At 54.5% G+C, this 139940-nt stretch overlaps 2 protein-coding genes, 1 long non-coding RNA gene and 3 other non-coding genes across 8 annotated transcripts; 3 read left to right on the plus strand and 3 right to left on the minus strand.

Annotated features, from left to right (window-relative positions):
* Nucleotides 1-1828: 1828 nt before the first annotated feature.
* GPD2 (glycerol-3-phosphate dehydrogenase 2) lies at nucleotides 1829-53058 on the minus strand. 2 transcript variants are annotated; one of them, XM_077784861.1, is made up of 17 exons: nucleotides 52953-53058; nucleotides 42286-42393; nucleotides 37158-37326; nucleotides 35048-35172; nucleotides 33684-33781; nucleotides 32637-32800; nucleotides 19652-19804; nucleotides 18109-18253; nucleotides 13987-14180; nucleotides 12211-12345; nucleotides 11793-11968; nucleotides 11198-11329; nucleotides 10294-10452; nucleotides 9473-9585; nucleotides 9319-9397; nucleotides 8563-8661; nucleotides 1829-4714 (listed from the first exon to the last, which is right to left on the minus strand). In XM_077784861.1, the coding sequence occupies exons 2-17, from the start codon at nucleotides 42385-42387 to the stop codon at nucleotides 4592-4594; spliced, it is 2166 nt and encodes a 721-aa protein (XP_077640987.1). In that variant the 5' UTR covers nucleotides 42388-42393; nucleotides 52953-53058; the 3' UTR covers nucleotides 1829-4591. The 2 variants fall into 2 exon arrangements, with proteins under 2 accessions (XP_077640987.1, XP_077640986.1); XM_077784860.1 differs by lacking the exon at nucleotides 1829-4714 and having other exon boundaries at nucleotides 8201-8661.
* Nucleotides 53059-60485: 7427 nt separating this feature from the next.
* Nucleotides 60486-60556, plus strand: TRNAG-GCC (transfer RNA glycine (anticodon GCC)). The gene has a single exon. It is a non-coding gene; the product is annotated as a tRNA-Gly (tRNA).
* Nucleotides 60557-60803: 247 nt separating this feature from the next.
* TRNAA-CGC (transfer RNA alanine (anticodon CGC)) lies at nucleotides 60804-60875 on the minus strand. The gene has a single exon. It is a non-coding gene; the product is annotated as a tRNA-Ala (tRNA).
* A 1068-nt stretch (nucleotides 60876-61943) lies between these two features.
* Nucleotides 61944-66591, plus strand: LOC144246644 (uncharacterized). Of its 2 annotated transcripts, none has more exons than XR_013340307.1 (3): nucleotides 61944-62233; nucleotides 65690-65725; nucleotides 65980-66591. It is a non-coding gene; the product is annotated as an uncharacterized LOC144246644 (long non-coding RNA). The 2 variants fall into 2 exon arrangements; XR_013340306.1 differs by lacking the exon at nucleotides 61944-62233 and adding an exon at nucleotides 63407-63650.
* Nucleotides 66592-76233: 9642 nt separating this feature from the next.
* NR4A2 (nuclear receptor subfamily 4 group A member 2) lies at nucleotides 76234-81373 on the plus strand. Its single transcript, XM_021545685.3, has 7 exons — nucleotides 76234-76326; nucleotides 76458-77323; nucleotides 78152-78281; nucleotides 78364-78527; nucleotides 78942-79144; nucleotides 79527-79705; nucleotides 79784-81373. Exons 2-7 carry the CDS (start codon nucleotides 76460-76462, stop codon nucleotides 80038-80040), a joined length of 1797 nt encoding a protein of 598 aa, XP_021401360.1. The 5' UTR covers nucleotides 76234-76326; nucleotides 76458-76459; the 3' UTR covers nucleotides 80041-81373.
* A 54523-nt stretch (nucleotides 81374-135896) lies between these two features.
* LOC144246725 (small Cajal body-specific RNA 13) lies at nucleotides 135897-136132 on the minus strand. The gene has a single exon (XR_013340396.1).
* Between the last annotated feature and the right edge of the window lie 3808 nt (nucleotides 136133-139940).

Consider the following 139940-nt stretch of genomic DNA (forward strand, 5'->3'; position numbering starts at 1 on the left):
CTGGGCATGGAGGTGTGGATCCCTGCTCACCTGGGCATGGAGGTGTGGGATCCCTGCTCACAGCTCACCTGGGCATGGAGGTGTGGATCCCTGCTCACCTGGGCATGGAGGTGTGGATCCCTGCAAAGAACTCACCTGGGCATGGAGGTGTGGGATCCCTGCTCACCTGGGCCATGGAGGTGTGGGACCCAAACCCTGCTCACAGCTCACCTGGGCATGGAGGTGTGGGATCCCTGCTCACCTGGGCATGGAGGTGTGGGACCCAAACCCTGCAGACAGCTTACCTGGGCATGGAGGTGTGGGATCCCTGCTCACCTGGGCATGGAGGTGTGGGACCCAAACCCTGCACACAGCTCACCTGGGCATGGAGGTGTGGGACCCAAACCCTGCTCAGAGCTCACCTGGGCATTGCAGGTGTGGATCCCTGCAAAGAACTCACCTGGGCCATGGAGATGTGTGATCCCTGCTCACCTGGGCAGTGCAGGTGTGTGACCCCTGTTCACAGCTCACCTGGGCAGTGCAGGTGTGTGATCTCTGCTCACCTGGGCAGTGCAGGTGTGTGACCTCTGCTCACCTGGGCAGTGCAGGTGTGTGACCCCTGCTCACCTGGGCAGTGCAGGTGTGGGATCCCTGTTCACAGCTCACCTGGGCAGTGCAGGTGTGTGATCTCTGCTCACCTGGGCAGTGCAGGTGTGTGACCTCTGCTCACCTGGGCAGTGCAGGTGTGTGACCCCTGCTCACCTGGGCAGTGCAGGTGTGTGATCCCTGATCACAGCTCAGCTGGGCAGTACAGGTGTGTGTGATCCTGGCCTGTCCAGGGGCACAGAGCTGTCCCAGCAGCACGGCCACGGCCCCACAGGTGGCCTGTCCCCATCCCTGCCATCAGCCCCCAGCTGGCACGGGACACGCCCTGCTCGGGCCATGCTGAGATTTCAATGCTGCTTTGCTATTCCCCATGCTGTTTCTAACCAGGCTGCAACAGCCACACCAGGGGCAGTAAATCTGGATTTCTGACCATCCTGGGGAGACAGCAGAGGAAGGGACTGGCCCCAGACTCCTGTGCCTTCCAGCAGCACAGCCAAAAGCTTGACACAAGGCAATTCTAGTGCTGCAAAATATTTGGGATAAAGCTGATCACAGCAAACATTCTTTGCTTTATCACTTCCATGCCGTGGATTAGGGGAAAATCCATAATCTCTGTGGTTCTCCTCTGCTCTGGTTCATTCTGCAGGGAGCTGCTTGCACATCAGCACAGCTCTGTGGCAGCTGTGCAGCATCCCTGCTACAAGTGTAAATTAACCCAGAAATAATCTGGAGATTGTGAAGATTGTGCTAACTGCTGACTCTCTGGCAGGGAAAATGGATCAGCTCTGCTGGAACTCTCCTGGCAGCCTGGGCTCACCTGGAGCCCGACCCACGGGACTGGGAAACCTCTCTCCTCCCTGGCACTGCTTTGGGTCAGGATCAATCCCAGCCGTGCGTGGGGGCTCCTGGATGAGAATCCAGGAGGAGATGCACAAATCACACACCGAGGCTGCTGCCACTGCAGCCCCAGGGCAGGGCAGGGCTCCTCACGTGCTGCTGTCACTGCCATGCCACTGCCACTGCCACTGCTGCTGTCACTGCCACTGCCACTGCAGTGCCAAGGCTGCACTCGCTCCTCGCTCGCACACTGCAGAGCACTCAGCTCTGAGCTGAGAGGGGAAGGTGTTGGGAACCTGGGTTCTGCTCCCCAGACCCACCCATCCCCACCTCCTCCTTCAGAGAAACCTCCCCGGGGCCACTCCGAGGTATCTGTGCACCTGCCATGACAAACTGCCAGCAAAAGGAGCTTTTTTAGCCACTTTTATTGAGTCATGCTTCCAGTCCTTAGTTAAAAACAAGGCACATTAAATACATCCTCTTATTGCTCAATAAACGCATGCGGCTCATTCCAGATATCAAAGGTAATAAATAATGGCAGGAAAACACCGAGACATTGTAAAAATGACAACCCAGCTTCAAACACAGCCTTGAACAGCCCGGGCTGCAAGAGGAACCTGACAACAAGTGCCACGTGGGAAGCTGCAGTGTGTCTGTCCACGTATTTATACACACCCAGATACTGCATGGATCCCCCTCCCCACAGGGGCACCTTATTTACAGCACAAAATACCCACAGAAAATCCAGAAACCTTCACACACACAGTCCCATTTGCTTTTCCATCCCAGATCAGCACAGCAAGCCAGTGACAGCATGCAGCTCTTGCCACAGAACATCCACATGGAGACCCCACAGAGCAAAGGCAGCGCTCCTGCAGACAGAGCCAGGGGATAAATAAACACTGGGAGCTTTCCTGCACTGCTGGGGGAGCAGGAGCTGACACAAGCCTGACACACAAAGCAAATCCATGTCCAGGGACACACACAGCTGGGAGAACCCACAGCCACATTCCAGATGCAAGATTAGCAAAACAAGAGAACAAAGAACATACTTTGGGTACAACACAGAAATCCTGCTTTCCAGGTAAATTCAGGTTTAACAATGCCAGTTAGAGAGGAGTGGAGAACTTTTCTTTAAACTGTACAAAAACTGTTCAATAGTGAAAATATTTTTTCTTTACAAAAAACCTGTTCAACATTGGAAATATATTTTCTTCACTTGGCCTGGAGAAGGTCTCATGACTTTTACTTTGTTTTTTTCCCCTTACACTTCTGTTAACAGTAGACTCCTGAACCCCTTCCCTCGCCCACTGAGCCAAAATTACCGTGTGCTATACATCCACTTCCCTCCATTCTGCAGGACAGGTGAAAGCTGTTACTGTGCTTTGAACACAAACATTCCATCCTTCACCTGAACATTCTGGAACAGAGCTCAAAAGGAAAAGCCTGCAGGACCACAGGAACAAAGCCCTTTGTCCATTAAAACATCCTCGTGGTGTCAGATGTGCCAACTCCCCCTTCCCCAGCCCCTGCTCGAAGCACAGAGCCAGAACCTGAACAACATCTGCAGCAAAAAGCAAACTGAACATGCAAAACCCATTGAACTGTTTTAGGAACTCATTTTAGGTGAGTTTTACCCTTTTCTTTTGTATCTACTGTTTTTCAACATCTGAATGTTTAATGTTTTTTTTTTTTAAGGGCTCTGCTTCTGCAGCCCAAGACAGTATCTGCACTCACTGCTGTACCCCACCACTGCTCAGCATCTCCATTTGTGCCTGGAGCCATTTTCCCCGTTAAAATATCCAAGGAATCTTTGCTGTTCACTCCTGCCCTGTTGGGCACCCCTGATGGATGTTATTTTCCATCAGTGGACGTGCTGATACCAGTTAAATACATCAAATTTTACTTCAGCAGAAATTCCGACTCCTGGGAAGTGAAGCTCGGTTTGAGGTGGAAATTGCTCTACTCAGGGAATACAGCAGATGCCAAATCCAGCAGAAAACCAGGTTTCACTGCCTTGTTCTACAACCTCCCAGCTGATCTCAGCCCAAGCCAGCAGCAGGAGGGCACCAGGCAGGTACAGCAGTGCTGCAACAGCTCCACTGAGGGCTCCAGGCTTTGCTTTTCCATCGAGCCTGCTGAAAAACAGCCGTTTTCTTCTGGAAAAGTTAGTAGGATGCAAGACATACACTTTGCCTTTTTCACCGTATCTGAGCATTTTTAAGGTAATATTTAACAACGTTGTGCTACCAAAACCTGCCCCATCAGGGTTTGACCCAAGCTTGAAGCTCTTTTTAGCATAAGACACCTTTTGCCTTTATTTGACTGCACAAAGCACCACCTGCAGACAATGCCATTTATTAGAGGCAGTTTATTTGTGTTAACAGGGGAGAAGGGAAGCTGTGCCCAGCTTTCAGCTACATTATTACCTCGGGTGATTAATGCAGGTGTCTTGTTTTCCAGCTGGAATTTCTGAGAGGCCAAGTGCTGGCAGCACTGGAGCAACAGGGCAAATAGCAGGCACAGCAGGCTCAGGACAGGTCTCCATCACCCTCACCCCGGGAAGTGCTCCTCTGGAACGGCGTCTCCACTCCAGGACACAGCTTTCCCCCCTTGCTGCTCCTTGCAGAGGCAGGAGCAGCTCAGAGAGGTTTAAGGGCAGGATTGCCTCTGAGCACCCAGGGTGAAGGTGGAGCCCGGGCATGGCCGGGACAGGGCGTGCCCAGGGTGCCCAGAGCTCCTGAGTGCTGCCAGGACAGGAGGCACGGGGAACCGCCGGGCAGGACACACCGGGCAGGACACACCGGGCAGGACACACCGGGCAGCCTGGGGACACACCGGGAGTCCCCGGGGACACACCGGGAGTCCCTGAGGACACTGGGGACACACCGGGCAGTCCCTGGGGACACACCGGGCAGTCCCTGAGGACACTGGGGACACACCGGCAGTCCCTGGGGACACACCGGGCAGTCCCTGGGGACACACCGGGCAGTCCCTGGGGACACCGGGGACACACCGGGCAGTCCCTGGGGACACTGGGGACACACCGGGCAGCCTGGGGACACTCCGGGCAGTCCCTGGGGACACACCGGGCAGTCCCTGGGGACACCGGGGACACACCGGGCAGTCCCTGGGGACACACCGGGCAGTCCCTGGGGACACACCGGGCTCAGAGCCCGCCGCCGCTGCGGTCCACGGGGATGGCCTGGCGGCGCAGGTTCTCCTCGGCCCTCTTCATCAGCACGGCCAGCCTGCTGCCCGACACGCGGCCCTTCTGGATGGCACTCATCAGCTGGGGACAGGGACAGTGGCTCAGGGTGCAAACCCCAACTGCAAACCCCAACAGACTGCAAACCCCAACTGCAAACCCCAAATGCAAACCCCAGAGTGCAAACCCAAAGTGCAAACCCCAGAGTGCAAACCCCAACTGCAAACCCCAACTGCAAACCCCAGAGTGCAAACCCAAAGTGCAAACCCCAACTGCAAACCCCAACTGCAAACCCCAAACTGCAAACCCAAAGTGCAAACCCCAACTGCAAACCCCAACTGCAAACCCCAGAGTGCAAACCCCAACTGCAAACCCCAACTGCAAACCCCAAATGCAAACCCCAGAGTGCAAACCCCAACTGCAAACCCCAGAGTGCAAACCCCAACTGCAAACCCCAACTGCAAACTCCAAACTGCAAACCCCAGCTGCAAACCCCAGCTGTGGCCTCAGAGGCTGCCCCCGGCTCACTGGCACCTCCCAGGACTGTCAGGACTGCCCTGGGCAGGCCTGGGTGGCAGGAGGAGGGCAGGTGCCAAGCATGATGCACTTGGAGCAGTGCAGGCACCACCAGTGCAGCCAGCCATCATCACTGGGGGCTCCTCTGACACCTCGGAATGGGGGGAGCCCAGCAGGTGCACAGGCTTTCTCTGTAATTCCTGATACCTGAATTTGTACTATCTGAAGGGTGCAGCTCACAGAAGAGTCAGGATTTTTTTCCATTTAGGAAGAAATTGTTCTCAATGAGGGTGGGGAGACCCTGGCACAGGGTGCCCGGAGAAGCTGTGGCTGCCCCTGGATCCCTGGCAGTGCCCCAGACCAGGCTGGAACACCCTGATCTAGTGGAAGGTGTTCCTGGCCCTGGCTTGCAGATGAGCTTTAGGGTCCCTCCCAGCCCACATCATGCAGGGATTTCATGATTCTTGATCCACCACTGATCCCACACCTGCCCTCTTCCACCCACGTGCCTTTCTCTGGAGAGACGCTGTACTTGACTCCCACAATTCTTTCAAATCCAAATTCCTTTATAGACTTTTAAAACTAATTTGCCTCTAAGTCCTGGAAGCTGGACTCCTCTCTCGCACTGTGAAAGCACACTAGTGCTAAGATTTTAGTTAATTCTTTTTTATCCCATGGATAAAGCCAGCATTAGAGCTGAGATTACCTGCAGCCAGCTCTGCAGAGAGCGCTGGGGAAGTGACTGGCACTTGCCAAATGCAATTTTTTACTGGCACTGACTGCAGGAACCCTCAGACTCCTTCCCCCATAGCAGAAGCTGGACCTGTGCAAATGTGGTGTGGCCTTCTCCCTGGCCTCCCTCCCAGCTCCAGGGCACAGGGAGGAGGCCAGGCCTGTGCCAGGGATGTCCCAGCAGCAGAGCACTGGCTCCTGGGCCAGCAGCCTGCCAGAGCCCGGGGCAATGAGCTTTAGAGGAAAGGATGGCTTTGAGGCCCCTTCCCACCTGAACCACGCTGGCACGCCACGATTCCTCCTGCCTGAACGTGGCCTTTGCATCCCAGCAGCAGCTCGGGGCTGCCTGTCCCTGCGGGGCAGCAGTGCCAGCAGCTGGCTCGCCAGCTCCCGTGCCCCGGGCTCCGTGCCCGCCGTGCTGCCTGCCCCGGCTGCCCAGCTTGGCTCCCAGCCCCGGGGGCTGCCAGGGCCACGAGGCTGGCCCTGCTCTGCTCCCACCTGCAAGCCAGCAGCCCCCAGGCACTACCTGCTCCATTTTCCAACACAAACCTCCACAAATATTTGCCCAGGGCTTGCACAAGTTCTGCGCTGAAACGCAATTACTTGAAAGTTTTCAGAAAGCAAACACTCAAGTATTGGGCACTGGCTTAACAGATCCATTAAAAAATTAAACAAACATCTAATGTATTTTGCTCCTTCCATGGCAACCCCAGTTCATTTCAGTGGCACCTTGCTGCTTAGCACTGAGTGCTTCCCTGGAGCAGTGCAAGGCACAGGAGAGGGCTCAGCCCCACAGGGCCATTGATGCCTCAGGGTTTAGCATTTCTATTTTTCAGGCTCTGTGCTGCTTTGGTGTGCAGCTCTGAGCTTCACATTCAGTGTTGCTGAGCTCTCTGCACAGAGCAGGGAGACAAAACAATTCCTTCTCCAGCTGGGCACCCAAATGATCCAAATCTCAGCCCAGGAGCACAAACAGCGTGGGCTGGAGAGAGAAAAACAAGCAGGGTGGGACTGATGGGCTGAAGCTGGAATAGGACAATGAACTCCAAGGTGCCAATGGAGCAGAACTGATCCCAGGGAGAGCCCCGGGAGCGCTCGTGCATTTTGGGGCCATTTTGGGTCATTTGGGTGCAGCCCTGGCTGGGCTCTGGTGCTGCCCAAGGTGGATCCATGGAAGAGATCCTTTAATAAATCCTTTAATAAATCCCTGTTTATTCTGTGACTCTGCCCAGCCTCTGCTCCAGGGCAGCCTCCACAAGGCATCCCCATCACTGCTGCTCCACAGCCCGGCTGCTCTGGGAGATGTGCAGGAGCCACAGGGTGCCACAGCTTTGCACAAACAACCCTGAAATGCTCCTAAGCACTGCCTGGCCTTGGCATTCTATGGGATGATGCAGGGCTGGCAGTCCCTGGTGACACTGGTCAGCGTGGCACAAACAGCCCAGAACGCCCCCAAAGCCCACAGAAGAACAATTCCTGTTGTTTCAGCTCCCCAGCCAATGTACCCGACCTAACCAAACTCCAGCCAGCTCAGCCCTGCAGAAAGGGCTGGCTGCCCAGTGAGAGGGGCAGCAGAGGTACCAGGGTGACCCTTCAGCAGCCAGAACCCCGCTGGGCTGTGCTCTGCCATTTGAACAGAGCAGCACAAACTCCCAAAGCCACTGGTCCTCCTTTCCCCCTGGCTTGCTTGGTTTGGTTTTTCCCCTTTCCCCAAATTCACTGCAGCTCCTCAGCTCAATTGCTGCATTTTAGGCAAATAAATACTCCTTTTTGCTAATGCTGGACACAACCTGTGAAAATTTTCTGCATTTAGATTCAACAATGCTGCTCTTATCCCCAGCTCATCTCCAGAGAGACAATTACCATTTCCTTTGCCTTGATCTTGTTTGTTTAACTTGACACAGTGAAGAAAGGGCTGACATTGACCAAAATCCCCAGCATTAATTTCTCTCCTGTTTGGCATTCATCATTGCCACCGGGCAGGGGAGACATGGCAGGCTCTGAAATACCACCCCAAAAAAGACTCCTCAAACACCAGCCCAGCTGACAAACTGCACATGCAAAGGGAGCACCCTCGGGTTTGCTTAAAAGCCCCCCAAAAAGCAGATGCATGTCTTTTTTTTCAGAGAAACTGAGACAATTTAGCCAATTCAGGAATTAAAATGGGTTATAGGGCCTGCATGGGTTCTAACTACAAGCTCATTCTTTATAATATTTGGTTAATTATTCACTTATTTAGCTTATCATTATTATAGTTATATTACTATTTATCACTATAAATATTTGGTTACTTAGTTATTATTCAGTTTCTTAGTTTGCTCATTTTTGTAACAACCCTTAAGAGCTGCAGATAATGTCAGTGTGCACACCTCTGCCATGCACCTTCCAATGGACACCTGTATAATCTTAAATACATTTAAACAGCATTTCTGGGCTTAAAATGCCAAATTCATGTCTGGACTGGGGCATACTTTGTAAATGGCACCTGTTTTTTGAGTCTGAGTGGAAAAAGCCCTGAATTTCCAAACTGCTTGAGGATGCTCTGTGTTCCCCTTGCACCAGCCCCACCAGCACAGGTAATGCTCCCCTGGTCTCCAACCCAGCCCTAAGCACAGGAAAAGTTCCCCAGCTGTGACTTTGCTGTTGGAAATCCAGCCTTGGCTGGCAGCACAGGAGGCACCTACCTGCAGGAACTCGTTGAGCTCCACCTGCCCGTTTTTGTTGAGATCCACCTCGTTGAGGATCTCGTGCAGGGTGTTCTCGTCCATCTGCACGCTGATGCTCTGCAGGGAAGGAGCAGGGAGGAGGGGGCTCAGCAGCCTCACCTGGGGCTCAGCAGCCTCAGCAGGGCTCAGCAGCCTCACCAGGGCTCAGCAGCCTCACCAGGGGCTCAGCAGCCTCCCCAGGGCTCAGCAGCCTCACCTGGGGCTCAGCAGGGGCTCAGCAGCCTCACCAGGGGCTCAGCAGCCTCAGCAGGGCTCAGCAGCCTCACCAGGGCTCAGCAGCCTCCCCAGGGCTCAGCAGCCTCACCTGGGGCTCAGCAGCCTCAGCAGGGGCTCAGCAGCCCCACCAGGGCTCAGCAGCCTCACCAAGGGCTCAGCAGCCTCAGCAGGGGCTCAGCAGCCTCACCAGGGGCTCAGCAGCCCCACCAGGGCTCAGCAGCCTCACCAGGGCTCAGCAGCTTCACCAGGGGCTCAGCAGCCTCACCAGGGGCTCAGCAGCCCCACCAGGGCTCAGCAGCCTCACCAGGGCTCAGCAGCTTCACCAGGGGCTCAGCAGCCTCACCAGGGGCTCAGCAGCCCCACCAGGGCTCAGCAGCCTCACCAGGGGCTCAGCAGCTTCACCAGAGGCTCAGCAGCCCCATCAGGGGCTCAGCAGCCTCAGCAGCCTCACCCCTGCCCCGGGCAGCTCCAGAGCAGCCAGCAGCAGGGGCAGCTCACCTGCAGCACGCGCTGCACGTCCAGGATGGTGATGAAGCCCTTCTTGTCCTTGTCAAACATGCGGAAGCGCTTCTTGTACCTGCCAGGGAGGGGTGGCATGTCAGGGCACCGTGGCTGCAGGGACAGCAGCTCGGGCACCTCCTGCCTCACTCACCTCTCGATATCCGAAGGCACCAGGCTGATCTCAGACTGATCTGTTAACTGATCTGTTTTCACCTTGTAGCCCATCTCATAGTACAGGAATGTTTTAGCCGTTTCAAGCTCTTCCTACAATGGAAACACAAAACCTGAGAATCTGAGCAATAGCAAGTTCTCACACAAGTATTTATTGTTTTACACTGTACTATTTGGTTCTTCTAAGGTCGCAAAATTAAACAGATGGCAGCTGAGAAATATCAAAAAGTTAAACTTAGGCACTTTTTACCCTTGGAAAAAGGTATTCAGGCTAGTAAAGGCTTCTAATTTCTGTATAAATGCTTTCAGGAGCATCCACACTTTCAGTCACACATGGTCTGTCTGCCCCTTTCAGGAAGAAATGGCCTTTTCAGGCCAGGCCTACAAGCTGTCATTTCTCTCCCACTTGATATCTTAGTGTGATGATTCACACAGCTGCCCAAAGCCAGGGAGCTCAACACCAGGCAGGTTCTTTATGGTTACAGGAGCTTCCTTTGCTGAGGGAGATCTGTTGAAAAGTGTCAGTAAAGCAAAATAACTGACAGGAATGAGACAGCAATGCCAAGCCTGCTTTCACTTCTACGGCTGGGGAGCAAGAGGATACAGATCTTCCCCTTCCCCTCCACCCCTGGCCAATCCCAACCCATTTCACAGATAAAGTCTTTAGAATGAGATGCACCCAGTGACTCGTTCTGCCCGGAATAAAACCGCTTGCAGTTCTCCATTCAGCCAGCTGGGACCTGGAGCAGGGAGCTCCCCAGGCACAGCACAGCAGCTGCAGCAGGACAGGGCCCTCGGTACCTTCTTCTTCTGCTCGCACCAGCCGAGCTCCTTGCCCATGATGTCCACGATGCGGGGCAGGGCCTCGTCGGCCGCCTGCACGTTGAGGAAGGCCAGGCGGGTGCGCCGCGAGATGATGTCCACGGCCGTGCGCGCGTACTCCCGCACCCCGTACACCACCTGGGGGCAGGGGGCACGGGGCTGGCACCACACCCACGGCACGGCTGGCACCAGAGCATGGCTGGTACCCACAGCCCAGAGCATGGCTGGCACCACAGCCCACGGCAGGGCTGGCACCCACAGCCCAGAGCATGGCTGGCACCCACAGCAGGGCTGGCACCCACAGCCCACGGCAGGGCTGGCATTCACACCCCACGGCATGGCTGGCTCCACACCCATGGCAGGGCTGGCACCACAGCCCATGGCAGGGCTGGCACCTACAGCAGGGCTGGCACCCACAGCCCAGAGCATGGCTAGCACCCACAGCCCATGGCAGGGCTGGCACCCACAGCAGGGCTGGCGCCCACAGCCCAGAGCATGGCTAGCACCCACAGCCCACACCCCACAGCAAGGCTGGCACCCCACAGCCCACACCCCATGGCATGGCTGGCTCCCACAGCCCACAGCAAGGCTGGCAGCGCTGCCTTTCCTTGGGACATTTTACAGATCCCAGCCGGGGCCGAGCGCTCGTGCATGAAGTAAAAAACAGGCGCTGGATAAACACTGACTTGTGCATAAGTATGTTAATGTGTGTATAAAGTATGTTAATGTGTGTGTATATCGATACACGAAGCGTGCTCTGGGTACAGGCACAGAAAATACCTTGGCCTCCCCAAAGGAAAGGGCTCAAGGAGATGTTTTGGAGCCGCCGAGCTGCTGGTCCCAAGGACACAGTCACAGAAGGTGACATGGTTTCCCCACGTACCTCAGCCTCGATGTAAGGAAATTCAGATACCAGACGTTTCCCAACAATGGGCCACCTCTTCCCCGTCACCTGGGCTATTTTGGCCACCTCAAAAGCCTTGTCCCCGTAGGTGGAAGCCAAGTGCTGAGCCACCTGTGGAAAGGAAAACAAATCCAGCTTGCTTTGAGAGCACACAAAGGACACATTTTCCTTGACCATTCCCTCATCCCCAGTAACAAGCAGGCTGCCAAGGGTGCTGGAGTGTGCCAGTGTGGGAGGAAGCTCTGTGCTCCGGGAGGCTGGACCAGCACTGCCCCGCTGTGTCTGTGCCACCAGGCCTGACAGCCCAGCTCTCCTGCCACACGGTGACCACGCTGCTGCACAGCTCGGGGGGCTCCAGGGACCACAGGCCCCGGAAAGTCACAGCACTTTTAGCAGGAAACAGTCAAGATATGGAGGAAGAAAAAGGGTGAAGACAATGAACAATTACTACCTTTATTTCTGTTAGAACTATCTCTGCCCCAGCTCTGATGGGGCTCACCAGACCTTGCCCAAGTTATTCTGGTGTTTGACAGAGGGGACACCAAAGCCCTCCAAGGCAGGAGGCAGCACTCACCTCGCTCTCCAGCCCGTAGTCCTGGACCAGTCGGATGTAGAGCGTGGGGCTCCAGTCCTGGGCCCCCTCCAGCTGCAGCCCCATGGTTCTGCAGGAGCCTGCCTGCAGCCCGTGCTCGCGCACGGCCGCGTCGATGGTGTCCCGGGCCATGGCACGGTAGGTTGTCCACTTCCCACCTGGGGGGACAGTGCTCACCTCGTTAGGTGGGGCAGGCAGCAGGAGCACAGCCTCCACACCCTCCAGACACATCTGTGCACTCCATCTATCACACGGCTGCTGCCAGGCTCGCTCCAGGCCATCCCCGTGCCACTGACAGAGCAGCTCGATCACAGGAGCAGAATTCCCACAGAACAAGATCTGTGCAGGGAATGCCCCGGGGAAGCCCAGCAGAGCTGGAGTTGGGAGGAAGCCCCGGTACCTGCAATGGTGACGAGGCCGCTGTCGCTGATGGTCACGACGTGGTTCCGGGACAAGGACTGGGTGTCCTTGGAGTCGGGGTTGGTGACCAGGGGCCGGATGCCACTCCAGGCTGCCAGCACGTCTCCTCTTCTCACTGTGCAGAGCCACCCTCAGGCACGGCCAGCCCGAGCCCAGGGGTGCCCCGTTCCCACCCCACACCCTGCTCGGCCCTGAGCACCCCCAGAGCTGGGGATAAGCTGGGCTATGGAATCCCAGAACCAGTGATGTTGGAAAAGCTCTCCCAGGCCATCGAGTCCAGCTGGTACCAATGCCCAGCCTGTCCCAGCCCAGAGCACTGAGTGCCACAGCCAGGTGTTCCCTGCACAGCTCCAGGGACTCCAAATCTCCCTGGGCAACTCCAGCCTGACCCCTCCTTTCCACAAAAATTCTTCCCAATGACCCTGAACAGTCCTTACATTACATTTTGTAAACCAAAATAAAAGTTTGTTACACGCGTGTAACATTTCCTTTCAGATCTTACAAGCCTTTTCTCTAGATTGAAAGCTGTTATTCCAAGATTTTCTCTTGACAAGCCATCTTTATCCACAGCATTCACCCTAAGTGCAGTTACCAATTTGCTTTATACTGAAGTCTTCGGAACATGTTTTTAATACAACTTTCAAATGACCGATAATTGAAAAATCACTAAAAGGGTGTAAAAAACATCCCCCAAAGAACACGGAATAGATTTCCGAAATCAATGTGCTCTAACAGCGTGTTCAACCTGCCAAAATGAAGTGTTAATCACAGACACAAGACCCTGTATTAGGTTTATAAACTAATGAAACTACAGAAAGCAGCACGCGTGACGCTGTAATTAAGCAGCTGGAAGGTGTCCAAGCCTGTGGAAGCTGATAACCCTGGCACTGGCTCTGGCAGCACAGGCAGGGCTGTCGAGGGGTGATATGGGCAGTGCCGTTGTTATTGCAGCTCCAGCCATCTATAAACAGTAATTGAACAGGAAAAGCAGCACGGGCCCGGCTGGGCTGAGCCACAGAGACTGAGCACTTCCGAATGTGCTGCTGGAAAACACGTGGGAAACCAGGGAATGGCCTGCCTTGGGACAGACCTTGGGCTCATCCCATCCCAGCCCTGACACCTCCCACTGTCCCAGCTGCTCCAGCCCCAGTGTCCAGCCTGGCCTTGGGCACTGCCAGGATCCAGTACAGCCACAGCTGCTCTGGGCACCCTCCCAGCCAGGGATTTCTTCCCAGTATCCCACTAATCTCTGTCCTATTCACATTCCCATCTTCCTCCCTGGTCTCCTGTGGTTCCAGCACCAACTGCTGCTCCAGACACGCAACAAGAGCTTCCCTGGACATGGTCAGAACTTCATACAACAAGCAGACATCAATTCTCCACTTCAGGAAACGAGGAATTGTTCATTTCCCATCCCCAGAGAGCAGGTTTTCCTAAACCTATGTTACAGTGCTCCTGCCCGAGTGCTTTTCAGACTCACTTTAATGCTGCAGCAGAAACGCAGCAGTAGGAATGCTTTCACAGAACCATTTAAATAAACCAAACCCCCACTCTGGAGGAAGGATGGCTGCCCGGGCACCCTCCCTGGAGGGAGGCGGATGGATGGGCAGCTGGGGAGATGTGTGGGTGGTGCTGCAGGGCAGCATCCCTGCACGCTCAGCATGTGGCACAGCCAGGTGCCAGGCACGGCCTCGGGCAGCAGCAGGCTCCCCCCAGGCTGGGATGCCCCAGCCTCCCCAGCAGGGCCTGGGGTTACCTTCCACGTCGGGGCCCAGGTAGTTGCGCACTTCGCACAGGATGAAGTTGATGTCCTCCTCCGTGGGGATGGGGTGGGAGGTGACGTCCGTGGGGCTGTCCGTGGTCCCCGCGATCGTCATCTTCTCCCAGGGCAGGAAGAAGATCACTCTGCCGTCGCTGGTGGCCGGGTCCAGCAGCCCCATGTTGTCAGGGCTGAAACAGGAGGGACAGGGTGGCACCTGGGGGCTGCCCTGCACCCAATGCCCAGGCAAGGGCTGGGGCACAACAGCTGCTCTCAGGTAAAGGGGTTCATAAATCTAAAATAATGGACTGCACGTGTGGCCACAACACGGCTTTAAACAGAAGTTTGGGGAAACAAAGCCATGAAATCACAGCGATGCCTCCAATCTGCCTCCACAATAAAGGTGGAGCAGGAGGGGAGAGGGGTGGTGACTGAGAGGAAAAGAGCAAGAAAGAAGAGCAATGAAGACATGTAAGGAATATCCTTGCAGTGACACTAAGGCTGAGTTTGTCACCGCCTGCCACTTCAGCAGGAAGGAACACCCACAGCCTCCCGAGGGATTTGGAGGAAGGAACGTGCTCGGAGTGCTTCCAGCTCTGTGGCCCTGAATGGGGAACTGTGCTTTCAGGAAAAAAGGCAACAGGGACACTCGGTGGATGCTGCCACTTGGGCACTTTTCATTACTTCTGCCAGTGCTACAACACAGTGATTCGGTACAAGGATGAAAAACCACAGTGCTTTGGATAGATTTTCATTCATGTATCAGGTTTTCTGGTGTAATGTAAGAAAGATAGCCACAGTATAAATCCTCATGGCTTATTAAAAAGCTCTGCTTGAATTTCAGAAAACAAAAGGCTTTTATAAACACTTCAAAGGAAACAGCTTTTATGTAGGAAAACACTGAACTACCCCTTTTTTCGATCATTTTTTACTTCAAGGATTGATGCTGACTTTCATTTAAGGTGCTGCAACTCCCTTTACAAACACATGCAGTCAGGTCAGGGCTCTTCAGGCTGTGCCCTGTTCCTGAGACACAGGGAGCCCATAGAAGGAGGGCAGGAGATGCAGATTTAGCTGGCAGTTAGGGACTTCAGTGGGGAATTATTCAATGTACTCAAATCCTAAGGCAGGCAAAGACCTGCTTGGGTGGGATTTACCTACTCAAGCTGAATATTGCATTTTTAGGAAGTCTGAAGTGATTACTGAAGGAAGTCGGCAATATCTGGCAAGGCTGGGAGAGAGGCTGAGAATTTCATAGCTAGCATGTATATTAGACCCATTTTAGCTGATATTTATAGACAGCTTAGGCACACGGTGGCAGAGGTACAATCTAATAGGGGAAGTCAACACAGGTTTGGGAAAGGTAAATCACCTCAGACAAATGATTACTTTTTAAAATGAAAAAGCTGTTGATTTAGAGACAGAGGAAACCAGAGGTTTAATATACAGTATCAGAATTCAGAAACTTTATAGACATTTTCTTCAAAGTATGAATTTTTTTTAATGTGATTTCATAAAAACTGTTAAAAACAAGGGAGAGGAACAAGACAAGACTTCCAACTAAGTTTCCCCACGGCACCTCTGAAGTGTTTTAGATTGCACAGCAAGTGCTGAGAAAGGCTGGAACAGTTTTTCATATGCCAATTATTTACTGAAACACTGATACCAGCTATCCTGGGAAGCTCTCTCTCCATGCCCTTTGCCATGCTGTTCCAGCTTATTTAAATAACTAAAGAACCACCCAAACAAATGCAAAATAAGGTGGTTTGCATCAGAAAGGAGCATCTTAACACCCAAATACTGGCCTTCCTGAGGCCTCAGGAGTCATGCTGCTGCACAAAAGGAATACCTCTGAAACAACACGGTTTTATGAGGCAGGAATTCCTACAATTCCACCATGGATGGGAGCAGGAGGTAAAAGCCATGTAGCCACGGTGAGATTTCTCTTAAAAGATGGATAAATGGGCAAATTGAGGATTGGAAACTCCAACATGAAGCATAAAGCAATGCCTTTACAGAGAGATGTAGAGGCAAAAGGTTTGGGAGATCCATGGAAGGTCTTGGAACCTTGGAAGATCTCCAGCTGAAGAGGCATTTGCCCAAAGCACCACAAATGCAGTTAAAGAATGATAAAATGTGGCTTTCCACAGAGAAGAAGTGAAGTGCAACAGGCAGGTTGACCTGGAATGTGGCATGCAGAGCAGAGAGGAAAATTCCAGAAAGACAGAAACATCTGAAATTGGTCAGAAGGGAGAGAAAAAGCCTTGCCTTCACAGACACATTCCAGGCAGGAAGCCTAATTAATGAGGGGAGGAATTCTGGGACTATTAATGAAGGACATCAATGAGTAAGAAACCCATGGGGAGTGAATGCATTAGGTTAACATTAGTTTTACAAAATCTTGACTATATTTAAAACTAAAACCCTCTATATGTTAAAAAAAAAAAATAATTTGTGTGACTGTGGGCCAAAATCCTGTAACACATTCACAGGGCACACGTGGACACGGTGAAATGCCAGCCTTCCTGTGCTGAGCAGTGTTCCTTGGCACCATGAGAAGAAGGCCTGAGCCAACCAAGATTAAATCCCACGAGTGTTTTCTGTTTAGCAGACAGCTCCCTGCTTTCAGCTATCCCACTCCAAGGAAATTCACTGCAGTGTTATCTTATCAGCTGTGCTGTGGAGGCAGTGTGTGGGCAGATACTATTTTCCAAGGAAAATAATGCCCACATGCTGGCATACACCGGGGAACATGGAGAACAAGAATTCTCCACATTTCCAATTAAAATTATTGGGTTATTAGAGAATAAATAAATCAAGAGCTCTCAAGCGTATCCAGCCATCTTCTACTTTGAATTTGCTACGTGAGCCCAGGTTCTAAGGCTTTCCATGTTTTTGTGTAGGGCCATAAAGCTAATCACACACATCCTTCTCCTGGCATATGAGGAAACTGGGATTACAGCCCATTTCTCCACATTTTTAGTACTTTAAAGCAGCTATCAGGTCATTTTACCATTTTTCATGGAGAAAGATACAAAAATGAAAAAAACCCCAAAAAATCAGAAGAGAATGCAGGGGTAATTTTACACGAGGCCAAAAATGCCTCAATTGTACAGTGTGTGGTGGTGTCCTGTTGGGACAGCTCTGGCAGAAACACCCCCTGGTGCACTGGGAGGCTGAATTCCCCCTCTGAGCAGGGCTGTGCAAGGCATTACTGCAAGGGCACTGTATCAACACAACTGGGCTAAGTCCATAAAGGGGAATTTCCATTAGGATGCTAATGACTTCAGGAACCAAAGGTAATATTTGAGTTCCGACTGACAAGGCTGGCTCGGGAGAAGGGGATCTGGCTTTGCACAGCAAACAGGGAGAGGAGCAGGGGGCTGCAGGGAGCAGAGTGCCAGGGGAGCCTCTCCTGGAACACGGCGGGCACGTCCTGTCCACCAAAACCCCCACGGGTGGGCGCTGGGCTTGGGGCCACAGCAATGTGGCTGTGCTACTCTGAGCTACTTCCACTGCCTGTGACAGCAATTATTATTACTGATTACCCTGCCCATCCTCACTTATTCTGTGCTTTGCACTCCTGTTTCCTCTGAGCAGAGCCGCATCCCGGCAGAGAAACTGCACAGGTAGTTTCACATGTGAAGGCAGGCACTGGAACAGGATGATCTTTAAAGTCCCTTCCAAGCCAGACCACGCTGTGATTCCATGATTTAACAGGACAAGCGACTGTAGGAAGGTGCAATCTCTCTGGAAGGTTTTACATGGTCCTTGGTTCCCTGAGGGGGTGACCAAGCAGCAGCACACTCAGCTCGGAGGCATCACTGAAACAGGTGCTTTCACACCTGCCTAAACGCCTTCTGCTTCAGCAGCAGCCCTGCCTCGGGGAACTCTAACTAAAAACCACACGGCTTCAGTCTGTTGTGAATAGCTGAAATCGTTCTCCTCACCGGCACAGCGCCAGGATCCTCTTTAAAACACACAAACAAAAATCAGACTCAAACTGCGCGCTCGGAGCTGCTGCAGAGCCCGCGGGATGCCTCTCCCAGCTGGCTCACACACAGCAGCAGCAGCAGGGATGGCAGAGGTGCCACGCGGGCAGCAGGCTCCCCTGCTCACCTGTAGTACCCAGGCATCACGATGTGCACGCCTGCGCTGGGCTGGCAGATGTTGGGCACCTCCTGATCATCCATTTTGCGCACCGAGTCTGTGAAAGGTCCCGTGGCATTGATAACACACTTGGCTCTGACATCGAACTCCTTGCCTGTGAAAGACAACAGAATCCATCACAGACACCGTTTGTTTCTGCTCACTGACGCTCTTTGTTATTCATCTCCCTATGAACTCAGCCTATTGGAGAGTGCACCCTGCCTGTCTGAACACAACAGCTGGGATGGGCTCTAAAAATCAACCAAGTGCTCACCCAACACTAGATCTGAGAGAAAATGTTTTAGAGTGGAATTCCAGCTTATCTGCAAGGGCAGAGAGAGGCAGGCAGGGTGGAAGTTGCTCAGCTGAAATCTGCCTCTCAAGAAGAGAGATTTCAGTCTCAGCCCGCAGACTCGGTAAATGGGATTGCTACTGTACAGCACGGAGCCTTTTACAATGTCATCTTTGCTTGACAGAAGGGCTGGGATGCAAAGCTCAGTCTGGCCTGCCAAAACACTGGGGTTTGAGTGAGAAATGTGACAGAAGTGGAAGCTGAGTGACGCTAATGGCACGGCCCAGAAAGATGGCTCCTGTGCTGGTTCAGGGCTGTTTGCAGACAGCAATGGCCCCGCTCCTTCCTCCTGGGACATCTCAGGGTGTCCCTGTCCCCTGCAGAGCACCCCACAGACCCCACTCACCTGTGAGCATGTCCCTGCAGCGCACGCTGCACACCCCACAGACCCCACTCACCTGTGAGCACGTCCTTGCAGTGGGACCCTGCACACCCCACAGACCCCACTCACCTGTGAGCACGTCCCTGCAGCGCACGCTGCAGACCCCAAACCCCATACATCCCCCAAACCCCACACACACCCCATACATCCCCCACACCCTCCACACCCCAGACTCACCGGTGAGCACGTCCCTGCAGCGCACGCCACAGACCCCAAACCTCATACATCCCCCAAACCCCACACCCCCTACACCCCAGACTCACCGGTGAGCACGTCCCTGCAGCGCACGCCACAGACCCCAAACCTCATACATCCCCCAAACCCCACACCCCCCACACCCCAGACTCACCGGTGAGCACATCCCTGCAGCGCACGCCGCAGACCCCAAACCCCATACATCCCCCAAACCCCACACCCCCCACACCCCAGACTCACCGGTGAGCACGTCCCTGCAGCGCACGCCGCAGACCCCAAACCTCATACATCCCCCAAACCCCACACCCCCCACACCCCAGACTCACCGGTGAGCACGTCCCTGCAGCGCACGCCGCAGACCCCAAACCCCATACATCCCCCAAACCCCACACCCCCCACACCCCAGACTCACCGGTGAGCACATCCCTGCAGCGCACGCCACAGACCCCAAACCTCATACATCCCCCAAACCCCACACCCCCCACACCCCAGACTCACCGGTGAGCACGTCCCTGCAGCGCACGCCACAGACCCCAAACCTCATACATCCCCCAAACCCCACACCCCCCACACCCCAGACTCACCGGTGAGCACGTCCCTGCAGCGCACGCCGCAGACGCGGCCGCTCTCGGGGCCCTTGAGCAGCCGCAGCACCTCGGTGTAGTTGGCGGCGGCGGCGCCGTAGCGGGCGGCGGTCAGGGCGATGGCCAGGTTCATGCGCGCGTCGTTGTGCTGGCCTGAGGCACGAAGGCAGGAGGGACAGCGGTCACCCGCAGCTCCGGCGGCGTGCCAGGGCGGATCTGTCACTGCCGTCCCCATCACTGCTGTCCCCATCACTGCCGTCCCCATCACTGCTGTCCCTGTCACTGCCATGCCTGTCACAGAGCCCACCGCTCACGGCCACTCGCTTCTGGGCCCTGCCTGCCCCACACCTGCCCTACAGGGACCCTGCCTGTGCCATGGAGCTCTGCCTGTACCATGGGCTCTGCCCATGCCTTCCCCACGGGGCTCTGCCTTGCCCCACGCACATCGAGCCCCACTGCTGCACTGAGCAGCATACAAACCATCCCTCCCTTCCCTTTATCATCCTGCCCTAACTCGGTACCCGCATCCCAGATTTTGACAGGACAACTGGTAATAACCAGCAAGTCTGATTACTGTGCGAACACGACACTCGACATCCAAAACATCCTTTTAGAGACTCTTCCAAATTTAACTGGGTTTTTTTTTGTATATTCCTTTGAACTTCCCAACATACAACATAAAAGCACCCAAAAAAGAGAAATAAGTGGACAAGAATTAATGAAGGATTCTTAACACATATCATTAAAGATTTATTACTGAAATTCCCTCGTTAAAGAAAACCAAGAGAGAGGTGGAGGGACTGTGAGGGGAAGATGATTAATTACTCTGAAATACTGGCTTCACCTGAGACTTTTCCTATTTATTATTGCACTGAAGTTGGAGGCCTGGGTGCTGGCTGGAAAGAATTACTATACATTGAAGGGGCCAGGCTCTGTGTGTCCTGAATAATTAATTTCCGAGCAGGCTAAACTTCCTGAGGTTCACTTGCCCACCTGTTTGGACCACTCCTATCACAGACCGTACTGATAAAGTGATAAATCTGTAATAGATACTGTAGGTGATTAATGTTGCCAGCATTCCCAGCATTTAGTATAAATGGTTTATGTAAAGTTTGGTCCTTCGGATTCTGCCTGCGCAGATCTCCAGCCCCCGTGCAAATCATCTGTTCCCAGCTAAAAGGGCAAAGTTATAAAGATGGGATCAATGGCCTCGCAAGCACCTCCTCCCTCCCCAAACCCCTCATCCTAACCCAGCCCAGGCGGTGCGGTGCCATCCGTCTTCAGCGGTGAGAAAAAGTTACCCAAAGTGTACAGAAACGGCAGCATGATAAAGCACCAATGAAGAAACAAACAGTAACTCCAATTCCACTCAGCAAACAACGCCCAGGATCTGCCGCAACAACAGAGAACAGCAGAACAACTGAGCAAGATGTCAGGAAAAGTTGGGGATGCTCCATCACACGAGATGCACGAGAGGGAACAACCATCGGTCAGAGCTGGCAGGCAAAGCTTTCAGCAAATGCAGGGGCCCTGCTGCTGCTGCCGTGGCAGGGAGGGATAAATGACCTTATGAGGTTCACCTCAAAGCTGCCCACTTTCAGGCAGGGTTGAGAGAAGGTACAGCTCGTGTGCAGAGGGAGTGCTGGGTGAAAAAGGGACAAGGACAGCACGAGCTGTGGTGCAGCAGCTGCTTCCACATCACAACAGGCATTCCAGAGGAACCTGGTGAAAAAGGGACAAAGGACAACACGAGCTGTGGTGCAGCAGCTGCTTCCACATCACAACAGACATTCCAGAGGAACCTGGTGCTCAAGGAATGGCTGGATGTGGCACTCAGTGCTCTGGGCTGGTTGGTGAGCTGAGCTCACAGCTTGGGCTCAATGCTCTTGGAGGGCGTTTCCAACGTAAGTGCTTCAGTGAAACACTTCCCTAGCCTGAAGCAGGGGCTCTCAGGAGCTCATTGCTCTGAGACACCCCCCTGTACTGGGGCTGAACTGGGGCCAGCCTGACCCACACTGCAGGACTCAGCTGTCCCAGGCCACACAGCAGCACCCCTCAGACAGGGCCCCCAAACCCCAACCCTGCCGTGCCACCAGCACAAGGGGATTTGTTCCCCCCCTGCAGCAGGACCCTGGGGCCAGGGGCGTTCAGGCCCCCCAGTCTGCTCCTGCCAGCAATGCCCCAGGTGGCACCGACACAAACCCTGCTGCCTGTGGTGCCCTGGTGTGGGGATTCATCACATTCAGCACAACCCCGCCTCAGCCAATATTAGCTTTGGTCTATGGAGCCCTGACTGTTCAAATTTGGCGAGTTTGCCTCTTCCCAGATTTGTCACTTATTTGTCCAGAGCAAAAGCAATCCAGAGAAGCCAATCAGCAGAATAAATAATGTGGAAATGGGTAGCTTCTATCAAACCAAACTTCCAAGCAGGAATTGTTTAGCAAGCCCCAAATCCAAAGGCTGCTTGGCGTTTTGTTGAGCCTCCCAATGCTCTAAAGTCAGAGTGAGCTCAGGACACTCTCAGCACATGCCAGGATTTGGACCACTGCGCTCAAAACAACATTTTCCTCCTTTCTCTGAACCTCTCATCCATTTCCCCTCATCGTTATTCTGACGCAAGAACCCCCGTGCTATTACTCACTCCTCAGCTGTCCAAAAGCAACTGAGCGCCCATGGAATGCATTTGCAGGCAGAGGACTGGGAAATAACCAGTTCCTGATTAACTACACGGCTAGAAAAACACACTGGCTTCAGATTGATGTGACCTACAGTGTGGAGTCCTTGAGTATTTCATGGCATAAACAGCAGAGATCTGGAGAGGTCTGGATTTGAAAGGAGTAAAGACAGACTTCCTACCTTGGGAATTTATCATCTGTGGAGAACAACAGTGCAACAGTTGAGGAGAGATGGGGTCACAGGATAGTGGTTCTATACTCAGAACAGCTGGAGTTTGCCTTTTTTTCAGGCTGCCAACTGGCATGTGTGTATTCTCCCTAGATAATGGCATTAAAATCCTGCACTTGAACAGAGTGCAGAATATCCTGGACCAGGAGGGGCACACAGGGATCAGCCAGTCCAACTCCTGCCCCGCACAGACCCCCAGCAGTCCCACCCTGTCCCTGGCAGAGCTGTTCAAACCCTCCTGGAGCTCTGGCAGCCTCGGGGCTGTGCCCGTTCCCCGGGGAGCCTGGGCAGTGCCAGCACCCTTCACCCAAAGGGGAAGCACCTTTTCCTGATCTCCAGCCTAAAGCCTTCCTGACACAGCCCCAGCCCTTCCTCAGGTCCTGTTCCTGCTCACAGGGAGTAGAGATGGGAGCTGCCCCTTGGGAGGGAGCTCCAGACCACAGTGATGATCTTTAACACTGGAGGGAAAGGGAAGGACAAAGCACAGCCAAGGTTTTGCATCTGAGCCTTTCTGACCCTGCAATCAACTGCCACTCTGCCCAGACAGAGAGATCCCCCCAACACCAGAGAAAAGCACCCCCAGGCTTTAACTCCTCCAGCCCAGATGTGTAAAACCCTCACTGTCCCTTCCCAGGGTGCCTGTTCAATGACTCCACTCCAGGAAACCCGAGGGGTGTGATCACAGGCAAGGGAACCCCAGCTGCCAGCGAGGCTCTGGGTTACCCACCACAGCCACCCCTGTCCTGCAGAGCAGCCACTGGGGCTCCAGAGCCAAACAGAACAATGATCCCACCTTGCTACCACAGCATCCCTTGGTGATGCTTTGGGGTTCTCCAAATACTTCAGCCAAAAAGTTATTTTCTAACAACAGAGTGGCTAAGCCAAATTACTTTGGCATCTTTCTCCACAGATGAGTACGCCCCTGAAGATCCCCTAAACCTCTAAAGTGTAGGCACCACAGTGAAAAGGTAACAGTGGCATTCCCCAGGAAGAGATGCTCCAGTGCCCTGCCTGGAGAGGACTGTGCTGCTCCAGGGCTGGGTCTGAGCACTTGTTCCTCGCATGATGCCAGCTGCCACCCGCTGCACCCAGCAGCAGGCAGGCACAGCTCAGAAGCCTCCCTGAGCCAGCTGAGGGAACACTGAGCCCCCCTTGGGTAGTGCCTCTGGAGAACAGCAAGGAAACCTGAAATAACCATCCCTCCCTGGTTTGCTGCTTCCACCTGCTGTAATATGGCGACAATTTCATTTTTACTGAGGGCAGTCAACGCAGCTTTTCCCAAAACACTGGCCTAAGTGCTTTCACCAAGTTAACACTGAATCCTCCAAGGAACCCTCAATCCTGGGAGCCACGCTGCTGAGGACATTGAGTGTGCAAAGACAGTTTGAGTAAGTCTATCCCACACCACGTTAAGCCCAACAGAGATGTCATTTGGTTTATAATTGCTTCTTTTTGTGTCATTTGGGAGAATTCTATTTTCACTCCTTAGTAGCAAATGCTGTATTTCTTCACATCCGAACAGACAATGTTTCCGTTGGCGCTCACAGGATCCTCCCCCAGAGTGCACACAGCGTACATTCAATTTTATTTTTATCAGACCTGAGCCCCAGCCAGCAGGGAGTGGTAACAAAGCCCACAGACCAGAGAGATTTGTTTGGGACTGGTTCAGGAGCCTTGTGTGAAAACCAGAGCGTTTCTGAGGGACTCTGGCAGTTCTGGTATGTTCTGTCCTGTGTCACTGTGACAACTACCCCATCATACCAATGCACAGAATCAGAGCCCCAGACAGGCTTGGGATGAGAGGGACCTTAAAGCTCACCTGCCTACAGGTGTATTCCTTACTGCAGCCCTGCACCAGGTAACTGAGGGCACGCAATAAAGCAACACAGGCAGCCAAATCCTTTCCTGCTCAAGGTTTTCTCACTGTGTACACAAACCTTAGCCCAGCCTCACCACACTGAAGGCTGGTGAGTGATGACACAATTATAAATGTGCATTAGGTGTATACAACTACACACCACTAAGTCACCAGACTGTCCCTCTCCTGTAATTTTAAGGAAGTGCTTAACTGCACGAGCAGTTTTATTACAAGCATTAAGCAGGAGCCCAGGAGCTGTTGTGCATATGGAAAGGGTGAGATCCCAGCTAGGCACGATGAAGATGAATCAGCTGGAGTGACTCAGAATCCTTCCAGACTTTTCTGAGCGAGAGCTCAGCGAGTTCTCCTCCCCAGACAAGCAGAGTAAGCTCAGGGGGAATGTCCCCTTTGACTGTGAGTCACAAGTCAGGACAATGCCCTCAGACCTGAACTCTCCAGCTCTTTGAGTCACAAGAAACCAAAGTGGAATTTGCTGCAAACTCCCAGACTTTCTAGGCTATGCAGCACTCACATCCTTGCTCCTGCCCTGCTCCAGGGGGACACATTCTGACTGTCTCCATGGTTCATCCCCACAGCAGCACAGTGACAGCACCCGTGGCTGTGCCTGCAGCTCCTGCAGGGCACACAGAGCCCAGCCCTGCTGGAGCGAGGCCCAAGCAGCTGGGAAGGACATGGACAAGTGGATAAGCACTGGAAATAACCACACCCCACATTTCAGCCCTTTAACACCTGCCCCAAGGTGTGAGCTTTCATGGCAGGGAAAGCCTCCAGCCTCCCCACAGGTAAACTGATCCCAACAGATTCAAACTCAGATTTGACACATCCAGTCTAAATAACCCAGTAGCAGCCACCTGAATTTCTGACCTCCATCTAGCACCAGCTCAGATCACAAGAGCTAAACCTCCCTATTCTTGGAATCACAGAATGGTTTGGGTTGGGAGGGTAAAGCTCGTCCCATTCCACCCCCGTAGCAGGGACCATTTCCACCAACCTGGCTGGGGCACTTCCAGCAGCAGCCACAGCTTCTCTGGGCACCCGTGCCAGGCCCTCCCCATGCTCACAGGGAAGGATTTCACCCTGATCCCCCACCTACCCCTGCCCTCTGGCTGTTTAAAGCCAATGCCTCTGTTCCACTACGATTTGTTCCAAATTCTGTAGTTATAAACAAAGCAGTATCACAAGCAAGAGGCAGAAAACCCAGAAAATATTTTTACAGAAGAAATCCCAATATCCTTCAAATGTCTGTCTGATGGAGTCTGCTGCCAAGTGACAGCACAGGAGCTAAAACTCCTACTGAAACTAAGATCCCAGAAAGCAAAAATAAGTCACAATATCCACCACATCCAGTGACAGACAAAATTTGGAATTCTGGCTCTGTGTGACTGCTTTATAATTACGTTGTTTCCCACTTCTTTTGTATCAGCCTTCAACTTGTCACTACAGTGCGACTGCCGTGTCAGCGGCAGGAAAAGCGCCGTGTTAAAATGCAACCAAACATTGTCACTGTCAGTTTACGGCACGTTGCTGAAATGTCACCGTGACGGGCGTGACGGGGCTGCCGCGGCCGTGCCACCGCGCCAGGCCACCGCGGGCGTCCCCAGTGCCACCCGCCTTCCAGGGCAACCCTGGTGGGCTCCTAGAGGGGCCGGCCCTGCTGGGCTCTGCTTCACCTCCCAGCACAGCAGCGATGGCACGGGCCGAGCCGTGCCACGCAGGACGGCGCCCGGCTGTGGGACTCAGAGAAACGGAGAGTTTCCAGCCAGGCAGAGGCTTGGGAAGGAGCTGGGGAAGAATGTAAATAATTCTTTATCTCTCTTGTTTTCACATTTGTTATAGTTAAGTTCTATCACTGTGCGTCAAGCACTCTGCACCAATGGTGGTGGGCTGTTTTCACTTCAGAATCAATGGATATGGTCCTTGCAGAGCTCTGTATAAAAGAGCAGTGTATTTTGAATAAACAGAGTTTTACTCTCACAGCCTTCTGAATCAGAGTCTTCATCATTCCCGTCCTGCCTTGACAACAACACCCGGGAGCCACGCAGGAGTGCTGCAGGGACAGAGTGCCCTGCCACAGCGGAGAGAGCAGCACTGCTCCCACAGAGCCCACAGCAGCCGGGCTGGCAGAGACCTTCCAGACCAGCCAGCACCACCACAGTCACCCCATGACCGTGCCCCAGCTGCCACATCCAGATGCACCTGCCAGGCACGGTGACTCCAGCACCTCCACAGACAGCTGCTTACAATGCCCGGCCACTCCTCGGTGAGAAAGTGTTTCCAACACTGTTCTGATGCTCACTCCTCGGTGAGAAGGTGTTTCCAACACTGTTCTGATGCTCACTCCTCGGTGAGAGGGTGTTTCCAACACTGTTCTGATGCTCACTCCTCAGCAAGAAGGTGTTTCCAACACTGTTCTGATGCTCCCTGCACAGCCTGGGGCTGATTCCCCTACTCCTGTCCCGTGTTCCCCGGGAGCAGTGAGATGTGCAGGGATCCCACCACCCACTCCCCCTCCCAGGGACACGTCCCACAGGGAGCAGCACCCCTGGCACCCCGTGACTTGCTGCAGCTCCCACAAACAGCCCCGGGCTCACAGCAGAGCTCCATCCCTTCTCCTGCAAGCCACGACACCCCGGGCACCCCGCGGATGTTTGTGCCACAATGAACAAGTAACGTTCAGGAATAATCTTAAATCTTTTTGGTAACATGAGCTGAAGAATTATTCCCCGTTCACTCCTTAACGGACACAAACTCCATCCTTGGCTTATACAAGCATTAGAAAAAGAAAAGAGAAAGGCCCTGAATTCACCGGAATATTCATCATTTCCAACCTTAAACCCAGAGCGTACAAACAGACGAATCCGGCAAGTCAGAAAGCAAAGCCAATTTAATCTGTGGCTCCCCTGAGGTAAATGTAGTTCACAGTCCTGCCCCCACCCCAACCTCAGCCATAATCCCTGCTTCCTGGAGGTAAGAAAGCACTGGAGTGAGGAAAATTCTGCAGCAGGATATAATGATCCAAAATGACAGGGACAATAATGACAATGAATTTCATGTCTCCCAGTCATGAGCCGGGGATGCTTGACTGGGCTGACTCACACGATTAAATTGTTACAGGTACAACAGGAGACGCAGTTATCATCCGCTGCTTTTGGGCAGGCGCCTGGGGCAGCGGGCAGGCAGCGCCATGCACGGCCCCCGTCGGGAGCAAGGGGCTCCTCCCGCAGCCACGCTGCCCCTCGACAGAGGCAAAACTGGGTTAAAGAGGCAGCTGGTGCAGGCCACTGATTTTATCCCTTCTGAACAGCATAAAAGAGCCCTGACGGGGAAAGCGCAGCAGGACCAGAGCGGCGAGGCAGGGCCGTGTGTGCCAGAGGGAGATGGGCAGGGCTGGGAGATGGCAGGGCTGGGAGATGGGCATCCAAGGAGATGGGCAGGGCTGGGAGATGGCAGTGCTGGGAGATGGCAGTGCTGGGAGATGGGCATCCACAGGAGATGGGCATCCACAGGAGATGGGCATCCACAGGAGATGGGCAGGGCTGGGAGATGGCAGGGCTGGGAGATGGGCATCCACAGGAGATGGGCATCCACAGGAGATGGGCATCCACAGGAGATGATGGGCATCCACAGGAGATGGGCAGTGCTGGGAAATGGCAGTGCTGGGAGATGGGCATCCAAGGAGATGGGCAGTGCTGGGAGATGGGCAGTGCTGGGAGATGGGAAGCTCTGGGAGATGGGCAGCCACAGGAGATGGGCAGCACTGGGAGATGGTCCTGCCTGTCTGCGCCAGCTCCAGCTCCAGCTCCAGAGCCCCATCCTGGGCTGGTCCTGCCTGTCCGTGCCAGCTCCAGCTCCAGCTCCAGAACACTCCAAGCCCTGTCCTGGTCTCTCTGCACCTGCAGCCCTGGGGTTGATCCTGCCTGTCTGTGCCAGCTCCAGCTCCAGAGCCCTGTCCTGAGCTGGCCCTGCCTGTCCGTGCCAGCTCCAGCCCCAGAATGCTCCAGAGCCCTGTCCTGGGCTGCTCCTGCCTGTCCATGCCAGCTCCAGCTCAAGCTCCAGCCCCAGACCCAGCCCCAGACCCAGCTCCAGCTCCAGAACACCCCACAGTCCTGTCCTGGGTTCTCAGCACCTGCAGCCCTGGGAGCTGGGCAGCCCTGGGGGCTGGTCCTGCCTGTCCATGCCAGCTCCAGCTCCAGAACACCCCACAGCCCTGTCCTGGTCTCTCTGCACCTGCAGCCCTGGCAGCATGCCCTTTCCAGCCCCGCAGCCTGCAGGATTTCAGGGGCACTCTGAGATGCAGAAGGCCCTGGCACACAGCGGGGCATGGGCACACACCCAGTGTTTCCCAGCTCCACCATGGCCGGAGTGCCTGCAAGGCTTCCTCACCCAGCCAGCCTCAGGCTGGAAACACGAGCAGCTGTGTGTTTAAATTCACCTATGGCAAGTCTGTTCAGTGACAAACTGTCAGAGGTTTTACAGCCAGGGAAGGAAAACAGCCACAGAGTTGTCTGTAATACCCCTATTACAGCTCAACATCTCCAAATATCCATTTGTCAAACATGAATTATAAAGCTATAACATTTCATAATTCAGGACACACTCAAATCCTAGGAAAAATAGCTACAAGAGCCTAAATAAAAAAAAGCATTTATTCCATTTTTGACAGCTTAATGAATGCCCTACTCTTTTGCATTGATTTTTGTGTGTGTGTCTGTGTGTGCACGTGTGCCTGGGAAGGATTTCTCAGGGGGTTTGCTGTAAACAGGGAAAGCAAAATACTCTGCCAAGGCTTCTTCTACTTTTAAATAACCTCCATATTAAAATATTTCAGCAGACAATGTATCTAAAACTACTGAGAATGCAAAAAGCAAAAAAACAACTACTTACATCCCAGTAAACATACTGGAGGTTTGTTGAACAAGACATTAAACAATCCAATACCTCGATGTGGCAAGAGAGTCCCGGACACAGCATACGTTAACTTCTCTTTCAGGAAATAACAGCAAATTCAGAAAGCATGGTCAGCAGAGCCCTAGAATCTTAAATTCAGGATTGATTCCAGAACACAGATTTTCCTTACATGCCTAAGGGCTCACCTTGCAAGGGAAAATATGTTAAAAAAGCCTGCAAGCACCTAGAGACAGAAAAATAATGTATCATAAAGAGAACCGTGCCATTTGGAATTGCTGAACACTTTACACTGACACACTCTGGCCAGCTGGATCCCTGCTTTAATGGTTTTCCGAGTTCTTATCATAATGAACTCTATATAATTTAAATGGAGATTAATTCTTCCATTTAAAGTGCTTTGGAACAATCCTGCCCGAGATCCTGAGCTCAGCCCAGCCTCTCCCCGTGCTTCCTCTCCAGTTCTCCCGCAGCCCCTAAGTGGATCTGACAGATCCCTGCTCAGATAGCAGCCGCCTTCTCCCCCCAAAATGTTGCCTTTTTGCTATTCAGGAGTATCCTAATACCAACAAATGCTAAATGCAGTCTGACATGTCCCCCTAAGAAACAAACTTGTAAGTTGTGGCTTCAAAGCAGACCTTGAATAAATAGGACACGCTGTGTACACCCCGGCTAACATCCAACATATGCTCTGGCTTCCCGACGCTCAGGCAGAGCAGGAATAGCCTCTGGACAAGGCTGTGATTTGCTCTTGCTGGTGCTTCCAACGTTCCTGCTGTACCATTTCTTTGTGGCTGTATAAACAATTTAAGGGATGTAATGAAGACGACCCCGGCGCGGTTGGGAACGCAGCGTCCCCATGAATTATGGATGGCTGGAGGTGCCACGGCCCCACCGGGGCCCACACAAAGACAGGCACCCCTGGGCAGGGCTGCAGCACACAAAAATCAACCTGGACCCAGAGTGTCTGCAGCTCTTCCCCTTGGTGCTGGGGCTCGACAGCTGCCATCATTAACAGCTCTCTTTTCAACAGTTACAGGGACAAGCAATAAAGGAAAGTGAGGAAACAGGATAAAACTGCATTTAACAGCACTTACAGTTGAGACACTCCATCCTTAGAAGGCCAATTTATTGATTCATTCTTTAGGGGAGAGAGAAGGGATGGACAGAGAAGAGAAAGATGTCACCTACTTTAAGACTTGTATTTTACCTTGCCATTATTTAATACTCTGTTTTATGACTAATCCTTCTGAAAGGACTAAAACAAGTTTGATTTCACCACCCCATCCTCTACTTTCAGTTCCGTTCCCTCTCCCTTTGTGCCTGTCCCTCTGGACGTAGGGCGTGACAGTACATCACTAAAATTCAAGCACCACAATTTACAGCACCTAAAGGGAGCCTGCTGAAATGCTGTGACTTGATGGCCATTTCCCGTGGTTAATTAACACAGGTTATTGATCAGGACAAAGCATTCGTGTGGCCAGCCCCACGGGAGCCCCGCTGCCCCACGGGAGCCCCATGGCTGCCCCACAGCAGAGTGACAGCAGCGAGCTGAATGGGGCCCATTACAGCTGAATTAACACTCAGCTGGACAGCCTTCACTCTGCACTAGCTGCAGCCCCAGAACGTGGATATCCTCAGTCCAGCCAGAGAGAAAAGGAGAGATTTCTGCTGGACTGAGGCTGGAAAAAGTCCCAGAGGAATGTAAACAATCTGTTATCTTGCTTTCCATTCACATTGTTTATAGAAATATTCTGATTCTCTTGCTTTCCATTCACATTGTTTATAGAAATGTCCTACCACACTGACCTAGGTCCAGTGCACCAATCAGGTGAAATGGTTTCACTTTAAAACCAATGGAATTAATGTTCACAATGTTCTCTATAAAAGAGAGAAGTGCTTTTGAATAAACACTCAGTTGACCTTCTAAAATCATAAAAGTCATTTTGCCCATCCCTGGCTCAACAACATCATCAGAACACTCAGATGTGGATTATCAACTCACAGACTTCATCCCATTTTGCTCTTCAGGGAAACTGAGGTTTGGCGGAGCTTGGAGAGCTTTTTGAATTTTAATTCAAAGCAGCATTTCTCTACATTCTGCCTAAAACTGAGGATAACTAAGCTGTATCTTACAAAGAAAACAAAATAAAGCAAGACAGATTTTTTTCCCTTTTTTTTTTCTATTTTACTCTTCCTTTCCAATACTGAGTGTGGGTTTGTTTCCCTCTGTTGGGATGGCACAAAACCTCCAGAGACATCTCTCAGTCACTCGGAGCCCTGCCCTGTCTGTGTCTGCCATCAAAGCCCACCTGGCATCTTGATGCTGAATCTTTAGATTTACAGCACTATTTAAAACAATTATTCATGTAAGAAACATGAAGACTAATTTTAAGGCTATCCTGAAAGATGTATCTTTGGAATGCTGGAGTAGTAAATAGCCAAATTATTTATTTAATCAGAAAAAACTTCACTGGATTATAAATAGATTTCAAGCTATAGTGCTCTTATGAGAAGTGTAATTACAGTTAAGAGAACCACTTCGTTCTTCTGGCAGGCTCCTGGGATCCCTTAAAACAAGCTAAGGAATAGCTCAGGGTATGGAAAAAATAAATCTGAATTCCCTCTCTGTGTGCTGTGTATGGCAGGTCCTGGTACTGGGTACAAAAACCACCACATAATCCCACAACTGATTTTGCTACATTTGCAAATTTTTCTCTCATTTCCTCCAGACCTTAAAAATAAGATAAAATGCAGCTTCTATCAGTAGTAAAATCAAGTAAACACCAGGTCCATCCTTTAAATACAACCCTCCTCCCAAATGAGAATCTGCACATACATACTCCTACACGTATACATGAAATTTTAACTGATTTCCACATTGCTGGGCTCTGTCTGAGACACCTCCAATAAACAACACCAGCTTTAGCCTCATAAACCACTCTGGAGTCCAGCACGTTTCCAGAGCTCTTCCCAGTCCCAGAACCCCTTTGATGAGCTGATGAATTGTTCTAAATGCAGCTCTACAAAGGGAAAAGAATTCCCTTTAATATCAACCTGTGTGAAGACCTTTCTGCTGCCCAAAGGTCAGAAACCACATCTCCAGCAGAACTTCACTAGCCAAGAAAAGCCATTGCATTTTCTCCTACGTCCAGTAAGTCGCTGTCGTGAAAATATAACTTATCTCCCAAGCCAGCAATTCAGAGGCAAGCTGAATCCTTCAAGCACAACCCCCAGGCTCACAGCTGTGTCCTCAGCCCAAAAGCAGAGCACAGAGCAGGCAGAGAGGCCACGCACCGTCGTAGTAGACAATGGCTCCCACCAGCTTGTCCCGGCGCAGCATGGGGAACAGCTCCAGGGCCCGGGCCTTGGTCAGCACGTAGCTGCTCTTCAGGCACTGGCTGCCTGCCACCAGGTCATACAGCTTGATCCCAATCCAGTAGTAAGGCAGCTGCCACCACCTGGGGGAAAACGGGCGTGAAGTGAAGAAAGTACAAGCGAAGCACTGAGGAGTGCGTGCACGCTGTTACTGCGGTGCAGAACACAGAATGTTCTTACAGCACTTCTGCCTTGTACAGCTTTACAAGCTCATGGCAACAGGACAATGTAAATACTCCAGACTCAGGTGTTGTTTGCCACTGTTTTCAACTGAGCTACTCCCTGCAGTGAGTCAAGCACATACAAGGATTTGTTTGCTCCAAAATCAGGATCTAAAGGGGGCTGTTGTGCCTCTGTGTGAGATACTGGAGCTGTGTGTGCAAGCTGAGAGGATTCCCCAAGGCAGGGTCTGTGTTTTCTGCACAAACAGGCCAAAGTAAATGCAGGCAGCCACCGCCCTACACAGGTTGCAGCTCTTACAAGCCACTCACACTAAGACAGGATTAATAAAAACAGGAATAGTCTTAATAAAGTTAAGTTCCTTTAGCAAAATCTCCCTGCTGTAAGTAGGCTGCTCCAGGGAGTAATTGCTCTTACAGACTGAAAACCCAACCCAAAGCACTGAGTTCCTCAGAGGAGGAACCTGTTCTGTGCACACCAAGTGCCCTGTGCTCACAGGAACTGAGCAGCACCGTGCTGGAACACTGGGGGGACAGGGTGCACTGAAAGAACAGCAAATACATCCTGGGAATGAGAGCTCTTTGCAGCTGCCCCTGTTGGGGTGCTGGAAGGCACTGAAGGGCTGCACCCCAGCATGTGCCCCCAGAGCAGCGACTGCTGGCTGGGCACAGGAGACCTCTGTGCTTCTGCAGCCCAGCTGTTCCCCTGGGACAGCTCTCAGAAACCCAGGCCAGGGTTTGCTTGTGAGAAGCCAAGGTAAGGGAGAGAAGGCAGGGCAGAGCTTACTTGTAGATGGGCAGCATGATGGGCAGCGGGGCCGAGAGGTGGGGCGCACTCTGCAGCAGGTGGGCACGCTCCTCCAGAGCCTCCTTCACCATCCTGTACTGCAAAACAGCAGCCAAACACCAGCCACAGTCAGTGCCAAGCACCCACCCTCCTCCAGCTATCCCTCACCATCCTGTACTGCCAAACAGCAGCCAAACACCAGCCACAGTCAGTGCCAAGCACCCACCCTCCTCCAGCCCTCCCTCACCATCCTGTACTGTAAAACACCAGCCACAGTCAGTGCCAAGCACCCACCCTCCTCCAGAGCCTCCCTCACCATCCTGTACTGTCAACCACAAGGTCAGTGCCACAGCAGCCACCCTTGGCACCAGGGCAAACACTCAATAACAGACTTTATCCAAGAATCAACACCTGCCACCATTGTCACTAGGCTTTCACACTGCGATCTGATGAGAAACCCAAAGGGTAAGGGAAAGATCCCCAATAAAATAAAGTTGTGGTGGTTTAATCTTGGCGTCTTGGCAGCACAACTGCACAATTTTTCATTTGAACATAGAGCTCCTGCCCTAACGAGGAGCAGGAAGCACTTCAGGAGGGCCAGGACTCATCCCACAGCACAGCTCTGTGCCGATTCCCACAGCTCAACCCCTCTGAACTCCAAGCTGCAGATGCAGAAGGTCTCTTCTCCAAACCAACCAATGTCCATCAACGTGGGGGTGTTCTCTGCCAGAAAAGTGGGTTTCTCTATGTAGGTAATCCCAGGGTTTGGGTATTTCCCTCTGAAAAATCACCATTCCTGCAGCAGCATTCCAACCACTAAAACATACTTTGAGGGGCTCCAATGGAAAGACAATGTGATTCTTCAAAACAGGAATATCAGGCTTCCACCCACAAAAAAATGCACAAAAGCATTTATAAACTATCACTCATTTACCGTATTCTCTTTCCCCATGCCAAAATAAATCACTCATTTACCATCTTTTATTCCCTTATTCCAAAATAAGTCGCTCATTTGCAATATTCTTCCCCCATTCCAAATTAAATCACTCATTTACCATCTTTTCTCTCCCCATTCCAGAACAGAACAGCCGCTCACTCCCCCCAGTTCATGACATTACCAGTCACTTTTAATTTGATTTTATCTTAAGCTCTTTCTGTTCCGAGATCAGCCCTGTCTCTGCCTCCTCTCCCAAAACCCATGGCATGGCAATGGCACTGCCCCCAAAGCACAGGAAAGCTGCCAGAGAAAACACTTCCCATGCACAGTGGCTGTGGAACACAGCCCTGCAGTCCAGCACTGAAAAGCTCAAAGGACACTCAGGTCTAAGTGGGACAGTGAGGTCCCTACCAGCACAGAAAATTACCTGCTCGAAATCCAGCTTCATGATGGCCTTCTGCAGGTACCTCACTCCACCATGGATCAATTTAGTGCTCCTGCTGCTGGTCCCCGATGAGAAATCATCTCTTTCTAGAAGGGCTGTTTTTAGTCCTGTGTTACCAGAAAACCAAATTAACTTCTTAAATTACACAATTTGTATGTAATTCATTAAAGACACTTCTCTAGGGTAGAGACAATCAGAAGAAAAATTACTCTGTACATGGATAAATTTGTATTCAAAGTGTAGTGCACTGTCTATATTGTAATGAAAAATTTTAGCCTTCTTCCTGAGGGAAAAGTCAAAGCAGAACTTAAACAGCAGCACATTAAAAGCTGGGTATTTCACAGTGGAAAGGCATTACTGCACATTAGGGGCCACGCTCCCCAGGGAAATGACAGCTTGGATGCCTGGCAGGAACAGAGGGGCTCCTTGGACATTTTAACCCTTTGCAGCAGGGAGCTCTAAACCTCTCCACTAACCATTCGAGTGGCATTCCAGAGAGGGAGACAACTGGCAGCTCTGCTTACGTGGAGTTTGCCTCAGAGGTGCCCAAACCCAGGGCACAGCCACAGAGCACGCCTGGAATTCTGACATTCAGAGAACATCCTGATCAGCCTTAACCACTGAATCCCTCGGGCTGGAAAAGACCTCCAGGATCACCGAGTCCAGCCACGCTCCAGCCCCTCAATGTCCTTTGGTCACGAGGACCCAGAACTGGACACAGCACTCGAGGGGCCTCAGCAGTGCCAACACTGAGATTTGAGCATCTACCGGTCTCCCAAAACTTTTATGTCCTTAAAAAAATCTAATTATTACTGGTAACTTACAAAGATCAGAGCAATTTATTTTTGTCGAATGTGACTGAAGATTAATGGACACAATCAGAAATAATTTGGTGAAGATTTATCAAACACACGAAAAGCAAAATTTGTTGTTAAGCGAAGCAAACACGATAAAAGAGCAAGTTCCATGAATGAACAGCAACGAGACACAACTCATTAACCAAATGCCCGTGAATATTTCACACCTCAGAGACCTACTGATGTAACCAGCATATCCAAGAAAAGGATAAACAGAGATTAACTGTAATAATTTCTGTCTGCTTTACAACTGCATTTCCAACCAAAGCACAGCAGAGGCAGAAGTGAGAAGATGTTTGTCCCGAGTTATTAAATGTAACAACCAGGCTGGAGTTTGGACTTACCTCCGTATGGTCAGTCCCTACTGCTTTATCCATTTCATACTGCCTCCCCTGCTGGACCAGTGTTTCCAAGCTCCACCTGAAAGGCTCTCCTGAGCCTGGCTCTCCTGAGCCTGGCTCTCCTGGGTCAGTTTTGCCCCTGTGTCTGAGGTCCACGTCCAGGTTAAGGAGCTGGGAACTCCAGGGCTCTCTGCTCTGGCAGCTCCCCAGAGGTGGGGCAGCAGGAGCACAGATCTCTGTGACCTTGGCAGGCTCCTTTTGCTTCTGAGAGCAGAGGTTTCCCAGCCAGGACAGCCAGTCCTCTCGCTCTGAGCCCTTCAGGAAGCCAGCCTGAGAAGTTCGTTATAAGCCAGGCGAAACGCGGATGAAAAATTAAAACTCCACAATTCTAATATAGATTTGTAGGGACAGTCTGTTTTTATTACAGCCCTGGCGCACGTAGGGACTTCCTTTTAAAGGGCATGTGCACTCTTGAGAACTTCTGATCTTTTTTTACTACTTTTAACTAATTTTTATATGTATAGAGTTTTACAATAGGTTCATGTATATTCATTCTGTTGATTTCGCATTACACTTACAGTTAGTTATACTTGTATTTAGTTTTTTTTAGAAAGTATAGAAAGAACTCTCGGGTCACTCTGTGTTGTTTGTTTTAAGGTCTGAGGAGTCTTTCTCATCTTTTATTTTTTTTAGTGTGGAAATGTGTATTTTTTCTCTTTAGCTGGGGCAACTTTGCTAGTGCTGCAGTTACTAGACTAAACAGTGTATTTTACTCCTGTTAGTCAGCTCCACGTGGCACATTTACCTACATCTCAATGGATTTCCAGTCTGTGAATTCTCAGTGTCTCCCAGCCCAAGGAGGAGGTGCAGCTGCAGCTGCAGGCGCTCACCCACCTCTGGTGGCTGCATCCAGGGCGCAGCCGCAGCCCGTGGCTCCCCCGCCGATGACCAGCACGTCGAACTCCTCGCCGCTCTGCAGGGCCAGCAGCTGCTGCTCCCTCGTGGGGAGATGGTCCTTCCTCACTGGAGCAGCCTCTGCAGCCTGCACCTGCACCAGGGCACCCTGCAGAGGGGAACACAGCTCCTGAGAGCCGCCTTTGGTCTGCACACGCAGCCCCCAGCACAGCCTCCTGCAGCACCACAAAGGCAAACCCACTCATTCCAGCTGCTCCCCCACATTTAGCAATCATTTTGTGTTAAACACTGAGGAGCAAACACTTCTAAAGCCGTGAAGTGCTACTACACCTTTACTTCACCTTGCCCACCTCAGTATTCAGTACTCCACCTGTATTCATTACTTCTAGGAGCTCCCAAATGTTACAGGATGCTGTCATTATTTTAATAAACATTACAATGGAAGTATTTTAATTAGCAGACACATGGCTGAGCTCTGGACTCTGTACCAAAAACTTCACCACAGCAAAGGACACAGAGCTGAGTGTACATTTTACTTCTCATGCAGTGGCATTGATCCAAGCTCAAGTTTAATGAGGCTCAGGAGTGATGTGATTGTAAAGTGCAGTGCCCTGAAACACCAAAGAAACTCTAATTTCACCTCTTTCTTGAGAAACTTCCAAGCAATGCAGTTTATGTCCTACAGCACGCTAAAATACAACATTCAAGTGACAAAGCTCAACAAGGTGGCAGTTTCCAGACAAGGTCCCATTTTCCTGGAATGCCCTGGGAATCCCTTTGGGCTGATATTCCCAGAGCCAATGCTGCTGTCTGGGCAGTGACTGTGGAGACAAGGGCTGATGCTCAGTCACCTACCAGGGACCATGGCCTAAGTGGGAAGGGTTTCAGCAGTCTCTAAAGGCTCGCTGCTGTTAACATCAACTTAAGCTGAATTCTAAGCATTTCCAGACTTTCTTGAGAATTATAAACACTTTGAACACCAGCAAAACCTGTTTAACCCTAATTTATGACCTAATTTAGGCCCAATCTCCAGGCCAAATGGCAGACTTAACTATGCAGAATAGCTTCTGCCCAGATCTCCCAGACAGGAAAGAGCAGACTAATAAAAATTCAAGTGACAAACCACAGAAACTCCTTTCCAGCCAAGCACAAAAACCCTCAGTTCAGATTATATGGTGCATGCAGCCTAAATATTTTTGTTCAGAATTATTTGCTCATTCCTCAGCAGTATATGATTTAAATGCATTAGTTCTGTGTCCCCCTCTCTACCACAGAGCCAAAAAAAAAATCTAAAAACTAGTAGCCATGACTCAAGGAAGTGCATATTCCAAAGATAATTAATGGCCATGTTCACCCTGCAACCAGGGATGATACTGACTGTAATGCAAGGAGCTCATGAAAATCACTCAGGACAGCAGCAACCACTGTCACTGCTTGTGTGGTACAGTGAAATCCATGGGGAAATCGGGCTGGAGAGAGTCCTCCACTTCATCCTGAGGATCTAACGAGGAGCTCCTCCAGGCCTGGAGCCCTCTGCTCTGCAGCCAGCCTGGGAGAGCTGGGGGTGCCCACCTGGAGAAGGGAAGGATCCAGGCAGAGCTCAGAGCCCCGGGAATGTTCCCCTGGAGAAGGGAAGGATCCAGGCAGAGCTCAGAGCCCCGGGAATGTTCCCCTGGAGAAGGGAAGGATCCAGGCAGAGCTCAGAGCCCCGGGAATGTTCCTCTGGAGAAGGGAAGGATCCGGGCAGAGCTCAGAGCCCCGGGAATGTTTCCCTGGAGAAGGGAAGGATCCAGGCAGAGCTCAGAGCCCCGGGAATGTTCCCCTGGAGAAGGGAAGGATCCAGGCAGAGCTCAGAGCCCCGGGAATGTTCCCCTGGAGAAGGGAAGGATCCAGGCAGAGCTCAGAGCCCCTGGCAGGGTCTGAAGGGGTTCCAGGAGAGCTGGAGAGGGACTGGGGTCAAGAAAGAAAACACAAGGTTTATAACAAATCCCAGTTTTGCCCAAGCATGGTGTCCCAGCCCACGTGGGGCACTGGGAGCTGCAGGAGCGCTCCCCCAGCTGTGCCAGCTGTGCCAGCTGTGCCAGCCCAGCCCCAGCTGCAAACACAGCAAGCTCTGCCCATTACCCGGTGCCCACAGGCAGAGCAGCCCCAAACACGGCCTGCAGCTGCCAGGCACTCGGGGGCTGGGAGCAGAGGTGAGTCCTGAAGAGCCCACAGATCACCGGAGCAGGGACAAAGTCTGGGAGCTTCAAAGGAACCCAGCTGCCACCTCATTCTTCTGGCCATGGAATTCTGCCCGTCCCCATGTCCTGCTGCCTCCTGCCCTGCTCTCTCGCTGGCCCTGGCGGCTCTAGCACTGCTATAAAACTACAAAGTACAATTAAAACATGTAATAGAATCTCCCAGAAGGGTTTGGGTTGGAAGGGACCTTAAAGGCCACCCTGGCACTGCCAGACAGCAGTGGCAAGCAGGAAATTGGGAACACTAAAAACACCCTATCTTACCCAACACATGTTTTGGCTGATCAAGCTCAGCAACTTCAGCTTCCACCAGCTCCAGAGAAGGAAAATCCCCACATCCAAATTTACTTTGCACTACATTTCCTGAGAAATTTCCAAGCCTACTACTTAACTTCAGGAAAATAACAGAACACCAGAAAAGAGAAATTTGGAGTTCAAGAAATACTGGCATCAGGTGGGTTTGACTCCATGTCTAGGTTTGTTTTTAAACCCATTATTTACAACAAATGGCTCCTAGCAGAGCCCAGAGCAGAGTCCCCAGCATCCAGCCCCTGCTATAGCCAGAGTGTGGAGATTAGCCCTGGAATATAAGCAGAGTGATTAGTACCAGGAATTGATATAGATATGATGCATCTTGCTGTCAATTAAATGGGGGAGTGAAGAAAAGCTGCACACAGGGATTCCATCTGCAGTAACGTGATTAGTTTGGCAGTGAACAAGTGTGTTTACTGAAATAAGCAATTGCTGTTTATATCTACAATTTCTCAGGCAAGAGTTCCCTGAATGGTTTTGATTACACTCTTACTGAGAGGAATTTAGTTTGGCAGTTTGAATTTAATCATCAAGTTATAAAGTGATCTAGTAATCCATAATCCAATGCTCTTGTTAATTTGCTACTGTAAATCTCCAGGTAGGTTTGCAGAGTCAAATTCATCATCCTTATTCATTTAAACAAAAAAATACAGTAATCAGAACTCCCCAAAGCAGGCTCTGATACATTATCATATTATCACACTATTGGATTCACCTTGCTGAGCAATTTCTACTGACCAACAACGCACTCACACACCAGGAAGAGCAGGACTGGGAAAGGACAGCAGAATCCTACAACTCCAAACCAAAGCACTGCCTTTCCCCTTAGTGGTCCTGAGGGGAGAGGAGAAGGAAAAGCCAAAGTGGTCTCCAGGTCTGGCATACCCCAGAACACCCTGTCTCACACCAGCCTGCTGAGGCTGGTGCATGAAATACAGACCAAAATACCAAACCAGAATGCAGCAATGCAGCCAGGAGCTGGAGGATCTGGTACTGCCAGCTCTGTGTCCCCATCAGTGCTGGGAGTGCTGGTGAAACAGCCAGCAGGGCTCACTGTGCCACCTGGGCTCTGCAGGTGTCTTTGTTTGAGGCCAAACCACAGAATCCCAGAATGGTTTGGGTGAGAAGGGACATTAAAGCATCCAGTGCCACCCCTGCCATGGTAGGGACACCCCCACTGTCCCATGTGCCCCAAACCCTGTCCAACCTGGCCTTGGGCACTGCCAGGGATCCAGGGGCAGGGCTGGAATCAGCTTTAAGGCTCCTTCCAATCCCTACTGTGATGGGACTCAATAACTCAATTCCAGTTGCATAAATGTGACCCAAAATGTCCGCAGATGTGTGTGCACAGAAAAATTAGTTGGGATAAAAGCAAAAGTGGTTCTGTGATTTTGACACCATGATCACTCTCTGTAAAACATGGGGTTTAATCTGTTTCTGGAAGCTCATAGTGGCCATCCATTCCCAGAAAAGAGGAATTCCCTGAATTCTGGAGTACTGCAGACAAAATGCAACAGGTGAGCACGCCAGGTGACTTTTCTCTTCTAGCTTCTCTTATTTAGCAGTCCTAAAAGCTGCAGCTGCCATTTCGGACAGTAATGAAGCCAGGCTGTAAAACCCTGAGATAAAGACTCTAGAGAGAACATTACCAGCTTGGAGCAAGGCAGGCAGCCCGATGGGGAGCTGACTCGAAATGCTGGGGTTTATTTTCTGCAACAGTATCTGAAGCCATAAGAATCCTGCCTTATCTACTTCCCAGCTTGGCTCCCCAGAAATGACTCATCTCATTCCCAGCTGCTCCTCCTCCTCCTTCCCACAGGGATTTAAGGACCGTTGTGGATGTGGCACCTGGGGACATGGATCATGGTGGCCTTGGCAGAGCTGGGGGAATGGTTGGACTGGGAGTCTCATAGGAATTTACCACCCCAAACAAGTGCATGGTGCAATGACCAATTAGGGAGCTCAAGAGCACAGCCACTGCAGCCCTGCTGGGAAGAGCAGACACCCAGGGAAATGTGCTTTCTCCAGCAGCAAGATGCAGCACACAGACTGACATGGGATGTGCTGCTGCACTGTGACGGGGCTCCAGCACCACCCTGCCCTGCTGGGGCACTGACTCTGTCCATGGGCACAGCCCTGCAGGGATCCGGCTAGGGGCTGGGCTGTGCCCACCAGAGGCCACAGGAGCTGCCCCACGCCTGTCCTGGCACAGCTCCTGTCCCCAGCCCCAGGAACCCACCAGGAGCTGCCCCACGCCTGTCCTGGCACAGCTCCTGTCCCCAGCCCCAGGAACCCACCAGGAGCTGGCACCAGCGCTGTGCTGAGGATGGGCTGCTCAGAGGTAGTGCTGGTGCTTTCACTCCCAGCTCCTCAGCTTGAAAACACTCTGCAGGCAGCATTTTTACTTTAGTCAGGTCTTTCCACTCCTCCTGCAACTAAGTAAAGCCCCCAGTGGCAGCCAAAGGTCATTTTTTAAAACTATTTGTACAAGCCTGACATATGCTGTGACAGATTTTAAGTTTCCTATTTTATCAAAAATCATAATTAATACTTACGTGTTTGTTTCTATACTGAGAAAAATGAGAGAGGCCAAAAACTGTTGCTATGGCACCTCCTCCAATGAGAGCAGTTCCTTTCACTGCCTTCCGAAATGCCATTTTTTACTGGAAGAAAAGAAGATAAAAATTAATTGGCAGTTTTACCATGTCAGGATCTGGTACACATAGAGTAAACCATTTGAAGGAACTAATGACAATGTTGTGACAAGTTGAAATTTAGGGTAGCGATGTTTTAATTAGAGATTTTCACTGCAATATTAGTAACTTCTAAACAAAGTCTAGACAGAGCAAGCCAGAGTGCTCTGGTGTTTGCTGAGAAAGCTGAAGGATGAAAGAGCATTTAGATCAGAGTAGACACACACAGCTCACAATGACCCCGAGTATGTGACAGGTAGTGCCAGTCCCACGGAAAGGCAGACCAGGAACAGCCTGTCCCCATCCCCAGAGCACAGCAGAGCAGGTCAGCTGCACACAGGTCCTGCAGCTCCCTGCCCGCCCGTGCCCCTGGGCAGTCCCTGCCCCTGGCAGGCAGGAGCTGCCCCGGCCCAGCCCGTCCTACCGGGGCGCAGCAGCAGCACCTCGGCGAGACGCGGAGCACACCCAGGACAGCACGAGAGCGCTTCACCGCCCACCCCGGGGGCCTTGACAGCCCTATGTGGGTCAGGCAGAGTGTTAACGGGCCCGGTGTGCGGGCCTGAATGACAAATTTCCAGCGGACTGACCGGAATGCTAAGCAGGCCAGGCCGCTCGTCCTCCCGGCGCCGCGGGGACAGCACCCACCCCATCTGGGCACCCCGTCAGCGCCCGGGCCCCCACACGGGCACACCCGTCCTGGCCACACTCCCCTCAGGCCCCAGGCAGGGATCTGGCACCAGCAAGGCCCAAGGCAGGGGCAGAGCGTGTGTGCAGCCCTGTGCCAACGCCGCAGCACCAGCGATGCACGGCCAGCAGCCCCGGGCAGGAGCAGGGAGCTCCCAGGGCCAGGCTGGGCAGAACAGCCCTGGCAGCCTCCCCTGGCACCTGCCAGGACACCAACACACCAGGGATGGCAGGACAGAAACACACCAGGGATGGTAGGACACCAACACACCAGGAATGGCAGGACAGAAACACACACCAGGGCTGGCAGGACACCAACACACACCAGAGCTGGCAGGACAGAAACACACACCAGAGCTGGCAGGACAGAAACACACATCAGGGATGGCAGGACACAAACACACACCAGGGATGGCAGGATACAAACACACACCAGAGCTGGCAGGACAGAAACACACCAGGGATGGTAGGACACCAACACACCAGGGATGGCAGGACACCAACACACCAGGGCTGGCAGGATACAAACACACACCAGGGCTGGCAGGACACCAACACACACCAGAGCTGGCAGGACAGAAACACACATCAGGGATGGCAGGACAGAAACACACCGGGGATGGCAGGACAGAAACACACCAGGGATGGTAGGACACCAACACACCAGGGCTGGCAGGACACAAACACACACCAGGGATGGCAGGACAGAAACACACATCAGGGATGGCAGGACAGAAACACACCAGGGATGGTAGGACACCAACACACCAGGGCTGGCAGGATACAAACACACACCAGGGATGGCAGGACACCAACACACCAGGGATGGCAGGACACCAACACACACCAGGGCTGGCAGGACACAAACACACACCAGGGCACGTCACTGACCTACTCCTGTACCTGCACACACTGTACATGGAAACATGGTCCCAGGCTGGGATGCCTCAAAGGAAGTAATTCCTCCCTGGCAGGGTGGCCAGGCCCTGGCACAGGCTGCCCAGAGCTCCCTGGAGGTGCCCAAGGCCAGGCAGGACAGGGCTTGCAGCAGCCTGGCACAGGGGAACGTGACTCTGCCCAAGGAATGAGACAAATTCTGACGTCCCTCCCAATCCAAACCTTGGCCTCATTCCCTGAGCACCTTTCCTGCAGCACACTCAGCGTGGGGGAAATTCCCCACACAATTTCTGGTGCAGGCATTTGATGCAGAGTGGTTGTGTGTACAAACTGCGTAAGGGATCGTGTACAGAAGGCCAAGATTTGCAGCTTCCCACAAGTTTTTCTAAAGAGGGGCATTTATGCTCTTCGATACTCCCACCATGACTGCCTTTCTTATATCACATTTTCCATTTACTTCTTACTATGGTCGCAAAAAAAAAGATCAGATTCATCTTTCCTTTGTGCTGTGACAGGAAGGAGTGAAAGGGAAAGGTGACAGGCAAACCCCAGCAAAGAAAGCTCCAGGGAGGGAAGGAACTGTGGAGCCAGCCTCAAACACCACAGCACCTCTGTGAAAACAGAGAGAAAGACCATGGACAGTCAGAAAGTTGTATCACAAGGTGGAATCCAGGAGAGTACAGGAGCTGGAAGAGCAGCTGGAACATCCAGGAGAGCTCAGAACTGGAGGAGCAGATGGAACATCCAGGAGAGCTCAGGAACATCCAGGAGAGCTCAGAGCAGCTGGAACATCCAGGAGAGCTCAGGAACATCCAGGAGAGCTCAGAACTGGAAGAGCAGCTGGAATACCCAGGAGAGCTCAGAGCAGCTGGAACATTGCTGTGGCCATCCCCACTGAAGGAGCTCAGGTGGCATCACCCCTGCCCACCTGCAGCCACGCCACACAGACAGTGACAGGAGCACTGCTCAGCCCACCCATGCTGCAGACACACAGCTCTGCCCAGGCCTCCAGGAGGCAGGAATGACAGCTCTGCTCCCCAAGGAAGGCTGCTGGCAGGACTGGAGTAGTTCCACACCCCTCATGCAGCAGCAAAGGAGTCCTGTGAGAGCCTGAAACCTTCCAAGTGCCTGTGCCAGAACACAACATTCCAGGGAGCTGAGAAGGAACAAATCAGCATCTCACACGTCTGCAGAGGTGCTGCCTTGCAGGAAGACAAAGGGAAGCGTGCCCTTTCCATGCTCTATGAGCTCAGGAGGAAGGCTGATGGCTGAAGCACAGTCCCTGCTCAGAACCAGGGTTCCTGCAAGCACAGACAACACTCAGCCCTGCTTCTTGTCTCCTGGCTTGGACCTCTCCTCAGACTTCATTTCGGACAGCAGGGACACACCTGCCAGTTACAGCATTCCTTTCCATGGAATTCGAGCACAAGGAACACAAAGCACTGAGGAAGGAGCTCAGTGATTGCCACCTGAGCCCAGCGTTCCAGCCAGCTGACATGCCACAGGGCACACCCGCAGGTACCTCTCTAAGCCCAGAAAGGACTCGGTGGTGGCCCTGTGCAGAGGATTGCTGGCCTCAGGGCTCCCCACTCCTTGCCTGGCCCCGGGCGTGTTGCATTAGCTCTCCCCAGAGCTGAGAGCCGATTACAGGCAATTCTCCCGAGAAAGGAACTCTCCCAGCAGACCGGCTGCTCAAATTGCCACATCAATCTTGCTCACCACCCCTAAGAGAAGCTTATTCAGGAGAGAAAGGAAAATAGGGCTTAGCATAAACCACTCCAGCACAAAGGCAGACAGGCATTCCAACCAGACTGCGCTTTTACACCTGGAACAGCTCAATTGCGTCCCGGGAGCCACGAGGCCACATCTGTGAGGTGGGAGTGGAAGTGTTTGGATGGGGCTGGGTGAGCTCAGTGCAGGCAGCTGGGCACCAGGCTGCCCCAGGCTCTGCCAGGGCACGGCACAGCCCCGCTGCCTCCCAAAGGGAACGGCCCTGCAGGCAGCAAAGGGCACACAAGGTCTGCTCTGGAAAGGAGGATGACCTGACCACAGCCTGGGTGTCACAGGCTGCAGGGAAAGGAGGGGCTCTGACCAGACACTGGTGGGCTTCTCCCCAGCTCTGTCCCAGGCGGCTGGGGAAGGCTGCTGCCAGCTCAGAGCAGGATGCACCCGAGTGCAGGTGAAAGGGGAAGGGATGCAGTCCGTGTGCTTCCCACCAAAGCTGTACCAGGGAAGAGCCCTCACACACAAACCCCTCCTCTTTCATGAGCAGGTACTGAAACCTGCCTCTCTTCCGAGCTGAGACCAATAGCTTGTGACAGAAATGGGATTTTATTTTAATGAAAATTATAATTGCAACCAGCATGAGAAGCACTGCAGTCAGAAATGTCATCTTTCCATCACGCAAATATTCTGAATCACCTTTAAAAGCAGCTCAGAGTGTTTTAGTGCTGTCAGTGCCATCTGACACAGTAAATCTGCATGTTAAGCCTTACCCTTGATTTCAATAGAAGCCATAAATGGCACCTTTGGACCCATGGCCTCACCTGGAGGGTGGGCTGAAGTCCCTGACAGGCTCTAGAACAAGCTGTGGCAGGAACAGGAGCCCTTGGCTGGCATGGGCAGAGCCAGGAGCACGTCACAAGGAGTAGCTAGTGCATGGAGTGATCTGTCCAAGGAGTTCAATAACCCCAGGGAACAGTTCCCAGGAACAGCTGAGCACTGGTGAAGATTCAGAGGGACATTAGCTCAAGCTGCTATTAAAGGATTCATGATAAGAAGAAACAGACTTTAAACTTAAAAGGACACAAAGGGGCGGGGAGAGCAGTCTACACAAAATAGAAACTACACAAAAGATTTATCAGCACAAGTTCCTGCTTTCAATTTCCAAAAGTTAATACAAACCCTAGTCACAGTAGGAAGTCCTTGGTGCATTCCTTAACCATTAGTCACTCTCACTTGGGCTACAGGAACATGGAACAGCCCCCTCCAGAGGAGTCTCCCACCCCAGACCCAGGCTGGTGACCAGCTCCCCGCCTCGGTGAGGTCCCCAGGTGACCCTCCCTCCCCAGGTATCAGACCTGCACCTGCTGCGTCGAAGGTAATTGTCCACTTCAGCAAATAATGCACTCCTTACACTGCTTTGCTTTCGCCCGAACACCCTACCAGGCACCACTTAGACCCTGGTTTTTAAAGAAGGGACTCCAACAGCCATGCTCAGCAGACGGCTCTGCACAGTGCATCCCTCATGACAAACCTCTGCCACCCGGGCCCTCGCCCAGCTGGCACAGCTCCTGGCAGTGACTTGCCCTCCTTACTTCCCCTAAGGCCCGGCCCAGCCGGCTGCAGACTGCAGTCTGGATGTTGCTGGGCGTTGTGCAACCCATCCCACCCCAGGCAGCAGGTGGCCGAAAGGGAAGCGCCGCAATCGCCAGCGCTTCTCTGCTCAGGTACTCTCCAACCACAGAGGTACGGGGCTGGGGCTGGGCAGCCCGTGGCCAGAGCTGCGGGAAGAATGAAAGGAAGGAGGGAAGGGAAGGGTGGGGAGCCCAGCCCCGCACCATGAGCTGGAGAGCGGAGCGGGATGCAGCAGAAGCGGGGCACAGATGGATGGAGGCTGCGGAGCTGCGCCGCGGCAGCGAGAGCCGCCCCGTGCTGCCATCAGACACGGCTCCGGGACGCACAGCCCGGAGATTGGGAGGAGAAACCCAATCTGGTATGTTGTACATCCCTGTGCCTTGCGAGGCCATTGCCATGGAATCCGGGCGCTTCGCATTCCTCTGCAAATGAACACGTCTAATAAAGTGAGTCACTCCGTGCAAGGCTTAAAAATAGAAAACTTATAATCATCTCCACTACGCTTTGCATAACTTGCCATTGGCGCAGGAGCATTGTCTAATCCCTTCCTTCCCAAAGCTGCCCGGGTATGTTTGGGATGATGAGAGGCTGATGTCCCCCCGGGCTGAGCTGAGTCCTGTCCTGATCCTGCCTCTCCAAACAGCTGCAGTGCTACCCTCAGCTGCCTCCAGTGCAGCTCCCATCCCTCTGCAGGACTACCCCAAGGTGGCCACGGTGACAGCAGCAGCCAGGCCGGGTTAAGCTCTGACTGGGGGCACTTTCAGCCTTTAAAGCTGTACTGCTGTTCCCGGCAGTTTCAGGTTGTGGCAATGCAGGAAGCGGCTAGCTAACAGGAAAAAGGGGATGTAACCAGAAAATAGCCCAGTTAGCACACTCTTAAGCAGGTCATCTAGCAAGTTGTCTCTGTGTGCCTTTGAGAAGCTGGGAGTGGTTAATGTGACACTGGGATGTCACATTACCGAAGCAGCTGGAAAGGAACTGAATAAAGCTTAGCTGGAGATGCTTCCCCTGCAAGGCAGATCTCTGGTGAGGAACACACCCCAAGGAAGGGTTCCAGAGGGTCCCACCACGGCTGACACAGCACGGACACAGCACGGACACATCCACCCTCTAGAGCCTCCCCTGGAGCCTCCCTGCCCACCTGGGCTCTCCAACACAAGGTAGGCACTGCAATTAAAGTCATTATCCACGACCACCTCTCCAGGCAAGCACAGGAACACAACCTGCGATACCCAGACAGCTCACAGGGTCACCTCACAGCTCTGTAAGTCCTGCACACAGATTTTAAACTCCCAATCCCCCCAGGCCACCCTGTGCCAGTAAGTGGAAGACAAGCAGCACTTCACCATATGGAGAAAGTCCTTCCCATGCTCCAGTACAGGCAACCAGCTCGGCTCTCAAGCCCAAAAGGGGTCGCAGCACTTGTCAAGCACAAAAATAAAGGAGAAACAAAGCAGAAAATATGCATCTTATCCTCATTCCTCCTCTTGGTCTACTGCTTCCAACTACTTCATCTGCCTTCTGCACTCAGACACCAAGATATTCCCACCTACTTCAGATGACAGAACAACTGCTGTGAACTCTGTCCCACAAGGAACTAACTTATTTAGCTCCTCTTTCGAGTGTCCAGTGTTTCGATTTTAGCCTAACCACTTCTTTTTCTTCTGCTTCATTACCCTCCCACTTTAGAGATGATGAGGGGAAAAGTCCTCCGTGTAAATCCTTCTTGGAATTTCAATAGCAAGAGTCTTGCCACAGATACCAGCATGCTTCTGGGAATGAGGCAACGCTGCAGACAGGGATGGCTGCAATCCCAACAACTGGATCTAAGGACCAACAGGAATACAAAGAAACTCCAATGTCATAGGCATTTTGAGCTTTCCCAGAATACAAACATCACAATATACTTATCAAGTTCTAGATGAAAGTATTTCAATTCCCTCCTGTCCTGCTGGAAGGAGTGGGAAGCCTGATCTCCTGCCCTATCACTGATTAATGTGTGCAGGATGATTTCCATACTTTTGTGTTCTTGTGCCAATGGTTTTTTAACTTAAACTTCTCCAGTAGTCACTCTTGCTTTCAGTGTTGGTTGGGGTTCATATCAGCCATCAACCACACACGCAATACAATGACTGTAAGCCAATTACTGCCACTAGAAAGAAATGCTCTTGTCAGATATGGTTAATTTATAGCTGTTTCCCATATTTTTAAAATATGCTTCATTCCCCTCATTTTTAATGTGGATATTTGAATAGACAGCCTGCCAGTTCAACTTGATCTCAATGCTGGTTCTTCCTTCCACTCCCTAGCCAAAGACTCAAGGAGCAGGGGTTAGAAAACAAGGTGCTTTGCTTTTTACAAGACTGGACATATACCTGCACACACAAACAGGAACCTGCTCAAAAAAAAGCTACAAACTAGGTGAATACTTAGGTGTGGCAAGGAAGTAGCCTACTTTTTTATCCTGGGATACAGATTGAGACCTGATAGCACATGCAAATCTAATCCTGGAGGAGGAGCCTACGTTCAGAATCGCTCTGAAATCACAATCAACACTTCGTTTGAGAAGCTTTTCAAAGCAAATAAAAACACCCAGTCCAAGACTTTGGACTCCATCCACAGGATCTGGCTGTGATTCGGGGTGAGTTCACCTGGAAAGCCCTGGAGACAGAGCTACATGCTCGCTCGGGAACCTGGCTCAGAGAGAGCCATTTAGGGATATGGAATGTTTCCAAAATCAATACTGTGGTGTTGTGGAAGAGGTCTGATTACAAACTGCCTGTTCCTTACGTAACAAAAGCTGTTTCCTGAAGTGAAGCTTTTGGGAAGAAATTGGCTGCATCTACATTACCAAGAGGTAATTAGTGGAGCCCTAGAGCCCAACAGCTGCTGCTGCACAGCTCGGTGGTCTCTGTCCCATAGTGTTTACCCCAAATGGCTCCAGTCTGAGCCACAAGCACCCATGGAGCAGTGGAAGTGCAGGGATCCTTCCTTCCTTCCTTAAAGGGTCATCTTCCATGTCTGTCTCACTTGCTCCAGCTTTCTTTTTCCACCCTTTAATTTTTATTTCACAGAATCCCCAGGAACACTGAGGTTGGGAAAGCCCTCTAAGGCCAAGGAGTCTGAGCTGTGCCCAGTCCTCATCTTGTCCTCTTGTCAGAGCCCTGAGTGCCACCTCCAGAATTCCTGGGACACCTCCAGAGATGGGCACTGCAAACCTCCCTGGGCAGTGCCAATCCCTGAGCCCCCTTTCCATGGGGAAATTCCTGCTGGTCCCACCCTGAGCTCCCCTGGGCCAGCCTGAGGCCGTTCCCTCTCCTCCTGGCCCTGTTCCCTGGAGCAGAGCCCAGCCTGTTCCCATTTCCCACCTTGGCCATGGTGTCCCTTGCCCAGCGGGTCCCAGGAGGGTGGCAGGGACAGAGATCAGCACCCTGGTGCTCACACCCTGTGCTCCCAGCAGCTGCAGCAGCACACCCACCATGACACAGCTAATCCCTGCAAAAATCAAGGGGCCAACTACAACCACGAGGCCAAGGACACACCGTGGCTGAGTTAATCTGTACATCCAGGCTGGCAGAGCTCTGGTTGAGACTGAGGGTACCCAGCCCATCAAAAGGCAAAAGAACTCCCCAGGTCCCATCTGCCAGCACACAAACAAGCACCAGCACAAGAAGATATTGCCTAAGTGAGCTACTTGCAAATGCCAAGCCCTGTTTTGAAACCATCAACTATGAGTGGAAGGTAAAAGTCACAACTGCAAACTGACAGAAGAAAACCCACATTTCTTTCAAATGTTTGCTAAAGCTTGCAGAGACTTGTGTGGAGACAAAGCAGGCAGCAGCAAGGAACCCTTAGGAGCTGTCCTTTGGAAAACTGCTCTGCATGAATGGCCTCTGCACTGACCACATCCTGCCAGCTTCCTACATTCCTGTCAGGGACAGCCAGCAGGTAGAATGGATCTCTAGAGAAAATACTGCATCATGGAGTAAGGTCTAGTTCACAACGTTGTTATTATTACTGTGGTCCTGTGCACACACATAATTAAGCAAAACAAAGTGTAAATCCATATATATATACAACCAAAGTAATGCTACAAATTAGACACAAGGGGTGTGAATCATTTTTTATGCACACTCGTGTCTACTCAAAACTTCCATCCAACCTCAGACTAAGTAAACTGCAAATGCCTAATGTTAAAATGAATAATATTCTGGTTATTGCTATTGAAGGGGCAATACTGGAATTTGCTTTACCTATTAACACAGAAAGATCCTGAACTATCAGACCAAGTCTTTACTGCCTAATCAGTCACTGCTCATTACTGAAAATTCCTGAAGAACTGTAACCATGAATAAGGGAGGAAAAGAAAAAGGTGGAAAGTAGCAGGGAAGAGAAGAAAATTAAACTCCTTTGGAGGGGAGCAGAGCCCCTGCTTCCCCGCAGCAGGTGAAAGGAGCTGCACACCTGTACTACCTGTTCACAGTAACAGGAGAAGTCAAGGAGGGAGTAAATCCGGCTGCTTTTGGACCCAGGCTCTCCACACACACATTCACATCTTTTCCTGCAGAATTAGGCACACAAACATTTACTGCCTGCTCAACAGAGGTAAGAACTCAGAGAAGTTTAGGACACCAAGCAACAGTCCCAAGAGAACAGTCAGCGGAAGTAATAACTTACTTTCATTTTACAAAGTTCAGTGTATCTACGGCTGTGCTATTTTTACCAAGAATTCTGGGGGTTTTTTTTATAATGGGAGGCGCTACTTCTATCAGCTCCATTGAAGAAAAAAAATATATTTAATGAACCTGTAACCTCCTTATTTATTATATACAGAAACCTACAGGCACACAGCAGCTGTCTGGGACAGGGAGACACTGAGGCTGGACCTCTCGCTGTGGGACATTCTCAGGGAGCACAGGGATGACCCGCACATGGGACAGCTGCCAGGGGCTCTGCACCACTTCTGTAAAACTGCCACACTCTCTTTTTTTTTTTTTTTTTTTTTTTTACATTTTCTTTTTCCCTTCAAAAGGCTTAAATAAAACAGGGGGAGGAGGCTGACTGCACTTGGAAGTGAAAGCTGCTGTGTAAGATCATGGAATCATGGAATGGTTTTGGTTGGAAGGGCCCTTAAAGCCCATCTCATCCCACCCTGCCATGGCAGGGACACCTTCCACTGCCCCAGGTGCTCCCAGCCCTGTCCAGCCGGCCTTGGGCACTGCCAGGGATCCAGAGGCAGCCTGTGCCAGGGCCTGCCCGCCCTGCCAGGAAGGATTCCTTCCCAATATCCCATCTACCCATGCCGTTCTCGAGCCTTACACATGGAATGATGAAATCCCAGAATGGTTCGGGTGGGAAGAGAGCTTGAAGATGCTGCGGCGCCAGCCGCGCTGTGCCGGGCGCTCAGCGCTGTCCAGCCTGGCCGGGACGCTGCCAGGGGCCAGGGCAGCTCCTCGCACAGGGCAGGCTGCGGAGGAGAGGCGGGCAGCACGCGTGGGTTTGGGTTTACACTGCGCTGCCGCGCGGCCCGGCCGGCCCCGCTCCCTCCATCCCGCCCCGAGCCCGCTCCGACGCGACCCCGCGGCACTTACTGCGGGAGCGAGCCGCGTCCCTCTGCGGGCTGCTCGGCGGGACACGGCGGCGCGGAGCGAGGGCGGCTCCGTCCCCGCCCGCCCTCCGCCTGCAGCAGCCAGCCCGGCTCCCCGGGCTCCGCCTCGGCCCCGCCGGCACCTCCCCGCCCCGCTGCCGCCCGGGGCCGCCGAGCCCCGCCGAGGCCCGCGGAGCGCCGCCGCTGCGGCCTGCGCCCGCGGGAGGGGCCCGCCGCGGCCTCCTCATCCCCGGCCTTGCGTGACGGGGGTCGCCGCCCAGGGCCGCCCCTCCCCGGGCTGCGCCGGCGGCGGCGGTGCCGGAGGCCTCCGGCCCGCGCGTGGGGCCCGGCTGCGCCGCCCGCGCGGCTGATGCTGCTCTGCAGCTGTCTGGGTGTCATTGCAAGCCACTAAACAACTGCAAGGATTGGATTTCGTGAGTTCTGCAAAGTCAGTGATATTCAGTCACTGGTGATGGGAGCGGTGTTTATCCCAGGAACATCAGTGCTCGTAAAAGGGGCTAAGACCTCGAGGGGCAGCTGCAATTAGTAGATACTCTGGCTTAGAAGCTGTCAACTGAAGAGAAAGACTTGAAAATAAAGGGAAAATACCAGAAAATTATTCATTGTTTTCTAAGGATGTGGTTTTAGGATGTGTGTTTTTTGGAGCATGTGAGAACGGAAGAAGAATAATTGGGATTAAAAAAAATAAAAAGGAATTTAAATGCAGTTTGTGGCGAATAATTTCAGCATGATCCAACACACACAAGTTCTAGATGAGAATGCCTACCCCATATACATGTTGCAGCATGGCACTAGATGTTTCATCCATCTCTAACAAATAATTGTTAGAGCTAGGAATAGGAAAATCCCATGTCCAACCAGCCCTCAAAGTGGTTGTCTACCCAGGTGTAGCTGCACTGTCAGTGTTAATATATGACAAATTTTAATTGATACAGGAATTTATGAGTGCAAATTATAGCCGTTTTCCAAGTGAACATATTCTGCACCCCAGCACTGCTGTGTCTCATCAACTTTTTCCAACCTGCAAAATCTTGAAGGGGATAGAAAATTAGAGCGTTATACTATTCTCCTCATAAAGGGAAAATGAAAACTTTGTAAAGATCACATTTCCCAGGCAATCTCACTTTGCAGGAGAGGTTCTCCCCGTCGTCACAGTGCAGCTACCAATAAACAAGGATGGGCTGTTCTCTCTCCAGTCTTTTTATCTTAGTTACTGATTGTTTAAGATTTGGCTTCATAAGTTTGAAGAGTGAAAGTTTTACAAGGTTAAGTAAAAAAATGAGATGCCTGAAAGTATTGCAAAATTCATCCCTCTCAAGTCTGATTTTTATTTAATGCCTGGATGAAAATATTACCTCCAGAGTAAGTCTCCGTGCGTGTGGCTTGGTCCCCGGGACACCTGCCAAGACAGGAATTTCAGATGCCCGAAATCATGTGCTCAGCAGGTGTAAATTGTGTGAAGGGAGAGTTCACCTTTTGTCCTCAACCCCAGAGGCAGTTTCTCTTCATTAGCAAGGGAAGATGGGGAAAAAGATCATCATCGTTTCCTGACTGCATGCCAAAGTTATGTATCATAAGAAGAAAATCTGTTCATACGTTCACAAATACGTTTTCTGCTAATCAGTCTTCAGGAAAATGCCTTTGTGAGGAGCAGGGGTGGTGGCAGTCGCAGGAGAGCTGGGACAAAGGGACAGAAGCAGATGCAGAGTTTCTCCGCTGGATTTTCCAGCAGGATCCCCGGTAGGTCCTGCCTCTGGACAATGCAGGTGGTGGCTGTGGGCAGGCGTTTCGGGGCTCCCATCCCCGGCTGTCCCTGCGTTCAGCCTGCAGCCAGAGCAGAGCAGGACGTGCTGCTGCTGCTCAGGGATTTCCCTACACTGCAGCACATCAATCCAGCCTGTGTCTGAGGCAGAGAAAGGGGCTGGTTCTTCTGTTGGGATGTGTTAGCGCTGTAATCACGTCTGATTGATTGCTGTCCCATCGAGATCCCACACCAGGGCTGAGCCGCAGAAACAAATGCAAAAATTGCACTTTTAAAAGAACAAGGTCACGGGTCACGTTATTTGTAGCAGGACAAACACCATAATTAATTGGCCTCTCCGTGCAATGGCAGCACAGGAGGGAATGGAAGGAAGGGATGTGGAGCATCCGTGTTTTTGTGGGGCAAGTGGCCGAGCTGGGTCTGATGGACAACATGAATTCCGCTGGTAAAGAAAAGAAGAACAGTATCTTTGAGAAAGCAAGACTGCTTGGAGTAGTCAGGAGTAGTTATTTTCTCTTTGAATGTTTAAGGAGCTTTGTTGTGGCAGGAAATATGAAAAAAAAACCCTATTCAATTTATTTTCTGTACATGTGCTGGAGTGAGAGATTGTATTCAGCTAAAGCAAGGCAAAAAGCTCTTCTGAATTTGTGCTGTATTATTTTTTTCTCTCAATGACTGATGAAAACAGCCCTGGTGACTGCACGTCTGCTGTTTATGCAGGTATTTTCTCCATTGGATTGATTAGGAAAATCTTAGAAAGCCTCTTCAAAGACATCTACAGTGACTTTTTAAAATTCCCAGCCTAGTATCCTATAATGAATAAATCCAGGATTTGAAATGCCCATTTCCCTGGCATTGCCTGCCTGATGGCTTTCTTTTGGGACACTTTAGGCAGGATCCGGGATGAACGGTTTCAGGGTGTCCATGCATTTATAAGGAACTTGCGGATTGCCAGCAACATCATCAATAATTGTGCTGGGAAAAGTTATTTTAAATAACCACATGCATCATTGTCAATTTGGTTTCAGTGACCTTTTGTGATCCAGAACTATTCCATTGAAAAAGAAAAGATATTGGAAAATCCCTGAGAGGCTGGTATGTGGAACAATCAGCGTTCCTGGATGGGAGTGGCTCCTCTCCCCGGCCGAAGGGCAGGGATATCTCACCCCGTTTTCCCTCAGCACCATTTGGACCACGCCAGCCACGCTGTACCTTCCCTGGAATTTCAGATTATGCTTTTTCATCTACTGAAATATTCCTCCCTGCAGATTTAAATAATTAATTGGGACGTGCCTAGTGGGTCTGGAGCTAAACTTCAGGAAGGCAGCAGATATGTGTGACCAAGTGACCTTTTGCTGTCCTGCTCGTCCCCGCGCGCTCACTGTGCTCAAAGGGACGCTGTCAAAATTGCTAGGCCTTAAAACTTTAACCCGCACTGACAAGTTGTTCTACATTATAAGTCTTCCCTAAAAGATTACCACGATTGTTTTGTTTGTTTTGTTCCAACCATCTTTGCTGAGGGCTCCACAATGCGGATTCATTTGTCCTTTTGGGTAGGTGGATATTTTTAAATGCCCGGCTTATTCCGTGACCTGTTAAAATCGAGTTGATGTGCGTGTGCTCCACTCAGTGGAGAACTTGCCAGGGATGGAGCAATTTCTCTGCACTCTGGAAGAGGAGGCAGGAACATGCTTGGGAAGCCTTCATGGAGAGGCTTTGAGAAGCCATTTTGAAAGGCCTCTTGTTATCTTCAGTGCTTTGGAAGGCTTGACTGGGCTTGCCTGGTGATGCAAAGTGGTGTGTGTGTGTTAGTGAAACACCAGCTGGTTCTTACACAGGGGTTTGCTTCTTTCATGGTGCTCTGATTCACTCACTGGCCTTTATTTCTAAGATCTCCATTTACAGTATCACAGAATCCCTGATGTTGGAAAAGGCCTCCAAGACCATCGACTCCAAGTTGTGCTCGATGCCCACCCTGTCCCCAGCCCAGAGCCCTGAGTGCCAGGTCGTGGAATTCCTTGGACACCTCCAGGGATGGGCACTCCAAACCTTGGGCAGCCTCTGCCAAGGCCTGACCACTCTTTTGTAAAGAAATTCTTCCTGAATTTCTAAAAATTTTCAGCCTGCTGTCCCCCCTGAGCTCCCCTGAGCCAGCCTGAGGCTGTTCCCTCTCCTCCTGTCCCTGTTCCTTGAAGCAGAGCCCGACAGCAGAGCTGTCCCCTCCTGTCAGGAGCTGTGCAGAGCCACAGGGTCCCCCCCTGAGCCTCCTTCTCTCCAGGCTGAGCCTTTCCCAGCTCCCTCAGCTGCTCCTCCAGGACGTGCATGGTTTAACAGAGCTCCACGTGAGCAGGTGGATCAGAGCCAGCGGTGCAGGTACAGCTGTGCTGTCACCCTTCCCCATTTTCATGCGCCAGGACAAAGATCGACGCAACACCCATTTTATACGGGGTGACTGCACAGTCCTTCCACGAGATGTGGGAGCACGTGTCCATGCCAGCAGGCAGGAGGGAAGAAATGATACCCACTGCCACACCCCAGGTATGCCACACCTGCACTTTGGAGCTTGATTTGAGTGGATTTACCACCGCCTATCAAGCCAGCCTTGTTCTGTCACAGTGCACCAGCTGAACTTGGGGAGAGAGGCTGTGGGCGGCCCTGAGCTGCAGCATCCTCCTCAGAGGGGCACAGCAGAGTCAGCAGAAACTCCTGAACCTCCTGGGCTCTGCTGTCAGGCCTCAGCCAGAGGCAGGGACACCTCCACTGTCCCAGGTGCTCCGAGCCCCAACGTCCAGCCTGGCCTTGGACACTGCCAGGATCCAGGGGCAGCCACAGCTGCTCTGAGAACCTGTGCCAGGGAAGGATTTATTCCACATACCCAACCTGAGTTTCCCCTCTGTCATTGTGAAGCCGTGCCCCGTTGCCCTCTCCCTGCAGATCCTGGTGTCCAGTCCCTCTCTGGCTCTGCTGTACACCCCTTCAGACACTGGAAAGGGCTGTGAGGTGTCCCCAGAACCTTCTCCCCTCCAGGCTGAACAGCCCCAGCTTTCTCAGGCTCACAGGGCAGCTCCAGTCCCCTTACCAACTCTGTGACCTCCTCTGGGCTTGCTGCAACAGTGCCGTGTCCACTGGGACACGGAACAAGCCTTGGCAGGAAACCTTCTCCCAGCCATTGTGACAACTGAGACAGGGAACCCCTTGGCACTGCTTGTTTTGTGGGAGTAGGATTCTGACTGCTGCTCAGCTGAACGGATCCTGTGAGGCTCTCACCAGTTCTGAGGCTCTGGACCATGTTTCTCATATTGCAGGTCTCAATTTCTGCCCCGTTCAGCACCCTCCTACTCCCGGCAGTTCTGAGGGAAGCCAGGTGAGAGCCTGGGTCACACAGCTTGGGAACAGGTTCCCAGAGCGTGTTCTGGGGTGACATTTGGGCCCCAGGGAGGCCTGGGAGTCACCAAACTCCTCCTGGTGACACAATTCCCTGCAGGACGTCAGCCACCACCCCCAGGTGTTCTCAGCAGATGCAGAACAGTCTGAGGGACATGAGGAGCTGTTCTCGGATTTGTTAAGCGTGAGTGCAGGGACAGGTTCCATTTCTGCTCGGGGCCGGGCAGTGCAGAGTCTGTCACTGAGAGTCCTGTGTGCAATAATTCTCCAAGCCGTGCACGAGCAGCACGTCCTGCTCTGCCTGCCCCACAGAGCAGAGGGCACCTGGGGACAGGGTGCAGAGGTGGCCCTGCCAGCCCTGAGTGACCCCTTGGACCCGCTGGTCTCACAGGGCTTTTCCAACCTCAGCCAGCCACGGTTTCTGACTCCGTGACCCTGTCTGAGGACGCGCTGCTGGCTGCCATGGGGCTGTGCACAGATGTTGCCAGTTGTCCCTGCCTGGCAGAGCCTCGGCTCACCAGGAATGAGAGGAGGTGGGAGGACAAAAGCAGGGGAAGCCTCTGTGTGGCCGACTCCCAGACACTGCAAAATGGGGAATTTGGGGGTTCTCAATATGAACAGCGTTTGCCTCAGTGCCTGGGGGGTTTTGGTCCTGAGCTTGTCTGAGAAAAGTTTTGCTAGGCTGACTAACCCAACCATAAGCCACAGCCTCAATAACAATTATTACTTACAGGTTTTATTGTGTCACCTTCTGCCAGCGGAAGCTGAGCAGGAAAGGGAGCTGTGCTGGGTTGTTACACTCTGGTTTTCCTGCACATCCACACGTGGGACACTGGAACAGGACCTGCAGTGCCAAAAGCTGAAGCAGAAAGCACCTGCTTGCTTCTGACCTGTGCTGAGGTGGGTGGTTGTAGCTGTCCCTCCTGCCTGGTTGGTGCTCTCCAGCACTTTCGTATGTAAATCTCAGTGTTCCCTTGATGTGAAGCACTCGTTGCAGCTTTTCCTTGGACTCTGGCTCGCATGTGGCTTTTTGGGAGCATGTCCAAGGCAAACTGAGTGTCAGGAGCGTGCATGGTTTATTTTGGGACACGGTGTGGCCATGTCACAGTGCAATCTAGGACTCAGTGTTGAGATCACCACACACAGGCACAGTGTGCTGAAATGTCATTGCCTGGCAAGTCACAGAGACCATCCTGAGCACACCCTGATGACTCCTTTGTGGATAACTGAGCCTCTGAGGCCTTAACTGTTGGCCTCCCCTGGCAAAGTCCTTCCAGGACAGAAAAGGAACAAAAATACACATTTGTGACTTGATCCAAAAGCTTTTAAATGTAAAGAATGATCATAGCACCATTTAGGTTGGAGAAGACCTTTAAGATCGACTCCAACCTTAGTGCTAGGGGTAAAGAATCTTGGAAACCTTCACTTGCAATCTCCTGAAGTTCTTCCATTAAATCACTCCTTGCTTATTATTTTATCCCTGGTACAAACAGAATGCTTAGAAACAAAAAAAGTTTTCAAAGAATATGCTGAGGGGAAAAAGAAGTTTTTAAAATTATCACAGAAATAATAATTAGTGACATCTTGCATCTGTGAGAGATGAACAAGCCCAAAACCATCAGTCAGGCCAGACCCTGTGGGGTGTATGGTGGGTGCATTATACGCTTTGCCAGGGGCTTTTTTAACCCTTTGGAGGAAAAATGTACAATGGCTAGTGCTGCCTTCTTAAAAGCTTGTTTCCCTGGAAATGGTGGCTGAAAAGCGCTGTGTGAGCACATGGGGCTGAGAGGCAGAACGAAGCAGGTGGGTGCAGTGCCAGCAGTGCCATCAGTGCCATCGGTCCCAGCAGTGCCATTGGTGCCATTGGTGCTATTGATTGGTGCCATTGGTGCCATTGATGCCATTGATGCCATCGGTACCATCGGTACCATCAGTGCCATCGGTGCCATTGGTACCATCAGTGCCATCAGTGCCATCAGTGCCATGGGTGGCATGGGTGCCATCAATCCCATTGGTGCCAGCGGTGCCATCGGTCCCATTGGTGCCATCGGTCCCATTGGTGCCGGCGACACCATTGGTGCCATTGGTGCTATAGATCGGTGCCATCGGTGCCATCGGTGCTGTCAGTCCCAGCAGTGCCGGTGGTGCCATAGGTGCCAGCGGTGCCATTGGTGCCATCGGTGCCATCAGTGCCATCGGTGTTGTCGGTCCCAGCAGTGCTGGTGGTGCCATCGGTGCCAGTGGTGCCATCGGTGCCGTCGATTGGTACCATCGGCACCGGCGACACCATCAGTACCGTCGGTACCATCCGTGCCGTCGGTGCCGGCAATGAGGCGGTTCAGCCAGGGGCGGAGGGATCCTCCCGAGCGTGCATTGGTGGTTCAGTGGTAGAATTCTCGCCTGCCACGCGGGAGGCCCGGGTTCGATTCCCGGCCAATGCAGTTCCTTTTTGCCGGCGGAGGAGCCGCTCGTTTTGAGGCCGCAGCGCTTTGATTTTCCCCGCGGGGCTCTCGGCCGGGGGAAGCGGCACCGGGATGGTCGTGCCGTGCCGTGCCGTGCCGTGCCGTGCCGTGCCGTGCCGTGCCGTGCCGGCGGCGCGGTGCTGGCCTGGCCCGGCGGAGCCAGCGGCCGCGCGGGCAGACGGGAGCAAAAAAAAAAAAAAGAAATGATAGAACCAAAAGAAGCGCCTGGAGATGCCGGGGATTGAACCCGGGACCTCACACATGCGAAGCGCGCGCTCTACCACTGAGCTACATCCCCGGCTGCGAGCGCCTCGCGCCCGGCGCCCCCGAATGGAACACGGGGCGGGCTGGGCCCGGCCCCGCACAGCGCCCGCTGCCGCGGCGGGACACGGACACGGACACGGAGCGGGACACGGACACGGACACGGACACGGACACGGACACGGACACGGACACGGACACGGACACGGGACACCGGACACGGGACACGGGACACGGGACACGGGACACGGGACACGGACACGGAGCGGGACACGGACACGGACACGGGACACGGACACGGAGCGGGACACGGACACGGAGCGGGACACGGACACGGGGCACGGGACACGGAGCGGGACACGGGACACGGGACACGGGACACGGGACACGGACACGGGACACGGACACGGACACGGGACACGGACACGGGACACGGGACACGGGACACGGGACACGGGACACGGGACACGGACACGGACACGGGACATGGACACGGACACAGACACGGACACGGGGCACGAGACACGGGACACGGACACGGGACACGGTACGGAGCGGGACACGGCACGGAGCCCCGGCAGCAGGACACGCCACGGAGCTCCGGGGCGGGACACGGAGCGGGACACGGAGCGGGACACGGAGCCCCGGGGCGGGACACGGAGCGGGACACGGAGCGGGACACGGAGCCCCGGGGCGGGACACGGAGCGGGACACGGAGCCCCGGGGGCGGGACACGGAGCTCCGGGGCGGGACACGGAGCGGGACACGGAGCGGGACACGGAGCGGGACACGGAGCCCCGGGGGCGGGACACGGAGCCCCGGGGCGGGACACGAAGCGGGACACGGAGCGGGACACGGAGCTCCGGGGCGGGACACGGAGCCCCGGGGGCGGGACACGGAGCCCCGGGGCGGGACACGGAGCGGGACACGGAGCCCCGGGGCGGGACACGGAGCTCCGGCAGCGGGACACGGAGCGGGACACGGAGCCCCGGGGCGGGACACGGGCCCTGGCTCCTCACCAGGGTGAGCCAAGGGTGCTAATACCAACCTTGCAATAAAAACACAAAGCAATTTAAATATTTCTCTTCAGGTTTTTTTTCCTCCTTTTGTTTACTTCCTTGTAGAGTTCAGAATAGCCGAAAATGACTCATACAGATATTACTGTGCTGTTATGGATTTGTCAGCTGTGATGGACAGTCACCCAGCTGTGACACTTCCCCTCTGGGATGGAGGCAGAGCACATTCTGCCTGCCGAGAAGAGCAGCTCCACATGCGAAGCCTATGAGCAAGTATTTAATTACTGTCCCTGTGCCGATATTGAAGTGAAACAAGGCTTCTCATCCAGCCTGGTCTGAATACGCTCTACACCTCATCACCTACCAAACACAGGATGAGGTGGGTTCAGGCAAGACTCACGCGAGGATGCTACAGGAGAAAATAAATGAAATAGAGGAAAATAGAGCGCCATGGATGGATGAGTGACGGGGAGGGAAGCCCGGCCCCACCAGAGCTGCGTGTCACAGACAGCAGGGAGCGGGTGGCCCTGCCCCGCTCCTGCCCCGCTCCTGTCCCGCTCCTGTCCCGCTCCTGTCCCGCTCCTGCCCCGCTCCTGCCCCGCTCCTGCCCCGCTCACAGCCCCGCTCCTGTCCCGCTCACAGCCCCGCTCCTGTCCCGCTCCTGCCCCGCTCCTGTCCCGCTCCTGCCCCGCTCCTGTCCCGCTCCTGTCCCGCTCCTGTCCCGCTCCTGCCCCGCTCACAGCCCCGCTCCTGTCCCGCTCACAGCCCCGCTCCTGTCCCGCTCCTGTCCCGCTCCTGCCCCGCTCACAGCCCCGCTCCTGCCCCGCTCACAGCCCCGCTCCTGTCCCGCTCCTGCCCCGCTCCTGTCCCGCTCCTGTCCCGATCCTGTCCCGATCCTGTCCCGCTCCTGTCCCGCTCACAGCCCCGCTCACAGCCCCGCTCCTGTCCCGCTCCTGTCCCGCTCCTGCCCCGCTCCTGTCCCGCTCCTGTCCCGCTCCTGTCCCGCTCCTGCCCCGCTCCTGCCCCGCTCCTGTCCCGCTCCTGCCCCGCTCACAGCCCCGCTCCTGCCCCGCTCCTGTCCCGCTCTGTCCCGCTCCTGCCCCGCTCACAGCCCCGCTCCTGCCCCGCTCCTGTCCTGCTCCTGCCCCGCTCCTGCCCCGCTCCTGTCCCGCTCCTGCCCCGCTCCTGCCCCGATCCTGTCCCGCTCTGTCCCGCTCACAGCCCCGCTCTGTCCCGCAGCCAGCCCCGTTTCCAGGAAACTTCTCTCAGCTCGTTTCAGTGCGGCTGGAGCTGGCACAAGCTCTCATTCGGCTGCCGCCGGGGGCACATTCACCTCTTTGTGCTCGGGTTGGTGCGCTGACAGCGGGGACACACAATGTCGCTGGGGACACACAATGTCGCTGTTATCTGGCAGCTCCTCCGCATTCCTTGGGATTAACTCATTGCTGGCACCTCGGGAACCCCACGCCTTTGGGGAGGCCGCCCCTGCCCCGGGGATGGGCTTTGCTTTGATCTACTCAACTTTCAGCGTGTCAGTTCTCGTCAGATCCACGCGTGAGCTCTCGCTGTGCTCCGCAGCATCTCTTCTCCACGCTGCGGAGCCCGGCAAGAGCTCAGCTCCGAAGGACTGGGAGCCGGGATCGCGGCGGGGCTCTGCGGGGACAGACGGCAATCCGTGTTTCCCCACCGCGGGACTTCTTCCCAGGATTCAGTGTTCGCACCCAAAATTCCTTCTGAAAACCGAGCTCTCGTTCGGCAGAAGGCAGCAGCAGAGCCCAGAGGTGGGAAAGAAGCAGGTGAGGAGGGTTCAGGTGGTGGATCCAGCCTGGAGCAGCGCCTGAGCTGCAGTCTCCGCTCCCAGGTGTGCCTGACACCTCGTGTGACACCCGAGCCCGCGGCAGTGGCACCGGGCATTTACACCGAAATACATCCAATTCTTTGTCTTTCCTCACATGGTTGTATCGGCCATTTCTTGGAGGTATCCAGATGAGGGGGTGCAGAATTCCAACCTGAATTCCAGCCTCGTAGCCTGGACAAAAGGAGGCTCAGGGGGGACCTTGTGATTCTCCCCAATTCCCAGGAGGGGACAGCCAGGGGGATTTGGGATCATCCCAGGGAATGGGACAGGAGCAGAGGGAACGGCCTCAGGCTGGCCCAGGGGAGCTCAGGGTGGGACCAGCAGGAATTTCCCCATGGAAAGGGGCTCAGGGATTGGCACTGCCCAGGGAGGGTTGGATCCCCATCCCTGGAGGTGTCCCAGGAATTCTGGAGGTGGCACTCGGGGCTCTGGGTGGGGACAGGGTGGGCATGGGGCACAGCTGGGACTTGGTGACCTGGGAAGGCTTTTTCCAGCCTCCGGGATTCTGTGTTTGTGTATGATTATTTATCTTTTATTGAGCATTCCTGTTCTCCTTCAAAAAACATTTCTGTTAGAGGTTAGGAAAGCTGTGAAGTGGCAAACATCAGAGTTGGTGTGTTGGAGGGACACCTAAGTACTTAACACTACAGGAACGTGCCCTTACTGCAGTACTTTATGTAACAAAAATATTAGAAAATCAAAAATTTACTACAGACTTGTGATTTGCAAAGTTAAACAAATAAAAACCTGCCAATGTCACATTTCAAAGAGTCAGAGAATCGTTAGGGTTGGAGGAAAGCTCTCAGATAATCGAGTCCAAGCATCAGCCCAGCACCACCACGGCCACCCTTCAGTGGTGTCCTCAGGTGTCATACCCAGCTTTTTGGAAACATATTTTACCCACTGGCACTAACCAGGGAACAGAGTGCTCGGAATGACCTTTAGGAAGTTCTGCACACAGGTTACACGAGCTGGAATTAAGTTACCACCTTAAGTCCTCCAAAAACAAATGGCTTTTTCTCCTGGATTTTTGCATCTCGATTTTTATTGACTCAGCTCTCTTGCTCGCTGGAATTGAAGAATAAAGCAAGGAAGGCTTTCAGCAGCTCCCAGCCATGAAGGAAACTGCAGAGTTCACATGCTTGGCTGCCTTCTGTTGGGAGAACAAACACAGCCCCAAAATACAGGTTACAGATGAGCCCGTAGTAAACAATTAGGAAAGCTGGAGTTAAAAAAGGAGATAAAAAGGCAGAAAACATGATTAAAGCACTGAGCTGGGAGATTCATTAGTGTTGCAGACAGATAAGTAAATTAGAGCCCTGCAGAAATTATTTGACTGGCAAATTAATTACACAATATTACAATGGCTTTGCCAGCCAAATTTAGCCCTCGGGAAGCAGGTAGGAGTCTGCCTGACTTAATAAAAGGAGCCTCGACTGGTCTGCAGCTTAATCAGAGCTGAAAATTAACATTTCAGGATGTGAGGCACAGGGCGGCCAGGCTGTGGCACACCTGCAGGTCACAGAGGCAGGGAAGCCGCCCCTGCAGCGGGACGCTCCTGCCTCCCCTCGGCCTCCACTCGGTGCCCTGCCCGCCGGGGCACGAGGCAGCAGCAGGGAGAGCCACGGGCGGCCCCCAGGCCACCCAAAGCACTGTTATTGTTATTATTGTTATTGTTGTTAGAATTATTATTATTATTATTATTATTATTATTATTATTAATATTATTATTATTGTTGTTGTTGTTGTTACTATTATTATTACTATTATTATTATTGCTATAATTGTTAATATAGTTCATATAATATAGAACTAATATATACATATACATATACATATACATATACATATACATATATTTATACACACATATATATATATATATATATATATATATATATTTCATGTCATTGTTAATGTTATTATCATATTTCCTTCAATGTTGACTGATTCCCTGAACTCCTTCTCCATTTGCAGCTCTCGCTGTGTCCCCAGTGAGCAGAAACATTTTAGGTAAGAAACATTTGTTTTTCAGCTTGTTTGCTTAGTATCACATTTTTAAGGTATGGATATTAGGAACTCTCTCCTGGAGCCAGTTTTTTGTTTCTTTTCCTGGAACAGCTTTGGAAATACATATTTATATTTATTTATATTTATATTTATATTTATATTTATATTTATATTTATATTTATATTTATATTTATATTTATATTTATATTTATATTTATATTTATATTTATATTTATACGTCACCTTCCATGACAAGCACCAGACAGCACTCATTATCCAGGCTGCTCCACAGCATCATTTCAAACATGAGGACCTCCAGATCATCGCAGATATTCAAATCAAACCTTTCCAGGGCTTTCCTGCCCCCAGAGGTGGCAGTGGCCGTGCTGGGCACCCCGAGCCTGGCAGCCCTTGCCCGCCGGGAGCAGTGGAGGGGCTGCAATAAATCCATTTTCTCTCCTTGCCCGCGTGCCTGCAGGGGCCAGGCCTGGGGGATTGCTGCTGGAAGTGCGGCCTCATTTAATGGGGAGCTGACTGATATCAAAATTGACTCGCTTTTCCAATGATATCCACTAGTGGAATGTTGTGAGCTGGAAACTAATATATTTCTTCTTGCTTGTCACATCAATATGGGCTAATTTTGTTGGCTTTTGTATTGAACAACCTGGTGAATGTACAATCCAGTTTTGATTTCTCTCTTTATGATGCCTCTTATTATTAAAGCTCCCTCAACCAAAAAATAATGTATTTTTATTTACTGGTAATATTAATGGGATTCAATTTTCGCCTCAGTTTTAATCTAGTTTTTCCATATTGAAGAACCAGATCCCATTTAATTAGAATTGAATAAAACCCAGTTTTTCCTCCATTCAGTGTGCAGGCTGAGCTTCATTTTTGCATAGTTTTATTTAATACTACTCTTCTCAAATCAGTGGTTTTTTATTCACTGTGCTTCAGGTGTTGCAAAAAAAGACTAAATTATTTATTGCGCATGATTAATTGCCTGTTTCTCCATGATTATTCCATTTTCAGGAAAGGGCGAGTGTACATTTTTGCACCACTGGGTGTGTGTCCATCCTACACTGGTGCTGAATTCCAGCTGAGCTTTGCTGGAAGCAAAGAAGTGCTGAGGGAAGGAAAGAGGAGCTGAGACTTGGAGACCCTCGTGGTTGTGGGACCAGGGAATCCCCAGATGGGTTGGGCTGGAAGGGACCTTAGAGCCCATCCCATCCCATCCCATCCCATCCCATCCCATCCCATCCCATCCCATCCCATCCCATCCCATCCCATCCCATCCCATGCCATCCCATCCCATCCCATCCCATCCCATCCCATCCCATCCCATCCCATCCCATCCCATCCCATCCCATCCCATCCCATCCCATCCCATCCCATCCCATCCCATCCCATGCCATCCCATCCCATCCCATCCCATCCCATCCCATCCCATCCCATCCCATCCCATCCCATCCCATCCCATCCCATCCCATCCCTTCCCATGCCCAGCGCTGCTGGCAGCCTGTGCTGCCCCACCAGAGGAGCTCTTTGCTGCTCACACGTGCCTGGCTCCAGCCATGCTCGGCCCGCACAGAAACGCTGTCTGTCAGTCTGTCAGTCTGTCTGTCCATCTGTCTGTGCATCTGTCTGTCCGTCTCTCTGTCTGTGTGTCCGTCTGTCCCCACGGTTGCCGGACGCCTTCAGCCCCGCCAGGCGCAGCAGTAGGGCCGGGCCGGGCCGGCTCCTCCCGACCCCTCCTGGGGCACTGGTTCAGGGCACTGGTTTGGGGCACTGGTTTGGGACACTGGTTTGGGACACTGGTTCAGGGTACTGGTTTGGGGCACTGGTTTGGGACACTGGTTCAGGGTACTGGTTTGGGGCACTGGTTTGGGACACTGGTTTGGGGCACTGGTTCAGGGTACCGGTTTGGGGCACTGGTTTGGGACACTGGTTCAGGGTACCGGTTTGGGGCACTGGTTTGGGACACTGGTTCAGGATATCGCTTTGGGGCACTGGTTTGCTGCACTGGTTTGGGGCACTGGTTTGGGACACTGGTTCAGGGTACTGGTTTGGGGTATTGCTTTAGGGCATTGTTGGGGCACTGGTTTGCTGCACTGGTTTGGGCTGGGCTGGCAGGAGCAGCCGGGGCTGCCCCGGGCAGCAGCCGTGCCTCCCTCGGGCGCTGGCTCACCCTGCGGGACGGGCGGCAGCGCTGCCCCGGTGCCCCCGGGACCCCCCTCTGCCCGCATGGCTTTGGCACCGGGGATGGGGCTCAGTGTGAGCCCCCAGCGAGCTCAGGCTGCTGTTGTATGGGAAATGTAGGGAGAGACGCCTTGGAGGAAAACTCTGGGCTTTGTGTGCAGCGTCTCTCCTGGCTGCTGCTCCCGCTGCCCCAGGGCCACGTTTGGAGCTCGTCACTGCTGGAGGAGTGGGAATGGGGCGGCTGTGCCAGTCTGTCCCGCGGAGCTGGGCTGCCACCCCTGCCCCTGCCCCTGCCCCGGCCCCTGCCCCTGCCCCTGCCCCAGCTCCTGCCCCTGCCCCTGCCCCTGCCCCTGCCCCTGCCCCTGCCCCTGCCCCTGCCCCTGCCCCGGCCCCTGCCCCTGCCCCTGCCCCTGCCCCTGCCCTGCCCCTGCCCCTGCCCCTGCCCCTGCCCCTGCCCCTGCCCCTGCCCCTGCCCCTGCCCCTGCCCCTGCCCCTGCCCCGGCCCCGCCTGAGCCAGGGCTCTGAGCCCTTCCTGGGACTCTCCTGGGCTGGTTTTCCTCTCCTGCAGCCCGGGCGGCTCCTGTCAGTGAGAGGAGTGCAGGACTGCGGCGCAGACGCTGCGCTGTACCAGACTGCAGCCTAGTCACTGCTTCTGGCACTCCCGAGCCTTTTGGGGAAACGCTGCCAAGGTAAAACCACAACTGAGGCCTGTGTTTGAGCGTGTGCGTGGGGCTGAGCCTGGAGACGTTTTAGGAAGAGCACTTCACCAGGCCCTTCCATAGCCTGCTTGCTGGCACCGCTCGCAGCCAGAGGACGCGTGTGTGACAGCAAACCCAGCCGTGCGCCCCTCGTCACAGAGGGAGAAGCTGAGCCCTGGGCAGAGCTGGACCCTTTTGGTCCTAAAATCACAGAATTACCTAAAATCAGGGAATTACAGAATAGCTTGGGGTGGAAAAGCTCTCTGAGTCCATTGGGTCCAGCCGTTGCCCAAGCACTGCTGAGGTCACCGCTGACCCCGCTCCCCAGGTGCCACATCCACACCGATTTTAGGTCCATTCAAGGATGGGGACAGCTGTGCCAGGGCTGGACAGCCTTTCCAGGGAAGAAATTTCCCACAATATCCAAAAGGAACTTGCTCTGGGCCAGCCTGGGGCCGTTCCCTCTGCTCCTGTCCCTGTTCCCTGTTCCCAGCCCGACCCCCCGGCTGTCCCCTCCTGGCAGGAGCTGTGCAGAGCCACAAGGTCCCCCCTGATCCCTGTTTGCTCCAGGCTGAGCCCCCCAGAGCCAGGGCTGGAGCCGGCCCAACACCTCCAGCAGGAACGCTCCCCGAACCAGCGTGGTCTGGAACTCCGGGGGGTGCACGGTGGGTGGGAAGAACCAAACTGAGCCCAAACCAAACCAACCAACCAAACAACACCCAAATGAACCCCCTCAAATCAAACACAGAGCAGTCCCCAGCCCACGGCCATGCGGGAACGCTGAGCGGCAGCGGGGCAGCACGGAGGGGACAGAGGGACAGCTCGGGAGGGGACAGAGGGACAGAGGGACAGCCCGGAGGGGACAGAGAGAGAGCCCGGGATGAGCGGGGCAGGACAGAGGGACAGAGGGACAGCTCGGGAGGGGAGCGGATTAGCCCGGGAGGGGGAACGGGACAGGACAGAGGGACAGAGGAGGGGAGCGAGAGGGGAACGGGTTAGCCCGGAGGGGAACGGGTCATCCCGGGAGGGGAACGGGTCATCCCGGGAGGGGAACGGGTCACCCCGGGGCCGCCCCCGGCCGCCGCCAGCTCCCCCTGCGGCGGCCCCGCCGCTCCCCCGGCGCTGCCGTCAGCCGCCGCCGTGACGGGCAATGACGGGCAATGACGCGGCGGCAGCTGCGAGGGGGCGCGGCGGCTCCGGCCCCGGCTCCGCTCCCGGCCCCGGCCCCGGCTCTGGTCCCGGCTCCGCTCCCGGCTCTGGTCCCGGCTCTGGTCCCGGCCCCGGCCCCGGCTCTGGTCCCGGCCCCGCTCCCGGCTCTGGTCCCGGCCCCGCTCCCGGCTCCGGCCGCTCCGCGCCGCTCCCGGGGCGGAGGCAGGTACAGCGGGAAGGCGGAGGGGACGGGACGGGACGGGACGGGACGGGACGGGACGGGACGGGACGGGACGGGATGGGATGGGATGGGATGGGATGGGATGGGATGGGATGGGATGGGGTGGGATGGGATGGGATGGGATGGGACGGGACGGGACGGGACGGGACGGGATGGGATGGGATGGGATGGGATGGGATGGGATGGGATGGGGGCGGAGACGGGATGAAGACGATGGGGTTGGGGATGGCAGGCGGAGGCGGAGAGTCCCGGGACTCGGCCCCCGCAGCCAGGCGTGGGCTCGGGGCGGCGCGGCTCCGGCAGCGGTGCCCGCACAGCTGGATGCGGGCGGGCAGATGTTGCTGGCGGCAGGCTGGGCAGGGAGCAGATGGCTGCAGCCAGCGCCATATGGCCCGTTTAGCCTTTCACCTCGCCGGGATCCGTCCCAGCCGTCCCGGGAGCGCGGTGGCTCCGGCGCGGCTCGGCCGGCCCCGCGCGGTGCCGCTGCCCCGGGCGCTGCGGGGACCGGCTCGCTGCGGGACGAAGGGCGGACATCCAACGCCGGGAGCAGCTCTGCGGTCGGGGCCCGCCGTGCCGGCCGGCAGGACAGGGACAGCGTGGCTCCCCGGCCTTCCAGCAGGGGCTGCCGAGGACTCCGTGGAACGGGCACCGCTGCCACGAACGCCTGGTGCCAGCGGCCATGCCCGCACCGCTGACCTCGGGAGCGCACCGGGAGCAGGAGCAAAGGGACAATGACACTCCATTGAAACTTTCAGGGAAGTCCAGGGCTCTGTGACGGCCAATTCGCTCTGGCAGCGCCACCCCCACGCTCTGGTTGCTCAGCAGGACATGCAGCTTCGCCCGGCTCCAGCCTCACACGGACGCGCTGGGGGTGTCACAGCTGCCGTGGGATGCTCTGGTGGAACACGAGGCTGCGCCCCGGGACCTGAGTGCCCAGGACTGATCCCAGTGCTCGCCAGTGCTGCTGGGGCCGGAGGGAGCTGGGAGCTGCTGCTGGATCTCCGATCCCCGGATCTCCGATCCCCGATCTCCGGCCGGGGCCGGGCTGCCGGGGGCCGCGCACCGGCTCCAGCCCGTGCCTCGCTTCCCTCTGGGACCTCGCAGCTCGTGTGGGACTGGGCAGGGGACACTGCGGGCCTCCTTCCCTCTGGAAAGCGCTCCCGGAGTGCCGCCGCTCCGTGGGTGCCGGTGATGGCAGCAGCGCCGCTGCCCGTGCGCGGGGCATGTCCCTGGTGTGGGCACGGGCGGGGGCTGGCGGGGCCCTGGCACTGCCCCGTCACCCCCAGCCCGGGCAGGGCAGGGCACCCAGCCCCGGAACACACCGACTCCTCCTGTACCCGCGCCTCTTCGGCGCTCCGAAACTTCTGCTCCGTGGAAGAGGCAGCAAAGCTCTTCCCTCCCAAAAATCTCTCCAGACACACGAGGCAGGTTAGGCAGGGCGTGTGAGCAGTGAAAGTGTGTCCGTGGAGGGAAAGGCCTGATGCAGGAGCTGCACTGGCGCTGCAGGAGCTGCACTGGCGCTGCAGGAGCTGCACTGGCATTGCAGGAGCCTCTTTAAGGTGCCCACAGCCACAGCCCTGCTGTGCCCACCCAGCCCTGCCAGGAGGGTGTCTGAGGGAGCTGCTGGCCACGGGCACAGCGCTGACCCTGCCCGGCCGTGCTCTGCCCTCGGCACTGCCCACCATGCTGCCAGGGCCCCCAAATACTGACAGTGCTCCCCCAGTGCCCCCAGTGCTCCCAGTGCCCCCAGTGCCCCCAGTGCCCCCAGTGCCCCCAGTGCCCCCAGCGCCCCCAGTGCTCCCAGTGCCCCCAGTGCCCCCAGTGCCCCCAGTGCTCCCAGTGCCCCCAGTGCCCCCAGTGCTCCCAGTGTCCCCAGTGCCCCAGTGTGCCACGCTGCCAGGGCAGCACTCCTGTGCCACCTCGAGGCTGCAGGGATGAAATCCTGCCAGTGGCACTTTTCCTGCTGGAGGGGAGCAGCCCCAGCACCGCCGGTGGGCTAAAATTCAACACCACCGGCTCCGGGCTTCCTCATCCCGCACAGGAACCGCCTTCCCTTCCTCGGGCCTTGTGCACCGCCAGCGGGACCGGCGGGATTTGGGGTTTTTGTGGGGACGGAGCACCAGCTGCACTTCCACTCGTGGCTGGGCTGCAGAGCACGGCCGTGGGTTCAGCCGGGCTGGCCGGACCCCGCGGGGGCCGTGGGCTGCAGAACCTCAGCCGTGGCACCCAGAGGTGCCAGGAAGGTGGGCTGGCCCTTCAGGGGTACGGTGGGGTGGTGCTCCCCGCGGGCAGCCCGGGCGCAGGGGGGCCTGTGCCCGCCCTGGGTGCCCACGAGTCCCATTTCCCATTCCCCCAGTTTGGGCCGCCTGGAGCTGCCCAGGGCTGGGGATCGGGCTGCCGCTTCCCACGGGAGCCCAGCCCGGGCTGAGGGACCAGCCCCGCTCCCATCCCCGGTGCCAGCCCCGCTCCCATCCCCGGTGCCAGCCCCGCTGCCATCCCCGCTCCCAGCCCCAGTGCCAGCCCGGGCTGAGGGACCAACCCTGCTGCCATCCCCACTCCCATCCCCGGTGCCCGCCCCGGTGCCAGCCCCGAGCGGAGCCAGGGCACGGAGCCCTCCCTGGCATCCCCCGGAGCACAGCGAGGTGCCCGTGGCCGAACACCCCCTTTGTACCCAGCGTCGCCCCGTGATTGTGTTTGCACTCATGGAATGTGGAGATCTTTTTGAAAAGCGTGCTGTCTGGAATGTTTGTTCTCCGCTTTTTTTCACATCATTACTCTGATACTGCTTGATTAGCTCCCTCCCCAGTCATGATTGGTAATTAAAATAGGCATTAAAATTAGTCACTTAGCAATTTTGCTGTTCAATTGGCAATTAAATTACTTAATTGCAATTAAAGTCCTAATTTTAATTGGCAAAATGATAGATGTAGATTTAAGATAATATGTATAAATACTTTAATAAGTGTCTATATAAGGATTACTTAATTACTCAACTTCAAGTTTATGCTGTTAACTTTAGAACTTTTAAGTGAGTAATGAAATTTATATTACATCTATTCTAAGGCTATGGTAATTAGGTGTATCTCTTAGCCCTGAAAGGGCCTCGGCTGGGAGTTGGTGTGGGGTTGTGGGCTGGACCACGCTGGGGTGGGACTGAGGCCGAGGGTCCGCGGTGCTGCAGCCGAGGGCAGCCGGCCCAGCTCCTCCTGTGCTGAGCGACCCCAAAAATGCTGCTCTGAGAGCCCCGTGTGCCGGAGACTCGGGGTGTAACTGTGTGACCCCAAAAATGCCAATAGAGCCCCCAAAATAATGAATTAAATTGGGCAATGAAATAAATAGACATTAAAAAAATAGAAATTAATATAATAAGAAATAAAAAAAGAACAGAAATAACTAAAATGCAAAATGTTACAATAAATAAATCCAAAATAAAAATAAAATAAAACCAATGCAATATATATAAGAAAGAGAATGATAAAATAAAAATTAAATTAATAATAAAATAAAACACTAATAAAATAAAATACACAAAATGCAGGTGGGCAGTGGAAGCGAGGGCACACTGCACTCCTTTTGTGGCCTTGGCCTGGCTCTGTCCCCAGCCCTGCTCTGTCCCCAACTCTGCCCTGTCCCATTCCCAGCTCTCTCCCATTCCCTGCCCTGTCCCATTCCTGGCCCTGTCCCATTCCCGTCTCTCTCCCACTCCCATCCCCATCCCCATCCCCATCCCCATCCCCATCCCCATCCCCATCCCCATCCTTATCCCCATTCCCGTTCCCATTCCCATTCCCATTCTCACTCCCACTCCCATCCCCATCCCCATCCCCATCCCCATTACCATTTCCATTCCCATTCCCATTCCCATCCCCATCCCCGTCCCCATCCCGTTCCCCATCCCTGTCCCCGTCCCCTTCCCCATCCCCATCCCTATTCCATCCCCATCCCCATCCCCATCCCCTTCCCCATCCCCATCCCTATTCCATCCCCATCCCCATCCCTATTCCATCCCCATCCCCATCCCTATCCCCATCCCCATCCCCATCCCCATCCCCATCCCCATCCCCATCCCCATCCCCATCCCCATCCCCATCCCCATCCTTATCCCCGTTCCCGTTCCCGTTCCCATTCCCATCCCCATCCCCATCCCCATCCCCATCCCTATCCCCATCCCCGTCCCCTTCCCCATCCCCATCCCTATCCCATCCCCATCCCCATCCCATCCCCATCCCCATCCCCATCCCATCCCCATCCCATCCCCATCCCATCCCCATCCCCATCCCCATCCCCATCCCCATCCCCATCCCTATCCCTATCCCATCCCTATCCCATCCCCATCCCCATCCCCATCCCCATCCCCATCCCCATCCCTATCCCCATCCCCGTCCCCATCCCCATCCTTATCCCCGTTCCCATTCCCATTCCCATTCCCATTCCCACTCCCATTCCCACTCCCATTCCCATTCCCATTCCCATTCCCATTCCCATTCCCATTCCCATTCCCATTCCCACTCCCATTCCCACTCCCATTCCCACTCCCATTCCCATTCCCATTCCCATTCCCATTCCCATCCCGTTCCCCGTTCCCCGTTCCCCGGCCGCGCGCGCCATTCCGGGGTTCCCGTCACGGTGACGCGCGCGTGGGGGCGGATCGGCCCCGCCCTATATGCAAATCAGGCCACGCCCCCTCCCCAGCCCCGCGCGTGGCCGGGGCGCGCCCCTCCTCGTGACGTCACGGCCCGGCGGCTCGGCGAAGGGCGCGGCGGCGCGCGCGGGGGGCGGGGCGGGGGGCGTGTCCGGGGCGGGGCGGCGGCGGCGGCGATTGGCGGGCGGCGCTGACGCGCGGTGACGCGCGGGGCTCGCGGCGCGCGTTGGCCGGCGGCGGCCGCGGCCACATAAACAAAGGCACATTGCGGGCGGGCACAGTCCGGCCGCCCGCGCCGCCGCCGCCGCTCCGCCGCGCCGCCGCTCCCGGTGAGTGCCCGCCGCTCCGCCTCCCGCCGCCCCTCCCGCCGCGGGTCCCGCGCGCGAGCCGCGGCGTGCGCCCCGACCGTCCCGTCCCGCGCCCGGTCCGCCCGGGCTGGCTGTCACCCGCGCCCCGCTCCGGTGCCGGCGCCGCCGCGCCGGGAACCCCGCGCCTCGCCCGCGCTCCCGAGGGACGCGCCGCGGTTTCCAGGAGGGCGTGGAGAAGGGAACCGAGCAGCCGGTGCCGGTGACAGCCCGCCCGCGGGGAGCCTCCCGCCCGGTTAGGGAGAAAAGAGCCCCAGCCGAGCCCGAACGGGCTCCGCGAGGGGCGCGGGGCGGCCCTGCCCCGGCACCGCTCCCGCCGCCCGCGGCTCCGCAGGCGGGGCTCCCCCAGAGCCGGGCTCCGCGCCCGCGGCTCCGTGTGTCTGTCGGTCCCTGCTCAGGCGGCTCCGTGTGTCTGTCTGTCCGCGCTCAGCTGACTCCGTTTGTCTGTCGGTCCCCGCTCAGGCGGCTCCGTGTGTCTGTCTGTCCGCGCTCAGGTGACTCCGTTTGTCTGTCTGTCCGCGATCAGGCGGCTCTGTGTATCGGTCCCCGCGCCGGCGGCTCCGTGTGTCTGTCCCTCCACCGGCGCGTCCGTGTGTCAGTTCCCCGCCGGGGCTGCCTGACCGGCGGGTCCATGTGCCTGCTCCCCACCCCAGGTCCGTGTGTCTGTCCCCGCACCAGCCGCCCCTGCTGCCCGATCGGCGGGTCCGTATGTCGGTGTGTCCGTCCACTTGCCGGCCGCTCCGTGTGTTGGTCCGTGTGTCCGTCCGCTCACCGGCCGCTCCGTGTGTCGGTGCGTGCGTCGGTCCGTGTGTCCGTCCGCTCACCGGTCGGTCCGTGTGTCGGTCTGTGTGTCCGTCCACTTGCCGGCGCGTCTGTGTGTCGGCCCGTGTGTCGGTCCGTGTGTCCAGCCGCTCACCGGCCGCTCCGTGTGTCGGTCCGTGTGTCCGGCCGCTCCGTGTGTCGGTCCGTGTGTCAGTCCGTGTGTCGGTCCGTGTGTCCGGCCGCTCCGTGTGTTGGTCCGTGTGTCGGTCCGTGTGTCCAGCCGCTCACCTGTCGGTCCGTGTGTCGGTCCGTGTGTCGGTCCGTGTGTCGGTCCGTGTGTCGGTCCGTGTGTCGCTCCGTGTGTCGGTCCGTGTGTCGGTCCGTGTGTCCGGCCGCTCACCGGCCGCTCCGTGTGTCTCTCGCAGCCGTCGCGCCGGGCAGGCTGGAGCCGCCGCCGCGCTCTGACCCCGCGGACTCCTCGCTCCCCGCCGCGCTCCGACGCTGTCCGCCCTCGGCTGCCCCGAAAACGCCGCTCCCTCGGCTGAAGGTTGGTGCTGCTCCGTCCCCGCGGCTCCGCGGCCCCGGCGGGGCCGGGGGTCCCGGCGCTCGGCCCGCGGCCGCCGGTGCCCGGCGCGGGGCGGCGCGGGCCGAGCCGACCTGCCGCTGTTTCGTTCGCAGCCATGCCCTGCGTCCAGGCTCAGTATGGGTCCTCGCCTCAAGGAGCCAGCCCGGCCTCCCAGAGCTACAGCTACCACTCCTCGGGAGAGTACAGCTCCGATTTCCTAACTCCGGAGTTCGTCAAGTTTAGCATGGACCTCACCAACACCGAAATCACCGCCACCACTTCTCTCCCCAGCTTCAGTACCTTTATGGACAACTACAACACGAGCTACGACGTGAAGCCCCCCTGCTTGTACCAAATGCCCCTGTCCGGACAGCAGTCCTCCATTAAGGTGGAAGACATTCAGATGCACGGCTACCAGCAGCACGGCCACCTGCCCCCGCAGTCCGAGGAGATGATGTCCCACTCGGGCTCCGTCTACTACAAGCCCTCGTCGCCCCCGACCCCCTCCACGCCCGGCTTCCAGGTGCAGCACGGCCCCGTGTGGGACGACCCCGGCTCCCTGCACAACTTCCACCCCAACTACGTGGCCACCACGCACATGCTGGAGCAGCGCAAAACGCCCGTGTCCCGCCTGTCGCTGTTCTCCTTCAAGCAGTCTCCGCCCGGCACGCCCGTGTCCAGCTGCCAGATGCGCTTCGACGGCGCCCTGCACGTGCCCATGGGCGCCGAGCCGGCCGGGCCGCACCACGGCGTGGACGGGCAGCCCTTCGCCGTGCCCGGCGCCATCCGCAAGCAGCCCTCCATGGCCTTCCCGGGGCTGCCGCTGGGCCACGCGCCGCAGCTGCTGGACAGCCAGGCGCCCTCGCCGCCGTCCCGCGGCTCCCCGTCCAACGAGGGGCTGTGCGCCGTGTGCGGCGACAACGCGGCCTGCCAGCACTACGGCGTGCGCACCTGCGAGGGCTGCAAGGGCTTCTTCAAGGTGAGCGGGGCCCGGCGGCCGCGGGGCCCGGGCGGGGCGGCGGCGGCGGGGCCCGCGGAGGCGGCGGGGGAGCCGGGATGGAAATCGGGTAGGACAGAGAACCGCGTCTGAGCTAACCATGTGGAACGGAATTCCCCGCGGTAAAATTAAGTGATCTCTTTATTTCGCCATCCTGATTGAATAATCTTATCATTTTAAATAGAGGAGGTCTCCAAGGAATGTAAATAATATGAATGCCCACGGATTTGTATTTACCGAGCGTCTCTTTCCCTCCTCTTGGCATATAAAACGCGGCTAGGAGCTGCGAGGTTAGCTTGGATGTTAACGCTGTCAATTTTCTCCTGTTAAATGCCCTGGGAAAAAAAAAAAAAAAAGAAAAAAAAAAAAGAAAGGAAAGGGGGGGGGGGAAGAAGGAAAAGGAAATAAAAGGGAAAAAAAGGGAAACTAAATAAAGGCGGAAAGGAAATAAAAATAAAGAGGGAAAAAGGGAAAGGAAATCAAGAAATAAAAATAAATCTTAAAAGGCAGAAGAAGGAAAGAGAATAATAGAAAGGAAAAAATTAAAAGGGAGAAGAGAAGAAAGGCGAAAAAGAGGAAGGGATATAAAGGTAAAAAAGAGGAGACGTGAAGGTAAAAAAAGGAAAATAAGATAAGGGGGAAAAATGAAAGCGAGAGCAGAAAATGAAGGGGAACGGGAAGAAAAACAAAGCGGGAAAACGGAAAAGAAGATGAAGGGGCGGAAGGGAAACAGGAAAGCAGGGGGAGAGGGAGGTGCGGGAGCTGCAGGCAGGGCGGGCGGCGCTGAGCCGCTGCCCGGCCGGCCCGCAGCGCACGGTGCAGAAGAACGCCAAGTACGTGTGCCTGGCCAACAAGAACTGCCCGGTGGACAAGCGCCGCCGCAACCGCTGCCAGTACTGCCGCTTCCAGAAGTGCCTGGCCGTCGGCATGGTCAAGGAGGGTGAGTGTCCGTGTGGCCGGTGCCCGGTGTCCGCGCGTCCGTGCCCGCGGGGCCGGCGCCGCCTGACCCCCGTCTCTTGCAGTGGTGCGCACAGACAGCCTAAAAGGCCGGCGGGGCCGCTTGCCGTCCAAACCGAAGAGCCCCCAGGAGCCTTCTCCCCCCTCTCCCCCGGTGAGTCTGATCAGTGCGCTGGTGAGAGCCCATGTCGACTCCAACCCGGCTATGACCAGCCTGGACTATTCCCGGGTAAGCGGCACCGAGCTCGCGGAGGGACCCCGCCGCCGCCGCCGGGGAGGGGGAGCCGCCGGCCCCGCGGCCGCCGCGGGGGGACACCGGGGCTCGGCTCGGCGCCGCCGGGACCGGGGGCTCGGCTCGGCGCCGCCGGGACCGGGGGCTCGGCTCGGCGCCGCCGGGACCGGGGGCTCGGCTCGGCCCCGCCGGCGCCGCCCCGGGATCGGGCCCCCCGCGCACGGAGAGCGGCGGCCTCGGAGCGCCGTTCCTAATCGAATTAATTGCCCCGGAACATCTAATTTCCTCACCGGTCAGAGAGAGCTTTAATTGTTATCCCAGCCCGCTCCCCGGCCAGGGACGGGGTGAGCAATTTCACGGGTTATAGACTTTAGAGAACCTCATTAAGCGCTTTTTAAAATGAATTTCCAGTTCCAGGCTAACCCCGACTACCAGCTGAGCGGTGACGACACCCAGCACATCCAGCAGTTCTACGATCTCCTGACCGGCTCCATGGAGATCATCCGCGGGTGGGCGGAAAAAATCCCCGGCTTCACCGACCTCCCCAAGACGGACCAGGACCTGCTCTTCGAGTCCGCCTTCCTGGAGCTGTTCGTGCTGCGCCTGGCGTACAGGTGAGCGGGGCAGGGAGGAGAGCCTTTCAAGGTCCACTGCTCTGCATTTTATTAACTCCTCGGTAATTAGGTGCCTCTTAAATCCTTCAGTTATTGCTCCTCAAGTAATTAGTTGTTTAGATTTTTCTCCCCCATCATCTCCTTTCTTATTATTTTTTATTTCTTTCCTGGTCTCGTTCTTTTTTCTCTTTCATTTCCTCTCCTCTCTTACCTTTCTCTCCCTCTCTGTCTTTCTTGCTTTCTTCCTTTCGCTCAATCTCTCTTTCTTTATTCTCATATTTTATCTTTTTCTTTCCTTTGCTCTGCTTTCTCTTCCTATCTAATTTTCCTCCCTCTCTCATTCATCCATCAGTTCATTCCGGGGTTGTCCCCTTCCTTCCAGGTCCAACCCCGTGGAGGGGAAGCTGATCTTCTGCAACGGGGTGGTCCTGCACCGGTTGCAGTGCATCCGTGGCTTTGGGGAGTGGATCGATTCCATCGTGGAGTTTTCCTCCAACTTGCAAAACATGAACATCGACATCTCTGCCTTCTCCTGCATCGCCGCCCTGGCCATGGTGACAGGTCAGTGTCCCCCTCCTGCTCCCCCGCCCGCCCTGCTGCGCGCCAGACCCGTAAGGTCCCGCTCCCTTCTCCTTGCAGAGAGGCACGGGCTCAAGGAACCCAAGCGGGTGGAAGAGCTTCAGAACAAGATCGTAAATTGTCTCAAAGACCACGTGACTTTCAATAACGGGGGGCTGAATCGCCCCAACTATTTGTCCAAACTCTTGGGGAAGCTCCCCGAACTCCGCACGCTTTGCACGCAGGGCCTGCAGCGCATTTTCTACCTGAAACTGGAGGATTTGGTGCCACCGCCAGCAATAATCGACAAACTTTTCCTGGACACTTTACCTTTCTAAGACTCTTCCCCGCACCTCCCGCTGACCCGAGGAGAAGCTCCAGCTGCCTGAAGGGGAGCTGGTCTGGGCCCAGAGCAGCACCCCTGGGTGCCAGCTCCCACCCAGCCAGCGCTGCGGGCTCCTGCAGCAGAGCGCGATGGGCATTTCGGCTCTGGGGCATCACGGACGCGGCTCACGGACCACACAGACACCATGGTATCAGCTTTTTATTCTCGGCTTCTAAGTGAATTTGTTATTCAGGACTTCTGGTGCGAGAGACAAGCCAGCCTGGCTCAGGCGGCAAAGCGAGCCTTGAGGCGACCCACGAGTCTCCCCCTCCTAAAGACTAAAGTTTTCTGCTGTAAGAGAAAGCTGTAATATACCCAAACCCCAAACGCTGCGTGGGTGGCGTGCCATTAATGAAGGCGAAGGCTTGTACATTTATCAGATGCAGTTTGGCTTTTTAAAACAAAAAAAAAAAAAAAAAAGAAAATCTTCTGTGCCTATTTATGATGAAACATGGAAAATAATTCTAAAAAAAATTATAAAAAATAAAAGCTCAATGTGTTTGGGAAAAATAATTTAAAAAAAAAGGAGAATCAAAAAAAAAAAAAAAAAAAAAGAAAATCCAATCTGTCCATACCAGGGAAGCATGACGATTCCAGGGTGACAATGTTATAGGCACTTGCTATTTCAGTAATGTCTATATTCTATAAATAGTATTTCAGACACTATGTAGTCTGGTAGCTTTTATAAAGACTGGTAGTTATCTAAGCTTCAAACATTTTCTCAATTGTAAAATAGGTGGGCACAAGTGTTACCCCCCGGAATCCCCCCCAAAGGGACACATAGTGTTTGTAAACACCGCCCGACACCCCTTGTTTGTAAGTGTTGTATGTACTGTTGATGTTGATTAAAGAAGAAGTTTATATCTTGATTATTTTGTTGTCTAAAGCTAAACAGATCTTGCATGCAGCAGCTTTTGACTGTTTCCAGAGTGCTTATACTATACATAACTCCCTGGAAATTACTGAGCACTTTGAATTCTTGGTTTGTTTTGTTCCATTTGTTTTTTTATGTCTAAAAATTGTCGGTTAATATATTATTTTATGTTCGAGTAATATTTTTAATATTGCCATATTCTGTAGTATTTTTCTCTGTATACCCCGGTATGGCACACGGGAAAGTCGCTGCCTTTTTTTAATATGGTGTACGACAGTTAGAAACGCGGATTATTATTATTATAATTATTATTATTATTATTATTATTATTATTATTTTTTCTCCCGAGAACTCTTTCTTTGAGAAAGACAATTTTAATGTTTACAACAATAAAACATGTAAACGAATCGAATTTCGTCTCCTTTCTGCCGAAGTGCGAAGCTGCTCCGCCAGCCCCCGCCGCACCCAGGGGACAAAAGCCTCTGCCCGTGCGGCGATCCCGGAGCGGCGCTGCCCGCGGCCGCTGCCGTTCGGTGCCGCCGGCTCCGCGGGAGGAAGAGGAGGAAGAGCCGCGGCTCGGAGGTTGGTCCGTCCCCGCTTGCAGCGCGCTCGGTCCCCGCCGCTCCGGACCGCGCGTCCCGGCCCTCCTCCCTCGCCCGTCCCCCGCGCCGGCGTTCGCCCGGGCGCGTCCCTTCCCCGGGGGCCGATTCCTCCGGAAAACGCCTTTAACGGAGCCGCTTTATCCCCAAACCCGCGGCGGCGGAGGGGCTCGGGGGGCAGCGGGAGCACAGCGGGTGCGGGCAGCGGGCAGCGCTGCCCCCAAAGCCCCGCGCCGCTCGGAGCCCCGGGGTAGCGACACCGCGCTCGGGGCACCGGCACCGCTACCGGGTTACCGACATCGGCACCGACACCGGGGCACCGGCACCGCGCTCGGGCACCGGCACCGCGCCCGGAGCCCCGCGGGCGCCGGGCCCGGGATGCGCTCGCGGGGGTTCCGCGCGTGTCGCGGGAGGAGGAACCCAAACTCCGCTGGTTCGTTCCGGAGGGACGGAACTTCGGCCTCTCGCCTCGGGAGCCAATAGAACGCCCGTGGGAGGGTGGGAGAGGCACGCCCGGGATCGCTTTTCCTCCTCTGTTCCACGCGTCCCGCGCTGCCCACGGACACGGGTGAGGGGCAGGCTCTCCCCGCAGCTGGCGGGGAGCGTCCCGGGGCTGTCCCTGTCCCGGTGCCGCATCCCCATCCCAATGCCGCATCCCCGACCCGGTGCGGCATCCCCGTCCCGGTGCTGCATCCCCCTCCCGGTGCCGCATCCCCGTCCCGGTGCGGCATCCCACCCGGGGTGCCGGGGATCTGCGATCCGCGGCTCTGCAGCCCCCGGTGCGGGCGAGCCCCGAGAACCCGGCTTGCCGGGAAGGGGCTTTGCGGCTCGCTCAGGCGAAAAATCCCGAGAATAAAGAGTTGTAAGAAGGAATAAAAGTCGGTGCCGCGGCAGGCGGGTGCTGGGGGCGCGCAGGGAGCGGGGCTGGGGCAGAGGCGGGTGCTGCCTAATTCATCCTGAGCCTGGCATCGCCACGGGCACGGGCTGAGTAGTTGTGGCTTTAACCGAAACATTGCACCTGGAATACAGGTATACCCTAAATATGTAGAGAGAATACAGACATTCCTTAAATATGTGCGAATAAACATGGAAGTGTACATGCCTGTGCTATAGAAGGGGTTTGAAATACAAAAGAAAGACAGAAACCTGTTTATAGAAATAATTTAACAACTCGATCCTCCTCTAAATATCCCCCAGCTGCTCCCAATTCCTCCCAGAACTCAGCTGCTTCCACCACTTCAATCAGCGCCCTTTGCAGTAACTTTTCCAACAGCTTTAACCCTCTGCACCTGGGGAAAGCAGAATTTATCCTTCCCGGGCGGCCGTTTCACACCTGCCTCGGCTTTTCCCCCGCAGTTCCCCCGCCGCGCTCTGCGGGCTCTGGCGAGGCAGGAAAGCGAGGAGGAAATGCTGGGCGCTGTGTAGAGACCTTGGGAAAAGCGTTCAGCTCCAGGCGGAGTACGGAGCTGAAGGGATGATTTTTAACTGGTGGTATCAATGGGAGGATTTATTAAAAGGTTTCACTTCTCCGGGCTTGCAATATTCCAGATCAATAGCTATCTTAATTATTCTAGCTCTGTGCTGCTGCTGGAATTTGTTACCGCTCGTGTGAGGAGCAGCCAGACCCATCCTGGTTTGCTCCCTCGGAATTCCAGGCTTTGTCATTCCTAACCAACCCACTGGGCTGATTTGGACCCAACTTTGTGTTTTGCTCGCACAGTTGCACGGTTTTCTGTGGAGTTACTCCCCTGGTACACCGAGGTGCAAGGCTGGAGCGCGCTTGCTTTGTCTGGAGGTCGCACTGGCGTTGCCAGAGAAGCCCCGGCACGGGAGGGTCGCTGCTCCTCTCCGGAGCTGGGCACCCTCCTCCTCCCGCCGTGGGTGGCTGAGGAGTTACACCGAGGCACGGTTTCCCCAAAACCGCCGAGATTTCCAAAGCTCACAAAGGAACGGCGGCGGGGTTCAGGCCAGGTGTCGGCTGCTCACCCTGCCCGCCGCGTTCCACTGGTGACATTTGAATTTCAGCCGCGTTTTTCGGAGGGTCTGGGCGATGTGGTGATGGCCCGGGCGTGCTGGGCTCCGAGTGCCGCCGAACCGGGCTGACAGAGCGCCCCGCTGGTGCCTCGGGGACGAGGAGGTGCCGTGCTGCTCCTGCAGAGGAAAGCGGAGCGCCGCTGCTTTGGGAATGAACCGGCACACTCGCTTTCGGTCCTTGCCTAATTATCCCCATCTGTGTCACGGGCACCGCGAGCAGCCGGCAGGAATTCACCTCCGGGGTGCTCCGAGCTGGGAAATTGGTGTTTTATGCGATTTTACCCTCCTGGCTTTTCTTTAGTGGGAGAAATCCCCGGACCGGCTGCACGCAGAAGGCACCTTGGATGCACCTGTAGCTGATTTTTTATGTATAAATAAACCCTGTGCTGCATAATCTGCACTTGCTGAAGCGTTAGCCCTGAGTAACCTCTGCAGCTGGGGATGGTGCAGAGGGAGATGTTGGTATTCATGAATGTTTTGACATATTTGACATTTCCTATGTGGTGTGCTTTCTCTCTTTTCCCGATTTCCTCCCGCCTCTGCTCCCCTGGTTTAGCAGTGAAGAGTTTCCTTCTCTGCTGCTGTGGCACAGCGTAGAGAAGCTCGAGCTTTGTGGGTTTGTTTGTTTAATTTATCTTATTTCAAAGTACGTGTCTATCAGAGCAGTGGCACTGCTGCATTTTGAAGGGACTGTTGCATGTTTTTGGGGTGCAGGGTGGCCAGGAGAGCTGCTTTGGATGGACCAGGTGATTTGTGCCTCCTCCAGGGCAGCCTGTCCGGCCCGCAGCTCCCGGGGGAGCTGGAGCACCGCTGAGCATCCCGAGGGAGCTGGAGCACCGCTTAGCATCCCCCAGGAGCTGTTTGGTGGGGTGGGACACGAGCAGGCAGCGCTGCAGGAGCCAGGGAGGAGGTCTGGGCTGGCTCCTGCTCTTTGCTGTGCCAGGGAAGGTGCCAGGATGAGGGACTCGGGGGGAATCTGCCTCTGGAGCAGTGCAAGCAGCACATGCCATTGACCAGGCCTCCTGTCTACTCGGAGAACTTCGAGTTCTTATTCCAATCTTTAAAATTCTCTGTGAAAAACCAAATCTCATTTGGAACTTGGGGACCGCCACTGGGATGAGAATTTCTGCAGTAAAACTGGTGTTTTGGTCACTTCAGCCTTTCCTGCCCAGCTCCTCGTTTCCAGCTGAGCTCCTTGGGCGAGGTGGAGCAGTTTAGCTCGGGTGGATGCTGAGTGGTGTTTGCCCAGGTTTTGTGTGTGGACACTCAGCTTTCTGTGTGCCCCCTCGGGGGCTGGAGCCTGGAGCCCCTGCGCAGCTGTGGAGGGCACTGGGGTGGTTTTTGGCAGGCCCTGGGTGTTGCTGTGTGTGCTGGTGCTCTGCTGAATGAATGGCTTCAACAGCACGGCTCTGCCCTGCAGCACTGCCAAACCCAGATTTCCTGCTTGTCGTGAGCCTTACCGAAGGCACAGGAGCTCGCGTGTGTTAACAAACACCAAATAGCATTCCTTACCTCCTTTTTCTTGACTAATTTGATTTTTGCTACAAAGAAAACCCCAAAACTTTAATTATTATTTCATGTTAACATTCCATACAAATGCCACAGTGAGCTGCAGCACCCCAGCCAGAGCTGCTGTGCCACGGGGATGAAGCAAACAGCAAAAAGTCTTTTCTGCCTGGTCCCACCCCGCAGGGCAGCTGGTGGAGGGCAGGGCCGGGCTGTGGGTGGCCAGTGCTGGCCCTGGTGACACTCTGTGGGTTTGGGGGACAGGCAGGCCCTGCCCCAGCCCCGCAGAGAGACAAAGGGGCACAAGGAGCTCAGGGGTTGAGCCTGAGCTGGCACTGCCAGCCCCTCTGGAAGTGTCCTGGCTCTGGGGAGGGACTGTCCCGGGGCTGGGGTCAAGGTGGGAGCCCAGCCGGGGGCACAGGGGTGGCTTTGCTGCTGCCAGCTGCACTCCGTGCTGCCTCGGCAGGGATGCTGCACCCCAACAGCCCGGGCCAGAGCCCCCCGTGCCCAGGGTGACTCCCCGAGGTGCAGGGGCAGGGGACACTGCTCTGCTCGGGGCTCTGCAGGTGTGGGGGCACAGCCCTGCCCTCCTGAGCACGGACCCAGCGTTCCTGCAGGATTCCCTGCCAGCCTGGCTCTGCCCGCCCTGCCCTGGCACGGCCCCGGCTGCCAGCCCCTGCCAGCCTGCAGAGCCTGCCCCAGGCTGGACGGGCTCAGGCCGGGCTGGGCAGGGCTCGGAGCGAGCCGGGATGCTGGAATTGGGGTCGGGTCCCTTCCAACCCTGGCCACCCTGGGGCTGGGTGGCTCTGTGGGGCTCCAAGCCCTTCCTGCAGGAGCTGGGTCAGGGTCGTGTGCCGGGTGAGCATCCCGGGCAGCCACTTCGGGAATTTGGGATCCCAGCTGAGCCCGTTCTGCCTGGCTGCTGTCAGAAAGGCTGGCACGGGGTTTTGAGTACAGCAGGAACCCGGGGCTCCTGCCTCAGGCCCTCTGAGCTTTGTCTCTGCAGTGGGGCAGGCTCAGGACTCCATTTCAGAGCTCAGCCTTTCCCTGGAGCTGCCATGGAGGGACTCTTCTTGCACGCTTTTTCCTCTTTTCTGTAAAATTGGGCATTTCCCTGGGCATGGCTGAAGAGCGTGGATGTGATTTTTGAGTGATGTGACTTCCAGTGTCCGGTGAGGAATTTTGCAGCCATAGGTGTGTGAGTGTGTGGCATCAACAAACTGCTGAAACTCGGGGCTGCTCAGCGCAGCATCACAACGTTTTATATAAATATTTATAAACTGTGAATGATGGAGGGCCCCAAAGAACAGCACCCCGAGTTCATACATCCATAATATTTATGTCATGAATAATCTCCTGTGTAACAGAGCACAAAGAAGGACAACAAACCACATGACAACAAACCACACCTGGGCCTATTACAAATTAATTTCAAGTCACATCTTTGTCTTTTCCTCCTAAAAACCTGTGTAAAAATGATTCTTTGTGCTAATTCCTGAGGATGGAAGTTACAGAATGGAGAGAATTGTTACATTTTTATTTCATTACATTTCCTGACATGAACAAATACAGTTCATGTGTTCACAATGCTTTCCTCACCTCTAAGTGAGCACCAGGGCCACGATGAGAAATGCATATTCCATAAAATAGGTTTGGGTTAGAGTTGCATTTTTAACAGATTTGCAAGCAAAATATGACTTAATGACAAAGTTACCAGGAGAAAGCCCCTGCTGTTAGTGAGGCAGTGCTAAAATGAGCTCCAGACCTCTCTCTGTGCCTTTGGAGAGGTCTCGGGGAGGAAGCTGCAGGGTCAGTGGAGCAGGGCCGGGCAGGACCCTTGGCACGGTGATCCCAGGGGTGCCCGTGCCACGGGAAGCTGCAGAGGTTCATTTCTGTGGGACCAGAGGCTGAGCAGGCCCGGGACACTGCCACGTGTCTGTGCTGGGCTCCGTGCATCCAGCAGGGAACCCTGGCTCCGTGCATCCAGCAGGGAACCCTGGCTCCGTGCATCCAGCAGGGAACCCTGGCTCCGTGCTCCCAGCAAGGAGCCCTGGCTCCATGTATCCAGCAAGGAACCCTGGCTCCGTGCATCCAGCAAGGAACCCTGGCTCCGTGCTCCCAGCAAGGAACCCTGGCTCCATGTATCCAGCAGGGAACCCTGGCTCCATGCATCCAGCAAGGAACCCTGGCTCCGTGAATCCAGCAGGGAACCCTGGCTCCGTGCTCCCAGCAGGGAACCCTGGCTCCGTGCTCCCAGCAGGGAACCCTGGCTCCGTGCTCCCAGCAGGGAACCCTGGCTCCGTGCATCCAGCAGGGAACCCTGGCTCCGTGCTCCCAGCAAGGAGCCCTGGCTCCATGTATCCAGCAAGGAACCCTGGCTCCGTGCATCCAGCAAGGAACCCTGGCTCCGTGCTCCCAGCAAGGAACCCTGGCTCCATGTATCCAGCAGGGAACCCTGGCTCCGTGTATCCAGCCCCTGCTCCTCCCAAGTTTGTTAATGATATTTCCCAGGGATCACTACTGTGGAGATATTCCTCCAGGGAGAGGGAAAAATGAACCAGGGGTTGCTTCTTTTGGTGCAGAAGATGCCGAGCCACTGCAGCCCGAGCTCCGGGATGGATTACAGCCCAGAACTGGGAACGTGCTGGAAGTTCTGAGTGTCCCAGCAAAGCCTCTCTGAGAGAGGGACCCAGAAGGGGCAGGCTGGGGGCACTGCCCAGCTGCGAGTCCTTTGCTGCCACACTGCTCCTGCCAGCCCGGGTGAGTGCCACCCTGCTGATCCTGATCCCTGATCCCAGCCCGGGTGAGTGCCACCCTGCTGATCCTGATCCCTGATCCCAGCCCGGGTGAGTGCCACCCTGCTGATCCTGATCCCTGATCCCAGCCCGGGTGAGTGCCACCCTGCTGGGATGGCACTGGGGTGACCCACGGGCTGCCCCCTGCCTGGCTGTGGGGCTCACTCTGTGCTGGGCACCGAGGCCTGGGTGCAGGGTGAGGAGCCTGGGAGCTCAGGGAGCGGGGCTGGAGCTGCCCTGGGCACCTACAGCCCTGGCGGGCATCCCGGCCCCTTGGCCAGTGCCCCCTGCCCACCCACAGCCCTGGCGGGCATCCCGGCCCCTTGGCCAGTGCCCCCTGCCCACCCACAGCCCTGGCGGGCATCCCGGCCCCTTGGCCAGTGCCCCCTGCCCACCCACAGCCCTGGTGGGCATCCCGGCCCCTTGGCCAGTGCCCCCTGCCCACCCACAGCCCTGGTGGGCATCCCGGCCCCTTGGCCAGTGCCCACCGTGTCCCTGCCGTGGCCAGGAGGGTGGCAGGGGGCTCTGTGGGCCGGGCTGCAGTGCTGCGGGAGGATGATGCTGGGGAGGAAGGAGCGTGCTGCCCGCGGCCGGGCGGTGCCCGGGAGGGGCCGGGAGCCCCGGCAGCCGTGCCCGGGAGGAGCCCCGGTGAGCTGCAGCGTGCGGCTCCCTCCGGAGCCCGGCTGTGCCTCGGCGGGGCTCGCAGAGCCGCAGCCCGTTCCGAGGGTGCCAGCCCGTTCCGAGGGTGCCAGCCGGAGCTGCTGAGGCCGCCTGTCCTGCCCAGGCTGCCCTGCCCTGCCCTCGGGCGCAGCTCCGGGCAGGATGGCACTTTCCCTGGCAGGAGCGGCTCCAGGACGAGTCGGGTTGGGCAGAGGCGGCAGAAAAGGAAAATATCCCAAATAAGCCCCGGTCCCGTCCCTCCTGCAGGGACAGAGCAGCGCCTGCTGTGCTGCCCAAAGCCTTTTCTCCAGAGGGATGCGGGGGGAAAATGCCTTTTCTGTGACTTACCGAGTTTTGTTTCCTGGCTTTAATCGAGTGGCTTAACGCTTGGATAAGGGGAATGCTCTCCCTTCAATTGTCGGGGTTTTAATTTTAGTTTCCCCTGCCATGGCAGGAGTTAGTCTCACGTGTCAGAGGCTGTTTCCACAATTATGGTTTGCCTAATGGTCCTTTTGTTGTAATTCATAGGCTAATAGAAGTCAGAGATGGAAAAGACCTGTTAGATTATGGAGTCAATGCCCTGCAAATGCAGGATATAATCTCCAGGATAGAGGATGTATCGGGTATTATTAAAGAGATTTTACACTTGATCTTAGCTAAATTATGGTTAGGAGTCATTGGATTCCTGAATGGTGGAATAACAATGGATTAATTTCGGGTGTTGGGAGAGCACATCTGTATTTAAGTTTACCATGTGGCACTTCTCTGCCTCGCCTCTAGATGTACCTGACTTCCAAAGGGGAAAGAAGAGATTCCAACCAGACAGTGGTGTGGGGGAGAAATAAAATATCTCCCAAAAAAGCCCTTAAACTTTTCTGAGTTAGAGCAGTGCAAAAAAATCAACTTTTTAGGGAAAATAAAGCTGTAGAAGGAGAAAATCCTCAGCAACATAAGTGTCAGCAGTAAATGTTTATGGAACCTAGCTGCTTTGGCTTTGGGGCCGAGCTGGATTTGGGCACAAGTGAACTCAAAATGTTAAAGAAGACGATTAAAATCCAAAATCCCAAAACACACCAAAAAAAGCAGAGCCCAGCCCCAAGGACTTCACCTGGAGGGGCTCAGTGGGGTGTGAGAGCAGGGATGGAAGGGATGGAGGGGACGGAGGGGACGTGCCAGCCTGGGGGCCCTGCAGGGAGCTCTGCCTGCTGCTCCAGGGCTTTGGGATGGGGAAATTCCTGAGCTGCTGCTGCTCCATGGACCCCCAGGATGGTTTGGGCTGGAAGGAACCCCAGGCCCCACCCAGTACCATGGCAGGGACACCTCCCCTGTCCCAGCTGCTCCAGCCTGGCCTGGGCACTGCCAGGGATCCAGGGGCATCCATGGAATCACCTGTGCCAGGCCTGCCCACCCTCCCAGCCAGGAATTCTCAATTCCCAATCTCCCAGCTGTCCCTGCCCCCTGGCAGTGGGAGCCATTCCCTGGCTCCTGTCCCTCCATCCCTTGTCCTCAGTCCCTCTCCAGCTCTCCTGGAGCCCTTCAGGCCCTGCCAGGGGCTCTGAGCTCTGCCTGGATCCTTCCCTTCTCCAGGGGAACATTCCCGGGGCTCTGAGCTCTGCCTGGATCCTTCCCTTCTCCAGGGGAACATTCCCGGGGCTCTGAGCTCTGCCTGGATCCTTCTCTTCTCCAGGGGAACATTCCCGGGGCTCTGAGCTCTGCCTGGATCCTTCCCTTCTCCAGGGGAACATTCCCGGGGCTCTGAGCTCTGCCTGGATCCTTCCCTTCTCCAGGGGAACATTCCCGGGGCTCTGAGCTCTGCCTGGATCCTTCCCTTCTCCAGGGCAACATTCCCAGCTCTCCCAGCCTGGCTCCAGCCCTGGAGCAGCTCTGTGGCTCCTCTGGGCTCTCTCCAACAGGTACATTTTTTATTTTTGATTCAATTTCCGCCTGGCTGTTTAGAAGGACCGGCAGGGTTCCTGTGCAGGTGGCCCTGCCCTGCCTGCTCCTGCTGTGTCCATCAGCCCTTCCCTCCCCTCCGTGGGTGCTGAGGGGTTTGGATAAGGCTGGGGGTGTGAGGGACCCCCCCATGGGGCCTGAGCCCATCAGCTCTGGCTGCTCTCGCTGTTGGAGGAGGCCTGGAGAAGGGATCCTTGTTTGAGAGGGGTAAATGAAATACCTTTCCAATGTTCTTTCTGTGAATGTGCAGAACTCGGCGAGTGGGGCTGCTCCAGCAGGAGAGCCCCGGGCAGCACTGGCAGCTCCTCCCTGCTTTGTTCAGGGGATTCATCCCACACTCCGGGAGATGTTTGGGAACAGCAGAGCTGGAGCGGCACCTTGAGTTCCAAGGCTGCAGATGGAGGGGGGCAGGCTTTGTTGGCCTGGCGAGCTGTAATTACAGGATGGGGCAGGTTTCCTCCAGGACAAAGTGCAGTTCCTCAGGTCTGGGAATCTTCTGCTCCTGGAACCTCCTCGCTGGCAGGAAGAGCCAGACCCACCGGGGGCTCCAGCCCTGCCAGCGGGCACCGAGCGGTGCCTGGGGCTGGGCTCCCTTGGAAGGCTCTTTTTGGGGTCTCCTGTCGGATGACGTCAAGTCCGTACGTGGCACAAACCTGACCTCGAGTTATTTTCAGTGCTGCTCTCATCTGCTTTTGCTATAATTAATTCCTTGTGTAACTAATTGCTCCGTAAGGGAGTCTGGCCGCTCTGCCGGCCAAAACAGGCGTCATCAAATACGTGGGAAAAATTGGAACACAAACACGAGCCTCGAAAGGCCGAGCAGCAAGCTCTGGGCTTTTCAGATGGGATTGGAGCAGCAGAAGTTATTGCAGCGATAGTTTTTTGTGCTTTCCGACCTCGTGCATCTCGAAATAGACGCCCGTAACGCGCTAATTACAGCGTTTTTCCTCCCGAGTGTGACTGCAGGAGCCCTGCAGCGCCTTCGGCTGCTGGGGAGCGGCTCTGAGGGTTCTGTTGGGTACCAAGCCCACGCTACAGCTCAAAATGCAACTTCTAAAGCAGCTGCTGGAGCCTTTTCTCCCGAAAGGGAGCAGAGGCACTCGGTGCCCGTGGCCAGGCGTGCCAGGAGGTGCCAGGGTGGCAGGAGGGGATGCTCGGGGGAGCAGGGCTTTGGGGCAGAGGGGCTCCGTGGTCCCTCCCAGCCCAGAGCTCCCCGGGCACACGGAGCCCTCTGCCCCGAGGCGCTCGGAGCTCTCGGGCACAGCCTGGCTCTGTGAAAATGCAAACTTCTCCTCCCCGCTGATCAGCGCGGAAACAGAAGCAGTTTCTGAGGTGTCCACACGATTGAGGCTCCCGTGCGGCTGCTGCTTCCCCGAAGCGCCCGGGTTTGATTTGTTTCCCGGTGCATTATTCGGTGTTTGCCCCGCCGCGGGCACCCCGGGCTGCCGCTTCTCCCCTCCCGGTTCGCGTTCGTGCCGCGGGACGAGGAGAGCGCAGGGAGGGGCAGGGGCCGCTTCAGCCGCCGCGAACGGAGGCTCCGCTGCAGCCCCGGGCAGCCCCCGGGCATCCCCGGGCATCCCCGGGCATCCCTGAGCATCCCCGGGCAGGAGCTGGGATGGGCTGTGTGTCCGTCCTGAGGAGCTGGGATGGGCTGTGTGTCCGTCCTGGGGAGATGCTGGGCTGTGTGTCCGTCCTGAGGAGCTGGGATGGGCTGTGTGTCTGTCCTGGGGAGCTGGGATGGGCTGTGTGTCTGTCCCGGGGAGATGCTGGGCTGTGTGTCTGTCCTGGGGAGATGCTGGGCTGTGTGTCTGTCCTGAGGAGCTGGGATGGGCTGTGTGTCTGTCCTGAGGAGCTGGGATGGGCTGTGTGTCTGTCCCGGGGAGATGCTGGGCTGTGTGTCTGTCCCGGGGCCAATGGGGCCAGCAGGGCCGGGGCACAAAGAACGGACCCCTCTCACCCTCTCCCTCTCACCCTCTCCCTCTCATCCTCTCCCTCTCACCCTCTCACCCTCTCCCTCTCACCCTCTCCCTCTCACCCTCTCCTCTCTCCCTCTCACCCTCTCCCCTCTCCCTCTCTCCCTCTCCCCTCCCTCTCCTTCCTGGCCCAGCCAGCCAGTCTCGCCTCCAGATGCAATTAGCACTCTCTGTTAATGGCCATTGGCCCTCGAGAGTGGCACTCTCAGGGATGCGTGTGAAGCTGCAGGGGGGCGTGGGGACAAAGGACATAACGGGATAAAGGGTGCTGGAATCTCTGGGATCTCAGACACCTGCTCCAGAAGGACAGAGCCTCGTCCTGGAGCTGTTTTTGGAGGGGAAGAGAACAGATTAGGAAGCACTAAGAGCCAGAATTAACATTCTAGCTTGCAGTTTAATTGCGTTTATTAATAGGAATAGGGGATCTTCTTTTTGCTTTTTTTTTTTTTAAATGTAAACTTGAGGCCAAAAATCAGCAAAAAACTTCTAAAAAAAGTTAGCGTTTTCCTCGCACACATACAAGTATTGGGAGTAAAAGGCAGGATGAGTGCTCAGCATAGGATATTTCCAATTTCTCTGTTCCTTGCATATGGAGAGCAGTCAGGGCTGACCAAAAAATTCCCCAGCACACTCCTGCTGCAGGTGCAGCACTGCTCCCCAGCCCTGTGAATATTTGCTGTACTCGTGATGAAAACCCTCCTTTTTTGATGCCATGTGTGAAATCCATGTCTTTTTTTTCACTGTTCATAAACAATTTTGCAGCAGCAGTTGCTGCTCCCTGCAGAAGGCAGAAAAATCTGACTAATGAGAGATTCCAGTTCCAGGTTTCCAAAGGGCAGTTGCTGGAAACATCCATGAGTCAAAAGCAGTTAAATCACGAAAAACGCTCCCGAGGAGTTGAACTTTGGGGCTGAGGAGGCAGGAAAGGCTCTCTGCACAGCCAGGGCTGGGGCACAGGGGCTTGGAGGGGAGATCCCTGTGGAACATTTCCCTGGTGGAGCTGTGGGAGCAGCGAGTTGAAATATTCCTGCACTACTTGGACTAGCAAAGGCATGGCCTGGCCACCTCCTTTATCTCAGCAGGAAAGGACACGAGTTAAAAAATGAGGTTATTTGTTGTTTTTGCGGGGATTTTTTGGTGGTGTTTGTTGTTTTTTTTTTGGGAAGGCCACCTTCCACTACCCCAGGGTGCTCCAGTGTGGCCTTGGGCAGCTCAAGGAGCCAGGGGCAGCTGGCTGGGACCCTGCCTGTGTGTCTGTCCTGCAGGGTTTGAAGCTGGGACCCTGTTTGTGTGTCTGTCCTGCAGGGTTTGAGGCTGGGACCCTGCCTGTGTGTCTGTCCTGCAGGGTTTGAAGCTGGGACCCTGCCTGTGTGTCTGTCCTGCAGGGTTTGAAGCTGAGACTCTGCCTGTGTGTCTGTCCTGCAGGGTTTGAGGCTGGGACCCTGCCTGTGTGTCTGTCCTGCAGGGTTTGAAGCTGAGACTCTGCCTGTGTGTCTGTCCTGCAGGGTTTGAGGCTGGGACCCTGCCTGTGTGTCTGTCCTGCAGGGTGTGAAGCTGGGACCCTGCCTGTGTGTCTGTCCTGCAGGGTTTGAAGGCCAGGGGAGCAGCAGAGCTGCCATTCCCAGAAGGGCCATTCCCTGCTCACTGCCCAGCAGAACCTGGGGACTCATTCCCGGTGCCTGACCGGAGCAGGGGCAGGAGTGCTGCGGCTCCTGGGCCTCTCGGAGCAGATTCTCTGCAGTGACCAGAGGAGCGAAGCGTTAGCCCGTGCCTGGTTCCTCAGGCAGACCTGGGCTGCAGCTTCACACGAGCTGCTCTGCCCGGTTTGACCAAAGTGCCCAGCCAGACCGTGGGGATCCGCTCGGCCTTGGATCCTTAGCCAAACCACGGTGCCCCAGTGCAGCCCTGCAGCTCCACAGAATCCCAGGATGACGGGGCTGGAAGAGAGCTCTGAGACCATCAGTCCAACCCTGACACCTCAGCTAGACCACAGCACCAGTGCCATGGCCAGGCTTTTTAAACACAGCCAGAGGTGGGGATTCCACCACCTCCCTGGGAAGACAATTCAACTGATGTTCCCCCTCGCACAGCCCCTGAATATCAGCCAGCACAGAGGTCCGAGGCTGGGAGGGGAGGAATATCAGGAGATGGCAAAGATTCCCAAAAGAGGCTCTTACCCCAAATATGTTGGTTCAGCTCACTTTATTCTGTGATGTCCATGTGGAGAGTGGGGCAAAAGAGAATAGGAAATGTCAGGGGTCTGTAGAGCCTTTGGACAGGGTGGGCTTCCCTGGCTCTCCCGTTGGGGCAGGAAGGAGAGTCCAGGGTTATCTGATCAGAGTCACAGGGTCCCGGGGAAGGGGAAATAGAGTGCCATGAGCTCACTGTAACACTTTATTATTCTTTCTGTGAAAAATCTTTTCCTAATATCCACCCTGCACCTTCCCTGACGTGGCTGAGGCTGTGTCCTCTGGTTCTGCCAGTGCTGCACCTGTGCAACCTCCCTTCAGGAGTTGTGAGAGCAAAAAGGAAAGTTTGGGGGTTTGGGGGGAGCCTGGTGGGACTGGCTGTGCCCGTGCAGGTGCCAGCCGTGCCCGTGCAGGCTGGATCTGTCTCGGAGCTGATCCTCAGGCTGTTCCCCGATCCTCAGGCTGTTCCCCAATGCTCAGGCTGTTCCCCGATCCTCAGGCTGTTCCCTGATCCTCAGGCTCTTCCCCGATCCTCAGGCTGTTCCCCGATCCTCAGGCTGTTCCCCGATGCTCAGGCTGTTCCCCGATCCTCAGGCTGTTCCCCGATCCTCAGGCTGTTCCCTGATCCTCAGGCTGTTCCCTGATCCTCAGGCTGTTCCCCGATGCTCAGGCTGTTCCCCGATGCTCAGGCTGTTCCCCGATCCTCAGGCTGTTCCCCGATCCTCAGGCTGTTCCCCGATGCTCAGGCTGTTCCCTGATCCTCAGGCTGTTCCCTGACCCTCAGGCTGTTCCCTAATCCTCGGGGAATGCAGAATTGCTGCTCCCCGGCGTGGGGTGGCTGCAGGGCCCCAGGAGCTCCCTCTCTCTGCCCCGTGGCACAGCACCTCGCCCAGCAGCGCTGCCAGAGCACGTTTAATGCTTGTGCTCCATAAAAGATCATTTCCTTCCAGGGAGAGCGGGCGTGCGGGTGAGAGCGGTCCATATGCATAACCCAGGCATGGTTATTCCTACAATTACGAGTGAGGGAGCGATAATTACCATGGCAATTTGCTTCTTTATGGATGAGATTTCTTCAAATAGATGCAGGAATAGCTCCTCTCTGTCTCCGTGTCCTTATGTTTAGCTTTTCTCCGAGATAAAGGTTCCGCGGCAAACGTTTTAAGGAAATTGGAGGTGCTTACTGGAAAGCTTCGTTTTCAAAAATGTTACAGCATTTTTCACCAGTCATGGAGCCAGCCAAATACAAAACTGTCCTCAAGAGTCCCCAAATGCTATTTCATGGCCAAGGAGCTCTTGGGAGGGAACCAAAGGAGGGGAAGTTCTCCAAATGCATCATGATCCCCTGGGCTGCTGGGATCCAGGGTTGTTCCCTGGGCTCTTCATCTGCTGGGCTGGGCTAGAGCCTTCTCCTGGTTCCCTTCCCCTGGTTCCCTTCTCCTGGTTCCCTTCTCCCGGTTTCCATCCCCTGGTTCCCTTCTGGTTCCCTTCCCCTGGTTCCCTTCCCTGGTTCCCTTCCCCTGGTTCCCTTCTCCCGGTTCCCTTCCCCTGGTTCCCTTCTCCTGGTTCCCTTCTCCCGGTTTCCATCCCCTGGTTCCCTTCTCCCGGTTCCCTTCTCCTGGTTCCCTTCCCCTGGTTCCCTTCTGGTTCCCTTCTCCCGGTTCCCTTCTCCCGGTTTCCATCCCCTGGTTCCCTTCTCCCGGTTCCCTTCTCCTGGTTCCCTTCTGGTTCCCTTCCCCTGGTTCCCTTCCCCTGGTTCCCTTCCCTGGTTCCCTTCTCCCGGTTTCCATCCCCTGGTTCCCTTCTGGTTCCCTTCTCCCGGTTCCCTTCCCCTGGTTCCCTTCCCTGGTTCCCTTCTCCCGGTTTCCATCCCCTGGTTCCCTTCTGGTTCCCTTCTCCCGGTTCCCTTCCCCTGGTTCCCTTCCCCTGGTTCCCTTCTCCCGGTTTCCATCCCCTGGTTCCCTTCTGGTTCCCTTCTCCTGGTTCCCTTCCCCTGGTTCCCTTCCCTGGTTCCCTTCTCCCAGTTCCCTTCCCCTGGTTCCCTTCCCCTGGTTCCCTTCCCCTGGTTCCCTTCTGGTTCTCTTCTCCTGGTTCCCTTCCCCTGGTTCCCTTCTGGTTCCCTTCCCCTGGTTCCCTTCCCCCAGTTCCCTTCCCCTGATTCCCTTCTGGTTCCCTTCCCCTGGTTCCCTTCTGGTTCCCTTCCCCTGGTTCCCTTCCCTGGTTCCCTTCTCCCGGTTCCCTTCTCCTGGTTCCCTTCTGGTTCTCTTCTCCTGGTTCCCTTCCCCTGGTTCCATCCCCTGGTTCCCTTCTCCCGGTTCCCTTCTCCTGGTTCCCTTCTCCCGGTTCCCTTCCCCTGGTTCCCTTCCCTGGTTCCCTTCCCCTGGGAAGGCTCTGCCCTGGGCACAGGGGGTCCATCAGTGCCAGGGGCTCCTCGGTGCTTCCTCTGCACCTGCCTCCCGACCCAGCCACCTTCTCCCCTGGCCCCAAAGAACATCAATGCCAAGAGAAAAATCAGTTTTGCCCACACAGAGGTCAATGGGATGTAGAAGTGCTTATTTACCAGAAGAATTGATTCATCAAGTGAATTATTCAGTAAAGATGGTGAAATTAATTGAATCACATGTTTTAACAAATGGAATCTGACTGGTTTTATTGTGTGTGTTCGGAGACCAGCAGTGGCTCTGCCTTCTGATCCAGGTTCCTCTGCTCAGTTGCTTGGCAGGAGAAATTTGGATTTTTAGAATTTTACTCCTTGCTCTTAACTTTGTAGAAATCAGCATTACATTCTTCAGTTAACAGCAATCCTAAACTTGAGATATCTTAGCTACAGGTAAGTTTGACTTAAGGTGTGATTAAACCATTTGGGGGGAGGCTCATTTGGATGTTTTTATGTCGAGGGATCGAATCAAATCCGTTTAATGTTGTGCCAGTTCAGAGCTATTTCTTTAGGGCAATGTGGGAAAACGCTTTTTGAAATGCGTTTATGAGGCGAGCCCGAAGCCCTCTGCTTTGGTTGCTCTGGATGAGGAAGGAGTCCTCTCCTCAAGCCTAAAATGCAATGTTTGTGTTTTAAACTGGGTTTATTCAGCCTCCCTGGAGCGTCCAGGTGAGTGCTGCTGTTTGCCAGGTGTGGTGGTGGCTGCCTTTGGGTGTCCCATCCCAGGGGATTCTCGGAGGCTCCCGAGCAGTGCATTCCGACCAAAACCATTCCGTGGCTGCAGGATTTCTAATTGGCAGGAGTTGCTTTCCCCAGGCCTGTTTTATATTTAAAAAGTGATTTTTCCTCTTTGTCGTTCGAATCCGGTTCTGATTTCCTTAAAGATTTTCAGTGGATTGTATCACCAGAAAGACAAATCTGTTAGGTCAACTTTGATTACATTGGGGAGACATATTCCATTATGTAATTCACTGGGGTCTGCACTACTCTTAAAGGAAAATAGAAAGCTCCCTGAAATGTCAGGCTTTGATAGATTCAGAATGGGCCCCTCCAAACTCCATTAGGCTCCTGGTCTCTGGATCTCCTGGTGCTGCTCCCAGGCAGGCTCTGCTCCTCTGGAGGCTCCTCTGGCAGCACAGCTGGGGCTGAGCCCTGCCTCCAGCCGGCCGGAGGGATGCTGCCGTGCTCCGGGACGGGGCTCACAGGCAATACTGGGGCGCTCCTTTCCTCTCGGAACTCAAAATGTCCCTCAGACATTTTCAGAGCTTCCAGGCCTTGCTCAGAAGCACTTTAGATCCCAGCAGGCAGCTGGAAACTGTCACCCTGATTGTTAAGATTTTCTAAAGTCTTCTGAGTTTACATTCTGTTAGAAAACTTTCTCACACAATTTCTATAAACAACATATTGTTTACAATCTTTTATGGGGGTGGAGAAACTTGATGCACTAGTGGTTTGTCCAATGTCTTTGGAGAGGTGGCCCATTCACTCTCCACTGTCACCTTTGGGAAAGTATAAAAGTTGGAGTCAGAGAATAAATCTTCTTTACCTTGCAAAGAGCAGGTCGCTCACGTTGTGCTTTCACGTGTCCCATAGCGACAGGAAACAGCTGAGATTTTGGGTTTGAGCCATGGGATGAGTTACCAGCTTTGGAGGTGCAACAAGCAGTCACAAAGGGTTAGAGGGGATAGTAAAAGTAGTTACAAAACAGAGGGAAAATTTCAGTGTTGTACAGGGGGTTTTAGCACCTGTCCAGGGGTTTTTTACTTTGTACATGGGGGTCAGAAGTTTTAAGATGGAGGAAAGTGGGCTGACCCTGTTCCTCCTTCTTCTTCTTCCTTGCCTCCGTGCCCTGGTTTCAAGTCCTGGTTTCAAGCCCTGGTGAAATGTCACAGAAGCAGAATCCCAGACTGGCTGGGGCTGAAGGGACCTTAAAACTCCTTTAGTGCCCACCCCGTGCCACAGGCAAGGACACTTCCCACAGACCAGGAGCCCCGTGCTGCGTGAGGAATATCTGCTGAGATCTGTGTGCAGAGTGATGCCACGGCTGTCCTTTGGTCTCTGTTCCATCCTCCCCGTATTTCATTACTGATATTTTCTTTTCCGTGCCAAACAAGTGGCAGCCCGTGCTGGGGAGCTCTGGGGACATCCTGGAGTGTTTGCTTCGAGCTGCAGGAGAACCTCTCTGCCCAGGGAGCTTTGCAGGGCCCATCCCTGCAGTGTCCAGGCAGTCCCTGGAGCTGGCACCCAGGGCTGGGGACAAGGTGGGCACTGGGCACAGCTCAGGCTCGATGGGCTGGGGACAAGGTGGGCACTGGGCACAGCTCAGGCTCGATGGGCTGGGGGCTTCTCCAGCCTCAGGAGCTCTGGGAAAAGGGCTGTGTGCTGAGAGAGAACTGCCTCTTTTTCCTTTTCATCAGCAGCTCCTTCTCACTGCCCTTCCCAGCCTCTCCCCACGTGCAGAGGGAGCCAAAGGAGGAGGCACGTTCAGGAGCTGAGTGTTCAGAAGGCTTTTTCCTCTCGCTCTGCAGTTTGTCAGCCTGTGGAGAGCTTGTGGAAGGTGCCTGGCTGTGCAAACTCCATCCTGAAGGCTTCGGGTGGGCCTGAGCTTGTTTGAGCTCTGTGCCCAGGAGTGAATCCCATCCCGGGTGTTATTAGAAGTTTCCCTCCTTACCTGTGGCGCGGCTCGCAGCGAACGATCGCTGAAATCTCCAAAGCAATAAAGAGAGAGCAATTACAGCAACGTGGAAATCTCTGCTTCTGCAGCAAAGCCCACGCCAGCCCCCACCAGATTTGCATTGCATCTGACCCACAAACACTCCCCAGAACGGGGATGGAATTCAGCGTTAGTGAAACCGTGCCAGGGAATTCGGGCCGCCAGTGACGGTGCCTGAATAAAACCACAGAAATATCCTAAAGGGTAGGAGCACGTGGCATTTGTTCCGTCTGAAATCCTGGTGGTTTCTGAGCTGGGAAATGCCTGTTATCACCCTTGCCAGGAGCTCTGTACCACCGGGGTACGTGCCTGAGAGGCAGATACTGATAGGCAGGGCATAAAAGGTTGATAAATCACAAAAAAGACATACTTTTATGTGGAAAAAAATGCATTCAGCATTTTTTCCCGGGTAAAGTATGCAGAAAACCTGCTTAAATGGAGCATATAATTTTTAATGAATCAGACCCTTTCTCCTAGGAAATGAAGCAAGTATGATAAATATGATGGAAAGTGATGAATATCAAGGGTCTGGTAATCAGATCAGATTGGAAACCCACCTGAGGCTTGTGTGAAAGGTAGTAGCTCAAAAGGATTAGTCTTTAGGCCGGCAGACTTTGAGGGATGTGGGATCAATTGAAGGAATTTGATTGTAATCAATTAAGGGAAAATACTGCTGGAAGCAGGGGGGTACGAGAGGCGCAATTACAGGGGTGTGAGTGATTCACTGGAGCAGCAGCCCGCTGGCTCCCAGGTTTATTTTGGATTTATTTTGAAGCAAGCCAGGCACTGCTCTGCTGGGGATGCCCACCCAGCTGTGGAGCTGCCCTGGCTGGGTTCCCTGCAGCCGAATTACCGAAATTCTGGCGGTGGCTGGGCACGGTGGGGTGCTGAGAGCCCCGGGAGAGGGAAGGGTCCCTGGCAGCTGGCAGCCAGCGCCGTGGCACTGCAGGGGCTGTGCCCGTCCTTGCGGGCCGAGGGAAGGGAGGCTGCGGGTGCAGGGACAGCTCAGGGCTGCAGAAGTGATGCTCGCATGTGCCCATGTTTTTAACGCCCAGGATCTGGGCTCCAGGGTCCCTGCACGGGCAGCAGGCAGGGAAATGCCAAAGCTGAGCTCACCCTGGTCCCTGCGGGCACGGCACATTTCCACAGATGCTCCAGAGCCCCCAAAATACGGCACTGCTGTCCCAAGCAGTGAGATGCACCCGCACCCCCTCCTCTGCCAGGGTGCTGCAGCTTCCCTGCTTGCTCCAGAGGAATGTTTCCCAAAACCGATCCCTCAATCATTTGCCACTCACAGTTTCCCCTTAGTGTGTATTCATTGGGTTTCCCTTTGACATTTTAAAAAATCCTGCACTCCGTGGAAGCTCTTTGGGTCTTATGGCTTCTCACTTGATGATTATTTCTCTTTCCAAGGTGAAACGCCCGGCTGGGAGCATGGATGGGTGAGGACCTGTCCTGGCGAGCCCCTGGTGCCAGGGCAGCAGGCTGGCACTGTTCCCCTCAGCCTCTCCCTCGGGGCTGGCTCATGAACGGGATCCCCTGGCAAGCTGCTGTTTCCTGGGAGGGTTTTGCTGTGGAAAGGTTATAAAAGAGCAAAGATGCTTTTAAAACCCTGTCCACGAGGCTTGCATGGCCATATCTGATTCAGCTGTGGCACGGGCTGCGGGCATTTTGGTCAGATTTAAGGAGCCCAGACACGACAGATAATTAATTATTGCTATCTCTCTCTCACAATCTGCATCTATTCCAAACTTTGCTCTGCAGTCTTTGTGATGTCATTGAGTGTTCTTGAAGTGGCAAACAATGTGCTTGTCTATTATGAGACAATCAGGCTGCCTTGGGACCAACTACTGCTGCTGCTTCAGAAGAATTTACAGGTGTTTAGCCATAAATCCTGAGCCCAAAGTGTCTCAGTTTCGTGGGTTTGCCTGGGCTTGGGCTTGGTTTCCTTTTTTAAAGGCAAAGGTGTGCATTGGTGCAGGATGGAGGGGGCAGCGGGAGGCTCTGCTCAGGCAGGTGGCTCTGCTGGTGGCCAAGGGACACCTGCAGCTGTGAAGGGCTCCCTGCCAGGTTGTCCCTCCCTGGCACGGGAGGGATTTGCACAGGAGCAGATTTGTCTGTGGTGCTGCTCTTGTCTGCAAGGTCATGGAACCAGGGAGGCACAAAATGGTTTGAGCTGGAAGGAACCCCAGACCCCACCCAGTGCCATGGCAGGGGCACCCACCAATATCCCAGCTGCTCCAGCCTGGCCTGGGCACTGCCAGGGATCCAGGGCAGCCCCAGCTGCTCTGGGAATTGCAGCCCAGCCAGGAATTCCCAATTCCCAATCTCCCAGCCATCCCTGCCCTCTGGCAGTGGGAGCCATTCCCTGGCTCCTGTCCCTCCATCCTTGTCCCCAGTCCCTCTCCAGCTCTCCTGGAGCCCTTCAGGCCCTGCCAGGGGCTCTGAGCTCTGCCTGGATCCTTCCCTTCTCCAGGGGAACATTCCCGGGGCTCTGAGCTCTGCCTGGATCCTTCCCTTCTCCAGGGGAACATTCCCGGGGCTCTGAGCTCTGCCTGGATCCTTCCCTTCTCCAGGGGAACATTCCCGGGGCTCTGAGCTCTGCCTGGATCCTTCCCTTCTCCAGGGGAACATTCCCGGGGCTCTGAGCTCTGCCTGGATCCTTCCCTTCTCCAGGGGAACATTCCCGGGGCTCTGAGCTCTGCCTGGATCCTTCCCTTCTCCAGGGGAACATTCCCGGGGCTCTGAGCTCTGCCTGGAGACTGGAGGGTTCGCTGTCCCAGGGCGGTTTCCGTGTCCCGGTTCTATCCCGGTTCTATCCCGGTTCTATCGCGGTCCCATCCCGGTTCTATCCCGGTTCTATCGCGGTCCCATCCCGGTTCTATCCCGGTTCTATCGCGGTCCCATCCCGGTTCTATCCCGGTTCTATCCCGGTTCTATCCCGGTCCCATCCTGGTCCCATCCCGGTTCTATCCCGGTTCTATCCCGGTTCTATCGCGGTCCCATCCCGGTTCTATCCCGGTTCTATCCCGGTTCTATCCCGGTCCGGTCCCGCTCCGGGCGGGGCGGCGCCGCCTCTGCCGCCCTCTGCCGGCCGCTGCCGGGACTGCGCCGCCGCTGCCCCTCCTGGGCCGGGACCGACCCGGGCGGGCCCGGGCGGCTCTGGGGGTTCGGCTCTGGGTTCGGATTTGGGATTTTGGATTTGGGGGTTCGGCTTTGGGGGTTCGGCTCTGGGGTTCGGATTTGGGGTTCGGATTTGGGGGTTTGGCTTTAGGGGTTCGCCTTTGGGGGTTCGGATTTGGGGGCTTGGCTTTGGGATTTTGGATTTGGGGGTTCGGCTTTGGGGGTTCGGATTTGGGGGGCTGCTCGGAGCCAGCCTGGGAATGTGTTAGAGGTTTTTACCATGCTTAGCTTGCCTTTTTTCCTCCCTAAAGGCAAATAAGCAGCCAGGTAGAGCCAGCCTTACTGAAAACACCAGGCTTGCACCTCAAAACTGAGAAAGGGAATTAAAAAAAAAAAAATCAGACATCTTTTTAAAAGTAAAAATTAAAAACTAAGCCACAAAACACTCAACCCCAGCTTTATGGTGTGTTTTAGCTTGTGGTTATTCATTTTGCATGCAGCAGTGGTTTGGGAAGCCCATGCTTTGTAGCTCGAGCTAGTTAGCATCACATAATTTGGGATGCCTGCAATTATGGGATGCATTCAGGCAGGCACCGGCGAGGACTGGTGAGCGTTCTCCTGTTGGGATGCAGCTCCTGGTACCAACTGGCACATGAAAAGCGAAGCAGTGGAGGAGACATCAAAGCAGAGCTGCTGCGAAGGCAGGGATGGTTCTGCAGCAGCCACAAAGGAAATATTGAAGCGGATCCGAGCCCAGCTGGGCGCCGGCACCCGCTGGGACCCACGCAGAGCAGTGCAGCCGGGCAGGGACCACGCTGGGCTTGGGAGCACTGCGATGGCCGGGGACTTCAGCCAGCTCTGCGCAGCCTTCTGCGCGGAGGAAGGGCTCTTGGTGCCAAAACACCGAGTTCTGGGACTTCACAAAGCCTCGTGTGCTCTATGCATTCAGTGCTGGGCGGTTTGTGCTGCGTTTGCTCTGCTTTGCAGTGTTCATGCAGCTGCTGGTGAATTTGAACTTCAGCTCCTGCAGTTCTGGGGGATTCTGTCCCTCACTCTGCCTTCCTTAACCTCCAGTGGCCTCGAGCCCCCGGCCCCGGCTGGGACGTGCTTTGGGCAGGTGCTGTCCTGCTGCTGCTCCTCCCTGACCCCCTTTTCCTGTGAAGCACCCCCGGCTCTGGCACATCCCTGTGAGCTGGGGTGAGCCCGGAGCTGCAGCTGCAGCACTGAGAACGGCACAGCCAGGACCTGCATGCCTGCAGCTGCAGCACTGAGAACAGCACAGCCCAAAGATCTGCATGCCTGCAGCTGCAGCACTGAGAACAGCACAGCCCAAAGATCTGCATGCCTGCAGCTGCAGCACTGAGAACAGCACAGCCCAAAGATCTGCATGCCTGCAGCTGCAGCACTGAGAACAGCACAGCCAGGACCTGCATGCCTGCAGCTGCAGCACTGAGAACAGCACAGCCCAAAGATCTGCATGCCTGCAGCTGCAGCACTGAGAACAGCACAGCCGGGACCTGCATGCCTGCAGCTGCAGCACTGAGAACAGCACAGCCCAAAGATCTGCATGCCTGCAGCTGCAGCACTGAGAACAGCACAGCCCAAAGATCTGCATGCCTGCAGCTGCAGCACTGAGAACAGCACAGCCGGGACCTGCATGCCTGCAGCTGCAGCACTGAGAACAGCACAGCCCAAAGATCTGCATGCCTGCAGCTGCAGCACTGAGAACAGCACAGCCGGGACCTGCATGCCTGCTGAGCCACCCCGTGCTGCTGCCAGGCTCCTGCCCCTGCCCCTGCCCACGCTGCCAGGGCAGCGGCCGGGCGTGCTGCAGCCAGAGCAGGGGGCTGGGGGAACTGGGACCTGTTCTACAGCCAGCTGGGGACCTGGGACCTGTCCTGGGGCACTGGGGGCGCTGGGCTCTGTCCTGGGGCACTGGGGGCACTGGGCTCTGTCCTGGGGCACTGGGAGCACTGGGCTCTGTCCTGGGGCACTGGGGGCACTGGGCTCTCTCTCCTGGGGCACTGGGAGCACTGGGCTCTCTCCTGGGGCACTGGGAGCACTGGGCTCTGTCCTGGGGCACTGGGAGCACTGGGCTCTGTCCTGGGGCACTGGGAGCACTGGGACCTCTCTGGGGCACTGGGGGCACTGGGCTCTGTCCTGGGGCACTGGGAGCACTGGGCTCTGTCCTGGGGCACTGGGAGCACTGGGACCTCTCTGGGGCACTGGGGGCACTGGGCTCTCTCCTGGGTAACTGGGAGCACTGGGCTCTCTCCTGGGGCACTGGGAGCACTGGGCTCTCTCCTGGGGCACTGGGGGCACTGGGCTCTGTCCTGGGGCACTGGGGCACTGGGCTCTGTCCTGGGGCACTGGGGGCACTGGGCTCTCTCCTGGGGCACTGGGGGCACTGGGCTCTGTCCTGGGACATTGGTGGAACTGGGCTCTCCTGTGCAGCCCGGCCGGTGCCTCTTGTCCTTGCACAGAAACCAAGGGTCCAGCGTGGTTTTGGCTGGAAATAATTTGGACAGCTTCCAGTGGTGGAATTCTGAAGCTGATCAGCTGTTCTGGGCTTCTCTTTGCTGTTGAGAACTTCGGTTGTACTATCCAGAAATTATGAAGGAATTCTTCAGGAAGGAATTCCTGTCTGGGAGGGTGGGCAGCCCTGGCACAGGGTGCCCAGAGCAGCCGTGGCTGCCCCTGGATCCCTGGCAGTGCCCGAGGCCAGGCCGGACACTGGGGCTGGAGCAGCTGGGGAAGTGGAGATGTCCCTGCCGTGGCACTGAAGTTCTTTTTGGTGTTTTGGGGTAGCAGCAGCTGCAGTGCCACGTTCTGCAGGTGCTGCTGGCACCGAAGCCTCCAGTTGTGCTTCCCCCCAGCTCCCCATCCCAAAGAAGGCACTTGGAGGAGCACTTCAGATCTCAGCTGAGAATCAAATCAGAAAAGGTTCTTCTTGATCAGCCTCAGCTCGCCTTGGCTGCAATGTGATTTAAGAGTACTTAGCACCTTGCATTAATTGGCTCTAAATGGGCAAAAGGCATTAAAATGAAATTCTTTTAATTAAGTGACAATAAGCATTCCGTGCTCCGGCACTCAGCTGTGAATTGTAAATTGTTTTGGAAGCCCTTGCCCGGGGAGCCCCCGATGGCTGCGGTGCCAGGCAGAGCTGCTGCCCTGGAGAGGCTGCGGGGCTGTGCCCCAGGGATCAGCTGGGTGAGGAGGGGCTCCAGACCTCCTTCCCTGCCTGCAGAATCCCCCCTGGCTCTGCTGGCTGTGCCCCAGGGATCAGCTGGGTGAGGAGGGGCTCTGAGATCTCCTTCCCTGCCTGGAGAATCCCCCCTGGCTCTGCTGGCTGTGCCCCAGGGATCAGCTGGGTGAGGAGGGGCTCTGACATCTCCTTCCCTGCCTGCAGGATCCCCCCTGGCTCTGCTGGCTGTGCCCCAGGGATCAGCTGGGTGAGGAGGGGCTCTGAGATCTCCTTCCCTGCCTGCAGGATCCCCCCTGGCTCTGCTGGCTGTGCCACGGGCAGGCTCTGCTCCCGGGCAGTTCCTGGCCATTCCCCGCGGCTGCTGATGGTCCCGGCGCTTTTATCCCCGCAGGGAGGGAACAACGCTGGGCAGCTTCAGCAGCTGCGGAGGGAGACGCCTCTCAGCGAGTGTGGGGTGCCAGCAGCATTTGGGGTGCCAGGGGCAGGTCTGGGGGCATGAGAACCCTGCGGGAAGCCGCTGAGGAGCTGCTGTGGGAGAGGGTCTCTCCCTGCAGGGTGAGCCAGCGGGGCTGCTGTGCAGCTGGCCTTCCCAACACAGCGTGCCACCGGGCTCCTGTCCCTGTTCCCTGTCCCCATCCCTGTCCTGGTTCCATCCCTGCTCCTGTCCCTGTTCCCTGTCCCCATCCCTGTCCCATTCCTGTCCCCATCCCCGTTCCCAGCCCTGTCCCATTCCCATCCCTGTCCCTTTTCTCTGTCCCGTTCCCTGTTCCCATCCCTGTCTCTCTCCCATCTCTCTCCCATCCCTGTCCCATCCCCATCCCTGTCCCATTCCTGTCCCATCCTGTCCCCGCTGTCCCCACTGTCCCCATTCCCATCCCTGTCCCATTCCCATTCCTGTCCCCTCTGTCCCTCTGTCCCCTCTGTCCCTCTGTCCCCGCTGTCCCCTCTGTCCCTCTGTCCCTCTGTCCCCTCTGTCCTTCTGTCCCCTCTGTCCCGCTGTCCCCGCTGTCCCTCTGTCCCCGCTGTCCCCGCTGTCCCTCTGTCCCTCTGTCCCTCTGTCCCTCTGTCCCCTCTGTCCCGCTGTCCCCGCTGTCCCTCTGTCCCTCTGTCCCTCTGTCCCCGCTGTCCCCTCTGTCCCTCTGTCCCGCTGTCCCTCTGTCCCTCTGTCCCCTGTCCCATCTCGGCCCCTCTCTGGCCGGTGCCTCCCTCGGCCCAGCTCAGAACCGGGAGGGGAATCCCGGCCCGGCCCGGCCCTGCCTCGGCCCCGCCGGGGGCTCCGGCCGCTGGAGCGGCCGCGCTCCGCGCTGGGAATGCGGCTCCCCGCCGCTCCTGCCGCGAACCCCACCGCTGCCATCATTTCTGCCTCTGCCGCTTTGCTCTTACCTTTCCCCCTCGGTTTGATGTAAATAATGTTTGGATAATGGAGTGAAATGGTTTCCATGGTGCTGAACAAATACGGGTCACGGTGCGTGGGGCTCCTCTGCACCTGAACATAAAGGTGAACATGTATATAATTTTTAATTATTCGCTTTCTTACAACTAAGAAACAAGTTTTGTGCCTCTTTTAGCATAATTTTTGCTGACGAGAAAAATTAGTTCATTACGAATTCTGCCAAAAACAGTTCTGCCTTTCAAATGGTAATTTTTTCGCCGTATTCACCCTTTTTTTTTTCTTTTAAATGACACTATCATGCATTACACCATCTGATTAAGAAATCTGCTGGAATAATATTTACACGGAACATCTGTCATTGGCAGCTGTAAGCGTGTTCTGTATTTATCGACAAGAAGCCGAGCTCGGAGCCCCTCGCAGGCGGCAGAGGAGGGAGGGAAGGAGCCGCGGCTGCCCGGCCCGGGCTGCGCCCTGCTGGGACGGGGAAAAGGGAAAAGGGACGGGGAAAGGGATGGGGAAAAGGGAAAAGGGACGGGGAAAGGGACGGGAAAAGGGAAAGGGATGGGGAAAGGGACGGGAAAAGGGAAATGGATGGGGAAAAGGGACGGGGAAAAGGGATGGGGAAAAGGGATGGGGAAAAGGGATGGGGAAAAGGGATGGGGAAAAGGGACGGGGAAAAGGGATGGGGAAAAGGGATGGGGAAAAGGGATGGGGAAAAGGGAAAAGGGACGGGGAAAAGGGAAATGGATGGGGAAAAGGGAAATGGATGGGGAAAAGGGAAAGGGACGGGGAAAAGGGATGGGGAAAAGGGAAAGGGACGGGGAAAAGGGACGGGGAAAAGGGACGGGGAAAAGGATGTGTGGGACTGTGCAAAGCACCCTGGGGTCACAGGGGTGTGACAAAGTGTCCAGGTGCCCCAGGGCTGTGTCCAGGTGCCCCAGGGCTGTATCCCAGTGTCCCAGGGCTGTGTCCCAGTGTCACAGGGCTGTGTCCCAGTGCCCCAGGGCTGTGTCCCAGAGCCCCAGGCGCTGCTGGTGTGACGGGGCGGAGCTGCAGGGGCGGTTCTGGGGAGGATGAGGATGCTGGGTCAGGGATGCTCGGGTGGCCGGGCTGGGTGGGGCACTGGCAGGGCGGGGCGCTGCTCTGCTGCCCTGCCAGCTCCCGGCTCGGCTCTCCGAGCTGGGCAGGGCCGGATGGAGTCGGCAGGGCAGGGCTGAGGTGCCCAGCCCCTGGCAGTGCCCTCCCACCCATCGCAGCCTGTGTGCACTGCCACGCTCAGACGGCTTCCTCGCGCTCTGCAAACAAGGAAAGAGGATTTCACTCATCCTCAGAGAAAGAGGATGATCAAACGGAGTTCGTGAGCTTTATCTCATTGTCTGAGGTGCCATCTAAATAGAATTTACATCGTCTAGCCCCACTGAGGTCCTGCCTCTGCCTGTAACTGTGCAGGGGAGCCGAGCTGGGCGTTTGGAGCCGCTCCCTCGCAGCTCGGGGCTCTGCAGATGTTCCAGAGGTGCAGGGACCTGCTCGGGCTCCTGGTGGCACAGGGAACTCAGCCCCTCACGAACAGGGTGACGCTGAGTCCCGGGGGAATGCTACAGAACTCGTCTTTGAAGATTCAGTTTAAACTAACATTGCCATTTTTAGCGCCGTTTTAACACGGAGCAGTTGTTTTGCTGTTCACAAACCTTGTCCTTCTTAGCAAAACTTGGGGTGAGCCTTGGAGTGAAGGGGGGAGTGACCTGAAAGCACGAGAAGCTTCAGGAGCAGCTGGGAGCACAATCTCAGCTCTGCGCTGTGGAAACCTGCAGACACGGAGCTGTGCCTCACTCAGGAGCTCAGGCCGGGCTGGACTGCCGAGGCAAACCCAATGCAGACATGCAAGTCTTTGATTGAAAACTCCCTGCCACAGCTTAAAGCGTTTGCGGGTGGAAGGAGCTCCCGAGGCCGGGACACGAGCCTCGGGGTGGCGGGGCGGCTGCGAGGAGCAGAGGCAGCAGCGGAGGCCGAAGGGACAAATCCGGCAGAAAAGGCAGTGCTGGGGGCAGCAGACTCGAGAGCAGCCCCCGGGCAAGCCGCGGCTATCCCCGCTGCGGAAAACGAGCCGTGGAACGGGCCGGGGGAGCTTATCCGAAATGCGAGTGCTCAATTAGCGCCGACAGGAGTTTGTGTGGGGGTGACTCACGGAACAGGAGCTGGTGGTTGTCAGGAAAGTTCCACTGCAAATCTGCATCTGCTGCTGCAGCATCGCCTCCGGCCGGGCCGCTGGCGAGCGGGATTGGCCTCAGCCAAGGATGCCCCGTGCCCAGCCGGTGGCACTGCCAGCCCTGCACACGGTGGCCTGGCCAGTGCCCGGAGGTGCCACCGGCCCCGGGCTGCAGTGAGCCTGGGCTCAGGGCGTCAGTGCCCCCGCAGCCCTGGCAGCGCTGCTCCAGCCTCAGAGGGCTCTGCTGGGCAGCCCTGGCAGCCCTGGCTGTCCTCCTCCAGCATCAGAGGGCTCTGCTGGTGCTGGGCAGCCCTGGCAGCCCTGGCTGTCCTTCTCCAGCCTCAGTGGGCTCTGCTGGGCAGCCCTGGCTGTCCTCCTCCAGCATCAGAGGGCTCTGCTGGTGCTGGGCAGCCCTGGCTGTCCTTCTCCAGCCTCAGAGGGCTCTGCTGGGCAGCCCTGGCTGTCCTTCTCCAGCCTCAGTGGGCTCTGCTGGTGCTGGGCAGCCCTGGCTGTCCTTCTCCAGCCTCAGAGGGCTCTGCTGGTGCTGGGCAGCCCTGGCAGCCCTGGCTGTCCTCCTCCAGCCTCAGAGGGCTGTGCTGGGCAGCCCTGGCAGCCCTGGCTGTCCTCCTCCAGCCTCAGAGGGCTCTGCTGGGCAGCAGCAGGGACATGGGGGCTCAGTGGGACGTGGGAGGATGTGCTGGGGGCTCCGGGCGGGCACAGCTTCCTTCCTGCCCTCCCGAGGGGAGCTGAGTGTTTCCGGACCCGCAGAAGCGAGCGTTTCTTGCAGGGCATGAAAAATGCAACGTTGCATTTTAATTTAGATGATACAGGCTCTGGTTCTGGTCTGGGTCCCACAGATTCTGTTCCTGGAGCTGGTTCCTAATACCAAAGCAACCCAGTGAGGAGCCCTTTGGCTGCACCCTGGGCCACCCTGGAGGTGTCCTGCCCGTGTCCCCACGTCCCTCTGGGACGGGTCACGGGGAAGGTTCTGCGTGAAGGGTTTGGCTCAAGGCTGTGCACAGACAACGCTTCAGCTCACCACCTTCACCAAACACAAACAAACATGGGATCTTTATGGGTTGGAAAGTCCTACCCTCCTCATCTGGATTATTTGAAGGAGCTATTTTTAGAGAATCCCAGGATTCCTGAAGCTGGAAAATCCCTCCAAGGTCCCAAAGTTCCAGCTGTGCCCCATGCCCACCCTGTCCCCAGCCAGAGCGCTGAGTGCCACCTCCACAGTTCCTGGGTCACTCCAGGGATGGGCACTGCAACCCTCCCTGGGCAGTGCCAATCCCTGAGCCCCTTTCCAAGGGGAAATTCCTGCTGCTGGAATTCTCCTTCCCCGGTGGCACCAGCATTTCCAGCAGCCCCGTGTGAGCTGTGAAATGAAGGCAGCTCTCTCCAGCCCTGCTAGGGAGACCGGGCTGATAACAACAGTCCTTACGAGGTATCCATAAACATGATTTCCCCTGAAGTTTTGACATGGAAAAGTTTGCGAGGAGAATTATGGCTCTTATTATCAGCAATATGTTAAGGGCTAAATTTAGTTACTGATGTGGCAGGAAACTGTGGGAGCAGCTCTGGTTTAGGCTGAACCAAAGCAGCCCACCCTCCTCAGGAATTAATGGAGGCTTTCATTCTTGCTGGCAGAGCTACTTTATCATTCATATGACTAAACAGACAATCAATTTAACAGCAACGTATGGGAATGGAGGGAATGAACAAATAAGCTATGAATGATGAGAATAGAAAAATCAAGCCCCCCTCCCTTATTCCCTTTTAATGGCTAATACCAACAGGGACAAGACCAGTAAAAAGAGGTTAATGAATTGCAAAGATCCTTTAGAAAGTGATTGACTGGTATTGAAGCTCAGTCAAATCAGTCATAAATATTTACTTTTATTAGCAACAGTGGGTTGCCTGTTATTTTCGATTGATTTTTAGAGCTGTCAGAAATCTACCACTGTGACTATTACCAAGAGTTTTATTTCATCGATATCTTCCAGCTGCACTGGGAGCCCCTGTCCTGAGCCCCCGTCCCGAGGTGCTGGGGGGTGCTGCTCCCAAAGGATGAGCAGAGGGAAGTCAAGGTTCTCCCTGGGAATCTCCCTGGGCTTCCCTGGGAAGTTGAACCCCTGGGATGTCCCCGTGTGCTCTGGGGTCTCTGTGCCACCCGCAGCCGGTGCCAGGCCTGGGGTTTGGGCAGCTCCTGGTGGTGCCTGGCAGGTCCTGGTGGTGCCTGGCAGCTCCTGGGCAGCTCCTGGTGGTGCCTGGCAGGTCCTGGTGGTGCCTGGCAGGTTCTGGTGGTGCCCGGCTGCTCCTGGGCAGGTCCTGGTGGTCCCTGGCAGCCCCTGGGCAGGTCCTGGTGGTCCCTGGCTGGGCTGGGGAAGCCCCAGGCACCATAGGGATGTCCCCAGGCACACCCGGGATGTCCCCAATCCCCACCCTGGATGTCCCTAATCCCCACCCGGGGTGTCCCCAATCCCTCCCGGGATGTCCCCAATCCCTCCCGGGGTGTCCCCAATCTCTCCCGGGATGTCCCCAGCACACTCGGGATCTCCCCAGTCCCTCCCGGGTGTCCCCAATCCCTCCCGGGTGTCCCCAATCCCTCCCGGGGTGTCCCCAATCCCTCCCGGGATGTCCCCAATCCCTCCCAGGATGTCCCCAATCCCTCCCGGGGTGTCCCCAATCCCTCCCGAGGTGTCCCCAATCCCTCCCGGGATGTCCCCAATCCCTCCCGGATGTCCCCAATCCCTCCCAGGTGTCCCCAGTCTCTCCCGGGATGTCCCCAATCCCTCCCGGGATGTCCCCAATCCCTCCCGGGTGTCCCCAATCCCTCCCGGGTGTCCCCGGGGCTCGGAGCCTGCCCAAGGAGAGCCCGGCTGCCCAAGGAAACGTCCCCCGGTGCCGTTCGCGGTGTGCCCCGGCCCGGGCACAGCATTGGAAGGGAAATAACAAAAGGAATTTCCCGGAGATAACAACAAAGAGTTAACATTTCCCAGGGCAGACAAGTTTCCAATTCAATTAGTTTTAATGAACCTTCTGCTCACTGGTTACTGAACTAGAAAGAACAGCAATAAATGCCCAGAGGAAAGAGAGAGAGGATATTAAAGGAGGGTTAGTGTATAGTATATAAATTTCCAAGTTGACTAAAGGAATAGCCTTGCTATAGTTTTAGGAACCAAACCTGCGATATCGTCTCTGCTCTCCCTTCCCACCTTCAGCCCCGCTGGATAAACCATCCCCTGTGCTGATCCTGCCAAATTATTGACCCTCTATTGTCTCCGGAAACACTGGGAAAAATGATAAATTGGTTTTTTGGTCATTTTTTAATCAACTGTACAGCTTTTGTTTTTTTTTTTAAGGAAAAAAATAGTTGCGGTATTAGCATTTCATGAGTCAAGTGCAGAGAAAGCAGGAGTTAATAAGAAAACGAAAAAGCAAATATAAATTCTGTAGTGAGAACTCTATATTTAATGTATTTTCATATGAAACGCACAGTAATTTTTAAGGAAAGGAAGCTTTGAGGCTGTTGTTGAGCCCGTTATTCACAGCATTCCCCTGCATGTTTGCTTTAAGTTGAAATATTAATTTAGGATGTATTTTGGCCGCTGAAATTCTGCTGTGTGGAATTCTCCTCTGGTGCTTCCGAGCCCCGCAGAACGTGGCAGGGCCCGGCTACCAGCAGCCACCCGGTGCAGGTGTTTGCACACCCCTGCTGCCTCAATATTTGACAGGAAGAATGGATTTTAATAAGGGCTGCATATTGCATTATTGTTTCAAAGAGCCTGTGCTGTTAGAGGAGGATTTCCCCCCCACTCGCTGAATTTCCTTGGAATTAGCGACGTGCACTGACAATAGTTCCCTGCCAGCAGGGCAGCCCTGGGAAAAACCAAACCCTGCCCCTGCAAGCCCAGCATTTATCATTTATAATTTAACGAGAGTTTACAACCAAAATCGGAGTTTTTTTCCTATGCTTGAAGGAGTTAAAGGCAAAATTCTGCCGGCAGTGTTTTCCTAGGGCTGTTTCTACCCAGCGCTGGGAGCAGCAGATTTCCAGTGCTGCCCAGTCCTGCCCAGTGCTGCCCAGTCCTTCCCAGTCCCTCCCAGTCCTTCCCAGTCCTGCCCAGTCCTTCCCAGTCCCTCCCAGTCCTTCCCAGTCCTGCCCAGTCCTTCCCAGTCCCTCCCAGTTCCTCCCAGTTCCACCCAGTCCTTCCCAGTTCCTCCCAGTTCCTCCCAGTTCCTCCCAGTTCCGCCCAGTCCCGCCCAGCACCGCTCAGCCCGGCCGGGCTCTCCGGAGCCCCGCAGCCTCCCCCGGTCCCTGCCAGCCCTGGGGATGGGGATCATCCTCCCGCCACCCTTTTTATTTTTATTTTATATACAGTAGCTGGACCAAGTGGCTTTTTATTATTTTTTTATCTTTTTTTTTTTTTTTAAATCCTGTAAGTAACCACATATAGAGAGGATTTTTAAAATATCCAGTAAGTAACCACAAATAGAGAGGTTTTTTCCTTTAAGTACTACAATAGGCTGGCTGTATTTCCCATTTAGACCAGTTCTATTTTCCCAGCAAAGCCCAGCAGAGAACACCCTTCCTCCCTGCAAGGCACTAAACTCTTACTTTGATTTTTTTAAAAATTTGTTTTTATTCTCCAGTGTTCGTAACACGATAGGAAATTATGGCAGTAATTTTACAGGCTGTTTGCAAAGGAACAAATGGAGCAGCTGAAGGGAAGTTCTTCAGGAATGGGAATATTTGTGTTTGTGGAAAGTGTTTTGGGGTAGGGCTGGGTTTGGGATGGGTGCTGGGGGCTCAGAATTGATGCTGAGGGGCAGGGATGGGTTTGGGATGGATGCTGAGGGTTCAGAATTGATGCTTAGGGTTCAGAATAGATGCTGAGGATCGGGGATGGGTTTGGGATGGATGCTGAGAGTTCAGAATTAATGCTGAGGGTTCAGAATTGATGCTGAGGGTTCGGAACTGATGCTGAGGGTTCGGAACTGATTCTGAGGAGCAGGAGTGGATGCTGAGAATTCAGAATTGATGCTGAGGGTTCGGAACTGATGCTGAGAGTTCAGAATTGATGCTGAGGGCTCAGAATTGATGCTGAGAAGCAGGAATGTATGCTGAGGGTTCAGAATTGATGCTGAGGGTTCGGAACTGATGCTGAGGGTTCGGAACTGATTCTGAGGAGCAGGAGTGGATGCTGAGAATTCAGAATTGATGCTGAGGGTTCGGAACTGATGCTGAGAGTTCAGAATTGATGCTGAGGGCTCAGAATTGATGCTGAGAAGCAGGAATGTATGCTGAGAGTTCAGAATTGATGCTGAGGGTTCGGAACTGATGCTGAAGGCTCACAATTGATGCTGAAGCACAGGACTGGGTGCTGAGGGCTCAGAATTGATGCTGAAGCTCAGAATTGATGCTGAGGAGCAGGGATGGGTTTGGGTTGGATGCTGAGAGTTCAGAGTTGATGCTGAGAGTTCAGAATTGATGCTGAGGGCTCAGAATTGCTGCTGAGGAGCAGGACTGGGTGCTGAGGGTTCAGAATTGATGCTGAGAGTTCAGAATTGATGCTGAAGCTCAGAATTGATGCTGAAGCACAGGACTGGGTGCTGAGGAGTGGAACAGCTCCAGCCCTGCATGCCTGGACCAGACCAAGTCCTGCACTGGATCCAGCCCCGTCTGGCACAGGGACCTGGGGCTGAGGGGTGCCCCACATCCGCGCTGGGTCTCCAATTGCTCCTCTGGAGTTCTGGTGTCGTTGGGCGAGTCCTGCCCCTGCTGGCTCTGGGATCTTTGTTCTCATGGTGGCAGGGCCGGAGGTGACCCCAGGGCCGTTTTTAGGAGCAGGGCCAGCCCAGCAGTGCCTCCTGCTCGGGTGCTGAGCCCGGAGCAGGCTGGCAGCTCCTCCCAGCCCGCCGAACCCCAGCAAATGCGCTGCAGTGCCAGCGAGAACAATGGGGGAGATAAAACAACCCTGCCTTCCGGCCCCTGAAATAGCAGCTCCGAGTCTAGAACTTGCCTCTGAGATATTACAAGAACTTTGCCAAGTAGCACATGAGAAAATAGAGCCCACAGCCATATAGTAAGCAAAAAAATTCTGTTTGAGTATTGACATGACAGTTTTTGAAAGTTCAAGCAGAAAACCAATTATAATGAGCACTGAAAAGCCCGAAGCCCTGCTGTTCAATAAATAAAAAAGTACAACAAACTATTTTCCAAAAAGGTTCTAGAGAGTTTCTTCTTGTCCCACTACTTACGATATGATTACATAAATAGTCTCTATTTGCTGTTGAATTGCCAGGCAGCTGTATTAAAGTACAAATCAAATCAAGTCAGGATTAGAAAGTAAAAGAGCATGGTTTAAAGTAATCTATCCCCCAGGAACTGTGCTCAGATTCATCAAACAGAGCTTAAAGTACAGTATATCTTATACCCTTGTGTTTCCCTGCTGCACTGCTGCACAACCAGTTATTATTTTTGATATCCAGAGAATGTTGCTCGTAGCTTTGGAAGGCTCGCTTGCTTATTTAAAGTACCAGAACCCTTCTCTGTCACTTATTATTATTTCTCTTGGTTAAGATTCATGAGGAGGCCGTGAGTGTGGAAGGCACGGCGCTGCTTTATTGATCGCAGCGTATTTGCCTCCCCTGAATTACTCGAACCGGCGCCGTGGATGAAGGGATGATGTGTTTGCCTCCCGCTCCGGCCGATCTGCAGGTGCAATATTTTTAAAAGCTTAAGCCCTGTGCCAGGCTCTGCCTCACCTGCAGAGCCGCCCCCGCGGGCTGGAGGGTCCAGGTCAGGGATCTGTGGGCGAGCACAGCTGGCACAGCTGGCAGAACAGGAGGGTTGCTGCTGCTCAGGAGCTCAGCTGGCCCAGAAGCGGCCCAGCCACGCAGCAGCAGGACGAGGCACAGCTCCTCTGGGTGCCCGTTTGAGCCTCGGCACGGCCAGACCCCTTGGGAGGGCACGGAGAGGGTCCCGGGGTGGCAGAGGCAGGGCAGAGCCTCGGCTGTCCTGGGTCACTGTCCCGAGCCTGGCACTTGGGCACAGCCTTGGCTGTCCTGGGTCATCATCCTGAGCCTGGCACTTGGACAGAGCCTCAGCCTGTCCTGGGTCACTGTCCCGAGCCTGGCACTTGGGCACAGCCTTGGCCTGTCCTGGGTCATTGTCCTGAGCCTGGCACTTGGGCAGAGCCTCGGCTGTCCTGGGTCACTGTCCCGAGCCTGGCACTTGGGCAGAGCCTTGGCCTGTCCTGGGTCATTGTCCCGAGCCTGGCACTTGGACAGAGCCTCAGCCTGTCCTGGGTCACTGTCCCGAGCCTGGCACTTGGACAGAGCCTTGGCCTGTCCTGGGTCACTGTCCTGAGCCTGGCACCTGGGCACAGCCTTGGCCTGTCCTGGGTCACTGTCCTGAGCCTGGCACTTGGGCACAGCCTTGGCCTGTCCTGGGTCATTGTCCTGAGCCTGGCACCTGGGCAGAGCCTTGGCCTGTCCTGGGTCATTGTCCTGAGCCTGGCACTTGGGCACAGCCTCAGCCTGTCCTGGGTCACTGTCCCGAGCCTGGCACTTGGGCAGAGCCTTGGCCTTTCCTGGGTCGCTGTCCTGAGCCTGGCACTTGGACAGAGCCTCAGCCTGTCCTGGGTCATTGTCCTGAGCCTGGCACTTGGACAGAGCCTTGGCCTGTCCTGGGTCATTGTCCTGAGCCTGGCACCTGGGCACAGCCTCGGCCTGTCCTGGGTCATTGTCCCAAGCCTGGCACTTGGACAACGCAGCCCCAGCCTGGGGTTGCTCCCGATGGCCCAAGGGCAACGAGCAGCAGTGACAATTCCTGGAGATGGATCAGTTCAAGCCAGCCTGGCTGGATGCTCAGCAGAGCTCCACAGTCCCTCCCTGGGGATGCCACAGGCTCTGGGGGCAGCAGTGACAATTCCTGGGCATGGACCTGAGCTCAAACCAGCCTGGCTGGATGCTCAGCAGAGCTCCACAGTCCTTCCCTGGGGATGGATCTGAGCTCAAACCAGCCTGGCTGGATGCTCAGCAGAGCTCCACAGTCCTTCCCTGGGGATGGATCTGAGCTCAAACCAGCCTGGCTGGATGCTCAGCAGAGCTCCACAGTCCCTCCCTGGGGATGCCACAGGCTCTGGGGGCAGCAGTGACAATTCCTGGGCATGGACATGAGCTCAAACCAGCCTGGCTGGATGCTCAGCAGAGCTCCACAGTCCTTTCCTGAGGATGCCACAGGCTCGGGGGCACTGGGGGTCCCTGGGGACAGCTCCTGGGTCAGGAGGGGCTCCTGGGCCCGGGCTGCCCTGGGCTGGCTGCAGGCTCCTCCTGGCTTTCCTGGGGCTCAGCCCAGGCTGCTGGAGGGAGCAGGAGCAGGAGCTGGGATGCTCCAGAGGGGGCTCCTGATGGAATTCCTGCCTGAGCCGGTGGTCGGGGGGCTCTTCCTGCCTGCCCCCCTAGCACAGAGCAGGAGCACTGCCGGGTCACTGCCAGCGCTGGGCTGTGAGCAAAGGGCTCAGGCAGACTGGAGGTTGGATATTCGGGAGTATTTCCTCTCGGGAAGGGCTGTCAGGAGTCAGGGCAGTGGTGGAGCCACCATCTCTGGGAGTGCTCCAAAGCCGGGAGCGTGGCACGTGGGGCAGGGGCTGGCGGTGGCACCGCGCTGGTGCTGGCTGGTGCTCGCACGCCGTGATCTGACAGGACCTTTCCAGCCTTCCCAGCTCCTTGGTTCTGTAGTTTCCACTCTGCTGGGGACGATGATCTTCCACCCAGCCCAGGGCAGTGCTGTGGCTGCACGGGGAGCCTCCATCAGAGAGGTTCAACAGAGCGCTGGAAATTAAACGTATCACTCATTTTTGGCTGCTGTGCCCTGGGCTGGGGGCGAAGGGGACGGGGTGGCAGCGAGCACTTGTTGCAGCTCTTCCCCCAGAGTTCTGTCCCGGGCAGTGCCTCCCTTTTCTCTGCCATTTGTGGGTTGTGCTTTGGCTTCCCCGGGAGCAGGGAGGGAACGGGGCCCTTCTCCTCCTTTGCCCTCCTCACAACCCCACGAGCGGCACGTCTTCATCCCCGCTGCTGCAGAAGCTGCCCTGGGCAGCGCGGCCCGGCGCGTTATAGAAATGTTAGCGGGTTACAGATGAGCCCCTTTCTCATTCCCTCTCCTCTGCTGAAATTGCTCTGAACAATTTTGGGGGAATCTTTTAATGAAGTATTGATTTTTATCAAGCACATCAAACTAAAGGTAAATGTACCGCCGTGTCATGTTTAAGAAAAACAATACAAAAAACCCTGAGCCCCAGTATATTACGGATAAACTAAGATAAATGACTTAAGTGCTCAGTTTGTGGAGTAAATTGAAACCATACATCACGGCCTTTCATTATTTTATATTATAAATACTGTAAAGAGTAGGAAAGATGATTGAACAGTAATACAAAATTAGTACTAATTGTCATGGCTCCCTTGATGAGGAAATGCGCTTTTAATACGAATAACGCGGAGCAATCATTACAACAAAAGTTAATTTTTTATCGCCCGTGATTGCGGGGTGATAATCGGAGGACTCTGACATCCATTAAATTGCCCTTCCCGGATCCCGCATGAAGAAATGAAGGGATCTGTGTTAATTTTCAGGCTCCCTTTGATTGGGTGGACCCATCTCCGCGTCGCGTGACACTCCCGCCACAGGTCATTGCCTGGTGCAGCGTACCATGAAGCAAACAAATAGAAAAAGGCACCTTCTGGCACTTTAAGTTTCGCTGCCATCTGACTGCAGCCCCGGTGGGTCGAAATGATGAAAAGCACAGCCTCGGAAAAATCTTCCTATGGTTAGATTGGGAAAAATGAGTACGATTATCACATGTGCTGGGAAGGGCAGGATAGACAGCTGAAGTCATCTCAAAACTCCAGAGAGAGGAGGAAGACAAGAGGTCACAATTATATTCTGGTATCACACTCCCTTTCACGGAGATCTGATCTATTCGGTTTGTTCTCGGAGGGTGCTTAGGGAAGTTCTAATTAAGGGAAGAAAGAATTTTGACACATGTGAAGCAGAGATCAATATTTAGCACCATAATCAGCAATTCCTGATGGTTTGACAATGTCACCGTCCGCACTGTAACTATCCATTATTCCGGAGAAGGAGCCGGGCGGAGGCTAACAGGCTTACTGCGGGCGCTCATGAATCACGGCCGGCAGCGCCTCATTCACTTCTATTTGTCTTCCTTTTCATCTTCATTCATCCTTATAAAGCGGCCGGCGCTGCACCAGCCGGCCGAGGCTGCGGCTCGGGCCGGGCCGGGCCGGGAGAGCGCCTGGCGCGGGATGGGGCAGGTCCTGCGGGATGGGGCAGTTCCTGCGGGATTGGGGGGATTCCTGAGGGATTGGGGCGATTCCTGCGGGATTGGGGCAGTTCCTGCGGGATGGGGCAGTTCCTGCGGGATGGGGCAGTTCCTGCGGGATGGGGCAGTTCCTGCGGGATGGGGCAGTTCCTGCGGGATTGGGGCAGTTCCTGCGGGATTGGGGCAGTTCCTGCGGGATTGGGGCAGTTCCTGAAGGATTGGGGCAGTTCCTGCGGGATGGGGCAGTTCCTGAAGGATTGGGGCAGTTCCTGCGGGATTGGGGCAGTTCCTGCGGGATGGGGCAGTTCCTGAGGGATTGGGGCAGTTCCTGCGGGATGGGGCAGTTCCTGCGGGATTGGGGGGATTCCTGCGGGATGGGGCAGTTCCTGAGGGATTGGGGCAGTTCCTGAGGGATTGGGGCAGTTCCTGCGGGATTGGGGCAGTTCCTGCGGGATGGGGCAGTTCCTGAAGGATTGGGGCAGTTCCTGCGGGATTGGGGCAGTTCCTGCGGGATGGGGCAGTTCCTGCGGGATTGGGGGGATTCCTGCGGGATTGGGGCAGTTCCTGAGGGATTGGGGCAGTTCCTGCGGGATGGGGCAGTTCCTGCGGGATGGGGCAGTTCCTGAAGGATTGGGGCAGTTCCTGCGGGATTGGGGCAGTTCCTGAGGGATGGGGCAGTTCCTGCGGGATTGGGGGCATTCCTGAGGGATGGGGCAGTTCCTGCGGGATTGGGGCAGTTCCTGCGGGATTGGGGCAGTTCCTGCGGGATGGGGCAGTTCCTGAGGGATTGGGGCAGTTCCTGCGGGATTGGGGGGATTCCTGCGGGATGGGGCAGTTCCTGCGGGATTGGGGCAGTTCCTGCGGGATTGGGGCAGTTCCTGAGGGATTGGGGCAGTTCCTGCGGGATGGGGCAGTTCCTGCGGGATTGGGGCAGTTCCTGAGGGATTGGGGCAGTTCCTGCGGGATGGGGCAGTTCCTGCGGGATGGGGCAGTTCCTGAGGGATTGGGGCAGTTCCTGCCGGATTGGGGAGACTCCTGCGGGATTGGGGAGATTCTTGTGGGAATGGGGGCGATTCCTGGGGGATTGGGGCGATTCCTGCAGGAATGGGGCGATTCTTGTGGGATTGGGGCGATTCCTGCGGGAATGGGGCAGTTCTTGCGGGAATGGGGCAGTTCTTGCGGGAATGGGGGTGATTCTTGTGGGATTGGGGGTGATTCCTGAGGGATTGGGGTGATTCCTGCGGGTTTGGGGTGATTCCTGTGGGATTGGGGCAATTCCTGAGGGAATGGGGCAATTCCTGCAGGATTGGGGCGATTCCTGCGGTATGGGGGCAATTCCTGTAGGATTGGGGCAATTCCTGAGGGAATGGGGCAATTCCTGCGGGACTGGGGGCGATTCCTGTGGGAATGGGGGTGATTCCTGCGGGATTGGGGCTATTCCTGCGGGATGGGGGTGATTCCTGTGGGAATGGGGAGATCCCCATGGTATCAGGGTGATTCCCGTGGGATCGGGGAGCTCGGTGCCAGCTCAGCCCGTGTCGTGCCCTGTGGCACTGCTGGCTGGTGCCCAGGAGCTTCCGCAGCTGATGGGGATAGACAGGAATGGGTGAGGAGCACCTCTGGCTGGAGCCCGGGCCCCCGGCTCCTCCAACAAGAAACGGAGAGATCGGGAGAGTTGTTTTTAGGGTATGATCCTGTACCTGCTTAAATTGATGGCATCCAGCTCTAATGGTGCAGCAGCAAAAGAAAAATAGAGCAGGAGAAGGAGCTGAATCTCCAGTTTTTCCTACTTGTGCATGGAAGACCATCAATCATGCTGTTTACTGCCTGAACCCTGAGCAGAGCTGCCGCAGCATTAGAGAGAAGGATGACACACACACCAAGCCCCCATTTGTTTTCGTTTGTGCTCTCGGGATCGTGGCTTTAATTGTTCAAGGGAGGACATCTGAGAGGTGCTCATGGATCTCACCACTTAGCCCAATTTCCCCCCCTCCCAAAATATGAATTCTGCACCTCCCCAGCCATTTGTAGCTGCTTCCCTTTAAAATTGGATCCCCCCAATTTGGGAGTGACTGCTGCTCGCGTCTGAGCACACCACGAGCGCTGAACTTTCAAAGCAAAATAATCTGGGAGAAATTCTGAGCTGAAAACGCTCTGCCTTGCCCAAGTTTCCTCACTGATTATGGAGACATTACCTGATGTCAGACTCAGTTTATGAATCTTTCATAAACAATGACAAATTTGCGCTGGAAAATGCTGTCACCCCCACTTTGTGTCTAGTGTTGATCGGAATCAAATGAAAACACAATTTGTTGGGGTAGGGACGTGGGAGTGATGCTTTGGGTATGACATGATCTGGACAGCCAGCTGACATTCCCACCTGATTTAAAGCGAGACGAAATGGTTCAAATGGTAAAAAGAGTTCAAAGGTAAAAATCCAGCTGTGAAAATTGGGATGCCTTCACATGGTTCCTTGGGCACATCTCCAGGTGCAGGGCAACGTGAGGGTACAATTCTGCCGCTTTTCCCAAGAACGGGTTATATCTTGTGGAACACTGTTATTAATCCCCATAAACATGCTAAGTTTTGATATCACTCCTGGTTCTCTTTTAATAAGAAATCAGGATTTTATACTCAAATATATCAATACTCAATATATATATATCTGAATAGCAGCATTTGGATTTCCATGCTGCCGTTTTGAGGATCTGAAGAATGACTTTGATATTTGCCTGTTTGTTCTTACCTCTCTGGCACCGTTTAGGCAGAGTGATGACCCTGCACGGTTCAAGCTTAAAGAAATAAATACTTTGTGTAATGGGATAGAACACTTGGAGTTCACCTCCCAGAAAGTGCATTATTATTATTTCCTGTTCCTCCCGGCAGCGCCAGCCCCCAGCTCTGCATTCCCGTGGGTGGGAATGCGAGACCCAGGCTGCTTTTCCAGCTCTCCCGGGCTCTGGGTGCTGCCGGGCTGGGGCTGGGGTGCTCTGAGCCCCCGGGCAGGCCGGTGGGGTGAGCGAGATGCTGCCACGCGCTCAGCCTCAGCAGCATCCCCAGCAGCGCTAATTAAGCACTGTGAGGCCGCGGCTCTGCGCCGCTGCCCGTGGGTGACAGGGAACAGCCTGGGACCTGTCTGCACGGTGACATAACAAAGGAGGGGGAAGCGGGTGCCTGGGACACCAAGCCCTGAGCCAGGCTTGAATCGCGTATTTTGTTGTTATAAAGGTGTAATCTCACATTAGGCACCGCAGCGGGCTATGGTTTTGCTTTCATTATATATTTATTAGTGCTCCAGTGGTTGCTCTAAGTGATAATTATAGAGGAGCATAAATTAATAAGGAACTTGGGGAATGATCTTCCCTTTGTTAGAAAGGTTATCAATAAATCTTTTTTTTTTTTGAAGAGCGTGATGGTTGATGGTCAGCATTGCTGATCTGCAAGTTTTGGTGGGGCTGGGGAGGGGGAAGGACTCTGTGGCTGCTGGGGGCTGCTGCACGTGGGGTTTGGAAAAAGAGAGTGAGCAGCTCAGCTTGGACAACAGGCAGCACAAAGCTGAATGTTTTTGTAGAGTCTTTCCCCAGGATAATCCAAAGTTGACTTTTTTTGTAGAGCCTTCCCCAGGATGGCCCAAAGTTGATTTTTTTGTAGAGCCTTTTTCCAGGATGACCCAAAGTTGACATTTTTTGTAGAGCCTTTCCCCAGGATAATCCAAAGTTGCCATTTTTTGTAGAGCCTTTCCCCGGGATGATCCAAAATTGACTTTTTTGTAGAGCCTTTCCCCAGGATAATCTGAAGTTGATGATTTTTGTAGAGCCTTTTTCCAGGATGACCCAAAATTGAATTTTTTGTAGAGCCTTTCCCCAGGATGATCCAAAATTGACTTTTTTGTAGTCTTTCCCCAGGATGATCCCAGCAGGGCCTGTCCAGGCCCCTTTGGGGGCAGAGCTGCCGGGCACCCCCAGAGGAGCAGGCAGGGCTGGGAACATTCCCGGGTCCCTCTGTCCCCGCTGTCACCCCGAGGTGCTGCCAGGGCAGGGCAGGGCAGTTTGGGCACCCAGTGGCAGTGCCAGGGCAGTGACAGTGACAGTGGCAGTGGCAGTGGCAGTGGCAGTGGCAGGACAATGGCAGTGGCAGTGGCAGGGCAGTGGCAGGGCAGTGACAGTGACAGTGGCAGTGGCAGTGGCAGTGGCAGGACAATGGCAGGGCAGTGACAGTGACAGTGACAGTGACAGTGACAGTGACAGTGGCAGTGGCAGTGGCAGGACAATGGCAGTGGCAGTGACAGTGGCAGTGGCAGGGCAGTGGCAGTGGCAGTGGCAGGACAATGGCAGGGCAGTGGCAGTGGCAGTGGCAGTGGCAGTGGCAGTGACAGTGACAGTGACAGTGGCAGGACAGTGACAGTGGCAGTGGCAGGGCAGTGGCAATGGCAGAGCAGTTTGGGCACCCAGTGACAGTGACAATGACAGTGGCAGTGGCAGGGCAGTGACAGTGGCAGTGGCAGGACAGTGGCAGTGGCAGTGGCAGGGCAGTGACAATGGCAGAGCAGTTTGGGCACCCAGTGACAGTGACAATGACAGTGGCAGTGGCAGGGCAGTGACAGTGGCAGTGGCAGGACAGTGGCAGTGGCAGTGGCAGGGCAGTGACAATGGCAGAGCAGTTTGGGCACCCAGTGACAGTGACAGTGGCAGTGGCAGTGGCAGTGGCAGTGGCAGGGCAGTGGCAGTGACAGTGACAGTGGCAGTGGTAGTGGCAGGGCAGTGGCAGGACAGTGCCACCCGCCGTGGGCAGTGCCCAGCAGTGCCCGTGCCCCCACGCCGCTGTCCTTTCCCGGCCTCGCCCGCTCTGCAAACCAAAGAGCAAAGGTCTTTAACTCTTTAACCAAATTGCAATGTCTGCCACATTCAATCGCTGTCATTCCCTCAGAAAAAGACACTGTAATATGTGCGTCCTGATCCAATTTTATAGAAAAAGACAGAATTTACATACTGTTTATTTAGTTAAGTCTCTAAAATCAATACCTTTGTCTGTAGCTCTTTTATTTAAAATACATCATGACATTGCAAACTGCCGTATAAATGAATTTTTCCAAACCACACATGTTGTTAATGTTTTTCTATTGCACATTTTTTTTAAAGTTTGAATCGTAGCATTTAATAGATCAACTTAAATGTATTTTAATATTGGATTACTAAAGAATGTTAAGTTTTACATTTCTAAAATTATAAATATTATTTCAAAAGGTCAGTCATTTGCCCGAGACTTATCTGTCCAATGGAGAACATATTTCAAACCATCCAGACGCAGAAACTGATCATGTTAAATACTAAGAAAAAAATGAAATCTCTTAATAATATATCTTTTTTTTCAGTAGTGGAGAGAGAGGAAAGAGCAGCCTTGGACTGATGAATACTTGTGTAGGCTGCCAGCGGTGCTTCAGGAAAAGAGAATCCTCTGTTTTGGGGGAAGACCTGGAATTTATGGTCTTCATTTAGATGTAGGTTAAAGTGTGTTTAGGAGCCTGTAAGCAGGTGTAGAAAAGAGTTATTTGACAGGAAATGTGGGCACGGAGCACTGAGCTGGTGGAGGGGGCAGAGCTGATTCTCTGATTCTCTGGAGCTCTGAGTGACGTGCTCCAGTTTCCCCGGATTTCCTCTTGCAAGATGTGAGTCTTCGCACACAAGAAGGGTTTTAAAGCCTAAGGCTGTCCCACCTGGGCAGGAAAGGGGCTGGAAGCGTTCCAGGAGAGGCTGTCAGGGCTGGGAGCATCCTGGGACACTGGGAGGTGTTCCTGCCATGGCAGGGGTGGGATGAAATGGGTTTTAATGTCCCTCCCAACCCAAACCAATTCCATGGCTCCACAGTTATCCTCCTGTGAATCTGGACTTGCTGTGGGAGTTTGGAGAAAAGATCCATGAATTTAAAGATCAAATCTGGTTGCTGTGGAATTCTGTTGCTTACCACTGCCAGGATGGCCTGGAAGGAAGAGTAAAATCATTCCTGGACACCTCTGCAGGTGATACCAGGATGATTGTCTCATCATCTGGGTATGGAAGTTTTTAGTGCTCGTAATGGTGGAAATGAGAGCCAGGCCTCAAATGTCACTTCTTTAGTTTCAGTATTTGATTCCTTGCCCTGCATTTCTTAGAAAGTAGATTTATTCTTTTGTGATTGCTCATTTAAAAATGCAAACAAAACCTTTTTATTGATTTGTGTGTATTGGCAGAATTACTGTAATTGCATCAAATGACATAATTGGTGTAAATAGGTATAATGATGTCATTAGCATGTGTGATTGTGACATTTAACAGTGTAATTAAAATGTATAATGACATGGTAAAAGTCCTTATTAAAGAATGCCAGAAAAGCTCTGCAGGTGGACAGAGCAGGATTTTAAAAATTCAATATCGCTGTCACTCTTTCATGTTCTTTTCAAAGCGGCAAAAGCCATTAGGTCACATCAAACCTGATTTTTAAATCCACAGGTCTGTTCCTGGGAAGGCTTTTTCCCCTGGGAAGGTGCCAGCAGCACCTCGGTGGCTCAGGGTTCTGCTCAGGGCGGGGAAATCTGCTCAGCCCCCCGTGCTCCCCGCTGTGCTCCCGTGTTCCGTGGCAGTCCCCCAGCACCACGATCCCTGTTTCCACGGCGTGGGCAGCTCAGGAGAACGCGGCTGGGAAGGGACCCCGGGGACACCGGCGTGCTCAGAGCAGCGCTGGCCGTGAGGAATCAGCTCCAGAGGACGGGAAGCAGTTTGAGAACCCCAGGGGATGAAGGGAAGCTCGGGGCACAAGGGATTTCATTCACCTGAACAGCCCTGCCAGGGGAAGGAGACTCCGTTCCCGGGGCTGATCCCCATGTGCTGGTCAACTCTTCATCCTGGGTTTGCCATGACATCTCTGAGCTGTGCCCAAAAGGCAGAGGATGTGCCAAAGTTTTATAAAATCATGGAATACCAGACTGGCCTGTGCTGGGAGAGACCTTAAATCCCATCCCATTCCACCCCTGCCACGGGCAGGGACACCTCCCACTGTCTCAGGGTGCTCCAAGCTCGTCCAACCTAAAGTGAATTGAGGAAAAGTTAATAAAGGAGCCCCAGAATGTCCTGGGTTGGATTGGACTTTGACAGAACCAATGATCAGTGTGGGATGCTTGGAATATCGTAATGTAGCACTGCATTTATTTGTGGTGAGTCTAAACTTTGCTTGGAAATCTGTCCCTTGTCCAAAATCTGTCCCTTGTCCAAAATCTGTCCCTTGTCCAAATCTGTCCCTTGTCCAAATCCATCCCTTGTCCAAAATCTGTCCTTTGTCCAAATCTGTCCCTCGTCCAAATCTGTCCCTTGTCCAAAATCCATCCCTTGTCCAAATCTGTCCCTTGTCCAAATCTGTCCCTTGTCCAAAATTGGGTCACTGTGGTGACGGGGAGCTGAACAGGGGCTCCTGTGCCCCTTGTGCTCAGGAATGCTGAGTTCATTCAGCCCTGGGAGTGTTGGAGTATTTACTGTTCATAAATGATGAGGCAAAGTCCAAGCAAATGTGAATTATGTTCTCGCTAATTTAATAACACAAAACGTTTTTTCTCACCTAATGTGTTAATAACAGCCTGTGTTGACACCACAGGGATAATCTCATTCCGAGAGCAGTTTCTGCAAGGAGCTCCTGTGAACCTCTCGTGGGGTTCTCTGGAGCAGGGATTGCCACCAACGCGGGTGCCACTAAATGACACAAGTTCTGACCAGAAATGAATATTTTTCAGGTGAAACTTACTATTTTATTTCAGCAGGTTGTCCTTGGTCTGTGACAGCACTGCTAAGAACAACAGAATGAGTAAATATTACTCCCCAGCAGGGGAGGTTTGAGTAGGCACTGAGTTACTGTGGAGTATCAAAGGGCAGAGCCAAGAACCGGCGTTTGAGCGTTTGCTCTCACACTCGAGCGTTTGCTTTACTCCATCACAGTGTGCTGAGGGTGGGTTGTGCACAGCTGCAGGTTTGAGATGTGCAGATGGATGGGAGCTGCTGTGTTACCAGTGACCTCCCCAGTGTGGACAGCTGAACGTTTGGGGTGCGGGGGACAATCTGTGATTTAACAAACAGAGGCACTTCGAGCTGCATCCACGGGCAGACGCAGACACAGATCCTGGTGAAAGCAGCGTGCCAGCTCAGTGCTGGGATGGACTCCCAAGGTGAGCTGGCCCAGCTGGCCCGGAGCACCTTCCCTCAGGCACCGAGCATCCTCAGGGCATTGCCCTGCAGCTGCACAGGCAGAGCCACCAGAATGGTTCAGAGCCACGCTCGGGTAGGGCCCGCTGCAGCTCCTCAGCCTCCTGCCCGGCCAAAGGCTGGTGGGGAAGCTCCCGTTCGACACCAATTCCCTATAAGCACTCTTGGCACTATTATTTCAATGTCCAGCTCTGCTCATGCCTCTGTTAAATCGCAGATTATCCCCCGCACCCCAAACCGTTCAGCTGTCCACACTGGAGGAGGTCACTGGTAACACAGCGAATAATTTAAAGTGCTGCATGCTGGAAGGGCCACTGCACATCACACTGTAATTGCTCATTTAACTAATTTAGCAAACCCCAAAGCAGCTGGACAGTCTTATTTATTTATGGATCCTATATTATTTAAAGATGTTTTATGCATGTGATTTTGTACTGATTCACTTAAACCTCTACAAGGAGGAGAACCAGGTCTCGTTGTGATTTACTCTTTTTCTTCTCCTGGTAGCTTGTGCTGTTTGTGGGAAGTTCATATTTCAGCTCAAAGAGGAGAATTTTATTATTCTAATTATTGTTTGCTAAATTATAGAGTTTAAATGGTGACTAAATAGTTCTTGTACCATCTCCAAGTTAGAGTAGCCGGTAATGCTGTGTGTGAAAGGGATAATTTCAGATGGATATAAGACTGTATCAAACAAGGCAGTTAATTTAGGGAGTTTGCCTAATTTCCTAACAGCCTCTATTTCCCTAATACATTTATGCTATAATGTGCTCTAAACATATTAAAATGCGTTATCAGTCGCTTAGCAAACCTCCCTAAAGATGTTTGTATTCATGAGGCAAGTGTAAGCAGAAGAAACACAGCTTTATTTCACTTACTCCGCTGCTTTGTTCATTAAGCTAATTACCGTATTCTACATCCTTCTTTTTCATCTCACTTGTTTCTGGAGCTTGATCCTTTCCCAACCCTGAATCGACTGTTACTGAACAGTTGAAGCTGAACAGGAAGGAATTGCAGGTGTCAACTCACAGTTTACAAATATGACATCTCCTCTGGCATAGCTGGAAATATGAAATATTGATTTATGTGCAGTAAAAGGTCTTATAAAAATGATCACATACACATGAGAGATTAATGCGCTGGAGATCAATAGAAATTTCATTCTTGACGCTAGACTGTCACCTATGGTGAAATGCTAAAATACAGAAATCAATATTATCTATGAAATGTCAAATTTATTATAATTATGAGGATGAAAGCTGGCCAAGTGGCTCCCAGGAGAGAAGGAAGGATAGGTTACTGTGCTGAAGCATCCTTCATGTCCCTTGTTCACTTGCTGCCAATTTGAGAGCAATATTGGTGCAGGGGGTTTTCAGGCATTATGTATCACCGTGCAGGAACAAATTCCTCCTGGAATATTTAACTCTTGAATCTGACAATAACACAGACGTCTCCGCAGCCCAGGGGCTCGGGGGGCTGGGGGAACACAGGGCCTGGGGGCTGTGGGAAATGGGCCAAAGCTGAGACATTTCTGGGTGGGTGCAGGGCTGAGCCCAGCTGAGCGAGCTGGGCAGGGAAGGGGGAGAGATCCCTGGAGCTGGGGGAGCTCCTGTTCTGTGTGCTGGGGGATGCATCTGACAGCAGGATTTACATTCTGTGCAGCCTCAGCTATCAGCTTGCTCCTTAACATATGGCCCTTTGGTCTGCTCCTTCTGGTTAATGTTCAGAGGAACGCACTGCTCCACATCCAGTGCAGGAGGAGGGTGTGCATTGTCCCACCTGCTGAGAGAGGGACAGATCCGGGAGGGACTTGCACAAGTGTGTGTCAGTGATTCCTGGAGGGATTTGCACAAGTGTGTGTCAGTGATTCACTCACTGAAGGGATTTGTACAAGTGTGTGCCAGTGATTCCTGGAGGGATTTGTACAAGTGTGTGTCAGTGATTCCCTCACTGAAGGGATTTGTACAAATGTGTGTCAGTGATTCCCTCACTGAAGGGATTTGTACAAGTGTGTGCCAGTGATTCCCGGAGGGATTTGTACAAGTGTGTGTCAGTGATTCACTCACTGAAGGGATTTGTACAAATGTGTGTCAGTGATTCCCTCACTGAAGGGATTTGTACAAGTGTGTGCTAGTGATTCCTGGAGGGATTTGTACAAGTGTGTGTCAGTGATTCACTCACTGAAGGGATTTGTACAAGTGTGTGCCAGTGATTCCCGGAGGGATTTGTACAAGTGTGTGCCAGTGATTCCTGGAGGGATTTGTACAAATGTGTGTCAGTGATTCCCTCTCTGAGGGGATTTGCACAAGAGTGTGCCAGTGATTCACTCACTGAAGGGATTTGTACAAGTGTGTGCCAGTGATTCCTGGAGGGATTTGTACAAGTGTGTGCCAGTGATTCACTCACTGAAGGGATTTGTACAAGTGTGTGTCAGTGATTCCTGGAGGGATTTGTACAAGTGTGTGTCAGTGATTCCCTCACTGAAGGGATTTGTACAAATGTGTGTCAGTGATTCCCTCTCTGAGGGGATTTGCACAAGAGTGTGCCAGTGATTCACTCACTGAAGGGATTTGTACAAGTGTGTGCCAGTGATTCCTGGAGGGATTTGTACAAGTGTGTGCCAGTGATTCACTCACTGAAGGGATTTGTACAAGTGTGTGCCAGTGATTCCTGGAGGGATTTGTACAAATATGTGTCAGTGATTCCCTCACTGAGGGGATTTGCACAAGTGTGTGTCAGTGATTCCTGGAGGGATTTGTACAAGTGTGTGTCAGTGATTCACTCATTGAGGGGATTTGTACAAGTGTGTGTCAGTGATTCCTTGAGGGATTTGTACAAGTGTGTGTCAGTGATTCCCTCTCTGAGGGGCTTTGTACAAGTGTGTGTGTCAGTGATTCCTGGAGGGATTTGCACAAGTGTGTGTCAGTGATTCCCTCACTGAAGGGATTTGCACAAGTGTGTGCCAGTGATTCCTGGAGGGATTTGCACAAGTGTGTGTCAGTGATTCCCTCACTGAAGGGATTTGCACAAGTGTGTGCCAGTGATTCCTGGAGGGATTTGTACAAGTGTGTGCCAGTGATTCCCTCTCTGAGGGGATTTGTACAAGTGTGTGTGTCAGTGATTCCTGGAGGGATTTGTACAAGTGTGTGCCAGTGATTCCTGGAGGGATTTGTACAAATGTGTGTCAGTGATTCCCTCACTGAGGGGATTTGCACAAGTGTGTGCCAGTGATTCCTGGAGGGATTTGTACAAATGTGTGTCAGTGATTCCCTCACTGAGGGGATTTGCACAAGTGTGTGTCAGTGATTCCTGGAGGGATTTGTACAAGTGTGTGTCAGTGATTCACTCATTGAGGGGATTTTTACAAGTGTGTGCCAGTGATTCCCTCACTGAAGGGATTTGTACAAGATTGTGGCAGCCAACTCACTTCATGCATTGCATTTACAGTCTCCCCAAAAAGGTCGTGAACTGTCAAGAAAAGAGGAACAGATCACACGTTCTGTACAGCTTTTCTTTGTTGGAGACCTCTGATGTAAGTGGGAATTTGTAATTGGTAAAAGCCTTCTGATATCTGGGGATGCTCTTAAATATCTGCCATGGCAAAGGGTTTGATTTGACTTCTTGCAGGTGAATTCGATCTTTTCTGATGCCTTCTATTTCTGTTGCATAGGGAATTTGATTTCAGCTATTCAGTGTTAGCCATGTAAAAAATTTCCCTTTATGATTCCCTTTAATTCACTTTTGTACCCTGTACCTCTGGCGCTTTGGTTCTGTTCTGCTTTTACTCCTGACTGGCCAAAATATCCTCCTGTCTTTATTTCCCAGTCTGTGCGTGGCCCTTCTGCCCTCAGGAGCCACAGGTACCTTCATCTAACGCTTCTGAAGTGCTGCTATGTGTCATTTCACCTTCATTTGCAGGGCCTTTGCTGTACTTCTCTGATTTCAGTGATGTCCCCCAGACAGGGGGTGAGAACTCTCCCTCACTGCCTTTACTGCTGCTGCCCTTGTCTTTGAGAGGAAAAATGCCTTTTGGCTTACCAATATTTCCTTCTCCCAAGCTGCCCCACACATCCTGGGCTTTGGCTGCCTTGCTAGTGGCGTTTTCGGGGCAGCACACGGGTATTTTTATAAATCAGTGGCAGAAGACACCTGCAGCTGCAGGAGTGGGGATCCATTTGGGCCACGGTGAGACCTGGACTAAGCTGAGCTCTTTGAATGGGCAAAGAGCCTTTGAAAAGTGGATTTATTGTTATTTATTTCCTGTGAATATTCAGGGAATAGCAGTGCTCCACGTCCAGCTCAGGAGAAGGCTGTGTGCTGTCCCAGCAGCTGTGCGTGGCACCTCAGTGGGCAGGGCAGGGCTCCTGGGAAGGAAGGGCAGCTCCTGCTTCTCCTCTGCTCTTCCACTGGCACAGAGATATCGCCTGGCCCTCCTGAGAGATTTGGGTTGGGCTAGACAAAGCAGTTCATGGCTGCTCAGTTGTGCTTTAAAAAGGAACTGATCATTCCTGAGGGATTTGGGGATCCCAGGCTTTGGGCCAGGGCAGCACAGGCTGGGTCAGTGCTGCTGCCAGGGTTTGAAGCTGACATTGGAAATGTCTTTACCCCGTTTCACAGAGGACAGAATTGCTGCACCAGGAGGTTTGTGCCGACTTCAAACCTGTTCTGAGCTCAGATGTTCAGTTTGGAAAGTCACAGAATCTCGGAGGCTGCAGGACACCTCCAGGGCCACGAGCCCAGCCTTCAGCTGAACCCCCATTTAACCCCGCTGGGAAACGGTGCCCGCTGCTCTTCCCAGCAATCCCAGGGGTGCTGAGGGCAGCAGTGCCCTGGGCAGCCCGTGCCCGTGCTCAGCCCTCCTTCAGGGCTGGAATCTTCCCTGCTGTCCAGCCGGGGAGTCCCTGGGCACAGCGGAGGCCGTGTCCCCTTGTCCTGCCCTTGTTCCTTGGGAGAGCAGCCTGACCTGCCTGCCCCTCCTGCCAGGGACACCAGCAGAGCTGCTCCAGGCTGCCTGAGAGCAGCTGCTCAGGGAGGTTTCTTCTGGGAAAAGGGGCAAAAGCACAAACCCAAATAGGTTTTGGGTTTCAGACACCAACAGGGAGCAGAACGCTTCTGCTCTGGGGGCTGCTGCCGGGCGCAAAGGAAGGAAGGAGTGAGTGCAGAGAGGAGCAGCAGGACAGAACCTGCATCTCCCACTCTGTCCCGGCTCTGCCACACTCCACACTCTTTGCTCAGAGTCGTTCTGGGAGGGATGCTTCCAAAAAATACAGATATTCCCCTTCAAAGGGGGTGTGTGGCAATCACACACCCGCCCGGCTCCTCCACGAGGAGATTCAGCTGCTGCTGTTGGCAACTGAATGGACCGAGCAGATCATTCGGCGAGAAAAGAATTCTTTACCACCTTTAATTGTGAAATAATTTCTTATTCATACACATTCATCTCCTAGCGCTTTCCTTTTCCAGGCCCTTTGCATTTTAATGCATTTCCAGTTAAGCAAACAAGCAGATAGAGTTGATTTCTGCCTGTAATACACGCTTTCCTTTTCTGTTTTTCCTTTTACTTGTGGGAAGAGGCAGAGAAGGAAGAAAAAGATTTATTTTTTTTTTATTACACTGTAGCATTTACACAGTTTTTCTAAATAGAGATTTGGGGAGATTTTTTCCACCCTTTTCCCCACTTCTTAAGGTTTTTCTGTACCTCAAGTAGCCAAAGCAGTTCAAGTTAATACTTAATGCAGCACACTTTAAGAGATAGGCATTTCTTGCAGTCAGGTCTCAATTAAGAGATAAAAGACAAAAAGTGCAAAGCACTTGATAAAGCTCAGAATACAAGGAGCAGCATGGAAGTGCTTGAAGCTGTCCATAGCGATAACTGGATAGCCAGCTGGAATCTGCTTGAAATGAAGTGGGCGCTCTAAGTTATCAAATTCCACATATGGGGAAATTACCGGTGCCCACAGGGGTGATTAGCGGGAACTGAGTGGGTCAGAAAGAAGCTGGGATAAAGGTGAGGGCTGTATCTGCCTATCAAGGCGGAGGGAGCCGCTCGGAGCAGATAGCGGCGGCGCTTTCGCTGTATCTGCGGCGCTGCAGCTGCCGGGGCGGGCGCAGGGCCGGGCTGGAGAACGTGCCAACCGCAGCGCCCCTTCGAACGTCATCGATTTAATAACTCATATTAAGATTACATTTTAGATAATTGCGTGTTTATCTTATACAACAAACACCTGCCCTGCCGGATGTAGTGCCTGTCACTCTCTGGCTCTCTCTTTAAATTCCAAGTGCCGGCGCCCAAAGGGAGAGCAGCATTTAGCAGAGGAGGAAAGCAGCAGCTGGAGCTCAGGTGGGCCAGGCTGGGAGGTGAGGAGGGTGCCAGTGACACTGCCAAGGGCAGCGTGGGCAGCCCTGGCTGCCTCCTGCCCCGGGACACTCCAGGGCAGCCCCGGGGCCCCTGGGGCTGTGCTGGGCCAGGCCAGGGCTGTGGGGTGCCAGGCAGGTGGGACTGGCACTGACAGGCACCGAGAGGGTTCCGTGCCCTGCTTTTGGGGCTCTGGGGGCAGGCTGGGCAGCAGCTCCTGCCGTGCGGCAGCTCTGGCATTCCTGGCCCTGTGCTGCAGGTTTGAGGTCTGGGCTGTGTGCAGAGCTCACCCCAGGCTGGCCGTGCCTTTAGTTCAGCTTGCTCAGTATTGCTGAAATCACTGCAACAGGCACGAGTTTGCCATGGTGAGGAGGGTCCTGTGTCCCCTCCCGCGGGCGCTGCTGGGTGCAGGGTCCCCAGCAGCAGCCCCTGGCACCATCCTGCTGCCCCTGGCACCATCCTGCTGCCCCTGGCACCATCCTGTTGCCCCCGGCACCATCCTGCTGTCCCCATCCTGCTGCCCCTGGCACCATCCTGCTGTCCCCATCCTGCTGCCCCCAGCACCATCCTGCTGCCCCCGGCACCATCCTGCTGTCCCCATCCTGCTGCCCCCAGCACCATCCTGCTGCCCCCGTGCTGCCCCCAGCACCATCCTGCTGCCCCCAGCACCATCCTGCTGCCCCCAGCACCATCCTGCTTCCCCTGGCACCATCCTGCTGCCCCCGTGCTGCCCCTGGCACCTGCAAAGCCTGGGAGTGGCTGCAGGAGTGTTGTAAATGCAGGTGAACCCGGTGGGAGGAAATGGTGATGTCTGACCCTAATTCAGCAGGCTGAATGATTTATTTATTTTAACTGTGCTATAGTACATTAATAGACTATTGAAAGGGAGAGACTAAAGTTATAAACTTACTTGTTTTAACTCCCATATCTCACTCACCACTCGTGACCCTCTCTGAGCCCAGCCCCAGGTGGGTTGGATTGGCCACCGGGCTCAAACAATCCTCACCAGAATCCAACCAAGGGAAACAATTCTCCAAACACATTCCACATGGGAAAACAAGGAGCAGAAATAGAAATTGTTTTCTCTTTCTCTCCTCTGTGCTCCTCCACGAAGAATCCTGAGAGAGAGAAAGCAATGTGCTGGAACACCCCGTGTGCCCCACAGCTCTGCAGGGCAATTCCTGCAGGACAGGCAATTCCTGCAGGGCAATTCCTGCAGGACAGGCAATTCCTGCAGGACAGGCAATTCCTGCAGGACAGGCAATTCCTGCAGGACAGGCAATTCCTGCAGGGCAATTCCTGCAGGACAATTCCTGCAGGACAGGCAATTCCTGCAGGACAATTCCTGCAGGACAGGCAATTCCTGCAGGACAGGCAATTCCTGCAGGACAGGCAATTCCTGCAGGACAGGCAATTCCTGCAGGACAGGCAATTCCTGCAGGGCAGGCAATTCCTGCAGGGCAATTCCTGCAGGACAATTCCTGCAGGACAATTCCTGCAGGGCAATTCCTGCAGGGCAGGCAATTCCTGCAGGACAGGCAATTCCTGCAGGACAATTCCTGCAGGACAGGCAATTCCTGCAGGACAGGCAATTCCTGCAGGGCAATTCCTGCAGGATAGGCAATTCCTGCAGGACAGGCAATTCCTGCAGGACAATTCCTGCAGGGCAATTCCTGCAGGACAATTCCTGCAGGACAGGCAGCTCCTGGGCTGTGGCTGCTGCTGCTCCCGGGCTCAGCCGCCTGCCCTGGCTCCTTCCTGCCCTGCCCCATCCCCGGGCTCAGGCTGCTGGTTCTGGGGGTCCCTACTCCCTGTTGTAGAGTTTGTGCAGCCTGCAGGCACAGCCCTGTCAGTGCTGCTGCTGAGAGGAAAACACAGCAGACAGAACTCTTCTCACCAGCCTTCAGGGACCTGGCTTGGGATGGTGTCTGTGGCTTCAATGTGAAATTATTGGAGTGCAGGCCTGGAGCAGAATTATTTTGTGCCCGCTTAAGGTGTTTACTCATCACTCCTGATTTTGTGTGCTTGCTGCTGCTCGCTGTGTTTTGCTTCCCAAGGGCTGTGAAGCAGTTGGAGGTGTTCTGAGCTGTCCTGGGGAGCCAGAAGCTGCTCTGGGGCTGACACCTCTGTGTTTCGGGGTGATGGAGGTGCCAGAGCTGAGCCGTGGCCGGGCAGTCTTTCAAGGCAGCCGAACTCCCGCGGTTTAGGTCATTACTATACATTAAATAACAGCCTCTGCTCTTAGCTGTGGGCAGCAGAAGCTGAGTGTTCAGGTGAAAAGGTTCCTGGGCATCCTGGGCCGTTCAGCTGCTCGTTTCTCCCGACTGAGCCCCTGGATCCGGGCAGGCACCTCTGCTTTGTGCACACACCACCCCGGCTGTTTATTCAGCCCCAGAGCCCATCTCCCTTATTTGCTTATTCCACCGGCAATTCTGGTTCCTTTCTGATGGGTTTCCCCCCTACTTTCTCCAGCACACTGCAATTTCCAGCCCGGTATTTGCTCAGCTGACAGCGCCGTAATCGATGGCTGAAAGCAAGGCTAAATCTCGGCATTTCTGTTAAAAGGAGGCGTTTGGGAACAATCGGATGAACAACGGTGTCGGCAATAAAACTTTGAGTGGAATTGGGCTGCCACGGGCTGACCCGGGCTCTAATCTTTGTTCTTGCCGTGGGACTGAATGTCAAGAGGTGAGTCCTGGTGACATCCCTGAGCCTGCAGGATGGAGGGCAGCGAGCACCTCCCTCCCTGGCCACAAACAAACTAACAACTTCAAATGCCTCTTAACCTTCATCTCCATGAGCTTCAAAGGATCAGCGTGAGATGCATCTTCATCCCTCATGGCAGCAGAAAGCCAGGGACAATGTGATCAGTGGGCTCAGGGGCTGTGCCTCCTCTCCTGCAAATGTCTTCTTTTATTCCGCTTCCCTTGAAGGGGAAGCAGAAGGGAAAGCAGGGAGTATTTTTGCTGCAGACCCTTATTTCCTGCAGGAATTTATACCTCTGATAGAGGAGATCCAAATTAGGGAGTGAAGAGTGTCTGGGGAAACTAAGAGCTCACCTGGAGCATTTTTTAATTTATTGCTTATAATCAATAAGGGAGAATTTTAATACCCAGTAAACTTTCCCTTTTTTTTTTCTTTTTTTCATTTTCCCTTGGTGTTTTCTCTTTTTGCTGCCTGTGAATGGCCGGTGTTAAAGCAGAGGCAGGTTTGAATAATTCAGTTTGTGAGCAGGGAGGGTGAGGTGAGCACCTGACCCTCGTGCGGTTGATTTCTCTCCATTAACGCTGCATCATTAACTCTGCTCCCCTATCACAGGGAGAAGCTGCCCCGTGCCAGGGGGGCTGAGGACAGCCCCGAGTTAACCTGGAGCAGGGCAGGGGCCCGGTGCCAGCTGCTGGGATGCGCAGCTGCGCCAGGACCGTGCTCCGGTGTTTGCTTGGTATTCCATGGAGGTGTTTCTGCTGCTTGGGCCGGTGCCTGGGGAAATACCATCCGCTCCCTGCACAAAAATAAAGGCAACGTCTCCAGCAGCGTGTTCTACCCTAAGGAAGTAAACTGTGAGTAAAGGAAAGGTTAATGCAAGTGGTGCTTGCTAGAAGGAGCTGGGCAGCTGGACTGTGCTCCTCGCCGCCGTGGCTGCAGGGATCCGGGGGCTCTCGGGGGTGCTGCAGGGGTTAAAGGCTCCTGGTGCTCCGTTCTGCTTCCAGCTGCTCAGTGGCACCCAGTCGGGAAATTCTGGAATGGTTTGGCTTGGAAGGGACCCCGGAGCTCCCGCAGTGCCACCGTGCCAGGGCAGGGACCCGCGCTGCCCAGGGTGCCCCCAGCCCTGTCCAGGCTGGCCCTGGGGACCCGGGCAGCCCCCGCTGCAGGAATCCCTGCCAGGGCATTTCCCTGGGTCTGTCTGGCATCAGCTTGCCCTGCTCTGACCCACCAGGGGGACAAGGGAAGGGCCAAAGGCTGGGCAGCAGCTCCTGGCCCTGAGCTGCCACTCGGGATGCAGATCTGAGGTCTGGGCTGTGTGCAGAGCCACCCCAGGCTGGCCGTGCCTTTAGTTCAGCTTGCTCAGCTATGGCTGGAATCACTGCAAACAGGAATATCCCTGGAAAATGGGCAAATTTGGCGTTAATTAAACACCACCTTTTCCCAAGCAAAGGAAAGCTGTGCCCCATTGCACTGCATTAATTACCTTTATTATCTCAGGCAGCTGATCTGACAGCCTGCCCGGGTCTGCCTGTTCCTTTTGGGGCACAGGGCAGGGAGGCTCCTGCTCCAGCCCTGTTTGAGAGCTGCCACAGCCCAGCTAAGCAGCTGGCAGGGTGAGCTATAAAAGCTTCACCAAACAAAGAATTTTTATTTCCTGGCCTGTGCCCGCAGGGGAGGAGTTCTGAAAGCAAAGCAGGAACCTGACAGCCGAAGAGCATCCCAAATTTTTAAACGAACCGGCTGGATTGTTCTTTTATAAAGCTATGCAGATGAAGGACAATTTACAAATAAAAGAGGGGTTTGTGATGACTGGCCACTGGAAAAGGAAATAGTAAATGACGAAGTGGGTGATTATTTCTGCAGAAGTTGGGTTCTGAAGCTGCCTGGGTACGCTGTCGTTGTGCACCTGCCTCCAGCAGGGAGCTGTGAGCAGCACAAGGGGCTTTTCTGGGACCCTGGGGCAGGGGACAGGGGGTGGCTCTGGGGACAGCTCTGCTGCCGGGTCCCTGAGCTTTGCTCCTCCTCTGCAACCCCAAACCCCGAGCCAGCAGCCCTGTGGCCTCTGTGCCTGAGCAATAAACACCCCTGGCCCTGCTGGAATTAATAAAGTCACTGTGAGCCTCCAACGGCTCTCATTTGCTTCCCTGTTTCCATAGGTGATTGCACTAAGCAGCAGCACTTGCTAATCCCACATTCACATAGATAGAAGGTCAAAGTTGGTCAGTGAGCCAAGAAATACCATATCAGGGTTTCTTTCCTCTCCAATTGAAAGAGGTATAAATTGTGGAATTAGTGTATTGATTGAAGGCTACAACTTCAAGCAATCAGTTTTTCTGGCTTGACAAGATTATTTTATCCTACTTTTCTTTTATTATTATGTGTTGTATTTGAGTCATCCTTCAGGCAGATGAAGTGACAGCTTGATTTAACTCAATAAAATCCAGCAGTTAGGAAACCTACTGAGCCGAACAAAGGCGAGGGCGGCTGCGGGAAGGTGCCGGCGCTGGGCAGGGACGCGGTTAGAGGGAATTAGGCGCTAATCAATGCATTTCTATGGAAACTCC

The sequence above is a fragment of the Lonchura striata genome, chromosome 8, assembly GCF_046129695.1.
Source record: "Lonchura striata isolate bLonStr1 chromosome 8, bLonStr1.mat, whole genome shotgun sequence".
NCBI classification, from domain to species: domain Eukaryota; kingdom Metazoa; phylum Chordata; class Aves; order Passeriformes; family Estrildidae; genus Lonchura; species Lonchura striata.

What these genes read in the sequence shown, in the direction of transcription:
- GPD2 (XM_077784860.1), bottom strand. Translation starts at nt 42,387, where the DNA reads ATGGCATTTCGGAAGGCAGTGAAAGGAACTGCTCTCATTGGAGGAGGT. An exon ending in ATCATGCTGCCCATCTACAA is followed by an intron (nt 32,801 to 33,683) that starts GTAAGCTCTGCC and finishes GTTTTCCCCCAG; the next exon opens with GTGGTGGCAGCTGCCTTACT. An exon ending in AGCCATTGTCTACTACGACG is followed by an intron (nt 19,805 to 32,636) that starts GTGCGTGGCCTC and finishes TTCGTGCCTCAG; the next exon opens with GCCAGCACAACGACGCGCGC.
- NR4A2 (XM_021545685.3), top strand. Translation starts at nt 76,460, where the DNA reads ATGCCCTGCGTCCAGGCTCAGTATGGGTCCTCGCCTCAAGGAGCCAGC. An exon ending in CGTCGGCATGGTCAAGGAGG is followed by an intron (nt 78,282 to 78,363) that starts GTGAGTGTCCGT and finishes CGTCTCTTGCAG; the next exon opens with TGGTGCGCACAGACAGCCTA. An exon ending in GTGCTGCGCCTGGCGTACAG is followed by an intron (nt 79,145 to 79,526) that starts GTGAGCGGGGCA and finishes CCTTCCTTCCAG; the next exon opens with GTCCAACCCCGTGGAGGGGA.